Here is a 144,179-nt window from a genome sequence, read left to right on the forward strand (position 1 = left end):
AGGCAGGCATCGTTGTGTCTTTCTGGTTGCATGATTAATTAAAAACTTGTCCTCATGCAAAATAAATCTGAGGCTTAACTGTTCCTGAGAAATGTACCATGTTTTTTCAGACTTTTACAAACAAATGAACTGTCTCTCCACAATCACTACACTAACATGGACTTTTCCAGTCACACTGATATTTGAAATATTTGCTCATGGACAGAATGCACCTTTCCTTCCACATGAAACGGCGAATGATATTTACTTGATCCGTGCCGATCTGAATATCAGATCTAAACATAAAGTTCAATTTGAATTTCGCAACCGCAAATTCACTCTTTCAGTACCCTACAACAGAGAAAACCAGTCACCACTGCTAATACAGTGTTCTTAAGATAATTGTCATATTAAATTGCAGTTTCCTTGTTCCCCAAAAGCTTTAAATGTCATTGTAATCTTCTTTCTTCCATGAACTGAAATCCAAACCAATCTCCTCACTCCTTTCCTCCACACCCAGTTTTCACTCTCCCTCTCTCTCTCTCTCTCTCTCTCTCTCTCTCTCTCTCTCCTCTATTTGAATTCAATTTCCTAGCTCCTGTCTACAGGCATTGAAACAAATCAATGATTCTGACTCAGAGCCTCATGGGTGTTGGTCAATCCTCCCCCCACCTCCCAGGGTTTCCTTCCTGGTCAGAACCACATTGTGGAAAAAAAAACAATCTGGAACCTCTTACTTATTTTCCCCAGCCCACCCTCTGATGAGAACCATCCTGCACACATTGCTTCTTGCACACACTGCCAAATCATATCTGGTTGAACTAAAATGAACCAAATCAGAATTCTAATTGCATGCCCATCCTTATCCCTTTCCATAATATTCCTGAATATTCATACGAGTTCTGATAACTTTCTGAAAAATGCTGCCCCACTGAGACTTTGACAATTCGTCAGGAAACCAGGAGAGGGGACATTCCTCTGGGTCCTGCTCTCAGAGGGAGCTGCTAATGACAGACACCCGTACTCACCCTCCATGGCACTGACCCATACTGCACATACGCCAACAATTGGCCAGCACTGCGCCCGTGCACTGGTCAGCCTTCCGACAGCACATGCTCCAGATCATACAGGAGCCTAGGTGATTGGCAGCAGCTGCTGCCCAATTGGGTGGATGGGGCGGGGCTGGATTAGGACAATGGGAATTTAAATAATGAACGAATGTGGAGGACATTGTGGGATGGGCAGGTCAGTGAGGGACAGGAGCAGTGCAGCAGCAGGAGAGGATCCTGGACAAACTGAGCGATGGGAAAGGCTGACCGGAGAGAAACTACAGGAAGTTTCTGTTTGGAGGCTCAGGCATGGACAGCTGGGAGATTGTATGGGCTGGTGGCTTGGGCACGTTTTCCAATCAGCCTCTTCAAAGATGCTGTCATTCAACTCTAAACCCGATTCTCCTTGTCCAGAGGTAAGGAAACTACCATCATTTCATGGACGGCTAGTGGAAACAAGGGAAGATGTTCTTAATCTCACTCATATGGAAACTCCATGAGCTCCTCCCACTTACTGTCGACGGTGGGGAAGGAGGAGACAGAGCAGATGGGAGGTGGTTAGAGATATAGGGACTGCCTTTCAAAAGGAACTCACCTGTGTTGGCGATATTAACAAGATTCAATACACAGTCAATAACACAAAGCTGGTGTACGTGAACGTTATACAGAATATTAACACCTATTCAGACCCTAATGTACAGAGTTCAGTCCTGGATATTCATAACAGCTTTGTGTGTGGAAAATCATGTCTCATGAACTGGACTAAGTTTACTGAAGAGGTAACAAAGAAGATTGATGAGGGCAGATTGGTGGACATTATCTACATGGACGTTCGGAAGGTTCCTCATGGGAAACTGGGAAGCAAGGTTAGATCTCATGGAATACAGCGAGAACTAACCATTTAAGTACAGAACTGGCTCAAAGGTCGAAGACAGAGGGTGGTGCCAGAGTGATGCTTTTCAGGCTGGAAGGCTGTGACCAGTGGAGTGTCACAAGGATCGATGCTGGATCATGTACTTTTCTTCATTTATATCAATGATTTGGATGTGAACATAAGAGGTATTGTCAGTAAGTTTGCAGATGACACCAAAATTGGAGGTGTGGTCGACAGTAAAAAAACGTTACCTCAGAGTCCAAGGGGATCTGCATCAGATGGGTGAATGGGCTGAGGAGTTCAGTTTAGAAAAATGTGAGGTGCTGCATTTTGGAAAAGCAGACCTTGGCAGGACTTATACAGTTAATAGTAAGTTCCTGGGGAGTGTTGCAAAATAAAGAGACCTTGGAGTGCAGGTTCATAGTTCCCTGAAAGTAGAGTCGCAGGTAGATAGGATAGTGAAGAAGAATGTTGGTCTGCTTTCCTTTATTGGTCAGAGCATTGAATATAGCGGTTGGAAGGTCATATTGCGGCTGTCCTGGACATTCATTAGGAAAATTTTGGAATATTCCATGCAATTCTGGTCTCCTTCCTATCAGAAGGATGTTCTCATACTTGAAAGGGGTCAGAAAAGACTTACAAGGATGTTGCCAGGGTTGCATGGGGTGTTTTCCCTGTAGTGTCAGAGGCTGAGGGGTGACCTTATAGTGATTTATAAAATCAGGCAGGGCATGGGTAGTTTAAATAGACAAAGTATTTTCCCTGTGGTTGGGGAGTACAGAATTGGGAGACAGGGAGGTGGTCAGAGCGTGTGTGTGAAGAGAGGGTTATGGGGTTAGAGAGGGGCGGCACAGAAACGGGTGAGGGAGGGGGGACAGGCACCAGGGGACAGACAGAGGAGTGGGGCGACGGGGACAGAGAGCGGGGGGGGGACAGGGGACGAGGGATACAGAGAGCGGGGGTGAGAACACAAAATCGTGGGAGGGGACAGGGAGCGGGGGTGAACAGATAGCTGGGGTGGTGAGAACAGAGAGCGGGGGAGAGAACAGAGAGCGGCGGGAGAACAAAGAGTGGGGAGGGAGAACAGAGCGCGGGGGAAACAGTGAGCGGGAGAAACACAGGGGTAACAGAGAGGGGGACGGGACAGACAGTTATTTTATTTTATAGATCTACAACTCAACCCTGTTCCTGTTTTCTCCTCCTCACCTGAAATCCCTCTGAAGGGCTCAGAACAACTGTACAGTTCCTGAAACGTAGAGTTTCAGCGAGATCACGTGCTGAAGGTAGCATTTGAAAAGTGACCTTTATTGATCTGTGCGCTGATCAATAAAGGAACCTGCATTCAATTCCACTCTGTGTGATGTTTGCGCATTCTTCCTCTAAGTGTCTCTGTGGTTTTCCTCTGGGTGCTCTGATTTCCTCAAACAATCCAAAATCGTGCAGGTTAGGTGGAGTAGCTGTGGGAAATGCTTGGTTTCATGGTTCAGATGGGATGCTGTTCCGATGGTTGGTATGGTCTCATGGACTGAATGGCCTGTTTCTACATTTTAGGGATTCTGTGACTGAGTATAGGTGGGTAGGAAGTCATGTTGCGACGGTATTGGGCATTATGAGGCCTGTTTTAGCGTACTACATTCAATTCTAGTCTCCTGCCTTCAGAAATATGTTACCAGAACAGGACTCAACCCCATAATGGCAAGTTCCTGGGAAGTGTTGACGAACAAAGAGACCTTGCAGTGTGGGTTGATAGTTCCTTGAAAGTGCGGTTGAAGGTAGACAGATTGGTGAAGGTGGTATTTGGTATGCTAGCTGTTATTGGGCAATGCACTGAGTATAGGAGTTGGGAGATTATGTTTTGGCTGTACATTCTATTGGCTCAGCCACTTTTGTAATGGCCAAACTGCTTTCAATTCCAGTCTCCCTGCTATAGGAAATGTGTTGGGAAACTTGGAACAGTTCAGAAAAGATTTACAAGAATTTTTAGATTAGATTACTTACAGTGTGGAAACAGGCCCTTCGGCCCAAAAAGTCCACACCGCCCCACCGAAGCGAAACCCACCCATACCCCTGCAACTAACACTTTGGGCAATTTAGCATGGCCAATTCACCGGACCTACACATCTTTGGACTATGGGAGGAAACCGGAGCACCCGGAGGAAACCCACACAGACACGGGGAGAATGTGCAAACTCCACACAGTCAGTCGCCTGAGGCGGGAATTGAACGCAGGTCTCTAGCGTTGTGAGTGCTAACCACTGTTCCACCGTGCCGCCCAGTGCTGCCAGTATTGAAATATTTGAACCATAGGGAGGAGCTGAGGATATTTTCCCTGGAACAGTGGACACTGTGGGATGGCATTAGACAACTTCTTCAAGGCTTCAATGTTTCATGCATCTGTCACCATTTCAGATGCTGCCCGACCTGCTGAGGATCTCCAGCACGTTTTGGTTTTATTGCATATTTCCACCATTTTGCTGAAGCACTTGGAGACAAAGAGCTGTACAGTTCCAGGTTTTGTTGACTCTGATTCCTGTGATGTCAGGACTGATGGATGAACAGGGACTCAATCCTCGTTTAATCCTCCTTTCCTTTGGCTTTCTGAGCCGCTGACTACCTCAGTAATATGCTACCTCCCACTCCCTGACCTGAATCTGACCGATCTAAGCCTACACTTTAGTCCCCATCCCCCTGCTAGACGAGTTACAACCTCACCAGTGGAACTGAAAAAGCCCCCACCAGGGGATTTCTCCAAGCTCTGCCCAGGGGTAACTGGTCAGGCTGGTACAGGTCGCACCCAGAAATAGTCCCAGTGCCTGAAGAATCGAAACCTTTCTCTGGTACACCATTTCCCCAGCCACACATCCAGCTGATCTGCCCTCTTATTCATGCTCTCACTAGCACATGGCACTGGGTGCAAGTCTCGCGTTATTACATTTTAATTCATCCCTGATCTCCCTATATCAAGCTTTCAGGTCCTCATCCCTTTGTTTAGCCATGTCATTGGTATCTATGTGTTCCACCACCACTGGCTGTTAAACCTCTAGCTCCAGAATGTCCTGCAGCCACTCCATGATATCGCGGATACTAGCTCCAGCAGGTAATGTACCATCCTGGATTCATCTCTGTGGCCTAAGCAGTGCCCACCCTAACCCTGACCATTGAATCCCCTGTCACTATAGCCGTGTTTTTTCTCTTTCCTCCCGCTCTGTGCAGCAGAGCTCTCTGTGGTGTCATGAACCTGGCTGTTGCTGATTTCCCGAGAAGCCACCCCACCCATTCCGCACTTACAGAATCCCAAGCAGTATAAAGTATCTGTTTGAGAAGGGGATGACCACTGGGAACTCCTGCACTTCCTTCCTGAGCCTTCTACTTGATCTGATGGTCACCCATTCCCTTTCTTTCTGTGTAAACCTCACCTGCAGTGTGACGGACTCACTAAACGTGCTGTCCATAGCATTTTCAGTATTGCGGATGCTCCACGGTGAGTCCACTCACAACTCCAACTCTGAAAAGCAGTTTCCCAGTAACTGCAGATGGGAACCCTTCCTGCACACATAACCGTTAGGGACACTGGAAGCGTCCCTTATTTCCCACATTGTGCAATAGGAGCACACTGCGGCTCTGAGGTGCCCTGTCACAGCATCTCTCTATATTCATCTAGTTACTCACATTAAGAGAATTTAAATGAGTGAGCAACCTTCCTTCACTTCAAACATGTCATTATAATAACAAACAAAAACCTTTATTAAGCTGATATGTCATACTTGAAAAACGTAAATATTCCGCAGGTATCACTGACAAATTGGCTAATCCCATTGGAACTGTGAATTTCTGAAAGGCCTGAACTAAAACTGAGTTTCAGCTTCACCTTCTCCCTGTCTCACCTCACTATTTACGCCCAACTCCAAAACACTCTCATTGAGCCAAGCAGCCCTCACAGTGTAGCCCGGTCATTTTCATTGTCTGCTCACACCGACACTGTACTGTTCCAATGCACCTCAATGGGAGCTCAGGACCAGCACTGCATCTTTCAATTCAGCCCTTTGTAACCCCAGATTCAAGATGGACTTCAGCAGTTTCTGAATGAATAGACAGTTGTCAGAATCTGGAACGTTCCAACTGAAATTGTGTTGGAATTTGAGTGCACAAGGAATTTCAATGAGAAATTTGCAGAGAATTGGAAGTAGGGAGTTTACAGATTAACATTATAAAGTGGATGATTGAAACTAAATCTGACAGTTCCTGCAAAAAGACGAGGTGTAATTTTTATAAATCTGTGCTCTCTCTCAGGCCAATACCTCCTTCCACAGCTGCATGGCCAAGAATTGAACACATACCCCAAGGGTGATCCAACCATGGACTTGAACATCTTTCTGCTTTTGGCTTGACACAAATATTGAAGATATTTTCCCACAGACAGAACAGACAAACCTTTCTCGTTCCACAGTTAAATCCCAATGATATTCAGATCCAGATGACTTCGCTGACGGTAGAAACTTGTTTTTGAGATCCCAGTCTCAATTATTCTCAATTAATATCCTATAAAATGAATTCACAAAACATAGCTCACAGTCAGTGCAAGATTAATAGTGAAGGCAAACACTTCTCTTGTTATGTGTTTGATGTGTAGATTCTCCTCTTCAAATCACCCCGCCCCCACCCAGGAAGAGGACATGTGCATGCTCCTTGCGCTACCTTACCCCAAATAAAGATGGCGGCCATAACCCACGTCCTCTCACTGCCTGAGGCCCAAGCCATCTTCCCCTTTGCTGAAAATGTGGGAGCAAGAGTTTCTAATTCAGACTAACGACCTGCACAGAGTGTAACTAAACCCTCCCAGTCTACACTGAAACATTTCATCCGGTTTCTGCTGCCACTCTCCCCTTTCCACCCCCTGCTCACACCAAGGGTCATCATAGGTCCAGTGACCCTTCCTCAGAACCGATGACAGCTGGGAAATTTAGAATCCCTTCAGGAAACAGGCCCTTCAGCACAACAATTCCACATCCACCCTCCGAATTTAATCCCACACAGACCCATTCCCCTATCCTATTACTCTCCATTTCCCCGGACTAATGCACATCCCTGAACACTACGGGAAATGTAGTTGGGCTAATTCACTTGACCTACACATCTTTGGACTACAGGAGATATGGGTTAAAGAGTAACTAATAGGTGGGGACAGAGCCCAAAGAGACACAGGAACATTTGGAAAACTGTTAATGGAGGAGACAGGAACCTTCTAGCATCTGAGTGGCAGTGGTGGAAATGGTGGCTGATGATCTACGTTGTGCCTGCAAAAAAGACCCTCAGCTTCCAGTTGCCTGCTATTTAACACACAAGACTGTTCCCTGTCCAACATCTCTGTCGCATGCTTAATGCAGTTTTCCCGTGAAGCTTGATGCAAGCTGGAAGAACACTTCACAACATACCAAATGGCTTCCTATTTCAAGGACTGCAATTTCCCCTCACATGTGGTCAACAATGCCCTCCAGTGTATCACCTCCACTTCCCACACCACTGCCCTTGAACCCCACCCCTTCAAATGGAACAAAGATGGAATCCCACCATCCTCACCATCCACCCATATACAACGCATCATCCTCTGCTATTTGCACCATCAGATCCAACCACCTGAGATATATTTCCCTCCCCACGCCTTTCAGCATTCCACGGAGACCATACCCTCTGTGACTTCCACGTTAGATTACGCTCCACTCCAGGCATCCACGCTTGCCACTGCAAGAGGTGGAAAACCTGTGCCCACACCTTCCCCTCACCTCCATCCAAGGCACCACAGGATCCTCCTACATCCAGCATAGATTTCCCTGCCCACTCAAACACCTCACCTATCGTTCCTTTGCTCTCAGGACGCCAAATTGTGGAATATTTCAGGGAACATTTCTGGGATACATGCACCAACCAACGCCATCGTCCTGTGGCCGACCACTTCAGCTACCCGATCCCCCGCCGCTACGCTGCCAAGGACATGCAAGTCCTCCACCACAAAATCCGAGCCACATGACACCTGGAGGAAGAATACCTTGGGAACTTTCAACCACACGGTATCAAGGTTTCCTCATCTCCCCTCCCCCACCTTATCTCAGATTCAACCCTCCAACTCGGCACAACCCTCTTTAACAGTCCCACCTGTCTATCTTCCTTTCCAATTTCCATTCCACCCTCTCACCACTACCTCCCTAGCTCCCTTCCCCCAACCCCAAACACCCCTCCCTATTTATCTCTCAGCCGTATTCCAGCACCCACATTTCTGATGAAGTGCTGACATGCCCAATACGTCAATTCTCCTGCTCCTTGGATGCTGTCTGACCTGCTGCACTTTTCCAGCGCCACACTTTAACATAAGCTGGAAGCACAACACCTCATCTCCCACTCGGGGACCCTGCAATCGTCTGGCTGCAACATCAAATTCAATAATTTTAGGTCCAGAACTCTCCCACGTCCTATTGTCTTTGCCCCCTACCGCACATGCCAGGCCTTGTTATTACGTAGCATTCCATTATACATTACCTATGGTTAGCCACTAACAGTCCCCATAAACAGCCATTTACCCTCCCCCTCAGATCGTTATCCACTCCTTTGTCCAACTGCTCCTATATCTCTCTTTGGACTCTATCCCCACCTATCATTTACTCCTTAACCCCTACCTTCTGAATAAAACCGCCATTTTTTTCTCAGTAATGTCAATTCCTGAGGAAGCGTCACTAGATCGAAAATGCGAACCGATCTCTCTTTACAGATGCCTCCAGATCTGCTGAGCTTTTCCAGTACCTTCTGGTTGTTGTGTGTGATTTACAGCATCCGCAGTTCTTTTGGTTCTAATTTACTCGGAGTATCTAATTCAGGTCTAGCAGACTGAAACCGAGTTTATCAACCCTCCCAGTCCATGCTAATTCCATCTCTCTCCCAGTATCTGCAATCTCTCCCACTCCTTCACATTCAGTCCCCCCTCACAGTGACACTGCGCCTTCAAAGCTGATTGTCATGTGTTGGCCTGCTGGACCCACCCCTCATTCACTCACATTGGCTGGAGGACTACGCCAACTCTCCTATTGGTCTGAAGCTGTGTCAATCAGTCAGGCCCCATTGTGACCTGAGTGGTGGGATCCTCCCAGATGCATCAAAGGCTGAAGGGTGACCTCATAGAGGTTATCAAATCATGAGGGGTATGGGTAGGATAAATAGACAAGGTAATTTCCCTGGGGTGGGGGAGTCCAGAATGAGAGGGCATAATTTAAGATGAGAGGGGAAGAATTTAAAATGGATTTGAGGGGCATTTTTTTCATACTGAGGTTGGTGCGTGTATGGAATCTTCTGTCAGGAAGTGAAAGATGTTTGTACAATTATACCATTTGGCATCTGGATGGGTATATGAATAGGAAGGGTGCAGAGTGATATGTGCCAAATGTTGGCAAATGGGTCTGGATTAGGTTGGGATATCTGGTCAGCATGGACCAGTTAAACCGAAGGGTTTGTTCTTATGCTGCACATCTGTACGGCTCTGCCCTGTGATGAGCTTCATCATTCACAGAGCACGGGGGCTGGGGGCTATTCTGCCCATTGGGGCTATATTCTCTCCCTCTGGAGATGGTACCAGTCAGTCCCAACTCACCTCGCATTTGGACATAGCCCTCTAAATTTGTTTTGACACTAACTACTGAATCTGCATCCAGCTGTCGGTCAAACTGTTCCAGATGTTCAGAACTTAGTGAGTAAAATAAGCTTCACATTTTTCCTCTGAATTATTTGCCAGTTACCTGAAAATAGTTACTAAAAATTGTGCCGGAAGAAATTTCTCACTCTGTCTCTCTGTAAATGGAATGCCCTGGAAACAAATCAACTCCTGGTCGAAATCACTGCTTAACCTTCTCAGTTCCAAGGAGAATTGTCTGACCTTCTGCTAACTCTCCATAAAAGAGAAAACTATCTTAATTTTAATTTATTAGTGCCATAGAGATGTACAGCACAGCAACAGACCTTTCAGTCCAACTTGTCCATGCCGACCAGAAATCCTAAACTAATCTCGTCCCATATGCCAGCACTTGGCCCATAGCCTTCTAAACCTTTCCCAATCAAATATCCAATGTGATGACTTTTAAATGTTGTAACTGTACCAGCCTCCACACTTTCTCTGGCAGCTCATTCCATACACATACCAGGTTCAGATTGAAACTTTGACCCTAATATCCCTTTTCAATCTTTTCCCTCACGCCTGTGCTTTTTAGTTTTGGACTCACCTAAACAGGAATAAGACCCTGGCTGTTTACCCTACCCATGCCCCTCACGATTTTATCAACCTCTATGGTCACCTCTCAGCATCCAATTCTCCAGTGAAAACAGCCTCAGTCTATTCAGCCTCTCCCTATTGCTCAATCCCACAACCCTGGCAACATCTTTGCATCTTTTCTGAATCCTTTCAAGTTTCACAATATCATTCCAATAGTTGGGAGACCAGGACTGAAAACAGAATTGCAGAAGTGGCTGAATGAATGTCCTGTACAGCCGCAAAATGACGTCACAACTCCTGTACTCAATGCGCTGACCAATAAAGGCAAGTACACCAAACACTTTATTCACTACCCTGCCTATCTATGATTCCACTTTCAAGGAACTGTGAACCTGCACTCCAAGATCTCTTTGTTCAGCAACACTCCCCAAGACCTTCCCATTAAGTGTAGAAGTCCTGCCCTGATTTTTTTTTCCAAAATGCAGAACCTCACATACATCTAAATTAAACTTCATCTGCCACTCCTCAGCCCATTTGATCAGAGTCTCATTGTACTATCAGGTAACTTTGCTGTCCATTGCACCTCCAATTTTGGTGTCTATTGTAAACCTACTAACCATAGCTTCTATATTCACATAGAAATCATTTATATAAATGGCAAAAAGCAGTGGACCCAGCACCCAGCCTGACAACATATTGCTCATCACAGGCTCCCAGTCCAAAAAGCACCCTCCACTATGACACTGACTGCTCAGCAAGGTTAGAGCTCATGGAATACAGGGAGAACTAACCATTTGGATACAGAACTGGCTCAAAGGCAGAAGACAGAGGGTGATGATGGAGGGTTGCTTTTCAGACTGGAGGCTTGTGACTAGTGGAGTGTCACAAGGATCACTGCTGGATCCACTACCTTTCGTCATTTATATCAATGACTTGGATGTGAACATAGGAGGTATAGTAAGTGAGATGACACCAAAACTGGAGGTGTAGTGGACAGTGAAATAGATTACTTCAGAGTACAATGGGATCTTGATCAGATGGGTGAATGGGTTGAGGAGTGGCATTTCGGGAAAGTAAATCTTAGCAGGATTATACACTTAATGGTAAGGTTCTGAGGGATGTTACTGAACAAAGAGACCTTGGAGTGCAGGTAGATATGATAGGGAAGGCGGCATTTGGTATGCTTTCCTTTATCGGACAAAGTATTGAGTACAGGAGTTGTGAGGTCATGTTCCGGCTGTACAGGACATTGGTTAGGCCATTTTTGGAACGTTGCGTACAAATCTGGTCTCCCTCCTATTGGAAACTTGAAAGGGTTCAGTAAAGATTTACCAGAACGTTGCCAGGGTTGGAGGATTTGAGCTAGGCTGGGGGTTGAATAGAGGTTGAATAGATTGGGGCTGTTTTCCCTGCAGCATCGGAGGCTGACAGGTGATCTTATCGATGTTATAAAAACATGAGGTTCATGCATAGGATAACTAGACAAAGTCTTTTCCCTGGTATGGGGGATCCCAGCACTAGAGGGCATGGTTTTATGGTATGAGGGGAAAGACTGTAAAGAGACTTGAGAGGCAACATTTTCACACAGAGGGTGGTACGTGTATGGAATGAGCTGCCAAATGAAGTCGTGGAGGCCATTACGATTGCAACATTTAAAAGTCATCTTCATGTGTATACGAATAGGAAGGATGTGTGCCGGGTGCTGACAGGTGGGAATAGATTGCATTGGGACATCTGATCAGCATGTACTGGTTGGCCCGACGGGTCTCTGTTTCTGTGCTGTCCATCTATGACTCTTTGACCTTCCAGCCAATTCCGTATCCAAACAGCTAGTTCAGCCAGAATTCTATGTTGTTGAACCTGCTAACCAGTGTGTTATGTGAAACCTTGTGTCTATCTCAAGTCCAAGTTCATGATTTCAATGTACAAAGCCATGCTGACTCTCCCTAATTATTTCTTGCTTTTCCAATGACATGTAAATCCTGTCTCTGAGAATCCCTTCCAACAACTTCTCTGGCACTGACTTCAGGCTCACCACTCTATAGTTCCCTGGCTTTTCCTTACCACCGGTCTCATATAATGGCGCACATCTTCCAGCACCTCACCTGTGCTGATCGATGATACAAATATCAGAGCGAGAGGCCCAGCAATAATTTCCCTAATTGCCCACAAAAAATTTCTGGGATACACCTGATCAAATTCTAGGGATTTAACCACCTTTTTGCATTTTAAGACATCCAGTATCTCCTCCTCTGTAATATGTACACTTGCCAAGTTATCACTATTTATTTCTCCAACTCCTCTAACTTCCATATCCCCTTTCAGTAAAAACTGACATGAAATACTTACAGAATCTCTCCCACCTCCTGCTGTTCCATAGACAGTCTTGTTGATCTTTGAGGCTCGCTAATCTCTGCCTAGTTATTCTTTTGTCTTTAGTGTATTTGTAGAATCTCTTTGGATTCTCCTTAAACCTGTTTCGACAAGCTATCTGATGTCCCCTTTTTTGCCTCCTGGTTTCCCGCGAGTATACTCCGACTGCCCTTATAGTCCTCTAGGGATTCACACAAACCCAGTGGTGTGCACCTGCCATATTCTTCCTTCATTTTCTTGACCAGAGCCTCAATTTCTCAGGTCATGCAGCATTGTCGATGCCTCCCAACATTGGCCTTAACAGGAACCTACTATCTGCGAACTCTTGTCGCAAGCCTATGGAGGCAATGGCAGATGAGGACAGGGAAACAATCTTTATCAGTGTTGGGAAAGCTGAAAACTCATCCTTAACTGTATAATTCCTCTCTAGCCTCAGAACTATCACTATCTCTGGCATTAAAAACATCTCAATCTCTGCAACATCCTCCAATCTCTAATCTCCTCCAGTCTCAACACCCTCCCTATCTCTAATCTTGTCCACTATCACAAATCTCTGATGTGCCTTTATTTATTTCGAGCCTTCAGGATAACCCATTTTTATTTTAGATTCCTGCACCCAGAGCTCCACAATGTCCCACTTAACTTCTGTCACATTTTCCTCTAAAAAATATTAATCAATCACGTATCATTTATTCTAATATCACCTTCTCTGACCTGATTTCTATTGTGGCTTGTCATATTCCTATATTATGCAGTGAGGTTTAGTGCAACTGTTGCTCTATGATATCGCCCACGGGGTTCGGAGCAGCCAGGTCTGTGCAAACAACAGATCGCCCACACATTGGGAAGGATGGCAGTGTCCCTGAGAGGGGGCACAAGAGATTTATCAGGATGGTTCAAGGACTGGGGAATTTTAGTTGCAGAATTTTTGGGCTTTTTAAACATTATTTGTTCACATGACATGTGTGTTGCTAATACACATCAAGAATAACCAACCACAATTAATGGACTCTCCTTTTCAACCTCTCCCCTTACCTGTGCTGTGGTAACATTCAGGTTAACCACTACCAGACATCTCTCTCTAATGAGAGAGCAGTCCGATTGTCTGGTAGGACAATGCTGACTTGATCTTTTACACAGTGATGCCACTGTGCCTCGAGGGTGGGGAGAAGGAATGCTGAAGGTGGTGGATGGGAAGCCATTCAGGTACAGTGCTTTATCCTGGAGGATGTTCACTTTCTTTAATATTTTTTGGGGGTGCACTGATGCAGGCAATTGGAGAATGTTCCAACACAATCCTGATGTGTATCTTATAGACAGCAAACAGACATTGGGGAATCAGCGGTTTGGAAAAACTGCGACTGTTCTCGTAGCAAAGGAAATTTGAGGAGCTGTGACAAAGTGGTTTACAAAGGTTACACTTTACAAGAATAAAGCTTACACCCATCAGTTCATTATACAAGGATTACAGGACACATGTTGAAGATTTGCAAAGATCAATTGAAAGGATCGTTTGAATCAAAGGAGAACTTTTATTCAGCAAATGGGATTGATCTGGAACACAGTACTCTTGCACAATATGAATATCCGGGTCCTGATGAATGGAGTAACTCTGTCAGAGTTTGGCGTTACAGTCACTGAGATTACCATCTGAATATCTGCCTGTAATACAAGTTTATAAAATCCGTCACTGTTAGTTCAAGTTTGAAACTCATACAATCCCCTCCTCCTGGCCGAGGATGACTGTACATACTTCCCCTGGTGGAGGTGAGCAGACACTTCAAGGGAAAATCTGTGTTGGTTTCGATGTGTTTCCACCTTGGGAACTCATGTGACTGCACATGGGACAGAATGACCCAAGATTTAGTGAGATATAGAGAGCAGGATTTGCTTCATTTTCTTTTTTTTCCGTGCTGCCACTGTGCCTCCTCAAAAAGTCATGGGGTGTGAAAGGCTCATGCAGCTTGATGGGCAAGTTGTCTCCATTCTGACCAATGGGAAGCAAGCTCCTCCCAGTCATGAAACAGAGAATCCCTGAAAGGTAGCACCTGCGCATGCTTCCCACTGCCCAGAGCTCACAGTATATGTTTCGAATAATGAGGGGGGAAATCTCTTAGAAAAGGCATAGCAGGAAAGTTCCAAAAGGATTATAAACATTTTACAGAGATATTCACAGGATAAGTGGGCAACAAGTTGGCAAATGGAGTATTACTTGGGATAAACTTTAGAAAGCTGCAATACAAAGGGACCGGGGTGGGGAGAAAATGAGCAGGAGACAGAGAAAGCTAGCACACAGTTACAACATGGAATCAGGAAGGGGAATGGAATGTTCTCCCTTATTTCAAAGAGTTTGCAATATAAGAGTTAGGAGTATATACGTTAGGGCAACTAAACAAATGGCGAGTGGGACTTTATCTGGAGTAACAGGAACAGATTTGGTCGCTTTAGTTAACGAAATAGAGTAGTTTATTGGAGGCATTTCAGAGAAGATCCATTGAGATGATCCCTGTTTTGAAGGGATTATCCTGTAAGCAAATACTGAAAAAGTTGGGAATCTACTCATTGGACTTTGCAAGAATGAGAGGTGATCTCTTTGAAACATACAGGATTCTGTCTAGGTTTGACAGGGTAAATATGGAGAGGATGTGTCCCATTACGGGTGAGTCTTGAACCAGATTCTGGGTCAGTCGCGAAATCAAGTGTTCTGTTTCAGATTTGTCAAGTTAAAGGCAACACTGACACAGGTTAGGGATTCAGTAGCAATGGGACTGGAATGAGGAGGAGGCAAGCAACGTTTTAGAGATTGGAATTCCTGGTGTTTGTAACTGTGTAGACGTCTGATCAGAAGGTCACCTTGGGGTCAGATATGACAGCAATGTTGTGAAGAACGTAGTTCTACCACAGACACTTCCCAGTGAGAGGGAGGGGCACAGCAGTAAGGGAAATTAATTTGAAAAAGCAACTGAAGGCAATGGGTTTAACAATTACAGTGTTTCATTGGAGTGAATTGCGGCTAATCGAAGCGTGGTAAGCAGTTTGATAACTGAGTAACAGTAGAGTAATGGAGACGGATGATGGGGAGGGAGAGCTGGACATTGTCAGTGTCCATGTGAAACAGTGCTTTTGGGCAATGTTACCTCCTGGCAGTACGTAGGTGAGAAACAGGACGGACCAAGGATAGATCCTGGAGGGACGTCAAATACAAGGAATTCAGAAAGGAAAGGGAGAGTGGAGATGGAGCAGGATTTTCCAATGACGGTGAGGTCATATATCAGTTCTTAGCAGAATGGGAGAGAAGAACATAACCAGAAAAGACAGACAGATAGATGATGGAACAATATCTGTGAATTGGCAAGGGGGAGGGGTTGGCGCCGAGAAGCAGGAGAATGAGACAGAGATTTGGAATGTCCATGATTTAGCTACACGAGGGTAAATGGTCAAGATAACCTCTAATAAGACATGACAAGAGACTCTAGGAAATGCAAGTTTAGAACTAAAATGAGGAGCACCCGTGTGAGGCAGTTTGTCTCAGTGGGCTAGTGGAGGGGGAGGGAAGAAGCAGAGGCAGCTTATCGGATTGTATCAATGCTATTGACAGAGAAACTCCATGTGCTCCTCACTCTTGTTGTTGGCGGGGAGGATGGAGGAGACATGATAATGGGCATTGTTTTGGAAATAAAATAATAAACAAAACCTGTGATAGTGATTCTAAAAACAAGTGAACAAAACTGTCGCATCTCTCATTTATCAAGAATATTAAAATATACAACTGAAGTTCTGGTCTGAATCCCAAATCGGTAGAGGGTGGCTCTGAAGTAAAAAAAAAACTGGAATGAAGAATCTACTGTTTGGCATGGAACCATTGGGGATGTGTTTCTGCTATTGACAATGTCCTTGAGGGAAGAAACCTGTCGATGGCCCATCAAATCACTCATTGTATTAATCACTGCACAGTTTCAACAAAGGAATGAAACTGAATGGACCACATTACATCTACCAATGCAATAGCAAATACAACAAAATCAGCCCACTTGAAACTGTAAGTTCCGCCTCACTGTGGGTCAACAACAGCAGCAGAACTGTACTCCTGCCCAATCTGAAATCTCATGGCCTGATATCCCTCACTCAACCAATAACATCATACCAGGGGAATCAACCCTGGTTCAATGGTGAATGCATGAGTGCATGCCAGCAGAACCAGGCATACCTAAAAATGATGTGCCAAACTGGTGAAGCAACCAAACCTGCATGCCAAACAGCACAAGCAATACCAAATAGAATTAAGTGATCCCATAACCAATGGATTAGATTGGAGTTCTGCAGTTCTGCCACACCTGGTCAAGAATAGTGATGGAAAATTAAACAACTCACTGGAGGAAGCATCACAGATATCCCCACCCTTACTGATGGAGGGGACCCCACATTCATGCAACAGATAGAGGACAGCATTAGCAGCGATTTTGAGCCACCATGCCAATTGGATTAGCCTTCTCCATTGGTCCCTGACATCACAGATATGAATCGACTTGGTTGAAAATTCATTTCAAATCAGATCAAGAAATGGATAAGTAGTATAAAGGCTAGGGGCCCTGCCAATATTCTGGTAAGAGTACTGATGGCTGTGCTTCAGAACTTGTTGCTCACCAAGGCAAGTACTGCTCCAGCACTGGCACCTACCGACTTTGTGGAACATTGCTCAGGATGTTCCAACACAAAAACACAGGGAAGATCCAACACAACAAATATCCCTCCATCAGCCCACACTCGCTCAGCAGTGAAGTGATGGAAGGTGTCATCAACACTGCTGTCAAGCACCTGCTCAGCTATAACCTGCTCAGCGACGCCCAGTTTGGGTTCTGCCAGGGCCAATCAGTTCCTGAGTTTGTTACAGACTTGATTCACAAACTGACAAACAGCTGAATCCCAGAGATGAAGTAAGAATGACAGGCCAGACCCCCTCCAAGTCCACTATTTCGACTTCAGTTATATCACCTGACCTCACCACAGTCTCAGCTCATTTGCTGAAACTCTCATTCATTCCTTTTGTTGACTCTAGATTTCATTATCTAAACCCATTTCTGGCCAGGATCCCACATTCACCGTCCTGATCATCTCAAGAATATTGAAAACTCTACTGCCGAAGTACTCACTTGTAACAAAACTTGCTGATCAATCAAAAGACTTCTATTTATAAGCAACAATAATTTACTTTCGCACCCTTGTTTTAATTCCTGGCTGTAATCATTCCTAGCTCCCTGCACCACAAACCCTTTCATATCTCAATAACGCATTTTAGTTCAGACTCTAAATGATGTGTTTATTTTTGAGTTCACCTGTGTGACTGTTTCTATACCCTCCAAGGGAATATGGTCTGGAATCCCCACTCTAACCCTTTCAGATCTACCTTCTTCCTTTAAGGTATTCTTGAAAAACTGCTTATTTGGCAATGGTTTTGGTCACTGGACACAATATTTTCCATCTGACGCCTTATGTCAAAAGTTCTCAATAATATTTTTGTGATATTAAAACCATGTTGATTTGTACAGATATCTTCTACTCTTCAATATCGCTGAGTGAATAATCTGTAATGTCTTTTACCCAAGCACGTTGTGGGAGCACCTTCACCGAACAAACTGCAGCACTACAAGGATGTAAAACATCACCCTCTCCACAGTCAACAAGGCTTTGGCATTGATCACTGGTTTCCGTGGAAGGAGAAATACACAGTTGATGTTACAGGAAGTGCAATATAAATTACAGGGAATAAAAATGGTGCAGAATTTGACTGTCAGAAATTGAAGAAAATGCACTCGCATATTGGAAAAAAGAATTCTTGACCATCAAAGATATTGTGGAAAAGATAACCTGATAATGGAACAACGTATGGTCAGGAGCAAGGCAGCAGTGGTCAATTCATTTACATTCCGGAAGAAGGGCTTATGCCCGAAACGTTGATTCTCCTGCTCCTCGGATGCTGCCTGGCCTGCTGTGTTTTTCCAGCTCTAACTTTTCAATTCATTTACAAAACAGCTATGAAAGTAATAGTAAAATACTATACAGAGCAAAAATACACCAATGAGAGACTGAGGAAGCTAGATAATGAATAAGTGGACATTAGAGAACGCAGAGGTGAACCAGAGCAGAATTCACTGTCATAATCCCACAGTCAAAGATGTCTAGCCCAGAAACTACTTCGGTCCAACCTATGCCAACCATATATCCTAACCTAATCTATCTAAATTAAATCCTATCTGCCACTCCTCAGCCCATTGGCCCATCTGATCAATATCCCACTGTGCTCTGAGATAACCTTCTTCATTGTCCACAATACCTCCAATTTTGGTGTCACCTGCAAACTTACTAACTATACGGCCTATATTCACATCCAAATCATTTAAATGAATGACGAAACAAATCCAGAAAAAAAAATACATTTCTCTTGGTTTGAATGCGCTCTGTGTAAATCTTGCCCTCTGACTCTTTTACCAGGGAAGAATGCACATCCATCCCTCTGACCTTTGCCCCCTACAAAGCTGGCGGCCAGTGAATCATTGCCCCGAATAAAGATGGCGGCGCTCACTCGGGCCGATTACTCAACGAGGCATATTCCCGTTTGCTGCAAAAAAGAGACTGTAAGTTTCAAATTAGTATTTTCCGATGTGAACCAAATGATTGTAAAACCTCTCAGACCATTCCAACACCATTTCCCTCCCGCTTCCTGCTGTTTATTTCTTTCCTTACCAACAGCACTCCGCACATATATCCCCAACATCCGCGCCCAACGCGAGGATGATCACGCGGCATAGTCTAGTCCCCCCCTCATTCACTGATTGGCCGGAGGAACAACCGCCCCGCCAGGTCCTCCAGCTCCGCCCCTGCCTAGGCATTGGTCCGCCGCTGACATCAATCACATCTTCGGTCCAACCTGTCGATGACAACCAGATATCCTAACCTAATCTATCGAAATTAAATCCTATCTGCATGTTCTCAGCCCATTGGCCCATCTGATCAATATCCCATTGTATTCTGAGATCACCTTCTTCATTGTCCACAATACCAACTGTTGGCTGGAGCTTGCGCACTGCTTCATAGCGTTTGTTGCTATTTCTCAGTTACAAGAGTGAGGGACAAAGTTAAAAATCACACAACCACCTGATGAAGAAGCTGCAAAGCGAGTGCTTCCAAATAAACCTGTTGGACTATAACCTGGTGTTCTGTGAATTTTAATTTTGTCCATCCTAATCCAACACCAGCGCCTCCAAGTCACGAGTGAGGGAGGAATGCATAACAAAAGAACAAAAGATCTTGGAAAAGGAGAAGGCCGTCCAGCCTGCTCTACCATTCAATATGATCATGGCTGATCATTTTGTGGATGCAGAACCATTTACTCACGTTCTCACTGTATTCCTTAATTAATTATTGCTTTAAAATAAAAACTAACTTAGCTTTAAAGACGTTCATTGAACTAGCATCAACTACTTCTCTGGGCAATGCACTCCATCAAGGTCAAGACGTTCCTTCTCAATTCACTCAGTAAATTTGCTGCCTCTAACCTTGTGGTGATGTCCTCTTGTCCTAGCTTCACGTGCCAGTGGAAACATCCTCTCTACTTCGATTTTATTCATTCCATTCATTATTTTATATCTTTCCATTCTTCTGAACTCCAATGAATATAATCCCAATCTACTCAGTCTCTGTTAAGCCAAACCCCTCACCTCCGGAATCAACACAGTTAACCTCCTCTGCACCCCCTCTCGTGCCAGTACATCCTTGAGCACGGAAGGAGATAAAAACTGCATGCAGGACTCCAGGTGTGGCCTCACCAGCGCCCACTATAGCTAGAACATAACCTCTGCTTTTAAACACAATCCCTTCAGCAATGAAGGACAAAGTTCCAATTGTCTTCTGAATTGATGTTATACCAGGTGACCAACCCTCCTGCAGAAGGATGTTCAGGTGCTTCTGCGTAGCAAATAATGTAACTTCTTTAAAATTCAAGTAATAATCTTTTTATTATTGTTACTCCAACCAAAGAGTATGACTTTACATTTATGAACACAATATTCCACTTGCCAAACCATTGCCCACTCACTCAATGTATCTATGTTCCTCTGCAAAGTTTCCCAGTCCTCTGCACACTTTGTCCTGCTACTCATATTAGTCTCATATGCAAACTTTGACACCCTACATGTGGTCCCCAACTCCAAATCATCTGTATTAATTCTAAATAATTGCTGTCCCAACACTGATCCTCGAGGCACACGACTAGTTACTGATTGCCTGCCAGAATAAGGCTTATTTATCCCCACTCTTTGCTTCCTGTTAGTCAACCAATCTTCTATCCATGCTAATACTCTATCCCCTGCACCCTTATATAATGCAACAACCACTTGTGTGGCAAATTGTTGAAGGCCTTTTGGAAATCCAGGTACACCGCATCCACTGGGTCCTCATTGTCTACCTTGCTCGAAATGTCTTCATAGAATTCCAAACGATTTGTCAAGCATGACCTGCCCTTCATGAATCCATGCTCCGTCTGCTCAATGGGACAATTTCTATCGAGATTCCCTGCTATTTCTTCCTTGATAATAAACACAAGCATCTTTCCAATTACAGAGAATAAACTAACTGGTGTAGAATTCCCTATCTTTTGTCCACCGCCTTTTCTTACAGTCCTTCCTTGTCACTGGAATATGCCTTTGCTGAGCACTTCCTAAAATGTCTTTGAAAATCTTTCACTGCTCATCAACTGTCCCACCATAAAATCTTTGTTTTCAGTCTACTTTATCCAGGTTCGCCCTCATTCTATTTTAGTTCCCCGTGTTCAAGCACAGGACCAAGATATTAGATTTTATCTTCACACTCTTCATATATATTCTAACTTCAACCATAGAGTGATCACTGCTTTCAAGAAGATACCTAACTCTGAGATCATTAATTATTCCTGTCTCATTGCACCAGGGCCAGATCTTGGATAGCTTGCTCCTTGTCGGTTGCATTTCATACTGTTCAAAAAAACTATCACGGATACACTGAATGAACTCCTCACGGCTAGCCTGACTGAGCCGGTTCGACCAATCTACATGCAGATTAAAATCACCCATGGCAATAGACATGGCATTTTTACAGGCATTGTTATTTCTTTGTTTATTGCCAATCCCAATGTGATGTTATCATTTGCTGGCCTGCACACTACACCTATCAGTGACTTTCTTGTTGGAACTTTGGAAGCATCATTCCTGTTTCTCCTAATGTACAGCAATAACAACAAATACTTGCATTGTATGGAATCTTTCACAATGGCAAATCTCATAAGGTGCTTCATGGATGATCAAAACATTGATTAAGGAAAATGATTTTAAAATACATCTTAAAAGAGGATAGAGAAGGTTAGGGAGGGTTTTCCACAGACTTCTGCCCTTGACAGCTCCAATTGTGGAGTGATGCAGGTGGGGTGGGTTGTAAAGGGAACGTGCAAAGGAGAAATGGAGGAGCGTAGGCAGTGCATAAGATCTTAAGGATAGAGGAGGTTCCAGACTGAGTCTGTCTGTCATCGACAGTATGGCTGCCTCTTGGAATTTGAAGCACCGCAATGGGCCCATGCATATCAAGGATAGTATAACGGTGGCTGAGAGAACATTTGAAGAGGACTTGTCTACTGAAGTAGTGTGGGCTGAGGTTAGAAACAGAAGAGGGGAGGTCACTCTGCTTGGATTTTTTATAGGCCGCCACAGAGTTCCAGGGAGGGGGAAGAGAGGATTAGCAAAATTATTCTGGGTAGGAGTGAAAGTAACATGGTGGTCATTATGGGGGACTGTAACGTCCCCTAACATTGACTGGAAATGCTATAACTCTAGTACGTCGGATGGATCAGTTTTTGTCCAATGTGTACAGGACGGTTTCCTGACACAGTATGTCGAAGGGCCGACAAGAGGGGAGGCCACATTGGATCTGGTGCTTGGTCATGAACTGGACTAGGTGTATGATTTAGTTGTAGGTGAGCACTTTGGAGACAGTGATCATAATTCATAAATGTTTAGTTTAGTAATGAAAAGGGATAGGTACATGCCACAGGTGAAGACTTATCGATGGGGCAGGGGCAATTATAATGCGATTCAGCAAGAATTAGGATGCATAGGATGGGGTAGTGAAATGCGGTGGACGCAGACAATGGAAATGTGGAGCTGGTTTAAGGAACAAATATTGCGTGTCCTTGATAGGTATGTCCCTGTCAGGCAGGGAGGAAGTGATAAGCTAAGGGAACCGTGGTTTACCACAGAAATTACATCTCTTGTTAAGAAGAAGTAGGAGTCTTATGTGTGATCATGTGATCATGGGTGACTCCAATATGCAGGTGGACTGGGTAAATAATGTTGCTAGTGGATCTAAAGAAAGGGAATTCATGGAATGCTTACAGGATGGCTTTTTGGAACAGCTTGTCATGGAGCCTACAAGAGAGCAGGCTATTCTGGACCTAGTGCTTTGCAATGAACCAGACTCTATAAAAGATCTTAAAGTAAGGGAACCCTTAGGAAGTAGCGACCATAATATGGTAGAGTTCAGTCTGGAGTTTGAAAGGGAGAAGGCGAAATCTGATGTAATGGTGTTACAGTTGAATAAAGGTAATTATGAGGGCATGAGAGAGGAACTGACTAAAATAGACTGGAAGCAGAGGCTAACCGGGAAGACACTAGAGCAAAAATGGCAGGAGTTTGTAGGTATAATTGAGGACACTGTACAGAGGTTCATTCCCAAGAAAAGAAAGATTAACCGGGGAGGGATTAGACAACCTTGGCTGACAAAGGAAGTCAGGAAATGTATTAAAGAAAAAGAGAGATCCTATAAAGTGGCTAAGAACAGTGGGAAATCAGAAGATTGGGAAGGATACAAAAGCAAACAGAGGATAACAAAGAGTGTAATAAGAAATGAGAGGATCAAATATGAAGGTAGGCTAGCCAGTAATATTAGAAATAATAGTAAAAGTTTCTTTCAGTACATAAGAAACAAACGACAGGCAAAAGTAGACATTGGGCCACTTCAAACTGATGCAGGGAGCCTAGTGATGGGAGATAAGGAAATAGCAGGAGAACTTAACAAGTACTTTGCGTCAGTTTTCACAGTGGAAGACATGAGTAATATCCCAAAAATTAAAGGGTGTCACGGGGCTGAGTTGAGTATGGTTGCCATTACGAAAGAGATAGTGCTAGAAAAGTTAAAAAGTCTTAAAATTGATAAATCTCCTGGCCCCGATGGGATACACCCTAGAGTTCTGAGAGAGGTTGCTGAGGAAATAGCAGAGGCATTGGTTGAGATCTTTCAAGAGTCACTGGAGTCAGGAAAGGTCCCGGATGATTGGAAGATGGCTGTAGTAACCCCCTTGTTCAAGAAAGGATCAAGGCAAAAGATGGAAAATTATAGGCCAATCAGCTTAACCTCGGTTGTTGGTAAAATTCTAGAATCCATCATTAAGGATGAGGTTTCTAAATTCTTGGAAGAGCAGAGTCTGATTAGAACAAGTCAACATGGATTTAGTAAAGGGAGGTCATGCCTGACAAACCTGTTGGAATTTTTTGAAGAGGTAACAAGTAGGTTAGACCAGGGGAACCCAGTGGATGTGGTCTATCTGGACTTTCAAAAGGCCTTTGATAAGGTGCCACACGGGAGACTGCTGAGCAAGGTGAGGGCCCATGGTGTTCGAGGTGAGCTGCTGGGATGGATTGAGGATTGGCTATCTAACAGAAGGCAGAGAGTTGGGATAAAAGGTTCTTTTTCAGAATGGCAGCCGGTGACGAGCGGTGTCCCGCAGGGTTCGGTGCTGGGGCCACAGCTGTTCGCATTATATATTAATGATTTGGATGAGGGAACCGGGGGCATTCTAGCGAAGTTTGCCGATGATACAAAGTTAGGTAGACAGGCAGGTAGTACTGAGGAAGTGGGGAGGCTACAGAAGGATCTAGACAGGTTGGGAGAGTGCTCCAGGAAATGGCTGATGGAATTTAACGTGAGCAAGTGCGAGGTCTTGCACTTTGGCAAAAAGAATATAGGAATGGACTACTTTCTAAATGGTGAGAAACTTAATAAAGCCAAAGCACAAAGGGATCTGGGAGTGCTAGTCGAGGATTCTCTAAAGGTAAACATGCAGGTTGAGTCTGTGATTAAGAAAGCGAATGCAATGTTGTTTCTTATCTCAAGAGGGTTGGAATATAAAAGCAGAGATGTACTACTAAGACTTTATAAAGCTCTGGTTAGGCCCCATTTGGAGTACTGTGTCCAGTTTTGGTCCCCACACCTCAGGAAGGACATACTGGCACTGGAACGTGTCCAGCGGAGATTCACACGGATGATCCCTGGAATGACAGGTCTAGCATATGAGGAACGGCTGAGGATACTGGGATTGTATTCGTTGGAGTTTAGAAGATTAAGGGGAGATCTAATAGAGACGTACAAAATAATACATGGCTTTGAAAAGGTGGATGCTAGAAAATTGTTTCTGTTAGGCGAGGAGACTAGGACCCGTGGACACAGCCTTAGAATTAGAGGGGGTCATTTCAGAACGGAAATGCGGAGACATTTCTTCAGCCAGAGAGTGGTGGGCCTGTGGAATTCATTGCCACGAAGTGCAGTGGAAGCCGGGACGCTAAATGTCTTCAAGGCCGAGATTGATAGGTTCTTGTTGTCTAGAGGAATTAAGGGCTACGGGGAGAACGCTGGCAAGTGGAGCTGAAATGAGCATCAGCCATGATTGAATGGCGGAGTGGACTCGATGGGCCGAATGGCCTTACTTCCACTCCTATGTCTTATGGTCTTATGGTGTTGATAAGACAAATGGTACAGATGAGGCGATGGAGACTCACAGATCAGCTAGGAAGGATTTAAAGAGAGCTAAGAAGCGCAAAGAGATGACACGAGCAGTCTTTAGCGAATAGAATAAAGGAGAACCCGAAAGCTTTCTATGGGTATGTGAGGAATAAAGGATAGGGTAGGAATAGGGCCAATCAAAGACAGAAGTGGGAAGTTGAGTGTGGACACTGTGGAAATCAGAGAGATGCTAAACGAACATTTCTCATTGGTTTTCACTCAGGAAAATTAGAATATTGTAGATAATAATGAGGTAGAAGATGTTAGACTAGAAAGGATCGAGGTTAGTTACGAACAGGTGTTATCAATTCTGGAAGGCCTGAAAGTAGAAATGTTCCCTGGGCTGGATGGGATTTATCCATAGATTGCCTGGGAAGCTAGGGAGAAGATAGCAAAGACTTTGGCTTTGATATTGAGTTGTCGTTGCCTACAAGTTCAGTACCAGAGGACTGGATGATTGCAAACATTATGCTCTTGATCAAGAAGGGCAGTCGAGATGACCCAGGTAATTATATACCACTGAGCCTTACTTCTGTTGTCGGAAAGGTTTTGGAAAGGATTATAAGAGACACTATTTGTAATCATCTGGAAAACAACAATATGATTTCAGATCGTCAATATGGTTTCGTCAAGGGCAGGTCATATCTCACAAATCTCATTGAGTTTTTTGAGATGGTGACCAAGCATATAGATGAGGGTAGGGCAGTTGACGTGGTATACATGGACTTCAGTTAAGCCTTTGATAAGTTTCCACATGGTAGGCTGTTAGAGAAAATGCAGCGACATGGAATTGAGTGTGATTTAGCAGATTGGACTAGAAACTGGCTTTCTGAAAGAAGGCAGCGAGTGGTGGATGATGGAAAATAATCAGCCTCCAGTGCAGTTATTAGTGGTGTGCAAGAAGGATCTGTTTTGGGACCACTGCTGTTTGTCATTTTTATAAAAGTCTTAGACGCAGGCATAGGTGGATGGATTAGTAAATTTGCAGACTACACGAAAGTCAGTGGTGTAGTGGACAGTGTGGAAGAATATTACAGGTTGCAGCGAGACTTGGATAAACTGCAGAATTGGGCTGAGTGGTGGCAAATGGAGTTCAATGCAGCTAAATGTAAGGTGATACACTTTGTGAGGAACAACAGGAAGGCAGAGTACTGAGTCAATGGAAAGATTCTTGGTAGTGTCGATGGGCAGAAGGATGCTGGAGGCCATGTACATAGATGCCTGAAAGTTGCCCTCCAGGTGTACAGTACTGTTAAGGCGGCATACAGTGTGTTAGGTTTCATTCGTAGATGGATTGAGTTCTAGAGCCGCAATATCATGCTGCAACTATACAAAACACTGGTGCGGCCATATTTGGAATATTGTGTGCAGTTCTGGTGCCCATATTTCTGGAAGGATGGGGAAGCATTGGAAAAGGGGCAGAGGATATTTACCAGGATGTTGTGTGGTCTGGAGGGAAGGTCTTATGAGGAAAGGTTGAGAGACTTGAACGTATTCTCATTGGCAAGACGAAGGCTAAGAGAGGATTTAATAGAGACATACAAGATGATCAGAGGCTTAGATAGTGTAGACAGTGAAAGTCTTTTTCCAAGGATGATTACATTAGTGTGTATGAGGGGGAATATCTACAAATTGAGAGGTGATAGTTTTAAGACAGATGTCAGAGTCAGATACTTTACTCAGAGTGGTTACCATAAGACCATAAGACATAGGAGTGGAAGTAAGGCCATTCGGCCCATCGAGTCCACTCCGCCATTCAATCATGGCATGGAATCCACTACCTACTAATGTAGTTAACTCAGCCACTATAGTGATATTTAAACAATCCTTTAGATAAGCACATGGGTGATTTCAGGATAGTGTAGGGGGGTGAGCTGAGAATAGTTAACAGGTTGGCGCAACATCAACAATCTAAGGGCCAGTTCTGCGCTGTATTGTTCTCTGACTATTGTGTTACAAGAGATTTTTAGTGTCTTAAACAGAGTGATGGATCTTGTATTGTGGGCTTAAGAAGTGTCACTGATCTCTACCAAACATGTACGAGGTAGAGAATGCTGCCTGACCTGCTGCTCTTTTCCAGCAACATATTTTTCAGCTCTGATCTCCAGCATCTGAAGTCCTCACTTTCTCCATGTATGAGGTAGAGTCAGGGCAATACTAAGAGACTGCAACAGGAGGGGGACAGGTAGCACCATACAAAACCCGACTCCTTCTCAACTGTTTTCACCACAAAAACCGAGCGTCTTCCAGAAAAGCACCTCAATATCCCACCACTTTGCCCCACAATCATGGTATCTGGCTGTGCACTAAGAGCAGTGCACAGTCTGTACTGACACCGTGAAACGGTTGGTAAAGTGTCAAATCATCTGAGCATTGAGAACCCCACCACATTGCATGCATTTTCTCTTGTTTTCACTCTGTTCCTGACTTCCCTTGGTTTTCCTAATGAACCTGCTAAAAGTTGTTATTACACACATCTGCACAAGCTGTGAATTGAAACCAGGGCTCTCGGTCCAAGATTCGGGATATTTTCACCACATCACAAAACATCGATTCGAACTTCCTTTGTCCCTTGCCTGCTAAGTCACGCCAGAATCAACTCTGCAATTGGGAGGAAGGGGCGGAAGAGGAGGACCGAGTAGCGGCCGGTCCTCTAACCAGAGTGAATGAGGAGAGGGGCCAAAGCATTCTCTGGAGTGAACGTTTCAAGATTGGTCAGACGGCAAGCTATTTTGCAGGATTGATCATTCTCACGACATAGTAGAGCATTAAACGTCTCTCATAAATCAATGTGAGATTTTTAAAAAATACTGTAGTTGAAATGTAAATCTGATAACGTACATATTTCCAATCGACTTACACTGCTTGAGTAAGAAGCTTCTTTTCAAACTCACAGAACGATTGGTAATTTACATACCTGGCCGATATGATTGATTTGGACCGGACAATTTGCATATTAGACATCTCTATGACTATAACTCGACAAAGCAATTGTTAATGACTAATACTTTACCCATCAGTCTGTGCAGATATAAATATTCTCGATAAACTCACTGATAACCTCAGACGCACGCGCAGTTTGGTTTCTATGCAGAGCACGCGCAGTGTCACATTGGTCAGGCCACACACAGAGAGAGAGAGAGAGAGAGACATGGAGCTGCTTTCTCTGCCAGCGGCTGCGATCGGCTTCAGAGAGCGGCGCTCAGAGCCGGTGTGTGGGAGCCACGCTGGGAGAAAGGAGCGGAGAGAATTCACAAATCCCGGATAAAGGTTAAAACAAACTCGGAAAAGACCCTCCAGGCGGTAAGGCGGCGGCGGTCTCTGATCAGGGATGAGGCCCAGATGCACGGTCGCCATTTGTTTGAGGGAAGAGGGAGCGCGGGCCTTAAGGCCGCCATCTTGAGAAGGTCAAGGTGCAGGAGGGCGGGACTTCGGGGTCTGTAGAACAATCAGAGGTAAGGGAAGACCCATTGTCATTGATTAATTTGATGAACACAGCTTCAGTGGTCATTTCCTGCAGGAATATCATCTCTCAGTCCTGCTGTGCTGTTTCACCCAATCAGAACCAGCAGCTCTCCTCCTCTCTCAGCTCCCCTTCTGTCCTTCCTGCAGCATCTGTCCCCTGGAACATTGATCTGCCTGTCCTGTCCCTCCCTCAGCTGTGTTTCTGTAATACCTGTGATATCCCAGTCCCACCTTCGATTATTTCACTAAAGACAGGAATGTACCCGATGTGTTTTTCTTAACATCAGCAATTGTTTAATACTCACTTACAGGTTTTTAATTACATCGTTTTTGAAGCATTTACTTCGCATTCAATCATTTGCAATGGTGGGATTTGAACCTGTGTCCAGAAAACACTTGCTGAGTTTCTGGATAAATTGTCACACAATAATGCCACGAGGCCATCACTTCGCCTGCTCACAGTTTGTATATCCCAGTGCAACATGAATCAAAACCCTTTCTTCCTGCACAATTGTTTGAGCCGGCAGTCTGGTGATGTGACTCTGTACCTCTCCATGTTGTATCCCTCACTGTGAAATTGTAATTGGTGCCTCTGTCAGCGTTTCTCACTTTTGAAGCTACTCCAGATCATGAGCCAACAGAATTCTCCACTCCCGAGAGATGAGGCAGCACAGGTCAGGAATGGAGGCTAAGATTCTCCAGATTTCTGTGGGCACAGTGCCATTCTATATGTGTAACCCTCACAGCATCAGTCTAATTTCCCATTCTGCCTATTTCTGTGTCTTCTACAGGTACTCATGGAGTTCCTGACTCAATAGACTTGCCAAGTGCTGGTTGGGACGATGGTTGGTCAGCCAGAAAGACAAAGTCAGGGTGGTCGGGAGTCTTCAATAAATCCTGCTGCCAGGTAAGATCATTCCAGTGCACAGAGCAGAAAGTAATCAGGGGGATCCAAACATCAGCTAACAAGACATGACATAGAGAAAGTGCTGGAGGGGGAGCACAGTAGAGACACAACCCAGGCTCAATCACCACGCCTGCTGCAAGTTTTGTTGTAATGAGACAATTGGGAAATCCCGATGCTATCAGTCCTTGCCTGTGCTTTCTTAGGGAGCATTAGAACAACTGAGGGGAAAGCAGGCCTCCCATGAGAGGGCGGTAATGCTGCCTGGGATCTTTCTGTTCCCTATTCCCTCTCCAACACTGTATCTATGGCTTGTATTGAGGACCAGTGTCTTCAATCATTCTAACTCCTAGAACAGTTCCTATCTCTGTCATCTCCTCCCCCCTCTCACCAATTATTTCACATATTTGAAAATTCCAGTCCAGATGACCATCCGTATCGCTGTAACTTGCTTCAATCTCTACAACATGCCTTGTCTCGATAGTCTCCTCCTCCAATAACTGGAGACATCAGGTCTGTTTCTGTGTGGCATGACTCTTCAGCCGAGGTTTCCTAAATGGAATGAGTCGCGTTTGCCTGTGTTTGGCTCATATCCCTTCAAAATCTTCTCCTCTCCATGTCCCTGCCCAAATGTCTTTTCCATGTTGTAATTGCACTTGTTTTTACCATTTCCTCTGGCAGTCCATTCCGTCTATGCACCATCCTCTGTGGATAATGTTGCCCCTCAGCTCCCTCTCTCACCTCACGTTTATGCCTCTAGCTTTGGACACACCTACCCTTGGCAATTCACCTTACTTAGACCCTACATGGTTTCATAAACCTTTATAAGGTCACCCCGTGGCCTCCTCTGCCCAGGGGAAATATTGACGACAGTGTTACCAATATCTCCAACTCATGTACTCAATGCTCTGACCAATGAAGACAAGTATGCCAATTGCCGCTTTCAACACCCTGTCGCCCTGTGATGCCAGTCCAAGGAACAATGTAACTGCACCCCTTGGTCTCTCTCTTGTCTACAACACTGTCCAGGGTCCAACCGTTAACTGTGTTAGTCCTCCCTGGTTTGTCTAAACTAAATCCAACACCTGAATTAAATTCCATCTTTCATTCCTTGGCCCACTGGACCAGTAGATTCACATCGCCTTCGATAACTATATTCCACTAATCTTTTTATCTATAAACATACTCAGAGGGACTCCTATATTTTCACTCAAATTGTTTCTGCAAGTGGTGCACAACAGTGGTCCCAGCACCAATCCTTACAGCACACTGCTGGTCAGAGGCCTCCAGTCTGAACAACAACAATCTCCCACCACCCTCTGTCTCCCACTGTCATCCCATTTTGTATCCAGTTGGCGAGCTCTCCCTGATCCCTTGTGATCTACCATTACTAACCAATGTATCATGCTACACCCTGAACAAGGGTTTGCGGAAGCCAGAAACAACGTCTGTTGCTCTGCCTTCGTCTATCTTTCTGGTCACATCTTGAGCAAACTCCAGTCAAGTTTGTGAGGCATGTTTTCCCATGCACAAAGCCATGCTGGCTATCCGTAATCAGGCCTTATCTTTCCAAACGTATGTAAGGCCTACCTCTCAGAATGACCTCCAACAACTGACCCACCATGATGTCTCGCTCATCAGTCTGTAGTTCCCTGGCTTTCGCTTGCAGCCTTTCTTAATCATTGATACAACATTGTAATTATAGTCAGTGTCATACCGCACTGTTCGGTTAACGCTAACCATACTCTAAAACGGATCTCGTCCCACCTGCCTGTTCCTGGATCATATCCCTTCAAACCTTTCCTGTTCCTATTCCAATCCAAATGTCTTTTAAACATTGTAATTGTCCCCATGTTCACCCCTTCCTTTGGAAGGTCATTTCACACACAACCCACCCTCTGTGTAACAATGTCATGTCTTTTTTAAAAATACGTCTCTCCTCTAAACTTAAAAATGTAGTGCCTTGTCTTGAAACTCCCCTGTCCATGGGAAAAGACAACTCCCATTAACTCTATCTATCCCCCACATGATTTTATAAACTTCTATGAGGTCATCTGTCAACGTTCAGGTTTCAGTGAAAAATACCAACCTATTCAGCCTTTCTTTATTCTGAAGCCTTTCGTACCCAGCCACATCCCAGTAAATCTCCTCCCAACCCTTTCCAGCTTAATAATATCCTTCCTATAACTGGTCGACCAGAACTGGACACAGTATTCCAGAAGAGGACTCACCAATGGCCTGTATAATCTCAATGTGACTTCCCAACTCCTATATCCAAAGGACTGAGCAATAAAAGCAAGTGAGGCAATCACCATTTTTTAAAACTACCCTGTCTCTCCATGTTACAAACTTCAAAGAATTATGTAGCTGAACCCTGAGGTCCCTCTGTTCTACAACACTACTCAATTGTAGTGTTGTATTAATTGTATTAGCCCTGCCCGTGTTTGTTGTTCCAAATGCATTACCTCGCATTATACAGATTGAACTCCATCTACAGTTTTTCAGTCATTCACATATTTCATCAGGATCCCCTTGTAATCACAGAAAACCTTCTTCACTGTCAACAATGCCAACCTCCAGTCTAACAGCTTATCAAAAATAGCACTCTATGGTACAAATATCTCTGCTCAGGGCCCTGCAATTTCTTCGGCGGCTTCCCACAATATCCTGAGATACTTTTGATCAGGTCCTGGGGATTTATCTACCTTTGTGTTTTAAAACCTCCAGCACCTCCTTTTCGATAATGTGGACTCATTTCAAGACATTGAGTCATAGAGATGTACAGCACAGAAACAGACCCTTCGGACCAACTCCTGCATGACGTTTCTAGTCACATTTGTTACAATTTTGCCAATATCCCTCTAAACCCTTTGCTATTCATACACCCATCCACATGCCTTTTAAATGTATTTCGATCAGCCTCCACTGTTTGCTCTGGCAGCTTATTCCATCCACTCTGCGGGAGCCAGTTGTCCTTTAAATCCCTTTGAAAAGTTTCCCTCGCCTGGGGAAATGACCTTGTCTATTGACCCTGTCGATGACCCTCATGATTTTAAACACCTTTTATCGGTTAACTCCTCAGCCTCCCATGTTCCAGTCAAAACAGCCCCAGCCTATTCATGCTTTTCCCTGAAGCGCAAACCCTCCAACGCTGCCAACATCTTTGGTAATTTCTTCTGAACCCTTTCATGTTCCACAACATCCTTCCGATGGCATTGAGACCAGAATTGCACACAGTATTCCAATAATAGTCAGGACAAACACGGTTTAGTTCCCTGAGCGCCCTCGTCTTTATCCACAGTCAGTTCCAAAGTTAAATATTTGTTTTGGATCTTGGAGTTTCACACATCGTTGCCTTCATTGATCATTAAGGAGACCGGGTTTGTCCCGAGCTCTTCTTTTGCTCTTAATACACTTGTAGAGTCTCTTTGGATTTTCCTTAACTTTCTCTGCCAAAGCTATCTCGTGTCCCCTTTTTACATTCCTGATTTCCATCCTAAGTGTATTTCTACAGCCCCGATGCTCCTGAAGGGATTCCCTTGAGTCAGCCAGTTATATCTGACATGTGACCCCTTTTTCTCTTGACCACAGCCTCGAAACTCAGCCAGTTTTTCCTAATTCAGTCAGCATTGAGCTGCACACAGGAACACGCTGGCGCTGAACACTCCTTTTATCTCGGTTTTAAAATATTCCTACTTGCCAGATTTCCCTTTATCTGCAAATAGCCTCCCTGAATCCACATTACAAATTCATGTCTCATACTGTCTAGCTCCATTGAATAACTTTAACTTGTGGGCCAGGCCTATCCTTTTCCATCGCTATTTTCAAAGTAATACAATTGTGGTGACTTTCCAAAGTGTTCCCCCACGAACACCTCAGTCCCGTTCCCGACCTTGTTTCCCAAGGGGAGGTCAGGTTTAGCCCCATTCTTCAGTTGGGCCACTTACATAATGACTGCGAGTTTTCAGAACACAGTTAACAAATTCCTTCCATCCAAATTCTTAACTTAGTAGCAATCCCAGTCCAGGTTTGGTACGGTTAAGATCCCCTATCATTACAACCCTACTATTCTAAGAGATATCTGAAATCTCCTGACATATTTGCTCCTTCATCTCCCATTGCCTATCGCTGTAGACCGACCATAGAAAACTAATGACCAATTTTTATTTCTCACTTCCACTAATATCGCTTAACTGGGCGATCCTGCATGAATACTCCATCTAGGTACTGCTGGGATGTTTCCCCCAGTCAAAACCACCAGCTCTCCTCCTGTTTTGCCTCCTGTTCTATCCTTCCCGTAGTATCTGTCTCCGGAACATTGAGCTACTGGTCCTGTCGCTCCCTCAGCTGTGTTTCTGTAATTCCTTTGGTATCCCAATCCCATGTTCCCATCCATGCTCTGGGTTCATCTACCGTATCTGTCTGGCCCATTGCACTGAAATAACTGCAGTTTAATCGACCAGTTTTCCATAATTTTCTGCTATGTTCTTGCTTGCCTTGTCTACTTATATTGCTCTCTTGAACATTTGTACCAGCCTCAACTTTTTTTCTGTCCTTACGACTCTTTGGGGTCACACAGCCCTGCCAGATGAGTTTACATCCTCTCGAGCAGCTCCAGCAACGTTCCCCACCAGGACGTGGGTCCCCCTCCTGTTCCCAGTTCAGGTGTATTCCCCACCCTGTCTACCTGTGCTGACACCTTCAGATATCTCAGGACTTGCCCACCAAGATCCTTGTATTCCTCAGTACTCCAGGAGGACCTACCATTCATGATGTATATCATTCATTTATGAGACTTCCCACAGTGCATTACCTCACAGTGATCAGAAGAAAACTCCATCTGCCATTAATCTGCTCAGTTTATCATCTGATCGATATCAGACTGCAGCCTGAAACCATGTTCTTCACTGTGGACAACATCCTCACCTGTCATGTTATCTACAAAACTACTAATGTTACCTTCTGCTTTCACATCCGAGTGATTAATGTCCATAATGAACAGCAATGGCTCCTGCACAGATCCCTGTGGTACACCCGCTGGGCAAAGGCTTTCAATCACAAAACCAACCCTCCAACAATTGAGGACCCAATTTGCCAAATTGCCTTGGATCCCATGGGCTCTTCCCTTTTGGACCAGCCTTCCATGTGGGACCTTGTCAAAGACCTTAATGAACTCCATATAAACCACATCATCTGCACTGCCCTCATCAATATTAAAGGACAGTCGTCTAGCAAATCCATGCAGACAATCCCTCATAAAATTGCGCGGGTATCCGTTTTTGGTGGATTCATTGTATGGGTCTTCTTCTTCCTCTTTTTGCAGTTCTGGTGTACTGCAGTGTGTTGTAGCCCTTTTGAACAGTGTCTGGATGCAACTTCTTTTGTGTGTGTTAGTTGGTGGCTTTCGTAGTTCAGGACTTGGTCTGTGTGTGGCTTTCCTGGAGACCTTTGTGGTGAATTCTCCATTCGGTGTTCTCTGTACCATCACATCTCGGCATGGGAGTTGGTTGGGATGTCTTGTTTGTGCATTTTAGGTAGTCTGTAGAATCTGAGGGCGTTGTTGCTTTCAGGTTTTATTCTCTGTTGGTCAAACCTGGTTATCTGTCCGTTTTTTTTGTAGGTTTTTCAGTGTGTTGTTTATCGTATTGTTGAGCTGCGGGGTGGGATCAAACTCCATGCAATTTCATCCACAGATGCCTCAGGAAAAAACAGCGGAATGAAGACATGCCACCACCCAAAGGACGAGCCACACGACCATACATCAAGAACATTTCAGAACTGACAGCCAGACTACTGCGATCACTAGGACTCATAACAGAACACAAACCAACAGCCACTCTCAGACAACAACTCACCAGGACGAAGGACCTGACACCCAGCATGAGCAAAACTAATGTAGTGTACAAAATCCCATGCAAGGACTGCACAAAACACTACATAGGACAAACAGGAAGACAGTTAATGATACGCATCGATGAACACCAACTAGCCACGAAACGACACGACCAGCTATCCTTCGTAGCCACACACGCAGATGACAAGCAACGTGAGTTCGACTGGGATAACACGACGATAATAATACAAGCCAAACAGAGAACAGCCAGGGAATTCCTGGAGCCCTGGCACTCCTCCACAGTTTCAATCAATAAGCACATCGACCTGGACCCAATATACCAACCACTGCAGCGGACAGATGGAACTGACAACTGGAAGCAGCAGATGCAAGTCACGATAAATGCCGGAAGAAACATCACAGAACCGCTTCACAGGATGCTCCCACACACTGAGGATGTCACCTAGACAGTGGACGAAACGTCTGCAACACAAATTCGCAACTCGGCGATCAGAACCACAACTACGAGCACCTGTGCTACAAATCTTCTCCCAAACTTTGAAGCCCTTTAGACTCTACAAAGCTCCGTCATGAACAAGCCACCATCTCTCTAAATCCTTTGCCTTCTTCAGTGTCTGCAACTCTCACTGTATCTTCCAGTAAAGTTCTTTAGTTACTGCTGCTCTGCCTAACTCCCCAGATAACCTATTTCATCCCCTACAGCTCCCTCAATCACTGTAACACCCTCTGCTCTGTCTAATCCTCCTCTTTCCCAATGTCTTCCAGGCACGACGGCGATCCTGTCAGACAGCAGTGCGGAATGGAATGTGAGAAATCTCAGCTGAGGCTTGATGCCGACCATTACCTGGGAGTCGCAAGGGGAGAGAACCTGAGCGAGTGCAGCACAAAACTGGCGAATATAAATCAGCAGCGAGGGTCAATGCCGACTGGAACTTGGATTTGGATAAAAAGCAGAGCAGGAGGCTCAAAATCAGCACCGAGTCACAGAGGGAGGGACCGTGTGAGGGAGCAACTTGGAGCAGGAGCTTGAGGCTGACTCACACCTGGGAGAATCTAAATCAGCACTGAGGACCGAGGCCTAGTTGTACCTGGGAATCACAGAGACGGTGACCCTGTGAGGGAGCTGACTGGGGTGAGAGCTGGACGATTACACGTCCGAGGAGACACATCACTGTGTGTGCACGTGTCCCTCCCTTGTTCTGTGTGTGTGTGTGTGTGTATGCGTGCGTGTCCCCTTCCCTCGCTGTGTGTGTGTAACTCGCCTCACTGTGTGTGTTTGTCCCTCCCACGCTTTGTGTGAGCATGTCCCTCCCTCACTGTGTGTGTATTTGTGTGTGCATATGTCTGCGTGTCTCCGTCCCTCACTTTGTGTGCGTTTGTGTGTGTGTGTGTCCCCTCGCTGTGTGTGTGTGTGTGTCCTCTCGCTTTCTTAGCACATGTCCCACCCTCGCTGTGTGTGTGTGTCCCACCCTCGCTGTGAGTATCTGTGTCCCTCTTGCTGTGAGTGTGTGTGCCCCTCTTGCTGTGTTAGGGTGTCCTCCCCTCGCTCTGTATGTGGGTGTATGCATATCACTCACTCACTGTGTGCCCCTCCTTCGCTCTGTGTGTGTGTGTGTGCGTGTGTGCCTCTCTCACCGTGTGCGCGTCGCTCTTGCTGTGTGTGCCCCTAATGCTGTGTGTGTGTGTGTGTGTCTGTGTGTGTGTGTGCGTGTCCCTCCCTCGCTGTGTGTGTGCGTGTCCCTCCCTTGCTGTGTGTGTGCGTGTTCCTCCCTCACTGTGTGTGCATGTGTCTCCCCCTCGCTCTGTTTGTGTGTGCCTGTCTCATAGAATATAGAACATAGAACAATACAGCATAGAACAGGCCCTTCGCCCCACGATGTTGTGCCGAACATTTGCCCTAGCTTAAGCACCCATCCACGTACCTATCCAATTGACGCTTACAAGTTGCCAATGATTCTGACTATGCCATTCCCACAGGCAGCGCATTCCATGCCCCCACCACTCTCTGGGTAAAGAACCTACCCCTGACATCCCCTCTATACCTTCCACCCTTCACCTTAAATTTGTGTCCCCTTGTAACACTCTGTTGTACCCTGGGGAAAACGTTTCTGACTGTCTACTCTATCTATTCCTCTGATCATCTTATAAACCTCTATCAAGTCACCCCTCATCCTCTTTTCAACCTGAAAGCCATCTCTGTGTCTGTAATCTCTTACACTGCGCATAATATAATTCCCTATGAGCTCCTCTAGTCCACTAACCACTCCCTAACACTCTCTGTATCAGTGAAATATTCACCAAAAATACAACCTTCCCTATTTGTGTAAATCCCTACACCGGTCCCTATTCCTCTCAGTTACGTCTAGCAATACAACCCTCCATGTCTGTGTATTCCCCTTCAGTCCCTGCTCACCTCCCTATCTGTGTAACCTTCTCCATGCATTTTGCTTCAGTCTCTTCAACTGTCCCTGCCAGTGTAATCTCTTGCAGACCCGAAAACTCCCCTCTCTTTAACTTCCTCAGACCACACAACCCTCACTATCTCTAACCTACTCCTGTCTGAGAAACCTACCTCTGCAAATTGCTCCAACTCTTGAACTCTCCATAAGCTCCTGCAGCTCTTACAGCCCTCCCTATCTACCAAATCTCTTCTAGTCCCTAAAACACCAACAGTCTGTAGAGACCCTACCAACATCCCTATCAGTGTAATCCTCTCAGGTCTCTGCAGTACTCCTGATCTGTCGAACTCACTGCAATGCCTGTGCCTCTCCCAATGCAGTTCCTACAAAACCCACTATCTATTTAACACCCTCCTGTCACTATCACTCCCTTGTCAATGTAAGCTCCTCCTGTGTCTCCACCATCGACCCATCTTCATAACCTTGTCCAGCTCTTACACCACTATCTGTTTAAACGTCAACTTCCTGTCCAACTTCCTCCTATTTGTGCTATGCTCCCTTATCTGTGAAACTGTCTCCAACCAAAATTGCAATCCCAATCTCTGAAACGAAATCCAGATTCCACAACCTCCATAACCCCTAGAACCTATGCCTTCCCTACATGCATTAACAGCTCCAATCACGACTAACCTGCATATCTGTTTGTTCTTCCAGTCGATAAAAACATCTTTATCCCTGTAATCTGCTCAGCTCCCTAAAACACTCCCTGTCGGTGTCCCAGCCCTGTCCTACAAACATCCTTATTCCTGTAAGCTTCTCCATCCCTCCCAAGATTCCCAACTCCATGAACTCCTGCAGGCCCTATAGCTCTCCACATTTCTGTAACCTCCTGTGGCTCTATGGTCCTTTTTCTCTGTGTAACCTCGTTCAGACCCCATACTCTCCAGCTTCCTGAATCCTCTTCCTGCATTGCAACCAAAACCACATGTTTATGTAACATTCACCAGTGCTTAAACCCTCCCCAACTCAGTAACCACTTGCAGTCCTAACAAAACACCTAAACTGTGAAACCTCTCACTTCCCTACAATCCTCCCTCCCTCCCTCCTCAAATGACTTCATCACCATAAAACCTCACAATTACTGAAGCCTCCTTTTGTCACGGCAAACATCCTAATGTCTGCAAAATCCTCCTGTCCTGATGTCCTTCCCTATCTTTGTAAACCCCACCACCTTCTAGTGCACTTCTGGTGAACATGGCAGAGGAGGGAAGATTCGTAGTGTCGGGACCATATGACAGAGGTAGAATTCTGGGAATTACAGATTTGGTCGAATGTCTGTGGTGTGCAAATTATTGGCGAGGACTCTAAAGACAGGATTTATGACTACTTGGAAAACCATAGTTAAATTAGAGACAGTCAGCACGAGTTTGTGAGGGGCATGTCATGCCTCACAAATATTATTGAATTCTTTGAGGATATGGCGGAATATGTTGATGGCTCATTCAGAAAAGAAGGATGATTTTGGATACAGGGAAGTCTGTCTGTCTGGATACAGGATTGAATACCTCACATTAGACAGATTATAGCAGCAGATAGACTGTACTGTGCCTAGAGCTCAGTGGCCTGTGGTTTGCTGTAACAGTCGGCTCTGGGACTCTGCTCTTTGTGATTTTTTTAAAATGATGTGCATGTGGATGTTGGAGAGTGGGTTAGTACGTTTGCCCATCACATGAAGGTTGGTGGAGTGGTGGGGAATGTGGAGGGCTGTTGTAGGTTGCAATGGGACATTGACAGGATGCAGAGCTGTGCTGGAAGTGACAGATGGAGATCAATCTGGAAAAGTATGAAGTGATTCATTCTGGAAGGTCGAATTTGAATACAGAATACGGGGTGAAAGGCAGAATACTTGGCAGTGTGGAGGGACGGAGAGATCATGGTTTCCATGTCCATAAATCCCTCAAGTTGCCACGCACGTTGGTAGGGTTGTTAAAAAGGCATATGTTGTATTGGCTTTCCTTAGCAACGGGATTGATTTTAAGAGCCGTGATGTTTTACTGCTTCTTTATAGCGACCAGGTGCGAACACACTTGGAATATTGTGTTCATTTCTGGTCCCATCTTTACAGGAAGGATGTGCACGTTTTAGAGATCGTACACAGGAGATATACCAGGATGGTCCCTGGAATCGAGGACATTTCTTATGAAGAAATGTTGAGAGAGTTCAGGCTTTTCTCATTGGAGTGAAGAAGGGGGTGGGGCGACTTGGTAGAGATGAACAAGGTGATAAGAGGCACAGAGTGAGTGAATAGTCAGAGTCTTTTCCTCCTATGGCATAAATGGCTATTACAAGGGGGTGTAATTTTAAGGTGAATGGAAGATGGATAAGAGGATAGGGAATGGTAGGTGGTTGGAATGCACTGCCAATGGTGGTAGAAAAATTAGACTCATCTGGGGCATTTAATAGACTCTTGGACAGACGCACGGATAATAGTAAAATGAAGGGTATGTAGGTTAGGTTGATCTTATAATTGGATAAAAGGTATGCATGAAATCATGTCCGAAGGGTCTTGTGTTCTGTGTTCGATGTTCTGTCTGGAAAAATGGGTAATTAACTCAGATCAGTGTAAAACGGATATGGCATTCAGGAGGAGCTAGTGAACTGGAAAAAAAATTGCTTGATGGTAGGAGCCAGAGGGTGATGGGAGACATGTTTTTCTGACTGGAGACATCTGGCCAGGGGTGTAGTGGGTCCCCTGTTGTTTGCCATTTAGATAAATGGTTTGGATGGGAGTATTGGTTTCCTGGTAAGTAAGCTTCTTGGGTGACACTGACATTGATGGTAAAGTGGTTAGTGGAGAAGATTATGTATGACACATCAAGATGAACAGTACTGCTGGGATAGAGGGTTTAAGAACAGAGATGGAGTTTAATTCGATAAATGTGAGGTGTGCCATTTTGGTGAAACAATCCAGAGTGGGACTTGTACAGATAAAGTTCGGGCCCTGGGTAGCGTTGTCAGTCAGTGACCCAGGGATGCAGGTACACAGTTCTTTTTAAAGTGGTGTCACAGGTAGACAGGCTGGTGAAGCAAGCGTTTGGGGTGGTTACCTTCATTGGGGAGAGCATTCAGAGTAAGAGTTAGGATGTCATGTTGTGGCTGTAAAAGACATTGTTTGGGCCACCATAAGAAACATTGTTGATCAGTAGGAAGAGCTCATCTAGATCACTTACCTCCTTTAGGGAAGGACATCAAACATTCGAACCTGATCTGCCTAACATATGACTCCAGACCCACGGCAATACGGCTGACTCTGAGCTACCCTCTGGGCAATTAGCAGTTGAGTCAAAGAATGTTAGTCCAGGCAGTGACACCCACATTCCATGAATGAATAAATACAAATACCTATGTTCTTCTCTACACCTCCAGCTGCAGCAATTCGTACTGGCTTTGTAACACCGTTCAGACCCTGACCACTCTCGGTAACACTCTCACCACCTCCAGCACCTTCACCTCTCCGTGTTCCTATCGTGTCAATGAACCCTGACCATGGTTCCCCTTCCCACAGCCCTCCTGCGAGCAGACCCATTCCAATCCATTATCATTGACTCCCTAAGCACACTCTCACTTCAGGATTTTAAGTACTTTGTGGTGATCTTCTCAGCCTCATAATCTAGTATGATCCCTTTTGTCCTGAGTGAGGAATCAGTGGGAATTTCTTGCTGAGGTTTTTACTGTTTCAATGGAGTGTCCTTTTTTTGAGTGTTTTACACTGTTCCTTCAAATGTTTTCAACTGTTCGTTTACAGACACATGTTTCAGTCTGTTAAGCCTGTTCACCTTGGTCAGTTCTCCTCTCAAACTCATGTAATTGGTTATTTTTGTTTCTAGTTGTAGCTTGTCCTTTCTGTGATTCACTTTAAATCTTTATATTTCTTTAAACTACACTTTATCACAATTTCCCGAAGGATCTCTGCAGGTGACAATACTCATTCACTAAGTTTCATTATACGGTCGCTTTGAGATCGTTATGTCCCTCGCCAATTGCACAATGTGTTTTTCAAATAAACACTGAAAAAAACAGAAGTCCTATTCCAATATCAATGTTGACCGTGTGTTGTCCCAGATTATACGAATATTGAAATTTTCCAAAATTATCACAATGCCTTTATTAAAAAATTCCAATGAGTTCCTGTTTAATGCAGTGATGAGCAATGAAATGCTGTTCAGTGGCTAAAACTGTTCTGCTGCTTGTGTGCTTGGCAATTAGTAACCAGAATTTACATTCAGACTGACTCTACTTCATGATCTGAGGCGAAATGCTTTCTCTGTAATGCCTTTGTTATCCATTATTGTTAGCGTTGCCCATTTTGCCTGAGTTTGCACAAGATTGTGAACCACTGAATATTTTTGTTCGCCCTGTATCCATGTCTCTCTGCTGTCTAAATGTCGTTTATCTCTGTGTCACGAATCCATCGACCTTATTGCAGCAACGTTGTCCGTTCAAAAAAGAAACATAATTTACTCTTTCCCACAATTTCCTGTCACAATCCGATTTCCTGATGTACAATTTCAGTTAAACTCTGTCCCATCCTGTTCTTTTCTGTTTGTCTTCAGTCACGTTCCCATTCTGCTCCCATACTTCACCTTTTCTCTTTGGATTTGAAAAGCACCTTTCACCTGATACCTGTTCCAACATCCTCTGTCAGTTTAAAGCCCTGTCCATAAACCTACTGACGTGATTGGCCAGGACCCTGGTCCCAGCACGGTTCCAGTGGGACCATCCTGATGGATTATTTATTCTATCGGGTATGGGATGGGTGTGGCTCTGGCTGACCAGCCTTTCTTGCCCAGCCCTAGCTGCCTTCGAGCTAAGTAACTTACTCGGCCATTTCAGAGGGTAATTGAAAGACAAACACTTTGCTGTGGGTATGTCGTGTAGATCACGTGATGATGAGCAGATGTCCTTATCTAAAGGACAAGTGTTTGCGTTTTTTGGTTATTTATGGACTGTTAATTACTATTTTTAAAATTATTAATTTCAAACTCCACCATTTCTGATGGTGGGAATCAAACCCACTTCCCCTGAACATTAGCTGAGGTTTTGGACACATGCTGTAGCAATAATACCACTCGGCCATCAGTTCGCCTGCTCACTGGGTGCTCATCCCTGAGTACTGATACCAGGGCACCATGTAGCTAAACCCATTCTTCCAACATGACTGTGTGATCCTGAAGTCTTGCAGCACTCTGGTAATATCACTCAGCCTCTCTGCATGTGGTATCCCTCACTGTGTGGATCTAATTGATGCTTCTGTCAGCGCCTCCCACTCTTCCAGTTACTCCAGATCCTGATCCAACAGAATGCTCCACTCCAGAGTAATGCAATAGCACAACCCAGGGAGTGGGATTTTCCAGATATCTGTGGGGCTCATTTCCATTCTCCATGTGTAACCCTCACTGCATCAGTCTAATTTTCTATTCTGTCTATTCCTCTGTCTCCTGTAGGTATTTAGGAAGTTCCTGACTCAGTAGGCCTCCCAATTGCTGGGGGTCTCGTCCATCACCTCATTGAAGATGGTTGGTCAGCCAGAGAGATAAAGGGCAGGGAGATGTGGAGTCTTCAATAAATCCTGCAGTGAGGTCAGATCACTCATAGTGTACAAAGCAGGGAGCAAGGAGAGGGCTCCAAACATCGCTAACAGGACATGACATAGATACAGTGCTGTAGGGGGAGCACAGTACAGTACAGACACACCCCAGAATCAATCCCCACCTCTACTTTAATTTACGTTGCACTGAGACAGCATGGGGAGTTCATAGTTATCAATCCAGGCCTGTGCTGTCTTAGTGAGCATCAGGACAACAGAGGGGCAAGCAGGCCTCCGATGAGAGTTTGGGAATGATGCCTGGGATCTTTCTGTTCTGTGTTCTTCCTCCATCACTGCGCTAAGACTCACTACTCTGCAACTCTGTGCCTATGGCATGGCTTGTGCACCAGTGTCTTCAGTAATTTTTAACTCCTCCAATAGATCCTGTCCCTGAAACTACATCCCCTCCCGATCGTCCTCCACATATTTGAAATGTACTGCATTCCAGACGACCATCCTTATCGCTGGAAATTGCTTCAGTGTCTACAACATGATTTATTTCGGTACGGTAATCCTCTTTAACTGGATACAGAGTGATACAGCACGGAAACAGAACCTGTGGTACAACTCATCAATGCTCTCCGTGTTTCCTGTAATGAATGATTCTAATTTGCCTGTGTTCGGCACTTAGCTCTTCAAACCTTCTCCCCTCCATGTATTTGCCCAAATGTCTTTTCCATGTCGTAATTTTTCTTGTTTCTCCCATGTTCCCCTGGCAATCTGTGCACCATCCTCTGTGGATAATGTTGCCCCTCAGCTCCCTCTTTAAATCTCACGTCCCATTTGTACTCTCGTGTTTTGGACTCCCTTATTCTTGGCTATTCACCATGCTTCGGCCAATCCTTATGGCACTCCACTGGTCACAGACCTCTAGTCTGATAAGCAAACCTCCACCACAACCCTCTGTATGCTACCTTAGAGCCAGTTCTGTATCCAAATATCTAGTTATCCCTGAATTCCGTGAGATTGAATCTTGCTAATAAGTCTCCCATGGGGAAGCTTGTCGAACGCCTTACTGAAGTTCATATAGATCACATCTACCGCTCAGCACTCTTCAATCTTCTTTGATACATCAAAAAACACAATCAAGTTTGTGAGATACGATCTCCCACGCACAACTCTCTATCTCGAATCATTTCTTGCTTTTCCAAATACATGGACATCCTGTCCCTCAGGATTCCCTCCAACAACTTGCCCACCCCTGACGTCAGGCTCACTGCTCTATAATTCCCTGGCTTGTCCTTACCACTCTTCTTCAACAGTGGCACCACGTTCGCCGACCTCCAGTCTTCCGGCACCTCACCTGTGACGATCGATGACACAATTATCTCAACAAAAGGCCCAGTAAACACTTCTCTAGCTTCCCACAAAGTTCGAGGGTACACCTGATCATGTCCTGGGAATTAATCCACCTTTATGCATTTCAAGACATCCAGCACTTGCTCCTCTGTAATATGGACAATTTGCAAGGTGTCACCATCTATTTCCCTACGTTCGATATCTTCCATATCCTTTCCCCAGTAAAAACTGATGCAAAATACTTGTTTAGTATCTTTGTCTTTTAAACGTTGTAATTGTAACCACGCCCACCCTTCCTCAGTAAGTTCATTCCATAATCAAAACACTCACTGTGCAACAATTTGCCCCCCGTGTCTTTTTTTTTGAACATCTCTCTCTTCTAACCTTAAAAATGTGGTTCCTCTTCTTGAGACTCCCCCATCCTACGGAAAAGACAACTTCCATTAAATCGATCTATGTTTAATTTTTTAAAATAAACTTTTATAACATCACATCTCAAACTCCAGGCTACAGTGAAAAAAAATACTCCGCCTATCTCGCCATTTTTCAGAACTCAAGCCTTCCATATCCAGCAATGTCCTGGTCAATCTCTGCAGAACACCCTGCAGCTTAATAATATCGTGCCAATAACTGGGGGACCAGAACTCGACAGAGGAGTGCAGAAGAGGCCTCATAAATGCCTGGAAAAGCGCAGCAGGTCAGGCAGCATCCAAGCCCTTCTTCAGGAATTGTGCCCGAAACGTCGATTCTCCTGTTCCTTGGATGCTGCCTGACCTGCTGCGCTTTTCCAGCAACATATTTTCAGCTCGGATATCCAGCATCTGCAGTCCTCACTTTCTCCTCATAAATGTCTTCAAAATCTCAACAAGACGTCCCAAATCCTACACTCAATAGACTGAGCAATGCTCAGGCACGCAAAGCAGAGCCTTATCCATCCTGTGATGCAAACTTCAGGAATTATGTACCTGAACCCGGAGGTCCCTCTACGCTAAATCACTAACCGAGGCCCCAACATTAATTGTATAAGCTCTACCCTTGTTTGTTTTACCAAGTGCACTACCTCGCATTTATTCAGATTGAATATCATCAACAGTTTTTCAGCCCATTCACCCATTTCATCAAGATCCCATTGTAATCTCAAAAACCTCCTTCACTGCCCACTATGCCACCCTTCAGCCTTTCCAGCACATCACACATGGCTGTCAATGGTACAAATATCTTTGCTCGCGGCTCCATAATTTCTTCTCTATCATCGCACAATGTCCTGTGATACACTTAATCAGGTCCTGGGTCTTTCCATTCCTTTGTGTTATAAAATCTCCAGCACCATCTCTTCAAGAACATGCACTCTTTTTAAGTCATAGAGATGGGCAGCATGGAAACAGACCCTTTGGTCCAACTCGTCTATGCTGACCAGAAGATCTAAATAAATCCATCCCATTTACCAGCATTTGGCCCATGTACCTCTAAACCCTTATTATTCATATACCATCCAGATACCTTTTAAATGTTGTCATAGTATCGGTATCTGCTACTTTCTCTCTCAGCTCATTCCATGCATACATCACAACGTGCATAAAAAAAGCTGTCCCTTCAGTTCCATTTAAAAGCTGTCCCTTCAGTACCATTTCCCCTTCAACCTTAAACCTATGCTCTCTCTAGGCTTGGACTCTCGAATCCCTGGGAAAAGACCTTGAATGTTTACCCAATCCATACCCCTCATATTTATATAAACCTCTGTCAGTTCACCCCTCAGTCTCCGATGCTCCAGGGAAAATAACCCCAGCTTAATCAGAAACAATCCTGAAAACCTCTTGTAAATCTTTTCTGAACACTTTCAACTTTCACAGCATCATTCCTATAGCGGGTATACTGGAATTGCAGAGAACTCCAAATGTGGTCTAACATATTACTCTTGTTCCCTGAGTTCCCCAGTCTTTGTCCACAATAAATTCTGGAGTAAAAAATGTGTTTAAGGTCTTGGCTATATCCTGCGGTTCCACACACCAATGGTCTCATTGATCTTTAAGGGACACTATTTTGTCTCAAGTTACTCTTTTACTCTTAATATAATTATACAATCACTTTTGGATTCTCCTTATCATTCTCTGCTGAGGCTATTTAATGTACCCTTTCTGCATTCCTTATTTCTACCCAAAGTGTATTCCTAAAGTCCCTGTGATCCTCAGGGATTCCCTTGATCCAGCTAGCTATATCTGACAAGAAGCCCCCTTTTCCTTGACCACACCCACAATGGACGGCCAGTGTTTACAAATGCTGTTAGCATTGGTCTGCACACAAACTGGACCATTCTGGTGGTGATCGATCAGTTTATCTTACTTTTAAAATATTCTCACTTGTCAGACTTCCCTTTCGCTGCAAATGGACTCCCCAATCACCTTTTGAGAGTTCCTGACAAATGTTATCAAGATTAGTCTGGCCTCATTTTATAACTTGAACCTGTGGACCAGCCCTGTCCTTTTCCATCGCTATTTTCAAACTAATAGACTTGAGTCACTTCGGCAAAATGCTTTCCCAATTAAACCTCAGTCCCTTTTCCTACCTTGTTTCCCAAGGGGAGGTCAGGTTTTGCCCCTTTCTCTTTTCAGGCCGTTAACATATTGATTGGGAGTTTTCTGGAACACAATTACCAAATTCCTTCCTTGCAAACACTTAACACTGGCAGTCCCAGTCTAGGTTTGGAAAGTTTAAAAACCCCAACCATAACAGCTCTATTATTAGGACTGATATTTGAGATCTCCTGATATGTTTGTTCCTCAGTCTGCCACTGATTATTCGGGGTCAGTAGGACAATCTTGTCAAAGTGATGACCCATTCATGTTTCTCAGTTCCACTCACATAGCGTCACTGGGTGATCCCACGGGAATATCCTCTCTACGTACTGATGTAATGATTCATGCAATCAAAACCCACCACCATGCATCCTCTCTTGCCTCCCCGTCGATGCTTCCTGTACCAGCTCCACCTTGAAACAATGCACTGCCAGTCCTGTCCTTATAATCAGCTTTGTTTCTGTAATGACTGTAATATCCCTGTCCCATGTTCCAATCCATGCCCTAAGTTCATCTTCCTTAGCTGTCAGGCCCCTTGCATTGAAATAAATGCAGTTTAATCATCGGTCCCCCCTCCCCCATTTCCTGCGATGTTCTTGGCTGCCTTGTCTGCTGCAATTGCTGTCTTTAACTTGTGCACCAACCTCAATCTTCTTTCTGGTCTTAGGACTGTTTAAGGTGCAACACCCTGCCAGATTAGATTATATACTCTCAAGCAGCTCTAACAATTCGCCCCATCAGGATGTGGGTCCCCCTCCTGCTCCCAGTTCAGGTGCCTTCCCCACCCTGTCAACCTGTGCTGACACCTTCAGATTTCCAGGGACTTTCCCACCAAGGTCCCGCTGTTACTCAGTTCTCCAGGAGGACCTACCCTTCATGATGTATATACTTCGCTTATGAGACTTCCCACAGTGCATTACCTCACAGTGATAAGAAGTAAGCTCCATATGCTAGTCCTCAGAATGTGTACAACTCTGAGTATGACTAACTTCACACAGTCTCCCCAACCGTCCTGATCTCTAATTGTCGAGAGAATGCACAACCACCCCCTATTGCGTTAACCTCCTCCAGTCCCTCTCATGGACTCCATCTATGTAAGCATCTCCTGTTCCTGACTATATTTTCCTCCCATTCCAATAAACCCTTGTGAACTTGGAGACCTAGTCCAATCTCTGCAGTGCTCTGTATAATCAGCCTCACTGTGCCTGGAACCTGGCTTCAATTCCAGCCTTGGCCGACTGTCTGTGTGGACTTTGACTGTTCTCCCCCCGATTGTGTGGGTTTCTTCCGGGTGATCTGGTTTCCTGTCATAGTCCAACATTTGCACAATACGTGATTGGCCATCATAAATTGACTGTAGTATTCAGGCAAATGTGGTTTAGGTGAGTTCACCATGAGGAATGCAGTGTTTATTGGACAGGAAGGGGGATTGGTCTGGTTAGGATGCTCTTTAGAGGGATGGTGCGGACTTGTTGGGCCGAATGGCCTGTTTCTACACTGTGTGGAGATTCTATTCCGGTTATTTTCCAGTCCTATCAACCATCCCTGTCTCTTGAACCTTGCCCCATCCCCGATACTCTCCTTATATGTGTAATCTCCAACAGTTTCTAAAACATTCCTTGGCGATGTAAGCTTCTCTAGTCCTTACAAAGTACGATATGACTGTCACCTCTTTCTGCATTTAGAAACCTCTCTATAACTATTGTCATTCGTTACATCACTCCCAATCACTGTTCCATCTTGAAACCCCAAAAACATTTATATATCTCTAAACTCATCTGGACTGTCTATACTTCCTTTTGGCAGTCCCGTTCTGAGACGTTCTCTATCTCAAAAAAGTCATTAAGTATCTGTAACCATTATTATTGTAACCTCCCTTCAGCCTTACAGCACTGAGGATCTGTAGAAGCTCTTTTCAAACCGGCAGCCACTTCTGTGTCTGTAATCTCCTCCACTCCCCATTAATCATTCTCTCTGAGCTCCTCTGTCGTCTATTAAACAATCTTTAACACTGTCTGTATCAGTGTAACCTTCTCCAAAAACACAAACTTCCCTATTTGTGTAAATCCCTACACCGGTCCCTATCGCTCTCAGCTCCGTCTAACAATACAACCCTCCATGTCTGTGTATTCACCTTCAGTCCCTACTCACCTCCCTATCTGTTTAAGTTTCTCCATGCATTTTTGCTACAGTCTCTTCAACTGTCCCTGTCAGTGTAATATCTTCCAGTCCCGAAAACTCCCCTCTCTTTAACTTTCTCAGGCCACACAACCCTCACTCTTTGTGACCTACTCCTGTCGGAGAACCCTCCCTCTGTGATCTGCTCCAACTCTGCAACTCTCCATAACCTCCTGCAGCTCTTACAGCCCTCCATATCAACCAAACCTCTTCCAGTCCCGAAAACGCCATCGGTCTGTGGAGGCCCTACCGCCATCCCTATCTGTGTTATCCTCTCATGTCCCTGCAACACTCCTGATCTGTAGATCCCACTCCAATGCCTGTGCCTTTCCCGATCCTGTTCCTCCAAGACTCATTAACAATGTAACATCCTCCCGTCACTATCACCCACCCTGTCAATGTAAGCTCCTCCTGTATCTCCAAACATTTACTCATCTCCATAACCTTCTCCAGCTCTTACTCCACTATCTGTGTAAACATCACTCTTCAGTCGAACCCTCCCTACCGCAGGAACTTCCTCCTATTTGTGCTATACTCCCTTATCTGTGAAACTGTCTCCAACCAAACTTGCTACCCAATATCTCAAAAAAGAATCCAGATTCCACAACCTCCATGTCTAATTAACCCCCAGAACCTAAGCCTTCATATATCTATAAACATCTTCAGTCACGACTACCCTGCATATCTCTGTTTGTTCCGCCAGATGATACAAACATCTTTATCTCTGTAATCTGCTCAGCTCCCTAAAACAGTCCCTGTCTGTGATCCAGCCCTGGCCTACAAACATCCTTATCGCTGTAAACTTCTCCATCCCTCGCAACATTCCCAACTTCATGAACCCGTCAGCCCTACAGCTCTCCACATTTCTGTAACCTCCTGTGGGTCTATGGTCCTCCTTCCTTGTGAAATCCCCTCCAGTCCCCACATCCCTCCCAATCTGGGTCCTCTGCTCCAGATCAGACATTGATGTCTCTGTAAACACCTCCACCTCTGACAAATCTTCCCATTTGTGTAACCTCGTTCAGCCCCCATTCTCTCCAGTTTCCTGAATCCTTTTTCTGCAACTAAAACCATGTTTATGTAACAACCACCAGTGGTTCAACCTCCCCGACTCAGTCACCTCTTTCAGTCCGAACAAAGCACCTAAACTGTGAAACCTCTCATTTCCCTACAATCCTCCCTCCCTCCCTCAAATGCCTTCATCACCATGAAACCTCACAATTACTGAAGCCTCCTTTTGGCATTGCACCCCTCCTAATGTCTGCAAAATACTCCTGTCCTGATATCCCTCCCTGACTCTAATCCCCACCACCCTCCAGTGCCCTTCTGGGGAACAGAGGAGGGAAGTTTTGTAATGTCTGGACCATATTACGGAGGTAGAATTCTGGAAATTACAGATTTGGTCTAATGTTTGTGGTGTGCAGATTATTGGCGAAGACTCGAAAGAAAGGATTTATGACTACTTGTTTAACCATAGTTAAATTAGAGACAGCATGGTTTTGTGAGGGGCAGGTCATGCCTCACAAACCTTATTGAATTCTTTGAGGATATGACAGAATACGTTGATGGCTCATTCAGAAAAGACGGATGATTGGGATACAGGGAAATCTGTCTGTCTGGATGCAGGATCGGATGGCCCAGAGAAGACAGGGTATGGCAACAGATGGGCAGTATTGAGCCTGGAGCTCAGTGACAAGTGGTGTTCTGTAACAATCGGTTCTGGGACTCTGCTCTTTGGGATTTTTGTAAATGACTCGGATGTGGATGTTGGAGAGTGGGTCGGTAAGTTTGCCAATAACATGAAGGTTGGTGGAGTGGTGGGGAATGTGGAGGGCTGTTGTAGGTTGCAATGGGACATTGACAGGACGCAGAACTGGGCTGGAAGTTGTAGATGGAGTTCAATCTGGAAAAGTGTGAAGTGATTCATTCTGGAAGGTTGAACCTGAATATAGAATACAGCGTTAAAAGGCAAAATACTTGGCACTGTGGAGGAACAGAGAGATCATGGCGTCCATGTCCATAGATCCCTCAAAGTTGCCACGCACGTTGATAGGGTTGCGAAAAAGTCATATGTTGAGTTGGCTTTCCTTAGCAAGAGGATTGATTTCAAGAGCCGTGAGGTTTTACTGCATCCTTATAGCGACCTGGTGAGACCACACTTGGAATATTGTGATCAGTTCTCGTCCCATCTTTACAGGAAGGATGTGCAAGGTTAAGAGAGCCTAAATAGGAGATTTACCAGGATGCTGCCTGGAATGGAGGGCATTGCATAGGGAGAAAGTTTGAGGGAGCTAAGGCTTTTCTCACTAGAGTGAAGAAGGGTGTAGGGTGACTTGGTAGAGGTGAACAAGGTGATGAGAGGCACAGAGAGAGTGAATAGTCAGACTTTATCTCCTATGGCTTAAATGGCTATTCAAGGCGGCAAATTTTTAAGGTGATTGGAAGAAGGATAAGAGGATAGAGAATGGTAGGTGGTTGGATGGACTGCCAATGGTGGGAGTAAAATTATACACAATCGGGACATTTAATAAACTCTTGGACAGACACATGGATGGTAGTAAAATGAAGGGTATGTAAGCCAGTTTTATCTTAGAGTAGGATAAAAGGCTGGCAGAGAATCATGGCCGAAGGGTCTTGTGCTGTAGTGTTCTGTGTTCTACGTTCTGTATGGAAAACTGGGAAATAAGCTCAGATCAGTGTAAAAGGACTTGGCATTCAGGAGGAGCTAATGAACTGGATACAAAATTTGCTTGATGGTAGGAGACAGAGGGTGAAGGGAGACAGTTGTTTTTTTTTCTGACTGGAGGTTTGTGACTAGCGGTGGAGTGGGTCCACTGTTGTTTGTCATTTCGATAAATGGTTTGGATGGGAATATTGGTTTCCTGGTAAGTAAGGTTTTTGGGTGTCACTGAAATTTGTGGTAAATTGGACAGTGAAGAAGGTTATCTATGATACAACAGCATGAACAGTACTGCTGGGACAGTGGGCTGAAAAATAGCAGATGGAGTTTAATTAGATAAAGGTGAGGTGTTCCATTTTGGTGAAACAAACCAGTGTGGGACTTGTACAGTTAATGTTCGGGCACTGGGTAGTGTTATCAGTCAGTGACCCAGGGATGCAGGTACATAGTTCTTTGAATGTGGTGTCACAGGTAGACAGGCTGGTGAAGCAGGTGTTGGGGATGGTTACCTTCATTGGAGAGAGCATTAAGAGTCAGAGTTGGGATGTCATGTTGTGGCTGTAAAACACATTGTTGGGGCCACCATAAATACATTGTTGATCAGTAGGAAGAACTCCTCTCGTTACTTACTTCCTTTATAAAAGTGCATTAAATATTCTAACCTGATCTGGCCTACATTTGACTCCAGACCCACGGCAATATGGCTGACTCTGAGCTACCCTCTGGGCAATTAGCAGTTGGGTCAAAGAATGTTAGTCCAGGCAGTGACACCCACATCCCATGAATGAATAAAAAAAATACATATGTCCCTCCCTACCTCTGCAAACCCCTCCAGCTGCAGCAATCCGTACTGGCTTTGTAACACCGTTCAGACCCTGACCACTCTCTGGAACACTCTCACCACCTCCAGCACCTTGACCTCTCCCTATTCCTATTGTGTCAATAAACCCTGACCATGGTTCCCCTTCCCACTGCCCTCCTCCTGCTAGCATACCCTTTGCAATCTATTTAACATTTACTCCTAAAACACTCTCTCACTTCAGGATTTCAAGTACTTTGTGGTGATCTTCTCAGCCTCATAATCTAGTATGATCCCTTTTTTCCTGAGTGCGGGACCAGTGAGGATTTCTTGCTGAGGTTTATACTGTTTCAATGGAATGTCCTTCTGTTGAGTGTTTTACACTGTTCCTTCAAATGTTTTCAGCTGTCCATTTACAGACACATGTCACAGTCTGTTTAGCCTGTTTACCTAGGTCAATTCTCCTCGCACACACATGTAATTGGCCATTTTTGTTTCTAGTTGTAGCTTGTCCTTTCTGTGAATCACTTTAAAACTTTATATTTATTTAAACTGCACTTTATCACAATTTCCCGACGGATCTCTCCCGGTGACATGACTCATTCACTAAGTTTCATTACACGGTCGCTCTGCGATAGTTATGTCATTAGCCAATTGCACAATGTGTTTTTCAAAGAAACACTGAAAAAATAATTAACCGAAGTCCTATTCCAATATCAATGTTGACCGTGTGTTGTCCCAGATTATACGAATATTGTAATTTTCCAAAATTATCACAGTGCCTTTGTTAAAAAAGTCCAATGAGACCCTGTGTAATGCAATGATGAGTAATGGAATACTGTTCAGTGGCTAAAACAGTTCTGCTGCTTCTGTCCTTGGCAAGTAGTAATTTACATTCAGACTGACTCGACTTCATGATCTGCAGCCAAATGCTTTCTCTGTAATGCCTTTGTTATCTATTATTTTTAGTGTTACCCATTTTTCCTGAGTTTCCGCAAGATTGTGAACCATTGAATATTTTTGTTCACCCTGTATCCATGGTGTCTAAATCTCTTTTATCTCTGTGTCACAAAATCCATCTACCTTATTTGAGTGAAATTGTCCATTAAAAAAATGTAAATTACTCTTTCCCACAATTATCTGTCAAATATCTTTTCGCTGATGTACAATTTTAGTTAAACTCTGTCCCTTCCTATTCCTTTCTGCTTGTCTTCAGCCACATCCCCATGCTGTTCCGTTGCTTCGCCTTTTCTCTTTGGATTTGGAAAGTTCCTTTCACCTGAACCCTGTCCCAGCATCCTGGGACAAGTTTAAAGCCTTGTCCAGAAACCTACCAACATGATCGGCGAGGACCTTGTCCCAGCACGGTTCCAGTGGGACCATCCTAATGGATTATTTATTAAATCAGGTATTGGATGTGGGTGTCTCTGGCTGACCATCCTTTCTTGCCCAGTCCTAGCTGCCCTTGAACTGAGTAACTTGCTTGTCCTTTGAATAGGGTAATTGGGAGGCAACCACTTTGCTGTGGCAATGTCGTGCAGATAACTTGAGGGTGGACAGTTGTCCTTCTCTGAATGACATAGCAGCCTGGGATACCTGCAGCGGTGTTTGTGAAGTGTGTCCAGGAAGCTTTTCTAACTCAGTATGTAGATTGTCCGACCAGAGGGGAGGCCATATTGGATTTGGTACTTGGTTACGAACCGGGACAAGTGATGGGCTTGTTCGTGTGTGATCATTTTGGTGATCGCGACAACAATTCTGTGACTTTCACCTTGGTTATGGAGAGAGATAGGTGCGTGCAACAGGGTAGGTTTTACAATTGGGGGAAGGGTAAATACAATGCTGGAAGACAGGATCTGAGGAGCATAAGTTGGGAGCATAGGCTGTCAGGGAAGGATGTCGTGGAAATGTGGAACTTTTTCAAGGAACAGATACGACGACTCCTTGAGATGTATGTACCTGTCAAGCAGGAAAGAGATGGTCGTGTGAGGGAACCTTGGTTGACGAGGGAGGTTGAATGTCTTGAAGAGAGGAAGAAGGAGGCTTACATAAGGTTGAGGAAACAAGGTTCAGACAGAGCGTTGGAAGGATACAGGATAGCCAGAAGGGAGCTGAATAAAGAGATTAGGAGAGCTAAGAGAGGGCATGAAAAATCTTTGCGGGTAGGATCAAGGATAACCCCAAGGCATTTTATGCGTATGTGAGAAACATGAGAATGAGGAGAACGACGGTAGGTTCAATCAAGGACAGTAGTGGGAGACTGTGTATTGATTCGGAAGAGATAGGAGAGGTCTTGAACAAGTACTTCTCTTCAGTATTTAAAAATGAGAGGGACCATATTGTTGAAGAGGAGAGTGTGAAACGGACTGGTAAGCTAGAAGAGATACTTGTTAGGAAGGAAGATATGTTGGGCATTTTGAAAAACTTGATGATAGCCAAGTCCCCCGGGCCTGTCGGGATATATCCTAGGATTATGTGGGAAGCAAGAAAGGAAATTGCAGAGTTGTTAGCAATGATCATTTCGTCTTCACTGTCAACGGGGGTTGTACCACAGGACTGGAGAGTGGCGAATGTTGTGCCCCTGTTTAAAAAAAGGAATAGGGATAACCCCGGGAATTACAGGGCAGTTAGTCTTACTTCGGTGGTAGGCAAAGTAATGGAAAGGGTACTGAGAGATAGGATTTGAGTATCTGGAAAGACACTGATTAGGGACAGCCAGCACGGATTTGTGAGGGGTAGGTCTTGCCTTACAAGTCTTATTGAATTCTTTGAGGAGGTGACCAAGCATGTGGATGAGGGTAGGGCAGTGGATGTAGTGTACATGAATTCTAGGAAGGCATTTGATAAGGTTTCCCATGGTAGGCTCATACGCAAAGTCAGGAGGCTTCGGCTAGAGGGAGATTTGGCCAGTTGGATAGAAAACTGGCTAACGGGTCGAAGTCAGAGAGTGCTGGTAGATGGTAAATATTCAGCCTGGAGCCCAGTTACAAGTAGAGTTCCGCAGGGATCAGTTCTGGAACATCTGCTGTTTGTAATTTTTATTTATGACTTGGAAGAGGGAGTCGAAGGGTGGGTCAGTAAATTTGCAGATGATACGAAGGTTGGTGGAGTTGTGGATAGTGAGGAGGGCTGTTGTCGGCTGCAAGTGGACTTAGATATGATGCAGAGCTGGGCTGAGGAGTGGCAGATGGAGTTCAACCCTGTCAAGTGTGAGGTTGTGCATTTTGGAAGGACGAATAAGAATGCGGAATACAGGGTTAACGGTAGGGTTCTTAGTAAGGTGGAGGAGCAGAGGGATCTTGGGGATTTGAGCTATCGGGAGAGGCTGAAACGACGGAGACGGTTTTCCCTGGAGCGTCGGAGTTTTAGTGGCGACATTCCTAAGTTTTAAAATCATGGTGGGCATGGATAGGAACAGACAAGCTCTTTTCCCTGGGTAGTGGAGACCAGAAATGGAGGGTGTAGGTTTAAGGTGAGAGATGAAAGTTTTGAAAGGGACCTAAGGGGCAACCTTTTCACGCAGAGTGTGGTTATGTTTGGAATGTACTGCCAGAGGACGTGGTGGCGTGTGGTACAATTGCAGCATTCAAAAAGCATCTGGATTGGTATATGAATAAATAGGTTTTATTGGGATATGGGCCAAGTGCTGGCAGGTGGGATGAGATTAGGAAAGGATATCTGGTCAGCGTGGACAAGTTGGACCGAAGGGTCCGTTTATGTGCTGTACGTCTCTAGGACTCTCTGGCTCGAAATGTGTTCCACTATTCATTTACAGACTGCCATTTCAGTCTGTTTCCCTGTTTACCTTGGTCAGTTCTCTCTCAAAATCATATAATGGTCTTTGTTATTGATGCTCTGGTGTGCTTTATGGTCACTTTAGAATGTCATAATCTCTTTGAATTCAGGTATAATTTCTTGGAGGATCTCGGTGTGATATTACTCATTCACTCAGCTTCATCACCCAACTGGATTAGTGGTGCTGGAAGAGCACAGCAGTTCAGGCTGCATCCAACGAGCAGTGAAATCGACGTTTCGGGCAAAAGCCCTTCATCAGGATATGCTCGTTGGATGCTGCCTGAACTGCTGTGCTCTTCCAGCACCACTAATCCAGTATTTGGTTTTCAGCATCTGCAGTCATTGTTTTTACCTTTCATCACCCAACGCTCAATCTGAGATCGTTTCATCCCTAGCTATTTGCGCAATGCGTTATTCAAAGAAACACTGACAAAAGCATTCAAGGACGATCTCGGATAATATCATTCTTGACAATGTGTCTGTCCCAGATTATACAAAGATTGAAGTCTCCAAAAATTATCTCACCACAATTTCTAATGAATTCCTATTTAATGCAGGGATGAGCAATGAAATACTGCAAGGCAGCATAAAAACTGTTCTCCTGCTTGTGTTTTTGACACATAGCACCCGGAATTTGCATTCAGGCTGATTCAGCTGCATAATCTGAGGCCAAAAGCTTTCTCTGTAATACCTTTGTTATCCATTAGTGTCAGGGTTCCCATCTTGGTTTTCCATTCTGCCTGAGATCCTGTCAGGTTGTTTACTGTTGAATATTTATGTTCCACCTTTTGTTCACCCTGTAATCACGTTTGTCTGGTAATTTAGTCCCATTTATCTCTGTGTCCCAAGTCTATTACATTATTGAAGATACTTTGTCCATTCCAAATCAAAACAACATTTTAATTTCCTCTTCCCCACAATGTCCTGTCACAAACCGATTCATTGATATACAGTTTTAATTAAACTCTGTCCCTTCCTGTTCCTTTCTGCTTGTCTTCAGTCACATTCCCATGCTGCTCCGAGCCTTCACATTTTCCCTTTTGATTGGGAAATCTCCTTTCATCTGAACTATGTCCCTGCATGTCAGTTTAAAGCCCTGTCCATAATCCTACCGACACGATTGGCCAGGACACTGCTTCCAGCAGTGTTGATTTTAAATCACTCATGGGATGTTGCTGTCTCTGGCTGGCCAGCATCGAATGCCCACCCTAACCAGCCTTAGAGCTGAGTGGCTTGCCAGATTATTACAGTGGGCATTTGAGCATCAATCCCATTGCCCTGGGTCTGGATTCATATGTAGGCCAGACTGGCAGCCTATAACAGATTTGCTTACTGAAAGGGTATTATTAAGCGGTTAGATGTGTATCCCTGACTCTGGCATTAAATTCTGGATGAACAGTCTAGTGAGAGTAACAGGAGGTCATTTCCTGGTCCACTGATAGCTCCTTCATCCCTGAGTTAAGATCCCAGTGCACCTTTTTCCTGACCGTGGTTTGATTCTGATACCTTCCTGCACTCTGGTGATATCACACAGTCTCTCTCTATGTGGGATCTGTCACTGTGAGGGTTTAATTGATGCCGGTGACTCTACCTTTTGCAGCTACTCCAGATCCTGAGCCAACAGAATTCTCCACTCCAGGGAGATGAGGCAACCCAGACCATGGATGGAGACTGGGATTTTCCAGATCTCTGTGGGACTTAGTGCTATTCTCCCTGTGTAACCCTCACTGCATCAGTCTCATTTCCCATTCTGTCTATTTTTCTATCTCCTGTAGATACTCAGGATGCTCTTGACCAAACAGAATCCGCAATTCCTGTCTCGTTCATCACCACACTGAAGACAGTTGGTCAGCCAGTGAGATGGAGACTGAGATCTGGACCCTTCAGTAAATCCTGCAGCGAGGTAAGATCACTCACAGTGAACAGAGCAGAGTGTATTTAAGGGATCGAACTTTGGTCCAGAACACATGACACAGATACAGTGTTGAAGGGAAAACATAGAGCATGATGGTCCCAGGCTCAATCCCCACCCTCTTGTTAATTTTCATCTCTGCTGTACTGAGCCTTCCTATATCAATACAGTAAGTTGACAGTTATCAATTCAGGCCTGTGCTATCTTAGTGAGGATCAGTACAACAGAGGGGCAAGCAGGCCTCCCTCAAGGAGATGGTATTGAAACCTGTGATCCTTCTGTTCTATATTCTGTCCTCACGCTGATTCTTGTCATGTGATATAGTCCAGCAAGGAAACATGCCTTTCGGTCTAACTTGTTTGTGCCAATGTCTTGAATGGTTGTAAGTCCCAGAAAGTTTTCTATTTCTGTAACCTCCACCCCTCCCAGATTCTCGCTGCATATTTGAAACCTACTCCGATGCTGATGACTCTCCCTGTATGTAAATTGCTCCAATGTCGATAACATGCCCAATCTCAATAATCTCATCCTGCACTCAGTACAATAATTTCCATTTCTGTAGTTTTGCACAATACTTACAGTGCCCCTGTCTCTGTAAAATCCTCCAGCCTGGAGCAAAATACCCACCTGTGTACTTTCCTCAAGCCCCAAGAAAACATGATATCACTGTAACCTTCTGCAGGTCCGATCACACTCCTGCCTCCTGGCCTATAGCACCACACGACCATAGTAACCTTCTCCCAACCCGACCGACCTCCTTACCGATATGAACACCTCTAGACCGTTTTCAAGCCACAGCAGCACTCCACATCTGTTTGCTCGTCCACTCCCTACAGTCCTCCCAGCACCTCAAACACACTCTCTCTGTGTAATTCTGGAATTTGGGCAGCACGGTGGCTCAGTGGTGAGAGCTAGTGCCTCACAGTACCAGGGACCCAGGTTCGATTCCAGCGTTAGGTGACTGTCTGTCTGTGTGGAGTTTGATCCTTCTCCCTGTGTCTGCCTGGGTTTCCTCCAGGTGTTCCAGTTTCCTCCCACAGTCCAAAGATGTGCAGGTCAGGTGAATCGGCATGCTAAATTGTCCATAGTGTTAGGTGCATTGTCGGAGAGAAGTGGGTCTGGGTGGATTAATCTTTGGAGAGTTGGTGTGGACTTGTTGGGCCGAAGTACCTGTTCTCATGCTGTAGGGAATCTAATCTAAACTCTCCCTCTGCGTTCCATATTACTGCCCCTAAATAGATCCATCTATCCATAATCAGCCACAACCCCTTCAAACCTCCGAGTCTGCGTGAACTCCCAGAGCACCAACATCCCTCCTTAACTGTGTAATCTTTTCCATTCCTGAAACACTGAAAATGTGGACATCCTACAAACCTCCATATCTGCGTAACCTCTCAGGACCATGTAAAAACAACGATCTGTGGAACCAGCTCCAATGCTTGTGTCTCTCCCGATCAGTTTCTCCAAGACTTACAATCTCTTCAACATCCTCCCGTCGCTATCACCCGCCCTGTCAATGTAAGCTCCTCCGGTCTTCCCACCAATCTAATCATCTCCATAACCTTCTCCAGCTCTTACACCCCTATCTGTGTAAACGTTACACTCCCCTACAACCATCCCTAAAGCAGAAACCTCCTCCAGTGTGTGCAATCCTCCCTATCTGTGTTAGTGTCTCCAGGCTCTATTGCTGTTACTCTCTCTGTAAGCTCTGACAGATTGTACAGCTTGCCGGTTCATATTCTTTCCAGAACCTCAGCATCTGACATCAACAAAAGTCTTCATTAACTACAACCTTCCATATCTCTCTTCTTTCCTCAATTCTATACAATTCTCTTAATCTCTGTAAGTAGCACAATTCCGTAAAATACCCCATGCCTGCGTAAACTGACCCAATCCGACAGTGAGAAGCCTCACTGTCCTTTTGATCACCTGTAGTCCCTTCAGATCTCCCTGTATCTTCCCTGACTCCATTGAATACAGCCCATCTCATGTTATAACTCCTCTAACTCATATATTACTCTCCATCTCTGTGATATACTTCAGTTACTGCAATTCTCATTCTTCATCTCCAGAGCTTCCAATCCCCCGATCAATTTAAGGTTTTGATCCTCTGCAGCATGTTTAACACCTATAGCAGCCTCCAACTCCTCAACGCATCCTGTCGCTGTAACCTCCTCAAATACTACAAGCTCACTGTCTTTGTAATCTATTCCAGTATCTGCAACCCTCTCGACTTTTGTAACCCACTCCAGAACAGCACTCCACATCTCTGTGTAACTGATGGGAATGCTGTAAACCTGCCTTCACAGTCCTCACTAACTCTCTGAACGTCTGCAGCCCTGCAACCCTCAGCATCTCTGGCTCCTCCAATCCCTACACTTCTACCTGGCTGTGTGAACTGATCCAGCCCCTTCAAACCTCCCTATCTCACTCACTCCTGCAGCTCCAACTCTTGTCCATGTCAGTTTAATTACCAGCGCCAACAATACTCCTGCAGCTCCAACTACCACCCCTACCTGTGTACACTCCAATGCTCCCTTTCTCTATAAACTCCTGTAGCTCCAATACCACCCCATCTGTCTAATCTCCAGTGCCTCTGTGTAATCGCTAGTCCCTATATTCCTCCTAATTTCTGTAAATCCTTCGGAACTGATAATCCTGTAACTCTACTTGACATCTTTCAGCCCGATAACCACCTGATCTCAAACCACCGAACTTTGTAACATCCTCCAGTCTCTACAGCCCAGCTTTTCTCTGTTAGCTTCTCTGGTAACTGTATTCCCCTTCATCCCCGGTTACAGATCCTTGCTCAGTGAAACAATGTCTCAGTACCGAATTTGTAAGAACACAAGAATCTTTGGTGTATCAATAAATTTGCCTCATTTTCTAAATTTTAATTACAGTTAAAGCCTTTTTCCTCAGATGATGACATGAGCTTGTACAAGAGGGCACAGCTACAAAGTGAGGGGTGACAGGTTTAAGACTGATGTCAGAGGCAGGTTCGTTCCTCAGAGAGTGGTAAGAGCATGGAATGCCTTGCCTGCCAATGTACTTAACTCATCCACGTTAGGGGGATTTATACAATCCTTGGATAAGCACATGGATGATGATGGAACAGTGTCGGGGGATTGGCTTAGATTAGTTCACAGGTCAGTGCAACACCGAGGGCAAAAGGCATGTTCTACGCTGTATTTTTCTATGTTCTGTAAACCCTTACATCTTCCCCACTTCACTAACTACACGCAGGCACTACAGCCCTCTTCATCTCTGCACCTCCTCCACCCACTTCATTCTTCTCTATCTCCGTAAATTCCTCCAGCCACTCTACCCCTCCCCACCTCTGTGTCCTGCTCCAGCCTCTCTATCGCTGACATCCACCAACATCTAAACCTATTCTTATCTGCATAACCTACACCAACACATGCATCTTCCAGCCCTCCAACCCTACTGAGCTCTGTAATCTCCTGCAGTATCTTCAGTCCTTCCTATCACTGTGGCTTCCTTCATCACATATCCTTCCATATCTCTGGACCCACTCTAACAATTACATACTACCCTCTCGCTTTTAACTTCACAAGCTCCTCCATTCCTCCCTGCCTTTGGAAACATTTACAGCCTCTACAGCCTTCTCTAATTTTGTGAAGTCTGCCAGCACATACACCCATCCGTATCTCGGTCATCTCATTGTTCTATTGCAGTTTCCACCCATTTGTAACACCCTCCTGAACCTATACCTCCATATCACTGTAACTTTATCTAACCCGAAGCTCCTCCAAATCTCTGTGAACGTTTCTCTATATTCATTGACATGCATTCACAATCTTTGAGATGGCGAATACTAAATATTCTGAGACCCGTGGAGGGATATAATTTTAGATCATCTTAGTACCAGATACGTTGCCCCTTATCCTGAGATCCTGTTATCATGTTTTGGATTCCCAGACCCACAGAAATGATTTCTCAGCATCGACCCTATAAAGCTCTTTCCATTCAGAAGCTTTTGCTCCTCAAACAAATCACTTCTCCATTTCCTGAGACTCGAAAATGTCGATTAAATGTTTTCACAAATGCAGCAAGGGGCACACAGATGCAAAACAGTGAAACATTTGTGTATTATTCATTGATCAGTATCAAACATTGCAGGGTGCGCAATCATTTATTGCCCATACACTTTTGTTCTGGACACGGTGGTTGTGTGTGCCCATGCAGCAGGGTCACCCACAATAATGTTAGGGAATGAAAGACAGGATATTCATCAAGTAACACCCGCGAGACTGAGATATATTTCCCAGTCAAGATGGTCATTGACTTTATGTGCAACTTGCAGGGTTAGTGATTCCGTCGATCTGTTACCCTGCTACTTTCGATGCTCAAGTCTTGAAAGGTGCTGTCGAATGGACTTTGATAAATGTCTGCAATGTACCTTGTATCTGGAACACACTGCCTCCATTGAGGGTTGATAGTGGAAATAGTGAATGTTGTGGATGTTGTCGCAATCGAGCTGGACTACACATGTACCCTTTCTTATACAGGGGCAGCATAGCTCTTCCAGGTATAATCTTCGCTACGTTTTGGCAATACGACTTCAATTTGTTACAATCAGTGACTTCATGTAATTTAATTGAACAATTATCTGCTGAAATGAGTTTGTAATTGGCTGCATGGTCGCCGTGCCATTTCCATGTGGAACACAATACGATTAGGACAGGATATGGTTGTTGAGCGCTTTGCGCCTGTTCCATAATTTAAGGAGATTATAACTGATTTGTTACATAACTCCTTTTACCTGCTTTTGGCCCAAATCGGTCACGACCCTTCCTTCGCAAAAGAGTTTCTATCTCAGGTATTGAAGTGTAAACAAAGAATGAAACAATACCAACCAAAACAGGGAACAAGATAGATGTTGAATGGATTATCTGAAACGTGTCAACTCAGTGTTGACTACAGAAGGCTGTAGAGGGACAATTTGAATGATGGGTAAGGTCCTTCACTCATTGTCTTTACTTCTGTTGCGAATAGTTTCTTCAACAAAGATAGTCCTTCAGCTTTTCAAAGTAAGAAATAGATTGTGTTTTGCATGTGTCAAGCAGGTTGCATAGTAAAAGTGGGAAATTGGGTGGAGGTAATAATGCTCATTTGAAGTGTCAGTGAGAACACTATGGGCCTCCTTCACTCGAACAAAACTATAAATATGAATGTACTCGGATGGATTAAATATTCATTAAAAGACAGGAAACAGAGTGAAGAATTTACAGTTAATGTTTGTGTGGAAATATGTGCTGTGAGGAAGATGTAAATATTTAGAAAATTGAACGGGCCGCCACATGGGCAAGGTCATTGCAAATGACGTATGATGCAGAAACGTGAAGTTATCCACTTTATTAGAGAAATTAATAGACATTATATTTCATAAATTGTGAAACGTTGGAAAGTACAGATATAAATAAAACCCACGGTGTCCTTGTCTATACGCTGCTGATATCTAACTTACAGGTGCAGCAGGCTATTTGGAAAAACAGTGGAATGAGAATCTTTATTGTCAGAGGGTGTAAGCACAAGGGGAGAGACGTCTTGCTTCAGTTGAATTGGAGCTTAGTCAGACTGCACCCGGAGGACTCTGTGCAGTTTTGGTTCTTTCTCTCAGTAAATATTTTATTGCCATAGAGAGAGGAAAAGGAAGGTTCAATAGGCTTCTTCCAAGGACTATGCTATCAAAGGTGTCCAGGAGAATCTTTGCCTGTTTACCCCAGTGTTTCAAGGAATGAACATTATTTTCCTTGGAAATTACATAATACTGATTACATTCCTGCTTCTAAATAATTTCTGGCTATTTGTGTACCATTTTTCAATTCAGTTGCATTCCGAACTGTGTCACACTCCAACGGGAGACAAGCTTTTGTTCTCACAAACACAGGAATAGTAGCAGACTGGATACCATAAGGCATAAGGACAGTAATATTTCCAGCAGCTCTCCAGCTGTTCTGCCTTTCAGTTCAATAATGTTTATCCTCATAGTACTCAACTCCACTTTCCTGCCCTTTCCCCATCACCTATGATTCACTGACTAAATAAAAATATATCTCTCAGCCTTGAAGATATTTTAAAACTCTTCTGCAATTGTTTCTCTTACTGGTGTGAGACTTGGTCGTCTTTACTTCCGTTGTTTATTTCTAGCACAGTTTGATGAAACGAAATTAGATGCCGACCTCTCTGTAGCACCTCCACTCTGTTCAAAAGCACAATAAATAAATAAAGCTCAGAGCCTGTTAGTTTCGCCCTTTCCTTTCATATTAATTTAAGATACAGCTCACAGATCTGGGGGATTTGTCCAGTTTTTACTCTGCCAAAACTTCCAGTTCTTCCTTCCGGTCGCTATCAATCCATTAAAGGGTCACACAGTCGCCCTCCATGAATCCAGGAACTCCTTCGCCCAAGTGAAGACGGATATGAAATACGTGTTTCACATATTTTCTGGCTGTGTGCACAGGCTGCTTCCATGATCCCTCCTATTCCCTGTTTTTTCCCTTGTTATCCTCTTCCCCTGATATGTGGATGAAATATCTTGTGCTTCTTACAACCTTACCCGCTAATGTTTTATTACACCTCCTTTATTCTCTTCTCCTGATTTCCTTAACTTCAGCGCTGCACTTTCTACATTCTTAGAGGGATTCCATTGATCTGCTCACTTTATAGCTGCTTTAAGCTACTCTTTACTTTGTTATTCAGCTCTGAATATTTGTAGACATCGGAGTATCTCTGGGCTTGTTTTCGTAAGGTTGATCTTAGATTGTAACATATTTCATTTTGAGCATGGACACTCCTCTCTAATCCACGTTATTAACAGCGTTACCCAGAAGTAAATGTCCCCACACTACTTTGGCCAGATCCTATTTTCTAACAAACTCTGTCTCCCTAATCCAAAATCGTTAGATTTTGAAAACGTTTTTTGCCTTTTCCTTAAGGAACTTAAAATATATGGTGGGCGGCACAGTGCTTAGCACTGCTGGCTCACAGTGCCAGAGACCCGGGTTCAATTCCTGCCTCAGGCGACTCTCTGTGTGGAGTTTGCACATTCTCCCCGTGTCTGCGTGGGTTTCCTCCGGGTGCTCCGGTTTCCTCCCACATTCCAAAGATGTGCAGGTCAGGTGAATTGGCCATGCTAAATTGCCCATAGTGTTAGGTAAGGGGTAGATGTAGAGGTATGGTTGGGTTGCGCTTCGGCGGGACGGTGTGGACCTTGTTGGGCCGAATGGCCTGTTTCCACACTGTAAGTAATCTAATCTAATCTAATCTAATCTAATCTAATCTAATCTAATCAAATCACGGATCAATTTCCTGAAACTCAAGAATATAGACGAAATTAATTCTGAAAGTGAAACCCAGATTGCAAGCTGTGAAACATTAGTGTATTATTCAGTGACAGGTATCAGCCATTGCTGGCTGGGCCATCATTTATTACACATAGACTGTTGTTCTGGACAAGGTGGTGGTGCGCTGCCTACTTGAGCATTTGCGGTCGGTTTGGTGCATGGGCACCCACAATAATGGGAGGGAAAGAAAACCAGGGTATTCATCAAGTGAAACCCATGGAATGGTGATGTATTTCCATGTCAGGACAGTCATTGACTTTACGTGTAACTTGCAGGGGGTGGTGTTTCCATGGATTTATTGCCCTTGATATTGCAGATGGTCATGGATTGGAAGGTGCTGTCGAATGAACTGTGGTAAATATCTACGATGTATCTTGTTGGATACACTGCTTCCATTGAAAGTTGATGGTGGAGGCAGTAAATGTTGTGCATTTGGTGGCAAAAAGGTGGACAGCAAATGCACCCTTCCTTGTACATGGACAGCATAACATATCTAGGCATGTTCCTAGATTTCTTTAGCAATACAAATTCTTTATGTTACAATCAGTCACTCCATATAATTTAATTAAACATTTATCTGTTTAAATGAATTTGTAATTGGCTGCATGGTCACCATGCCATTGCAACATGAAACCCAAGACGATAGGAATAGGATGAGCTTGTTGAACCCTTTGCGCTTGTTCCACAATTTAAGGACATTTGTTACGTAACTCCATTTACCTGCCTTTGGCCCAAATCTGTCACAAGCTTTCCTTTGCAAAAAAGGTTTCTTTCTCAGGTATTAAGGAGTAAACAAATAACTAAGCAATACCAACCAAAACAGGGAACAAGACGGATGTCGGGTCGATAACCTGAAACGTGTCAACTCAATCTTGACTATAGAAGGCTGCTGAGGGTCAATTTGAATGCCGAGGTGATGTACTTCATTCATTGTCTTTTCTTTGGTTGAGAATATTTACTCAGAGGAGATTATTCTTCAACAAAGACAGTTGGATTGCTTTTCACAGAAAGAAATAAAATAAGTAGATTATGTTCAGGATGAGTCAGGGAGGATACAGAGGAAAGGCCGGATAATGTTTGTAGGTAATGATGTGCATTTGAATTGCCTGTGAATGCACACTGGGCCTCCTGCTCCCTAAAAATTCTAGCATTTCAAATCCACTCGATGGATTAATTATTATTGAAAAGACTGGAAATACAATGTAGGAATTAAACGTAATTCATGTGTGGGGATGCGTGCAGTGAGGAAGATGGAAAAAAATTATGAAGATTGATTCGGCGTCCACATGGACAAGATCAGTGCAAATATCATCATGTGGAAACAGAAAGTTATTAACTTTTTTGGCAAAATTGATGTGAGGTATAATTCTTAATTCTTAAAATGTTGGAAAGTACAGTTTTAAATAAAACCGAAGTGTCCTTGTCTATAAGCTGACGACGTGTAACATACAGGTGCAGCAAACTAGTTGGAATGTCAGTGGAATGGGAACCTTTATTGTCTGAGGATGTCAGCACAGGAGGAGTGACGTCTTGCTTCAGTTGAGTCGGAGCTTGGCCAGATTGTACGTGAAGGACTATTTGCAATGTTGATTCTTTATCTCAGGAAATATATTACTGCCACAGAGAGATGGCAAGCAAGGTTCAATTGACTTCTTCCAAGGAATATTATATCAAAGAGGGCCATGACAAACTAGATCTGTGTTGCCTAGTGTTTCAAAGAATGAGACTACATTTCATTGCAAGGTTTAAAATACAGATTGGATTCCTGCTTCAAACATATTTCTGCTGATTCGTGTAGCATTTATAAATTCCTTGAATTCGTCAGTTGCATTCTGAACCGTGGCTCACAGAGAGGTTGTTGTTCCTGCGAACACAGGGATAGTAGCAGAACGAATACCATGAGGCATAGCAACAACAGTAGGCCCAGCAGCTCGCCGAGTATGCTCTGCCTTTCAGTTCAATGACGTTTGTTCTAATAATCCTCAACTCCATTTTCCTCGTAACCTATGATTCATCGATTGATTAAAAATATGTCTCTCACCTTTGAAGATACTTAATGATCCAAGCTCAATAGCTTTCAGAACCTTCTACAATTGTTTCCCTCTCACTGATATGAGACTTGGTGGTTTTAATTCTCTCGTTTGTTTCTAGCACTCCTTGTTGAATCTACATTTGATTGCACCATGTTCTATCGCATATCTTTTGTGGCAAAAGCACAGTAAGAAAAGAGGGTCAGGACCTGTAATTTCCTCCTTCCGTTCCCATAAGAGTTAAGATACAGCTCATCCAGATCTGGGGATGTGTCCGCTCTTTATTCTGCTACTCTTCCCGATTCCAAAATGTCACTCTCTAAACTGAAGACTGGTATGAAGTACGTATTTATCATATTCTCTGGATCCACGCACAGGCTGCCTCCTTGATCCCTAATACCACCATTCTTTCCAGGGTTATCCTCTTCCCCGGGTATAGCGATTGAACACCCGCTGATGTTTTATCACACCCCATTTTTGCTTTTCAACTGATTTCCGTAAGTTCAGTTTTACAACTTCCACATTCTTATAGGGATTCCATTGATCTGCTCACTTTATAACTGCTTTAAGCTTCTCTTTACTTAGTTTTTCAGCCCTGAACGTTTGCAGATGTTGAAGGTTCAGTGTGCTCGTTTTCCTTTATTGGAACTCAGATTGTAAAATATTGGTCCCAAACTCTCATCAAATCCATTTTGAGCATGAACACCGCTCCCCACTCCATGCTGTTCGACTACAGCTTTACCCACAATTAGAATGACACTATTTGAAAGGCATCTGCATGTATATAAGATTAGGAATGGTTTGGAGGGATAAGGGCCAGGTGCTGGCTAGTGGGACTAGATTAGGTTCGGTCCAGAATTAAACCATCCCTTGTTGTATCTTCCACATGCTGATACAAGAAGATCTCAGCAATAAATATCAAAATATTTGTGCCCAATAAATGTGGCATATTGAAAAGCATAAATATAATTACCTTCTTATTGTTTTTATACACTACAGCGATTGGTTACACTTTGGCTCATGTATTTTCCTTTAAAGGTCGATCTTTAATATGACCCTAGTAATTATCTGTCATCTTTTTTATTCTAATCACAATCCTCGAAGCCTCAGTTGAAGGCCCGTGCAAGATCTTGTCCATCTTATCAGCAGTAATTGATTCCTTACTTAATAAAACAACAGCATCTCCTATCTATAGTTCCTATGCTAGAGTTGCCAATAATGACCTCCTTCAACCACATCTCTGATGGCAAAAAAGTCACAATTTCACGTGCCAGTCTATTCCCTTATCACATCTGTCTGACATGTAATAATCCTAGCACCAAAGTAAAGGACATCCAGCCTGGAATATAACACCAGGAACAGTCTGTACCTCGTCTGTACTTCGGAGTTCTGTAACCATTCACCGTTTGTTATCAGGCTTCCTAATCTACGAAGCAAAACTGGAAATCTAAGACTGTAAGAAGCAATATTTGTTGAATCATCTTTTTTTTTAAATTGATGCATCAAATGCCATTTTCCCGAACTGAGCGATCATCTCCACATACCATGAGTTTTTTGGTGATTAATTCGCTAGTCAGTGTGCAGAGTGGCAGATCTCAGTAATGTGCAGTGATGATGAAGCCTCTCCACAAGTGCATGTGTTCCCAGCGATGCTGCTGGAGTGTGCAGGGTACCGGCTTGTGTGCTGACCCTTTGTGAACAATAATCACTCTCCTTCTGGTAACTCAAATCTGCCTCTCATCATGTGACGTTTCTCACAGAAAATGCTGAGTGCCTTCCTATGTTTTCCCTTCCATGATCCCGAGGATATTGGGAACCATACTGGCTCAGGAAGTCAGCAAACTATCTAGCATTGAAATCAAAAGCAGTCAATAAGTGGGTTAAACAGGCCATTATGGAGTGGACCACCTGAGAAGAAGCACAGACTGTTTCTTCCAGGTAGTGGATTCTCATCACTTGGTGAATGGGGGAGGGAGTGAGGTGAGGAAACTGGGAAGGGGCGTTAGGTCGAGACTTGCACATATGGTGTCCATTGTTACATTCAACTGAGTGTCAGTACAATGTGTGTGTGATGACAAAGATCAGAAAAAATCCACACAGTTCAGTTATTAAAGTGGTTCTCGGCTTGGCATTTGCTGCCGTTTCCCTCAGATGCACTCTGCAGGACTGATCTCGATTGAAACCCATTCAAAAGCAGGTTGGGTGACCCTTGTATCTTCATCTCTGGCCATCTACACAGAAAATCAGTTTTATTTTGTCACTGATTAGTGTGAAGGTGACATATACTGCTTATGGATTTAGAATGTTCACTGTGAGACACAGTGTGCTCCAGGAGACAGTCAAATTGTGAATTTCTTCATCTTGGGTCTGGTGCAGGGTGCAAATATCTGGAATCTAGGAGGAAGGCCAGATGCTGTCAAGTCGATTGTGCGGTGTGTTCTGGCAAGACATGCCCATCCATCTGCTCCCTGGAGCAGGCTGAGACTGAAGATGAATTTGTAAGACCTGTTTGTTGGTCAGTCATCGGTACCTAATTTGAACAGCATATTTGTCTACCCTAAGACCAGCGATAGGCTATTGGTTAGTTTTCACCCGCCCAGGATGGGCTGCGAATGATTTCTTGTGAAAGTTGGTTTGAATAACTGCCCTTACCCAGGTTGTAAGGTCTCTTGAGGAGCAGGCCAGTGTGTCACTCAGTATTACAGGCAGCTGTGAGTTCCAGTAGCACTATGCCTGAATTCAGATCCTTCGGAATCTATTTATTATGTAGGTCGTGATTGCAAGTGATGGGTTTCCCGGTATGAACAATAATAAAATATCTTCTGTGTTTTGTAAATTGGGGACAACAATAACATGTGAACTCCGACTATTTCATATAACAATGCTTACATTATATCTGAGAAAACAACATTGTTACTATATGTTTAGAACTAAAATTTAAACTCATTACAACACTTTATGATATAAAAATAAAAGATAACTACATGTTATTTTATGTTGAACAGAGAATATTTGCCTCATCTTTGTATGGTACCAAAATCCTAGATTAGTGTCGTCAATCTTTTAATAAAACGTAGGTGAAATAATTTGTTTCATTTTGATTACATGTGGTTGGTTAAATTAAAAGAGAGGGAAATGGCTCTTAACTTTGCTAAAGAGCTTCTGAGTTTTGAAGATGCTTCCCAACTTTGCCAAGGAAGGTTAGAAAGACAGAGGAAGGATATTCTTTTGTAATTAGCAAACAGATTAGAATTGGTTTTAAACAGGGACATAAGGAAATTGAAATGGACTTGGTCAAACACTGAGGTATATCAGAGAAACAGAAGTTCAGCAGAATTAGAAAAATGTAAACTGTGCATGAGCCAAACGGAATGGGAAGCAAAAGAAATGGAGAGAAGGTTATTAGCTGAGCAAAAAGATAGAGAGAAGAAAGAAGAGAAAGAGAGAAAAGGAGACTGAGGAGAGAGAGAGTAAAAGACTGAAAAGAGCGAGAGAGAAAAGGCGAGAAGTTTCATAGCTGACCAAAGAGAGAGATGAAGGAGAAAGAGAAAGGGAGAGAGTGTGAACTTCAGTAGTTGCTTATTAGTCAGGAAAATCAAGTTCAGATGGAAATGAAGTCAAGAGAGTTTATTCTGCTGGAGGGGTTCATAAACGCATTTCCAGAGAATTTATATGATGAACAGAAATTTCAAGAAGTGAGAAGGGCAGCAGAGATGACCGAAAAATGTGCATTGATACATGACGTGAAATTTAGTTTCTGAAACGAGTTTCATCCCTGTGAGGGATAGAAATTGGAAGCAGGCGAGATCCTTCACTATAAAACAAAGAGACGAGCACACTGGGAATAGTTCTCCTTTGGTGATGAAAAGAATTTCGAGAAAATGAAAGGTCTCAGGTGTTTCCACGGTGGTAAGATGGGACACATAAAGTCACAGTGCTGGTCGTGGAAGAATGACATTGTGGGAAAAGATGTGGGAAAAGAGGCTAATCCAATGGTATTCGGGAAAGTAGTAAAGGAGACCCAAAGAAAAGCCAAGGAGCTGCAGGAGAGTGCACATCCTTGGCAGGGGTGGGATATTGAATTAGTTGCTGATCTCTGTAAAGACTTTAACACGGTGGGAAATGTCTACTCAGGAAGATCAAGAAGATAATGGGAAATAGGTTATTGTTTCATGAGGTATGGGATCTGTTCATTCTCTGATAGTAAGAGATGAAAGTATTTTCACGCTTTCCGACATGTTACCCGAGAAGGTAATAATTTGTTGAATAGATAGGCAGAAAGTTAGCATTCCTCTGTGTAAGATCATGTTGGAGAGCCAAATCAAGACTGGGGAAGTTTCTGTACGAGTGACTGACAGAATGTCAGTTTCAGGAATACAATTTGTTCTTGGGAATTATTTAGCAGGAACCAAGATGGGAGTGACATCCCTTGAGTGGAGAAGCCAATGGAATATCAGGGAACTAAGGAGTAACAAGAAGAATGCCATGGAAGTTTTCCAGACTGTGTCGTAGTAAGAAGGCACTGTCATAAGTTACAGCAAGAAGGAAAGACGAAGAAGTTGAAGTTCACTAAGCTGACACCCTGTACGATGTAATGGCAGAGGAAAACCCTTAACAGGCAGTGGGGCTGACAGAAGTGTTTAGTCCAGAAAGCCTAAGAGACTTGCAACAGAAAGATGAGAAGATATATATTCTGACACCAACTCAGAAAAGGAATCAGAATATATTCCTGAGGGTTATTATCTTAAGGATAGAAGCCTAAAACAAAAGTGGAGATCCCAGCAGGTTAGTGCAGAGGAGAAATGGGCAGAGGTGCACCAGGTTGTGTTGCCTGTAGCATACAGACAGGAAGTGTTATGGGTAGAACATGAATTACCAGAAGGAGGTCACCTCGGTGTAAGGAGGACTTGGGCTAATGTACAAAAGCATTTCCTTTGGCCTTGCATGCACAAGAATGTGGTTGAATATTGACACACATATTATACATGCCGAATGGTAGGTATGCCACAGGCAGTAATAAAATCAGTAGCTTTGTTGCCAATTCCCGCATTTGAAGAATCTTTCATATGGTTTATGATTGATTGTGGAGGTCCCCTCCCTAAAACTAAAAGTGGAAATCAGCACTTGGTAACTATAATGCATACGTCTACTAGATTTCGGAGGCAATTCCATTCCGGAGTATTAAGACAAAAAGGATGGTCAGGAGTTGGTAGCTTTCTTTACCCTTTATGGGCTACCTGGAGAGATTCAATCAGGCCAAGGGTCCCATTATACTGCTGAGACTTGTAAGCCAGTTTTGGATAGCACACAACACTTTAAACAACATAAAACAAGGACTGCAGATGCTGGAAAGCAGATTCTAGATTAGAGTGGTGCTGGAAAAGCACAACATTTCAGGCAGCACCGAGGAGCAGGAAAATCGATGTTACGGGCAAAAGCCCTTCATCAAGAATCCTGATTAAGAGCTTTTGCCCGAAACGTCGATTTTCCTGCTCCTCGGATGTTTCATGAACTGCTGTGCTTTTCCAGCAGCACTCTAATCTACAACACTTTAAATCAAGTCCGTACCATCCAAAATCCCGGGGTTTTGTGATGATGGAATAATTAAATCGGGAAGGTGAGTTAACTGAACAGCACCTGAATAGGGCACAGCAAAGACTGAAGCAGTTGGCAGATAGAAACTGTAAAATTCAGACGATTTCCCAAGGATATGATGTATTAGTATTGTTCCCAGTAGTAGGAAATACCTTCAAAGGCAGGTTTAGTGGTCCCTATCAAATTGAGAAAAAGTTATCTGTTAAAGTTGCTGTGCAGAAAAGAAGCTGCATTGGGCATGCCATCTGAATATGTTGAAACCTTACTATAATAACGACAGGGACTTGGCGAAGCAGGTATTATATATTGCTCTGCCGAGTGACAAATCAGATCCAGATGTAATGGCGTTTGATGTGCCTCAAAGTGTGTTAAATAATGAGGAAGTCCTTAAAGAATGGGGTGAGAGAATTGGCTATCTGTCTCAGGAGCAAAAAACACAATCGAAAGGTTTGTTGCAGCATTATGAGGACATATGCTGGAATAAAATGGGAGGACTAATAGCAGTGTGCATGAGGTGGAAGGAGGGAATGCTGTTCCAGTAAAACAATACCTTTAACGGCTTAATCCTTTGAATGCCCAACAGGTACAGAGGAAGTGAATGTGATACTCAATGAAGATGTCATCGAGCCGAGGCAGAATGGAGTGGAGTTCGCTGATCTTGTTAGTTCCCATAGCTGATGGAACTCAACAATTTTCTTTGGACTCTTGGAAGGTCAACGACGTAACAAAATCGCTCTCAAAGCCAATACTTAGTTTGGAGGACTGTACAGAGAAAGCTGGACAAGCCAGTCACATCACAAAGTTGATTTTATGCATTGTTACAAACAGGTATCTTTAATAGAGAAAGCGAAAAAAGTTTCTGCATTTGTTAACCCAAATGAACTGTATCAATTCCAAATAATACCCTTTGGAATGAAGAGCACACCAGCCACATTCCAAAGACTCATGAACAAACTTGTGGCCAGATTAAGAAATAACCTGATGATGTGGTGATCTTTCGCCATTCATGGAAAGATCACATGTGACAGTTGGCAAAATGCATTGAATGATTCCTAAAACCAAAGCTGGAAATAAACTTTAAAAAATCATAATTTGTGACATTCTTGGGACATAACATCGAACATGGAAGGATGATTCCAAGGAACGCGTGGATGAAAGCAATGGAGGAATTTCCTTAGCATGTAGAAATAGGTGCTTCGACTTTTGGGACTGAGCAGATTCGACAGGAAGTTTGTTCCAAAGTTCAGCAGCATGGGGGCACTACTGACAGATTTACTAAAGGAGAACATGAAATTTCGTTGGACAGAATAGTGCCAGGAGGAAAATGTACAAGCTATATTAACCATCACATCAGTTTAATATCATTATATTTGCAGACATATATTTGCAGATACATTCTGTTTTGCTCAAAAATGCACACACCGCAGGCAGACAAAGCAGGCAGTCATGGCATTTAATATTTTGTTAATTCCACTTTGGAAATAGAACAAGTCTAACTCAAGACTGGGACACAGACAGACTCTGACTTCACATCTATAATGCATTGTCTGAGCTGAGATGTCACCTTTTGTTGTGAAACCTTAAGTTATCATGAGAAGATGACTTAAATGAAGTTCTGGGATTTACATATTAATGAACCGAAAACTGCAACCCATTGTAAAGGATGAAAGACTTCAAAATTCAGGTTTGTTCAATGTACTATTTCAGTTGCATGGCACTCTAATATTTTGCTCTAAATTTTGTGTCTTACGATCTTACACTCCACAAACACCTGGTGAAGGAGCAGCGCATTGAAAGCTAGTGCTTCCAAATAAACCTGTTGGAATATAACCTGGTGTTGTATGATGTTCAAGTTCAGATCATGGTCTTTTCAAATAGAATACGACAATTTCTCTCATCCTTCCTTTATCCTGAATTCCAGTTATGATTCTAATTATTGATAATGTTATTGATAATCTTCGACAAAGTAATGCATTGCGTGTGAGTGTATGTATGTATGGGTCTATGTGGTTTTGTTTGTATGCATGTGTAACTGTGTCTGCCTCTTTTGGTGTGTACCTGTGTATGTATGTGTTATGTACGATCCTTTGCAATTGGAGTGAAATGAAAGAATGAGAAATTCCCATATGATTGAGGAAATGTACAAAGACTCCAAGCTGTCTGATATCAAACAACAAACAAAATTACAGCACAAGAACAGGCCCTTCTGCCCTCCAAGCCTGTACCAATTCAGATCCTCTACTTAAACCTGGCACATATCTTCTAAGAGTCTGTATCCCTTTGCTCCCTGTCCATTCATATATCTGTCTAGATACGTCTTAAATGATGCTATCGTGACTGCCTCTACCATCTCTGCTGGCAACGTGTTCCAGACACCCATCACTCTCTGCACAAAGACATTTCCACGCATATCTACCCTTGACTTTTCCCCTCTTGCTTTGAACTCGTGACCCCTAGTAATTGAGTCGCCACTCTGGGGAAAACAAGTCTTGCTTTCCATCCTATCTATATCTCTCGTAATTTTGTAGAGCTCAATCAGGTTCCCCGCTAGACCTCCATCTTTCTAATGACAATAATGCCGATCTACTCAAAATTTCTTCATTGCGAGCACCCACCATACCTGGTGAACCTCTTCTGCACCCTCTCCATAACATCCATATCCTTTTTGTAAGGTGGCGACCAGGTGTGTAGGCAGTATTCCAAATGTGGGGTACAAAAAGTCTTATACAACTGTAACATGTCCTGCCAACGCTTGTACTCAATACCCCATTGAATGAAGGAAAGCATGCGATATGCCCTCTTGACCACACTGTTCCATCTTCAGAGTACAATGGACCTGAACACCCAGAAATCACTGAACATCAAATTATCCCAGCACTTTTCAATTTTCTGTATATTTGGCTCTTGAATTAGATCTTCCAATTTGCATCACCTCACATTTGCCCGGATTGAATTTCATCTCCCATTTCTCTGCCAACTCTACAATCAATCTCTATTGTTCATTATTATCATACAATCCCCTTCACTATCTCTAACTCCACCAATCTTCGTGTCATCTGCAAACTTGCTAATGAGGCCATCCATACGCTCATCCAGATCACTTCTGTTTATCGAAAACAACAGTGGTCCCAGCACGGATCGCTGTTGTACAGCACTGGTCACAGGTCTCCATTTTCAGAAACTCCGTTCCACTACTAATCTCCATGAGCTGTGGCTCATCCAATTCTCTATCCATCTAACTAGTACATCCTGGACCCTATGCGACATCACATTCTCAATCAGCGTACCATGGGGAACCTTATCAAACGCCTTACTAAAGTTCATGTGTATGACATCAAATGACCGTCACTCAACAAGCAACTTTGTCAGTTCCTCAAAGAATTCTGTTAAGTTGGCAAGACATGACATTCTCTGCACAAAACTGTGTTGCCTATCACTGATAAGCACATTTTCTTCCAACTGGGAATACATCCTATCCCTCAGTATTTTCTCCAGCAGCTTCCCTACCACTAATGTCAGAGTCGCCATTCTTAAACAAGGGAACACCATTTGCAATTTTCCAGTACTGTGATTTCACCCGTGTTCAAAGATGCTGCAAAGATATCTGCTATGGTCCCACCTGTTTCCTCTCTCATCCAAGATCCCATCCGAACCTGGGAACTTGGCCACCTTAATGCCTTTTAGAATAACCAACACTTCCTCTCTCCTTATTTCAACTTGACCTAGAGGAATCAAGCATCCATACCCAATCTCAACATTTCTTCTTGGTGAATACCGATACAAAGTGCTCATTAATAATCTCACCCATTTCCTCTGACTCCACGCATAACTTTCCTCCTTTGTCCTTGAGTTATCCAACCCTTCCTCTGGTTACCCTCTTGCTCCTTATATATGAATTAAAGTCTTTGGGATTTTCCATAATCATATTTGCTAAATATTTCTTATGACCCCTTTTAGCCCTGTTAATTCCTTGTTTCAGATTGGTCCTACATTCCCGATTTTCTTGTCTGTCTTCAGTCGTCTAGACCTTATGTCCACTTCCTTTTTCCACTAAGCTAGTCTCATAGTTTCACCTGTCATCGATGGTTCCCTAATCTTGCCATTCCTACCCCTCATTTCCACAGAAGCATATCTGACCTCAACTCTAATCAACCTCTCTTTAAAAGCTTCCCACGTATCAAATGCGGATTTACCTTCAAACAACTGCTCCCAAACTATATTCCTTAACTTCTGCTGAATTTTGTTATAGTCGGCCTTCCCCCAATTTAGCACTCTTCCTTTAGGACATCTCTTGCCTTTGTCCTTGCGTATTCAATAACTTATGGAATTGTGATCAATAGTCCCAAAGTAATCCCCAACTGAAATTTCAACAACCTGGTCAGGCTCATTCCCCAGCATCAGGACAAAAATGGCCCTTTCCTGAGTTGGACTGTTTACATACTGCTCAAAAAACCCTCCTGGCTGCTCCTTACAAATTCTGCTCCATCCAGACGATTAATATTAAGTGAATCCCAGTCAATGTTGCGAAAATAAAATCGCCTTTCACCACCACCATGTTGCTCCCACATCTTTCCATGATCTGTTTAAATATTTTTACTTTCATCTCACGCTCACTTTTGGGAGCCACCAACATTGTTACTGCACCTTTCCTATTTCTGAGCTCTACCCTTATTGCCTTACTGTTTGAGTCCTCCATAGTGCCCTCCTTCAGCACAGCTGTGGTATCCTCTTTGACCAGTAATGCAACTCCTATAACCCTTTTACCCCCCTGTTTATCCCACATGAAGCAATGATATCCTAGGATATTTCCTTGCCAATCATGCCCTTCACTCAACCAAATATCAGTAATATCAATAATATCAACTCCCAGGTACTAATCCAAGACCTGTGTTTATCGGCACATACTATACTTCTTGCATTAAAACAAATGCACCTCAGATAACCTGTCCCTTTGTGTTCATCATCTACTCCTTCCGACTCTTCCCCTAACTCACGCTGACTTCATTATCTATTTCCTTACAGGCTGCAGTTGCTAGTTCCTTAATATCGACTAACCTCCTCATTTGGTTCCCATCCCTCGACAACATTAGTTTAAACCCTCCGAAGCAGCATTAGCAAAAGTACCCCGAAGGACATTGTTTCCATTCCAACTCAGGTGTAGGTGGTGCAATTTGTAATAGTCCCACTCCCAGATAACCAGCCGTCATGCCCCAAAAATCAGAACTCCTTCCTCCTGCACCATCTCTCTAGCAATGCTATTCTTTCATTTCTACTCTGATTAGCACGTGGCATCGGTACCAATCCTGATATTACAACCTCTGAGGTCCAACTTCATAACTTGACTCCAAATTCCCTAAATTGTGTTTGTAGGAGCTCATCCTGATTTTTTAAACGTATATCATTGGTACCTACATGTACCATGAAAACTGGATATTCACCCTTCCCCTTCATAATGTTCCGCAGTCGATCCGAGGCATTACCGTCCCTTGCACCTGGAAGGCAACATACCATTCTGGAGTCTTGACTTCGAACAGAAAAATGCTTATCTACTCCTTTTAGAATTGAATCCACTATGACTTAGCCCATCCAGTATTTTTCCCACTCTTCTGAACAGCAGGGCCAACCACGGTGCTTTTAACGGGGCTACTGCTGCCTTCGCCTGGTGAGCCATCTCTCCAAACAGGATCCAAAACAGTACACCTGCTAAGGAGGGAGGTGACTGCAGGGGACACCTGCAGTGCCTTCCTGCTCTTTCTCTGCTTTTCGTCACCAATTCCCTTTCTCCTTCAGCAATCCTAATCTGTGATGTGACCAGTTCACTTAATGTGCTATCTAAAACCTCCTCCGCATTGTGTGTGCTCCAAGGTGAATCCATCCGCCGCTCCAGAGCCATCATCCCGTCTATGCGTTCTTCATAAGAAGTGTCTTTGGTGCGAGGATCAGGGATGTCTCTGAGCATGCTCAGGGCATACTGAAGGGGAGGGTGAACAGTCAGCGGCTGTGGTACACATTGGTACCAATTACATTGGAAGGAAAAGTGACAAGATCCTGCAAGGAGAGTGCAGGGATATGGACACACATCCTGCATGAGAACAGGGACAGCAGCTGTGTCCCTGAGCTCCCACACTGAGTAACTGGAGCATAACATGGGGGCTTTGAGATCTGCTTTTTACTCAAAAACTTAACTTGGTCTTAAATTAGATATACGGAAAAGGAAAGGGTTTTCTTTAACCAATCACAGGATTAAAAAAAGAGAGAAGCACATTATCAACACAGTACAGAGTTCTTGAGCTTTGGTTAGATGAGGAGTTCGGGGTGGGAGACATTACACGTGTAGTGTCTCTCGTTCAAGCGCTGTCCAAATATGTGAGGTCACTTACCCTCCCAGCGCACAATTCGTCCTCTCCCACTCCGCTCCTCGCTCTCACCGCTGCTGCAAATGGAGGCCTGATGCTCGAGGTAAGTCCATTTTAAGTGGGAAATTAACCTTCCCAGCAACCCCCGATCCCAGCCCTCCCCCCACCTCTTTCTTCCTCCTCCCAAAAGATATTTCACGAAACATGCAAACATGTCTTTTATTCATGGATTGGCGAAGTGAACAAATGACAATGATGGACCAAACAAAAATAATTTAGTGGATATTTGCTGTGATTCTTGAATGACCAAGTATTTGGATTTTTATTGAGAAAATAAATTCAGGTTTTTTTTTCAGATCTGAGTTGGATACGTTTTGATCATCATTGGTGACAAAACCAGAAGTTGATGGGAATGCTCAGAAGTACTGGCAGTATCTGTGGTGTGAAAGCAGAATCAATATATGGTAGGAGACTGGCTCTGGTCAGGTTACTACACTCATAGTGTTCAGGCATGTGTAGGTTAGGTGTATTAAACAGGGGTAAATGTAGAGTATGAGAATAGACTAATGGTTCTAGGTGGGTTACTCTTTGTAGGGTCAGTGTGGGGCATGTTGGCTTATTTCCACAGTATAGGGATTCGACGATTCTATGCATTCTTCATAAAAAAAGTGTCTTTGGTGAGAGGATCAGGGATGTCTCCGAGAATGCTCAGGGCATACTGAAGGGGAGGGTTTACAGCCACTTTGGTATCAATAACATTGGCAGGAAATGTGACAAGATCGTGCAGGGAGAGTGCAGGGAGATTGGCCTGAGTGGAAACGCAGGACATCCAGGGTTGTAATCTTGGGTTACTCCTCCTGCTAGGTGGAAGTGGGATAAGGAAGATGAAGGGAGAAAACTTTAATATGTGGTTGAAGAACTGGTTCAGGAAGAGGGTTTCAGATTTATGGCTCGTTGGGATTTTGTCCAGGCCAGGTGGGACCTGTAAAAAAGGACAGTGTCCATTTTAACTGGAGGGACACCAACATCCTGGCAGGGAGGTTTGATGATGCATCTTGGGTGGAGTTAAATGAATAATACAGGAGACTGAAATCCAGAGCAGCAGGACAGAAAGTGAGCTGAAATTAGAGTTTAATAGAATAGACAGGCAGGGCCAGTCTAATGACTATGCTGAGGAAAATAATCATAGCAATTTTAAAAATGTGAGTAAAATGATAAGTTCAGTATTATCGGAGATCAAAAAATAAGAATGGAGTGTGTGGAGCGCGCCAAAAGTGTTAAAGGCGATAAACCAATCCAATAGAACATATGTAAATACATTGTACCTAAATGCATGGAATATTTGGAAAAAATGTCTGCATAAATAGAGTTAAAAAGATACGACCTGGTGGGGCTTACAGAAAGGTGGTTACAGGAAGGTCAGTGTTCTGAAGTGAAATGTCCAAGGGTACTCATTACTCAGACAAGAACGTACAGGAGGTTGAGTTGCTGCATTGATTAAGAATGATATCAAGGCTGCATTAAACATGACATTAGCACGAGGGACCAAAATGACAAATCACTTTGGATCCAAATAAAGCACATGGAAACAAACCTGCCTCTAGGAGTAATTTCATGCCACAATACTCCCATCCTCCAAACATACTTTCAAAAACCAGGGAATAACAATGGCTTGTGAGAAGGGCACAAGAGTGAGCAATCTGTGTATGCATAATGGCTTAATTAATCAATTTGGCAAGGGTAGCCTCAAATAACAATGCGCACAATGTATGAGGGATTATTTCTTAAAACAACAAATCAGAAAATTGGCTTTTAGATTTGGTGTGAATAATGAGGAAGGAGTGATAAATAATCTTATAGTAGAGGATCCTCTAGAACGAGTGACCATAACATGCTGGAGTTTCACATTCTGATTCAAAGATACAAGGGTTTTAGTATCGGGCAGTGATAATTATGTGGAAGGATTTGCCTGAATGGACTCGAAAAAATAACATTGAAGGGCAGAACATTTGAAGAACAATGGCAAATACTTAGGAAGATAGCAAAAACACATCAATTAAAGTTTATTCCTGAGTGGAAGAGGAATTGTAAAAAAAGATAAAACGTCATTCATACCTTAACAAAGAAGACTATGATAAGATGAAAGTGATGTCCTGGTGGTATTTTCGCCAACTGCTGATTCAGCGATCAAGATAATATTCTAGGCACTCAGATTCAAATGCCACCACTGCAAATGCTGGAATCTAAATTCAACATAAATCTGCCATTATGCTTTACAGATTAATGGTGAGATCACTTTCACTTCAAAATTACGTCTCCTTCGTATTGACTACTCGAGTAAGGGGAAGAGCTGCTCTCTGTTCCAACTGTCCATAAACCTCATGCTCTTAAATGCCTCAATCAGGAACCCCTCTCAACCTCCTCTGCTTCAAAATCATGTAACCCCTCATCATAGTTTGAGTACACTCTCTTGTCTTGTTACTTCTGAAATGTATCACCTCACATTTATCAGTCAAATCTCTAGCCACCTGAACAAACCATTTATATCATGTTTAAACTAGCATGTTCCTCCTCACTGTGAACCATCCACCTAATCTTTGTGTCATCCATAACATTATTTATCATTCCCCCCAAAATTCATCCCTCACATTCTCATCATCATCACTTCTGAAGCTCACAGATAAGACTTGTCTTATTTCTTCTGTTCTTTAGATGTTGTTCAAACGAGAAGAATTAAGAATTCCAGTCTCTTGTTCTTCCTATTTTTGGTGAATTTATAGCGTGATGCAGTTGAGTTCTTTTTATGAGAGAGCCACAGATTTGTTTTGGACATGTAGCGGAATTCTCCTTTTATCCTATTCTTCTCTGTATGTTTTATTCATAATGCTTGCATGTGTATAATATTGGACTAGGTCGGGCTTACTTCCACTGCAACATTTGTATTTTACGTGGACCTGGATAATGTTCTTTGTAACATTTCCTGCAATACGCAGAGCTGAAGGAATTTTTCATATGCAGGATGGACAGGCTCATATGATTTCTTGAAAGAGCTGGAGAGATGAGGATAAAGATTTAATTAAATGCTGCACATATACACACGGTCGGAGATCAAAACATATCGCCAAGTCCACCCTGCATTTGAAACAAATCATTAGAACATATGCCCACTCTTCTTTAAATTGTCAAAAAAAGTTTTAATACGTGTTCTTAGAGCAGTATGGATCTTACAGCCGCTGGTGGGATTGCAAGCATAGTTAGAGATTAATTATAGTTTTCTATTCCATTTACTATAGTTCATATAGTTTATTAATATAAGATTAATTTTCCATTTTGTTTTATAGAAATTCAAAAGCAAACAAAAAGCAAAAAAAAATTTCTTTCAAACGGACATTGTTTTAACGAGCTTTTCGAGGTGGGGGGGGGGTCTACAAAACAAACTAGAAAAGTCTACATATGTTTCAAAAGTCTTCTTCTTTGTTTTAAATGCACAAGTATTGTTTGTTTCAAAAACTATTTTTAAATCGGAAGATGTGCATTTATTCTGGAGAGTCCGATACGTGTTCAGCTCTGGAGAAGACATTCTTCTTCGAGAAATTTATTGCAGAGGAATATTTTTGTTGAGTTAGTTTTCCAAATGGTTGATTTTATTTATTTTTAATATGTTTGCTATGTATACGGATATAGTTTCTATTTTAATATCATGCAAAATTCTGTTTATAAGCGTAATAACATTAAGGCCATATATATATATAAGGTAGAGAGGGAGATAGCTGGATGTTATTATCCAGCAAAATCAGTCAGATAGATGGGTGACTGTCAGGACAGGTAAGAAGGTCGTTCAAAAGTCTCCGGTGGCTATTCCTCTTTCAAACAGCTGTTCAGTATTTGGAACTGTTGAAGGGGGTAGTCTCTCTGAGGAAAATTGAAGAGCCATCGGTTCTTGGACTGTTGGAACAAATCTTATGATAGGCAGCGATTGAGAAGATTTTGTATAATTATTACGACAGGGGTCTCTCCTGTCAGGGGCATAAACAGGAGATTCTGTGGCAGTGAGCGAAAATTTTGGATAGTTTATTGGTTTCCCCATACTAGGATTAAGAACGTCTCTGAAAGTCTTAAGCATATTGTTAAAGTTGTAATTTAAAACCCATAAATTATTGTATATATTGGTATGAATGATATTTTTAGGGAACAGAGTAAAACAGTCCGGAGTGAATTAAAGAGGTGATGTAAAGGATTAAAAATAAAACCTTAAAATGGTAATTTCTGACAAATTCAAGCAGGGAAGGAAAAAAAAGGATTAAAGGAGAAAAATCAATGGCATGAAGAGCTGCTGTGCTGTTGACGGATTCAGGTTTTCGGAGGTTGAAGTGTCTTTAGAAATAGAAAAGGCCCGTTCCAAAAGGCCCGGTCGAATCTAAACGGGAAAGCCACCGATAGCTTTGCAGGGAGATTTGCTCACCCCATAAAGGCAGACTTTATATTGACAGACAAGGCAAGTAGAGGTACTCTCAGTAGCAGTGCAAATGGTGGGATGGATGGAGAAATTTCTGAATGTGATGAGAACATGTCAGTTGGAAAAGAAAGATGAGAGAATCAGAGTATATAGTAATTCTGAACAACTAAAATACATTTACTTCAGTGCAATGGGATTTACAGATAAGGCTAATCTACTCAGCGCATGTTTCAGAACATGGAATTGGGACATCATAGCTATTATAGGAACTTGGGTGAAAGATGTTCAAGATCTTTCAATAAGAACAGGCAAGACGGTAAAAGAGGAGGAGGTGTGGTCTTTTTAGACAAGGATAGTATAACGCTGGCTCTGAGAACTTTTGCTGAGGACTCGTCTACTGATGTAGTGTTTGTTGAGGTTAGAAACGGGAGAGGAGAGGTCACACTGCTTGGAGATTTTTTATAGCCTCCGCAGAGTTCCAGGGAGGTGGAAGAGAGGATTAGCAAAATTATTCTGGGTAGGAGTGAAAGGAACATGATGGTCATTATGGGGTCTTTAACTTTCCTAACATTGACTGGAAATGCTATATCTCTAATGCATTGGATGGATCAGTTATTGTCCAATGTGTACAGGAAGGTTTCCTGACACAGAATGTCTCAGGGCAGACAAGAGGGGAGGCCACAATGGATCTGGTGCTTGGTAGTGAGCCAGGCCATGTGCTTGAGTTAGTTGTAGTTGAACACTTTGGAGAGAGTGACCACAATTCAGTTATGTTTAGTTTAGCGATGGAAAGGGATAGGTACATGCCACAGGTCAAGAATTATTGATGGGGTAACGATGCGATTAGGCAAGAATTTGAATGCAAAGAATGGGGTAGCAAAATACAGGGGATGCAGACAGTGGAAATGTGGAGCTGGTTTCAAGAACAGTTATTGTGTGTCCTTGATAGGTATGTACCTGTCATACAGGGAAGAAGTGATAAGATAAGGGACCGTGGTTTACAACAGAAATTGCACTTTTTGTTAAGAAGAAGATGGAGGCTTATGTGTTGATGAGGCAATATGGTTCAGATGAGGCGATGGAGAGTTACAGATCATCTAGGATGGATTTAAAGAGAGAGTTAAGAAGAAAATAGAGAGGACACTAGCAGTCTTTCGCAAATAGAATAGAGGAGAACCCTAAAGAGGTATGTGAGGAATAAACGGATGATAGGGTAGGAATAGGGCCAGTCAAAGACAGAAGTGGGAAGTTGAGTGTGGACCTTGTGGAGAGCAGAGAGTTTCTAATTGAACATTTCTCATCGGTTTTCCCTCAGGAAAAGGTGAATATTGTAGAGGAGAAGAATGAGGTATGTGATATTACACGAGAAAGGATTGAGGTTAGTTACGAACAGGTGTTATCAATTCTGGAAGGAGTGAAAGTAGAGAAATCCCCTGGACTCAATGGGATTTATCCAAGGATTCTCTGTGAAGCCAGGGAGGAGAGAGCAGAGCCTTTGCCTTTGACATTTGAGTCATCATTGTCTACAGGTTTAGTACCCGAGGACTGGAGGATTGCAAATTTTATGCCCTTGTTCAAGAAGGGTAGTAGAGATAATCCACGCAATTATAGACCGGTGAGCCTTGCTTCTGTTGTAGGAAATGTGTTGGAAAGAATTATAAGAGATAAGATTTATAATCATCGAGTAAGCAACAATTTGATTTCAGATAGTCAATATGGTTTCGTCAAAAGCAGATCATGTCTCACAAATCTCATTGATTTTTTTGAGAAGGTGACCAAGCATGTAGATGAGGGTAGCGCAGTTGACCTGGTATACATGGACTTCAGTAAAGCCTTTGATACGTTTCCACGTGGTAGGCTGTTGGAGAAAATGCAGAGGCGTAGAATTGAAGGTGATTTAGCAGTTTGGATTTGAAACTAGCTTTCTGAAAGAAGGCAGAGAGTGGTGGTTGATGAAAAATATTCAGCCTGGAGTCCGGTTTCAGCCTGATGTGCCACAAGTGTCTGTTTTGGGACCACTGCTGTTTGACATTTTAATAAATAACTTAGACGCAGGCACAGGTGAATGAAGTAGTATATTTGCAGACGACACTTATGTCGGTGAAGTTGTGAGCAGTTTGGAAGAATGTTACAGTTTGCAGAGGGACTTGGATAAACAGCAGAATTGGGCTGAGAGGTGGCAAATGGAGTTCAATCCAGCTAAATGGGAGGTGATGCACTTTGGGAAGAATAACAGAAAGGCAGAGTAATGGGTCAATGGAAAGATTCTTAGTAGTGTGGATGTGCAGAGGGATATTAGAGTCCATGTACATAGATCCCTGAAAGTTGCCACCCAGGTTGATAGTGCTGTTAAGGTGGCATACAGTTTGTTAGGTTTCATTCGTAGAGGGATTGAGTTTCGGAGCCACAATATCATGCTGCAACTGTACAAAACGCTGGTTCGGCCACACTTGGAATATTGTGTACAGTTCTGGTCGCCCCATTACAAAAAGGATGTGGAAGCATTGGAAAATGTGGAGACGAGATTTACCAGGATGGTGCCTGGTCTGGAGAGAAGGTCGTATGAGGAAAGGCTGAGAGACCTGGGTCTGTTCTCATTGGAAAGAAGAAGGTTAAGAGGGAATTTTTTAGAGACATGCAAGCTGATCAGAGGATGAGATGGGTAGACAGTTAAAGTCTTTTTGATAGGATGTTAACATTAGCATATACGAGGGGGCACAACTACAAATTGAGGGGTGATAGATTTAAGACAGACGTCATAGACAGGTTCATTTCACAGAGAGATGTAAGGACTTGGAATGCCCTACCTGCTAATGTAGTCAACTCAGCCACATTAGGGGGACTTAAACCTTCCTTAGATAAGCACATGGATGATTTTGAGATAGTATATGGGACGAGTTCAGAATAGTTCAAAGGTCGGTGCATCATAGAGGGCCTCATGGCCCGTTCTTTTGGGAGGGATGAATCCAGTTGGGAGCTGGATGGCGGAGTCATTAGGTGGAAGGGAAGGGAGGAGTATGGGCAGCAAATGGAGTAAGGGCATGGGTAGTAAGGTTATTTCAAATTGTAGAAGTCAATGTTACATCTTCCAGGTGGTAGGCTTGCCAGGCAGATGAGCTGTTGTTCCTCCAATTTGTGGTCTGCCTCACCAAGTCAACAGAGAAGGCCAGGGTTGATTATGTCAGAAAAGGAGTTAGAAGGGGAATTCAAATGGGCGGTGACTGGGAGGTCAGGTTGGCCCTTGCAGGCCCGGCTGTGATGCTCAGTGAAATGTGCCCTCAGTTTATATTCGGTCTCCCCAGTGTAGAAATGACCACATCGGGAGCATCTGATGCAGTAAACTCGGTTGGAAGAGAGGCAGGTGAACCTCTGTCTGACCAGCAAGTACTGATTGAAGCCCTATAAGGAGGTGGAGGAGGTGGTCTACCAGCATTTGTGGTTGCAGGAGAAGGTACGTGGTGGTTATGGGGGAGATTGGTGGGGAGTGTGGCACGATAATGAAGGGAATAGTCTTGTGGGAGATGTGTCAGGTGGTGGGATCCAAACCTATCCTGCGATTGTCCACAGGGATATCCAGGCACTGAGAGGATATATGTCCACCAGCCACATTGTGTTATGAATGATCCAACCAGTGGGAAGTTTCCAACTGATTTCCATCAAATTCAATTTTGTTCAGTCTCCTTGACACCTTGCTTAGTCAATTACTGCCATGATATCAGGGCCAATCACTCTGACGCTGTGTTCACATCTTTTGTTCTTGTCAATTGGCCAAGGTATATGTGTTGGGAATGTTTCCTTCTCTCAGAGGATAGTGACGGTTGGGACCAGACAGTTAGGGGAGGCTACATCACTGAAATGTTTGGGGGGTGCGAGTGGGTGTCAATGAATTTTGACACATCAGAGAATCGAGTTCTATAATGAATTGCGCATGAAAGAGAAATTGCGTCCATAAACTTCTCTACTATGATATTGGTTGTCCCTGAGATATCACTAATAACTTCCTCAAGTTCCCAAGTATTCATGTATTTCTCCACGGTAAACATAGTGTAGAAATATTGATTGAGGACGTCACCTATCTCTTATGGTTTGACAAGTACTTGTCCACTTTGATCTTCGACAGGTCCTATTTTCACTGTTGCTATTGCTTTTTCTTTTAGTAAATTTAAATTACCTTTTTGGATTCATTCTAATCTTCTCACCCAAGGCTCTTTTTTGCCCGCTTTTCATCCTACTGATTTCCTTCTTCCATGGAGTCCTGTTTCTCTTATGTATCTCCAGGGATTCCCTTGATCCCAGCTGCTTGTACCTGAACCACGCCCAAGTTTGAACATGAACCTGTGGAAAGTTTTTGTCCCTCTCCATAACTATTTGAAGATTAATCGAACTGTGGTTACTGTCCCAAAGTGCTCCCCACTATTAACTCAGTCGCCTGTCCTGCCCGATACCGAAGAAAATTTTGCCCCTTCCCGAGTTTGACACTCTATATACCGCTTGAGGAAATTTTCCTGACGCATTTACAGATTTGATCTCATCAATCCCTTAACACTCAGGCAGTTCCAGTTTATGTTAGAAAAAATAAAATCCCCTATTATGATAACCCTATTGATCCTGCAGGTCTCTCCCCTCTCTCCCTGCATATCTGTTACTCTCATTCCTATTGACTATTTGGGGGCCTATAGTACAACCCAAATCACGTCACCATCCCCTTCCTATTTCTTACCTCCACTCACAAAGCCTCATTGGGTGATCCATCAGTTATTTTATCTCTGATTACTGCTGTTGTACTCCCCTTAATCAGAAATGCAACTCCCATCTCCTACTTCTGCCATCTCTGTCTTGTTTAAAACACATTAACCGTGGTACATTAAGCTGTCAGTCCTATCCATCGCTAAGCCATGTTTCTATACTGGCTATAATATACCAGTTCCACCTACATATTCACGCCCTGAGTTCATCGGCCTTACCTGTCGGCCTTCTTGCATTGAAATTGATGCAATTTAATTCAAAAGGCAGTACTTTCTCTCTGTCGTTTTCCAGCCTAATCTTACTGATTTCGGATTACTGTGTCTCCTTCCAGCCTCGCACTTGCCTCGCTGCTCTTGAGGATACCACCCCCTGCCAAACTATTTTAAACACTGCCTTGTAATACTAGCAAAACTGGCCGCCAAGATATTGGTGTCCCCTTCAGTGCAAGTCTCGAACGGTAATCTTCCTCTCAGGAGGTTACCACTGTCAAGTTTTTAAAAAAAATGTTTCTCCTAGCTCTCTGTAATCACGCTGCAGGACCTCGTCCCTATTTATGCGGGTATCATTTGTACTAACGTGCATAATGATTTCTGGCTGCTCCCCCTCCCCCTTGAGAATGTTCTGCAGCCACTTGGAGACATTCTTGACCCTAGCACCTGGGAGGTAACCCACCATCCTGGATTCCCGTTTGTGACCACAGAATCTCCGATCTGTTCCTCTAACAATCGACCGTCCTATATTTAACGTCCTGTTTACTTATATTCCTTCCCGCTGTGTTCCAGAGCCAGTGGTAGTACGACCAACCTGTTTACTGCTGCTTTCCCCTGAACGGTCATCGCCCCCAACAATCCAAAATGGTATACTTGTTTTCGAGAGGAATGGCCACAGGGGATTCCTGCACTTCCTGCCCACTCCCATTGCCATTCCTGGTGGTCGCCCATCTACTCTCTGCCTGGAATAGGACAGGAACCAAAGATCGCCTGTTGGATTAAATTGTGTTTATTTCAATATTACAGGACTGACAGGTAAGGCTAATTAACTCAGGGCGATGAATGTTAGACTGGAATATTACAGTCATTAAAGAAACATAACTCGGGGCATGTCTTGGGTGTGGCCACCACACTAAAGCACTTATCTATGAAGTTCTCAGTATCTCGGATGACCCTGCGTGCATCCGAGATTTGAGTACCTACAGTGTGGAAACAGGCCATTCTGCCTAACAAGTCTGCACTGACCCACTGAAGAGCAGCCCACCCAGACCCACTCCCCTACATCCAATGCTATGAGCAGTTTAGCATGACCAATTCACCTGACCTGCACATCTTAGGACTGTGGGAGGAAACCACAACACCCAGAGGAAACCTACACAGACACGGGGAGTATGTGCAAACTCCACACATACCGAGGCTGGTTTTGGACCCTTTTCCCTGGTGCTGTGAGACAGCAGTGCTAACCACTGAGCGATCGTGCCACCCAGCTCCAGCTCCCTAACACGGTAATCCTTTAAAGTACAGGAGGACGCCATTGGCCATTAGGTATGAATCAGCTCCAAAAATGTCCCCCAAGCACCTCCTCTTTGCTAGCCCTCTCTCTATTGCCGGTTAAATTCATAATTTCCAAATATATATCCCGTTCTCTTTTGAATTTTCATTCACAACTTTCCCAGCCAGTCAATTCCAATTCGAAACAACTCTCTAAATAAGACATGTTTTCTTTATTTCACTCCGAGCTCTTTTGCTGACAACCTTCAAATTAGAATTCCTTGATACTGTAATGCCAACTAATAGAGTATTCTTTTTCTACTCTGCAACTTTTTTCATACTTTTGAGCACCGCAATAAATTCACATCTTTGTCTGTTCTGCTCCAGAGACAATAAGCCTTGCAAGAACTATAACAAACACTACAACGGAAAAACAAGCAGAAAACTAGTCATCAGGCTTTATGAACATCAACTAGCCACAAAAGACATGACCCCAACACTAATTTCTTACGTACTGATGAGGAAATACGTCACTTTGACTAAGCCTGCATATCCATCCTAGGACAGGCCAAACAGAGACAAGCACAAGAATTCCGAGAAACATGGTATTCCAACCGGAACTCCATCCACAAACACGTCAATTTTGACTCCATCTACCACCCTCTGAGAAAAAAGGGCCGAAAATGACATCATCGACACAGGAAGTTACAATACCAACCCAAGGAATTCGAAACAGTTGAATAGAAAGTGGATGATAACACCAGCACTTCACTGGAGGCTCACTTACTGAGTACAGTCAATGGAACAAACCAGGAACTGCCATTAGCTATTGCTTCAGAATAGATCAGAGTACTCATGGCTGCCACCACATCGTATCATTGAATGAAAATGCGAGCCTGCACCACCAAATGCATATTCAAAGGGTTTTTTTAAAAAAGATTGTGAGACTATCTGCTCAATCACCCGCCAAGGCAATGCATTCCAGACACATGTCACCAGGGGCAGAATGACGGATCTGTGGTTAGCAATCCTGTCTTAGAACACTGGGGACCCAGGTTTGATTCCAGCCTCGGGTGACTGTCTGTGTGGATTTTGCGCATTCTCCCTGTGTCTGTGTGGTTTCCTCGAGGTAATGCAATTTCCTCCCACAATACGATGATGTGCAGCTTAGGTGAATTGGCCATGCTTAATTGCCCACATTGTTCAGGGATGACTAGGTTAGGTGCATTAGTCAGGGGTAAATATAGGAGGAACGTGTTTGTGTGGGTTAGTCTTTGGAGGGTCAGTGTGGATTGGTTGGGCAAAAGAGCCTATGTCCGCACAGTAGGGATTTTATATTCTATGTCTGTGCCACCCTCTCAGTTCAAAACAGACTCACAAATCCTCTCTCAATCCCCTGCCTCTAACTTTAAGTATGTATCCCTTTGTTTTTGACCCTTCGAGTAAGGGAAACATTTGCTGTCTGTTCATCATCTCCATTCCCCTTATGCTCTTGTACACCTGTACCAGGTTCACTCCTCAACCTTCCCTGCAGCAATGAAAAAGGAGCAAATTTAGCCCTCGCCCTTCACAGTCTGAGTACTCACTTGTCTTGTTAATTCAGATGTGCATCATCTCACATTCATCAGTGTTAAACTTCATCGGCCATTAATCTGGATATAGAAATCATCTGTTTATATCGTCCTGTCGCCTAACAATTTCCTCCTCACTGTGAACCACCCAGCTAATCTTTGTGTCATCCCCATTAGTTATCATTCCACTGCCATCCATCTTCCACATTCTCACCCATCATCATTTACGAATATCACAAACAAATCTTGATTTCCTTACTATTCTCCAAATGTTATTCACAGAAGAAAAATTAAGAATTCCAGTCTCTTGTTATTCTTTTTTTTTGGGAATTTACAAAGTGATGTAGTTAATACCAATTATGAGGGAGCTGCAAATTGCATTTTCAACATAGAGTTGAATTCACCTTTTAAACTCTGCCCCTCAACATGTCTTATTCATAAAGTGTGTACCGAATTTAGAATGAACAATGGTTTGGCATCTTGCAGTGGAACATTCGCCTTTTGTGTGGCAAACTTCTTTGTAACAATAGTTAGAACTGAAGAATTTGTGCAAGATGGACACAAACTCATTGTTTGAATCAGCTAATGTGATGAGGATAAATACTCAATTAACTTCTATGTTATGAACAAACCGCAGGAGATCAATGTCTACCTTGAATTGGAAGCAAATACATAATGTTAAAAAAAATCAAAAATGTTGAGACGCCATACCAAAGGGAAAAAAGCGTCATTTGCTTTTGATGGAGATACAGAAATACAGACTGAATGTGTAATCTGAACAAGAATCAAGTGATAGAAAAAGAAATATATCAAATCAGAATTTTCAATTGGACCAGATCCCAATTTTCCTGAACAGTGATGTTTTTCACCCAACCTCACTTTTGCAAAAGCAAGTTTTTCCCAGTCACTAGAACTTCATTAGCCATTCTTCCTCCGCCTTCCTACTCGTTTTTTACACTCCTACGTCCCTTGCATTACCCCTTCTGCTGCTACATACCCTTCCACTGATGATATTTCTTCACGTCTTTCTTCTCCCACTCCCACTCCCACTGTAAGTTACATCAGTTCTCTTGTTACTCCCACTTCCACTGGCCATCACTTGCCCTTTTTGCTGTCCAACTAGGGAAATGGGAACTGCTGGTTTCGTGCTGAACAGACAATAGTGTGCGTCTGTCACTGTCCAATACAACATGAAATGAATGGTTTTGTTCCCCATAGAGAGTGGAACTTTTTCTCTGTCTCTGTGTCACAGCGCTTAAGCAAACAGCCTCATCACAAATAGGACAAACCACTCCTCAGAATCAGACGTCCATGCATCAGTTTTTCCTAAAACGTTGTGAGGACAGTGACCACATTGCTCAAACAAGCCGTGTTTGATCATTTTGCTCTTTACCATTTTAACTGATTTTCCAATGTCATTTGAAGTGAGTTCAGAGTAACTTCCCTTGCATCAAAGCAATATTTATCTCATATAGCATCATTATCCCACAGAAAACTGTGGTTAATGGGAATCAGAGGAAATTCTGTGCTGGTAATTTCCTCATTGAACAATGACAGCTTCCCTAGAGCTATTGGGAATGATAAATAAATTCAGCCTTTGCTAGTGCCTTCCAAAACCATGGATGGATTTGTCTTATTAATAACATCAAGATACATCTGTTTTCACAGTTTGGTCTAATGTCTCAGAAAAGTAAGACCTTGCTGGTTGAGTGTCACCCCAATGAAATCAGAGCATTACAATAAGATAACGATTCCACTTATTTTCAATGAGTTACTTTCTGAGGGCTGATTGTACGATGTCAGTGTCACTGAGATCAACATTTTCTCTGTCCAACAGCATCTCATCACATTGGCTCAAGGCTGCAACATTCCCCAATTCTACTTCATTCTCCAGCTCATTTGCCATGCATGCCAGATATACGAGGCCCACAAGATGGAGTAACTTAGAGATGCCTATGAGCCTCTGGAACCTGCCACCCCACCCATGCCCTGTGCTCTGAGTCCATCCCCTGTCCTTTTCACATTTCTCACATTTGGGGACCTAGATGATGCACATCTGAATCTCTCCTTCTCACATTTCAGCTGAGTCCATCCCCTCTCCCAAGCCCGCCTCCTGTCGTGTATTCACCATCCCTCCTAAACATCCACGCTCTAATGCTGAATGTTCTGTACTCAGCAAAGGTCTCAGCTTTATCCCGCTGTGACCCCACTTTAATGAATTTCAGGAACGACGTAATGATGAACTCCTCTTCCACCTTCTTCTCCTCGGTGTCCCTTTCTTTGGACAAGAGCCCATTCCCCATCCCTCAGACCCTTCACCCAGCTCCAACACTGTCCGTCCACCTGGGCACATTCCTCTGCCGTTTACTTGAACTCAATCTGTTCATTGAGAAATTCCACTCGTTGTCTTAATTTCTCTGCATCCCCTTCACCTTATCCAATCTATCACCCTCTGAACAGACTGTACGCTGTATGCTTCGATCCAACCCTGACTGTGTTATTCAGCCTGTGTCGATAAGGGTGGCGGACTCACTTCTCCATTTCAGAGGCTTAGTTCCAGCTCTCAGATACCTGCACATATCATCTGCTGGCCCATAACCTTTCCATGGCATATCAGGACATTTTATTAACTAAATCTGACCACATTTCATCTGGAGATTCCCACCCAATCGCCCCCACACAACAGTCCCGAAGTTGATGGTTCTCTGAAAGCAGAGCTCGCTTTTATATTCTCCTGAAAATCCACAAACAGAACCCATTGCTTCAGCCTGCTCCTGCCGCACAGAGGGGTGCGCATGGATACACACGTGGGATCAAGTTATACCTGTTCCTTCTTGGGATACGTAGATCATTCATTGTTCCAGTTCTTTCCACCTCCCATCCACAACACTTTCTCCGATACATAGATGATATCATAACTGCTGCTCCTCCCTCTTGTCCAGAAATTGAAAAGTTTATCGTTTCCAATTTGCACCCCTCCCTCACTTTCACCTGGTCTATCTCTGACTCCTCCCTTCCTTTCCTCGACACCTCTGCTTCGATTTCTGGGGATAGACCGGTCAATGATGTCCATTATTAACACACCGACTCCCACAGCTACCTGGAGTATATATCCTCACACCCTGTTTCCTGCAAAGGCTCCATTCCATTCCCCAGTTCCTCTGTCTCCACCGCATTGCTTCTGATGATGTCAACTTCAGAACTGTGGCCTCTGAAATGTCCACCTTCTTCCTCAACAGAGGATTCCCTAGCACTGTTGTCGACAGGGCCCCAAACGAGTTCTGACCCACCTGCTGCACTTCTACCCTCACCCTCTCTCCTTCCTCCTGTAACAGCGTTAAGAGGTCCCCCTGTCCCTCCCCAAACATCCCACCAACATTCACATGCCGAAGGTCATCAGTCTGCATTTCCCCCACCTCCAGCGAGATGCCACCACCAGACACATATTTGCTTCCTGTCCCTTTTCTGCCTTCTGAAGTGACCATTTCCTCCAGGACACCCTGGTCCACTCGTTATTCACTGCCCACTCCTCCCCTCACCCCCACCCCCACCCACCACAGGTCCACTTCACTTTCCCCTGCCGGAGGTGTAACACTTACCTATTTGCCTCCTCCCTCCGCACTATTCAAGGGCCCAAACATACCTTCCAGATGAAGCAGCATCCTACGGACATTTCCCACAATCCGGTCTACTGCATTTGCTGCTCACATTGTGGTCTGCTCTACAATGGGGAAACTAAATGTAGACTCGGTGACCACTTCACAGAATATCCAAGCTGTAAATATGCAAAAGACGCTGAGTTTCCAGTTGCCTGCCAGTTTAATACCCCATCCTGTTCCTTGGCCAATAGCTCTGCGTCAGGCTTGCTGCAATGTTCCAGGACATTTCAACACAAGCTGGAAGGACAACACCTCATTTTCCGTGGGCGGACCCAGCAGCCATTCAGACTCAAAATAATGTTCAATAATTTTAGGGACTAAACTCTTCAATGCCCCCTACCCATACACCAGGCCTAGTCCTCACGTAGCCTTCCATTACTCACTCCCTATTGTTCATTACTATTCAGCCTCTTCTGTATACTAATCAACATTTCAGGGTTACCATCCGTTTTGATGAAGGGCCACTGAACTAGATACTTTAACTCTGATTTCTCTGCACAGACGCTGCAGACCTTTTGCAGCAACTTCGGTTTTTGTTTCAACAATGTCTCACAATGTTTTTGTATCACAATGCAATACGTCATGGATAGTTAGAGGTCTGTCAAACATAGGAACTTTGTAATTTCTCATTTAATGTCTATAAAAAATACTCGAGATTCAACTGAGACAGCAGCTTTTCTTATATCGTTCAGATCAGTCAATTTGCCACAGTTCAGATAGAAAAAGGAATCGATAGAGGGAAACTCAGCTGGTCTGGCACCCTCTGAGCAGAGATACACAGAATTACCTTTGATTTCAATATGACTTTTTCAGAACAGTGTCACATCATATTCGATATGTGAAGTCTGTTTCTCTCTGCAGATACTTCCTCATCTGTTGCGCTTCTACCATCATTTTCTGCTTGTATTTCATGTTTCCGTATAATTATACTTCATGGTTCTTGACAGGGCTACATGCTGAATTTGGTTATATGTGGACAATGTAGTGCTTTCTTGTTCCTATTATCGTTGGTGTGTCTGTGAAACCTGTGTAACGACCGAAATATGTTTCTTCTTTAAGATTCAAAGGAAAAAAAGGAATATTTTCCTGATTATCCTGTAAATCTCAGGACTTCCACTTTGTTTGAAAAAACATCTTAGAGGCAGCTGACATTTCATGAGATAATATGAATAGATTATTGATGGTGGAGCACTCTGTGTCCTTCGTTGAACGAGCTTGTCTACCCCCTCTCCAAACGCTTTGATTACATATCACAGAATTATTTACAGTAAAATTGAGGGAAACTCAGCCCATTGTCTCTTCCAGCTTGGAATGACAATACCTCTACTGGTTGTCTCCTGTACTGTCCCCATAGCCCTCCACATTGTGTTAGTAGTGTCTGCCTTTAATTTTAAGTATACTGTCAGATATGAACAATATGATAAAACTCAAACAAAAAACAAAAAGAACTTAGAGGGCAATCTCAGCAGGTCTGGCAGTATCTGTGAAGAGAGATCAAAGTTAATATTTCTGTTCCGGTGATCCTACTCAATCTGTATTCCCAATGATTAAATGGTGTGTATATAAAATATAGTTCACTTTATCACGTTTAAAATTATCCTGTTTAGTTCACATTGTCATTCAGTATTGCATCTCCCAAATGTTGGCTGTTTCCTTGTTGTGCATTAGATTTACTTCTGTCTGTCAGAAAGAGTGATGATGACTGGAGACTATCATTGTACACCCCATGCAGTCTCTGCAGCTGCTGCCACCATTCCGCCCTATCTCCCAGCCAGTCATGTTCATTCGAATTATTAATTCATAAATCTAAATGAATATTTTCATTGTAATTATCACTTTTGGTTTTAGGCTGAGGTCAAAATGCGTAGAAAATACGGTTATCAGCAAATAAAACAATTTACTGAAGCATATTCTCTATGGAAGTTCCAAAGTTGCCTTATTAGAGCAGTGAGAGGAACATTCAGAGAAGTCCACGCTTCCTATCTATGTTCAGGGCGACTGTGTCCAGTGACAGTCTGTTGGCTGGCGTTTGTTTCCGTGGAGGAGAGATCATCACAGAAACAACATCCTGGTTGTGTTTCTTTTGGGGGTGGAGGGATTTGGGGCGAGATGGTTACAGCACAGTAAACGTACAACAGAGCAGAGTCATCTGGCCTATGAAGAGATAACATCCATCATTCTCCCCTACAACTGACTTCACTAGAGCAATTGATGATGGGAGATTTGATCAATAGCCAGCAATGCCAACATGTAGTCCAGTTCAGTTATATTGTGAACTGAATATGCTGGATTGAAAACTGGGATTATTTGGTCAGTGACTGTGATTGATGTCAGTCTCCATGAAATGTAACTGTGTCACGGGACGGTTTCTCTCTCCTATTGGTGAGGGGCTTCATTAAGTCCTCTATCCCACAGTAGTAGCAGATGCATCAGCTCCAAACTAACAGTGATCAACAACTGCGTAGACAGAGAGAGGACAGATCTGAATCTGAGAATAGCGGACTGGAACATCACAAAAATGGAGAGGAGATTTTTCTTGAGTCTTTTGAAGATTTCCCCCAATTGGGAATTTCTACAATATCGGATATCCACAGTGCTGATGATTATTCTGGGCGGGGTGGAGGGTGTGCTACTAACCTATTATCGCTATTGTTGGTGTTCTCCACCTCTGTCTATTCATTAATCCCAAAAGCATGTTTAAAATTTCTGTTATCTATATTTGTCAGAGAAAGACTCTATTTTCTTCAGTTTCAATTTAAGTCTCCATTCATTATCAATGAATTGCAGACCATTCCCTCACATACATCTGAGAACAAAAATGTTCAAAACCTCGAGATCCCTTTTTGTCCTGAACTGATTTATGTGTCTTGTTCTCTCTGTCATCAAACCTGTCAACTACCATCTCCTAATATCCCGAATCTTCATCTCTGTGTCAGTGCTGTTGCTGAACAAACCATTGCCCACACTTTGGTAAAATTCAGACTTAATGTTTCAAGCTCTCTTCTGACAACTTTTCCAATTACAAATATTTCAAACATAAAACTGTTCTTGTCTCGGACTTTATCTCATGGTTGGGACAATATATGAATGTAGGAATGTCGCTGGATGTAATTCAGAAGCAAAGCTTATTAAATGAAAGATATTGTTTCAAGTGATTTGTTTCAATTCCACCACAGCTGATGACAGGACTTAAAGTAAAATGATAAGAATTGGAATAAAAGTGAATTTCACAAAAAAACAACCATAAAAGCAACATTTGTCTGAAAACCTTCCTGTTTCACTGATCACCTTCGGTAAAGAAAACTAATGTTATTACTTGATCTGGGTTAAGTCAGTATTGAGGCCCATGACAATGTGTTTAACTTTCTATTGGCTTGTGGAATGGCCTCAGAGTCAGGGCAATTATTGATGGTCACCAAATGCTGCCCTCGGCAGAGATGCCAACATCCCACGAAATAATAAAATTGAAGGTGAAATCAAATAAAGGATGATGCTGTAAATCGCAAACTATCCAATGAATTGCAAAGAAATGAACAGAAAGTGCTGGGGAACTTTCCTGAACTGAAAGCAGTTGGAAAATAGTGTGCTTAATACCGTTGACAGGGAAGTCTGCTTTGATGGGAAGGAGGAATCAATAGAGAAAGAGAGATATAGAAGAAAAAGAGCAAACAAAGAGAATGATGATTAGCTGGGCTGGAAATAAAATGTGAGATTCACTTCATTTATTTTTCTCCATTCCCACCTTCCTGAATATCATGCCCTTGTAAATACAAAGTTAAAAATCACACAACACCAGGTTAGAATCCAACAGGTTTAATTGGAAGCACACTTCCATCACACTCCTTCATTAGGTTAAGTGGAGGGATCGATCGTAACACGGAATTTATAGCAAAATTTTACAGTGTGATGTAACTGAAATTATGCATTGAAAAGTTGATTGTCTGTTCAGCCTTTCATCTGTTAGAATACAGTGATAGTTTCACTTCTTTAATGTGTAAATCACAAAACCTTTTATTTTAAGTTGCATTCTCGGGTTAGCTGTTAACAATGGTGATAGCTAGACAATATATTTAAGGTGTTGGTCCCCTGTGTTCTCTGTCTATGCCACAAGATTTAGATTGATTCTAATCTAAAAAGTGAGATAACGGAGTTTTACATAAATTCATCTCCAAATCATGTAAATACAGATATTCCCCACTTTTCAAAAGTTCACTTTTCGCCACTTCCCTTTTCGAATGAATTATATTAGGACCTTGTTTCGCGAACCAAAAGGAATCCGAAGAGGATTTTCACTTTTACGAAGAAAGGCGATTTTTTTCCCATAAAAATTAGTGCTACTGCATGTTACACCATATCAGCTTGCGAACTCTCTACTTACAGATAGCGAGGGGAACCTGTATATATCTAAGATCATGTTTAAAGCGATTTGATTCCCCCTGTCTGTCTTCCCTGAGTGTGGTCATCTTATTATATTTGTTAACGGGATATGGGTATCTCTGACTGGGCCAACATTAGTTCATTTTCACAGTTGCCCTTGAGAAGACCTTGGGCCACTGCAGTCCACGTGATTGATATGATTTGATTTGATTTATTTTAGTTAAATGCACAATGGAAAGGTTTGTTTTGCGAGTAGTGCAGGCACATGATCGTAAACAAGAAAGCAGAGATCGTGGGGTACTTACACAGAGTGAGGCATACATGGTTACAGCTTCACAGGAGGTGGGCAAAGCAAAATCGACATTAGCAAGATTAATATTATTTGAAAAGTTAGAGATGTCAATTCGTCGGTCTACTATTGGTAGGGAAGCAAGTGTTCCTGACCGTGCTGGTCTATGTTTTCAAACTTCTGTGTCTCCTCCCTGTTGGAAGAGGTTGCAGAAGATTATTACCGGTTTGGGAGAGGTCTTTGATGTTATCAGCCTTTCTGCGACAGTGACAAGTATAAATGGATGGAAGGCTATCTTCTTTGATGGTCTGGGCTGTGCACACAACAGTCTGTAGTTTCTTATGGTCCATCTCAGGCCATTTTGCACGTGAATAGAATGCTTTGATTTGCCAGTATACAGAGCACTGGGAGACGGGCTGCTCCAAAATAGTTAGATGTAACCATTGGCTGTTAAATGGATACCCACGTTCTCGTTGCTGTTTTGACAACATTTGAAATTTAACTGATAATTTTAAATTATGTCCACAATACCAAAAACCAGTTGAACTAATTGTATTGCCAACATCGAACCAATGATCCATCACCTGCTTCAAACGAATAGAGAAGCCATCACCATCACAACGAGGGAGAAAGAGACAGACACGAAGGGAAGGAGAGAGAGAATACAGCAAAGGAAACAGATGGACGGTCATCAAATAGTGAAAGGAAACAAAACAAGGAAACTAACAGTCACGTGGAGAGGGAGAAGGGAAGAGAATAGGTTCAGGGAAAGAAACAGCAGACAGGGAAAAGGAAAACACAGGGAAACAGACAGCATGAGACAAACAGTGTGAAACAAAGGCCACGGGGAGGTGGGGATGGAGTCACGGGGAGCTGGGGGTGGGGAATTGGAGGAGCTGGGGGTGAGAACTAGAGAGACCTGGGCGTGAGCACTGGAGGGAGCTGGGAAGAGGGAGGTGAGGATTTATTTTGACCCGTACCAAAATGTCCAGGCAGATCATAGTAAGCAAGGATGTACAGAACGATGGCTGTAAAACATGTCTGAGAAGAATATAGGTTACGCTGCACAGGGCGTGCCCTAGGCAAGACCACCATGAACAAGATTAGCATGATCTGAGATTAGAGAGTCCATTCATCAGTCTAATAATAGGCAGGAAAAAGCTGTTCCTGAACTTGCTGCTCCGTGTTTTCAAGCTTCTGTATCTTTTATCCTGATGGGGTTGGTTGTGGGAGATCTTTACAGGCATGTGATGGGTCTTTGGTCATGTTAGAACAAAGAATTTTCCAGTACAGGAACTGGAACATCTGTACCACAAGGACGCCGACACCAGACTCTGCTCATTGACTATAGCTCCACCTTAAACATCGTTATCCCCTACAGACTGATCTCAATACTCCGGGACATTGATCACAGCTCCAACCTCTGCAACTGGATCCCCCGGTTTCTGACACACCGACAACAATCTGTGAAGATTGGTATCTGCACCTTCTCCAGAATAAAACTCAACACTAGAACTCCAGTGTTCTCATCCCCCATTGTACTCTCCTTGCACCCACACCAGTGTCATCAGCCACCTACTGTATTCCCTGTGCACACACGGCTGTGCCCTCATCCCCCTACTGTACTCCTTGTACACCCACGGCCCAAGCGTGCGGCAATCCAAATCCTCTATCTATTATCATCGCCTATTTTCTAAGGGTCTGTACCCCTTTGCTCCCTGCCCATTCTCGTATCTTTCCAGAAACATCTTACATGAAACACCACTGGTCACAATTCTCCATTTTCAGGAACTCTCCTCCCCTACTACGCTCTGCCTCCTGTTGCCCAGCCTTTCTTCATCCTTGTAGCCAGCACAACCTGGACACCACGTGACTTCACCTTCTCCATAACCCAACCATAGGAAAATTTATCAAACGCCTTTCTGAAGTCCATGCACATGACAGCTGTAGCCCCTCCCTCATTAATTAACTATGTCCCTTCCTCAAAGAGTCCTATTAAGTTGGTAAGACATGACCTTCCCTGCACAAAACCATGTTGCCTATCACTGATAAGACCACTTCATCCAAATGAGAATAGATCCTATCTCTCAGTATCTTCTCTAGCAGCTTCCCAACCCCTGATGACAGGATCACTGGTCTATAATGAACTGGATTATTCATCCTACCCTTCCGAAACAAGGGCATTAGCAATTTTCCAGTCCTCCAGGTCCTCAGTTGTGTTCAGGGATGCTACAAAGATATCTATTAAGGCCCCAGCTATTTACTCCCTCCCTTACCTCACGAGTCTGGGATAGATGTTGGCATCCTTTAAGCAGCAATGAGCTGTGTAAATAGAGTCAATGGTTGGGAGATTGGAGTCCGTCATGGTCTGGGCTGGGAACACAATCTTCTGTAGTTTCTAATGGTCCTGGGTGGAGCAGTTGCCGTACTACTTCTACAGATACACCCGGACAGTACGCTCACAATGGTGCATCTGTAGAAGTAGTGCATGCTGAATCTCCTGAGCCACCTGATGAAGGAGAGGCATTGTTGACCCTTCTTGACTGTCACAGCTTTGTGAGAAGTCCAGGGTAGGTTTTCAGATATCGTCACTCTGAGGAACCTGATGCTCTGCACTCCCTCAACAGTTGACGTAGATAAGGGTGTATTCCCCTCCTTTCTTTCTGAAGTTAGTGATCAGTTCCTTATATTGCCGAATTTGAGAGAGAGGTTATTATCATTACACCATGCCACCAAGCTCTCGATCTCCTTTCCGTATTCTGACTCATCGTTGTTTGCTATCCATCCTGATTTGGTGATGTCATGAGCGAACTCGTAGCTGGGGTTGATTGGAATTTTGCAACACAGCCGTGTGTGTACAGGGAGTACAGTTTGTGGCTGAAGACACAACAGTGGGTGTACATGGAGTAGAGTAGGGGGCTGAGGGCACAGCTGTGAGAGTACAGGGAGTACAGTAGGGGGCTGAGGACACAACTGTGGATGTACAGGGAGTACATTAGGGGGCTGAGGACACAGCCGTGTGTGTACAGGGAGTACAGTATGGAGCTGAGGACACAGCCATGGGAGTGCAGGGAGTACAGTAGGGGTGTGTGGACACAGCCGTGTGTTTGCAGGGTGTACAGCAGGGGGCTGAGGACATAGAGGTGGATGTACATGGAGTACAGTAGGGGACTGAGGGCACAGCTGTGAGCATACAGGGAGTACAGTAGGGGCCTGAGCGCCTTGGGTATACAGGGAGGACTGTATGGGGCTGAGGATAAAGCCGTGGGTGTACAGGGAGTACAATAAGAGGCTGAGGGCACAGCCGTGGATGTACAAGGAGTACAGTAAGAGGCTGAGGGCACAGCCATGGATGTACAAGGAGTACAGTAAGGGGCTGAGGGCACAGCGATGGGTGTACAGGGAATACAGTAGGGGTCTGAGGACACTGCTGAGATGCACGGAGAGTACAATAGGGGGCTGAGAACACTGGAGTTCCAGTGTTGAGTTTTCTTGTGGAGAAGGTTCTGATACCTATATTCACAGATTGTGATCTGTTGTCAGAAACCGGGGGATCCAGGGGCAGAGGGTGGAACCATGATAAATGTCACGGAGTATTGAGATAGGTCTGGAGGGGATAATGATGTTGAAGGTGAATCTGTAGTCGGTGAGCAGAGTCTGCTGTCCAGATATTCCAGGTATGAGGGCAGGTCTCGGTATATGGCATCCATTGTCGACCCGTTACATCAGTCAGCACACTATAGGTAGCAGGTCAGACTGGGAGACTGAAGGTAGTGTGGGCCATAACCAGCGTCTCAAAGCACTTCATGTTTATTGAGGTCAGAGCCACTGGGCGGTAGTAATTAAGGAGCGTTGCATGTACATTCTCACTTACAAGGATGATGGTGGTCTTCTTGAAGCAAGTTGGGACCTCGGCTTGTTGGAGGTAGAGTCTGAAGATGTTTGTAAATACCTCTGCCAGTTGGTCCTCACAGGATCTGAGTGCTCAGCCGGGAAAACTCTCCAGGCCCGTCGCTTTCCTTAACCTGACCTGCAAGAAGACTGATCACGTCTGCAGTGGTGACAGCGGCCACAGGTACATCCGAGGCTGTCGGGGCAGGTTTCACGCTGGCAGTCGCACAGTCATTCATCGTAGATATTCTCTCTCCCATATCTCTGCATCATCATCAACACCCAGTGACATTGGTTGTTGTGAGCAACACACAGTTAGCGTTGAGACAGAATGACATCATTAGATTTGGACTGTGCACCATCAAGTTCTTTGTCACCATAACCGTGTATATTCACAAAAAAACGGGGGCAGGGTGTGCTCCTACTCGGTATCGGTGGTGCAGGGAGTGAAGATTTTACAGATATAATTCCATCAAGCCCGAAGTCGTTTTTCACATTGGCACCAAAGACATAGGTAGGAGGAGGGCTGAGGACGTTAGGCAGGCTTTCAGGGAGCTAGGTTGGAAGCTCAGAGTTAGAACAAACAGAGTTGTTGGCTCTGGTTTGTTACCCGTGCCACGTGATAGACAGTCGAGGAATAGGGAGAGAGAACAGTTAAATGCGTGGCTACAGGGATGGTGCAGGAGGGAGGGATTCCTGTATCTGGATAACGGGTTATTTCTGGGGAAGGTGGGACCTCCACAGAGTGGTCTACACCTGAACCTGAGGGGCACCAGTATCCTTGGGGGGAGCTTTGCTAGTGCTCTGGGTGGGGGGGGGGGGGGGAGGTTAAACTAACTCTGCAGGGCAAGGGAACCGAGACTGTAGCTTTAGGGTGCAGGACCTGGACTGTAAGGAGGTTAGGAACATGGCATCAATCTCAAAGGAGGGTGCCTGTAAACAGGAAAGTGGCTTGAAGTGTGTATACTTCATTGCAAGAGGTATACGAAATAAGGTAGGTGAACTTGCAGCGTGGGTTGGTACCCGAGATTTCTTGTTGTGGCTATTACAGAGACATGGGTAGAACAGGGACAGGATTGGCTGTTGCAGGTTCCAGGGTTTAAATGTTTTAGTAAGGTCAGAGGTGGGGGTAAAAGAGGGGGAGGTGTGGCATTACTTGTCAAAGATAGTATTACAGCGGTGGAAAGAACGATGGATGAAGACTTGCCATCTGAGGTCGTTTGGGCTGAGGTTTGGAATAGGAAAGGTGAGGTCTCCCTGTTAAGAGTTTTCTACAGGCCTCCTAATAGTCCTAGAGACATAGAAGAAAGGATTGCGAGGATGATTCAGGAGAAGAGTGAAAGTAATAGGGTGGTTGTTATAGGGGGCTTTAACTTTCCTGATATTGATTGGGAAAGCTATAGCTCGAGTTCGTTAGATGGGTCGGTGTTTGTCCAATGTGTGCGGGAGGGTTTCCTGACACAATATGTAGACAGGCCAACAAGAGGTGAGGCCATACTGGATTTGGTTCTGGGTAACGAACCAGGCCAGGTGTTAGAATTAGAGGTAGGTGAGCACTTTGGGGACAGTGACAACAATTCGGTGACTTTTACTCTAGTGATGGAGAGGGATAAGTGTGCACTGCAGGGCAAGAGTTATAGCTGGGGGCAGGGAAATTGTGATGCGGTGAGGCACGACTTCGGATGCGTGGCTTGGAAAAGTAGGCTTCAAGGTAAGGTTGCAATTGATATGTGTAGCTTTTTCAAGGAACAACTATCGAGTGTCCTTGATAGGTTTGTACCTGTCAGGCAGGGAGGAAAGGGTCGTGTGAGGGAGCCGTGGTTGAATAAGGAATTGGAATCCCTTGTTAAAGGGAAGAGGGCGGCCTATGTAAAGATGAGGCGTGAAGGTTCAATTGGGGCAATTGAGAGTTAAAAGGTAGCCAGGAAGGATCTGAAGAGAGAGCTAAGAGCAGCAAGGAGGGGACATGAAAGGTCCTTAGCTGGTAGGATTAGGGAAAACCCAAAGACTTTCTATAGATATGTCAGGAATAAAAGAATGACTAGGGTAGGAATAGGTCCAGTCAAGGATTGTAGTGGGAAGTTGCGTGTGGAGGCTGAAGAGATTGGGGAGACACTGAATGGATACTTTTCGTCAGTATTTACTCAGGAACAGGACATTGTTGCCGATGTGAATACTGAGTCACAATTAATTAGAATGGGTGACTTTGAGGTATGTAGAGAAGAGGTGTTGGAAATTCTGGAAAGGGTGAACATAGACAAGTCCCCTGGGCCTGATGGCATTTATCCTAGGATTCTCTGGGAAGCAAGGGAGGAGATTGCAGAGCCATTGGCCTTGTTTTATATGTCCTCGTTGTCTACAGGAATACTGCCAGAAGACTGGAGGATAGCAAATGTGGTTCCATTGTTCAAGAAGGGGAGTACGGATAACCCGAGTAACTATAAGGCGGTGACCCTCACTTCTGTTGTGGGCAACGTCTTAGAGAGAATTGTAAGGGATAGGATTTATGAACATCTGGATAGGAATAATGTGATCAAGGATAGCCAGCATGGTTTTGTGAAGGGCAGATCGTGCTTCACAATCCTTACTGAATTCTTTGAGAAGGTGACGAAGGAGGTGGACGAGGGTAAAGCGGTAGATGTGGTGTATATGGATTTTAGTAAGGCGTTTGATAAGGTTCCCTGTGGTAGGCTACTGCAAAAATACGGAGGTATAGCATTGAGGGTGAGTTGGAGGTTTGGATTAGGAATTGGCTGGCTGGAAGAAGACAGAGGGTAGTAGTTGATGGTAAAGGTTCATCTTGGAGTGCAGTTACTAGCGGTGTTGCGCAAGGATCTGTTTTGGGACCATTGCTGTTTGTCATTTTTATAAATGACCTGGAAGAGTGGCTAGAAGTTTGGGTGAGCAAGTTTGCGGATGATACGAAAGTCAGTGGAATGGTTGACAGTGAGGAAGGATGTGTGAGGTTACAGCGGGATATTGATAAGCTGCAGAGCTGGGCAGAAAGGTGGCAAATGGATTTCAATGTGGGTAAGTGTGAGGTATTTCACTTTGGTATGAGTAACAAAAAGATGGGGTCCTGGGCTAATGGTCGGATACTTGGTAGTGTGGATGAGCAGAGGGATCTTGGTGTCCATGTATACAGATCTCTGAAAGTTGCCACCCAGGTAAATAGTGCTGTGAAGACGGCATATGGCGTACTGGCTTTTATTGGTAGAGAAATTGGGTTCCGGAGTCCTGAGGTCATGTTGCAGTTGCATAAGGCTCTGGTGCGGCCGCATCTGGAGTTTTGTGTGCAGTTTTGGTTGCCATGCTATGGGAAGGACGTGGAGGCACTGGAACTGGTGCAGAGGAGGTTTACCAAGATGTTGCCTGGTATGGTAGGAAGATCGTATGAGGAAAGGCTGAGGCACATGGGGCTGTTTTCATCGGAGAAAAGAAGGTTTAGGGGTGACTTGATAAAGGTGTACAAGATGATTGGGGGTTTTGATAGGGTTGAACATGAGAACTTTTTTCCACGTATGGAGTCAGCTATTACGAGGGGGCATAGCTTCAAATTAAGGGGTGGTAGGTATAGGACAGATGTTAGGGGTAGATTCTTTACTCATCGAGTTGTGAGTTAATTGAATGCCCTGCCAGTAGCAGTGGTGGACTCTCCCTCTTTATGGGCATTTGAACGGGCATTGAATAGGCATATGGAGGATAGTGGGCTAGTGTAGGTTAGGTGGGCTTGGATTGGCGCAACATCGAGGGCCAAAGGGCCTGTACTGCGCTGTATTTTTCTATGTTCTATGTAAGCCACTGCTTTAACCTGAATGGAGTCAAGCACCTTGGGTGTTGTGCTTTTTCAATGGTGGACAGTCCGTAGGGAGTCATGAAATGCCATTTACATGGACCACCTGAACAAAGGACCTGAGGGTAGTTTTCCTATGTTTGGAAATGATACAGTGATGGTTGGATGGGCAGGTGATGTTCATCAAGTGGGGAGACTGCAGAAAAGCTTGGACAGTTTCAGACTGTGGGCAAACACGTGGCTGATGGAACACAATATGGGATCATGTGAGGTTACGCACTTGGGTAGGCGGACCAGAGGCAGACACTATGTTCTAATAGGGTCCATTGAATCTGAAGCACAAAGGGATTTGGAAGCACTCGTCCTCTCTTATGGTTAATGTGCAGGTTCAGTTGGCGGTTACGAAAGCAAATGCAGTGTTAGCATACATTTCAAGGGATCTCGAATACAAGAGAGGAGACATAATGCTGAGAATGTAATGGGCTATGTTCAGACGGCATTTGTAATATTAGGAGTTGTTTTGGTCACTGTCTCTGGGGAAAGCTCTGCTGGTGCTGGAGGTGGTCCATCCCGGGGATGGTGGCTTGTCATATGCACGGCAGTGTGTGTACTTGATAGAATTGAGAATAGGAGGCGAGGTATCTTATAGAAACTGATTGATTACTGCAAAGGTTGATACAGTCAGTGTGTAGAAGATATTTTCCACTAGTCATCGAGACAATGACAAAATGGCAGTTTCAGAGTGAAAGAATGGGCTGAGTGGCCTAAATCTATTGCTATATCTCATGCTCTTTAGGTAATAGGGTCTATTATTCATTGCAGAATTGCACGTCTCTGACCTGCTTTTGTAATTCTTGTATTTGTATGTTGATTTTACCTCACGTTCTGTTCAATAGAAAACCCAGTGATATGGATGGTGGGAGGATTCAGTGTCGGCCAGTCTTTCATTAAACATTGAATATAAACCGCTATCTGTGAGTCTCATCTGGCGGGAGCACACTGTCTCTGCGATGTTTGTCATTTTCAGTCTGATATTTTCGAAGGATCTACCCTGTTACGCCAGTGTTGTTGAATTTAGCAAAACAGTTGCAATTTATCACAGCACACAGCAACAATAAGTCATCGAATACTGATTACCCTTCTAATAACAGAAACGTCTGCAATGTTCTGTATAAGAAACACTGCTTTCATGTTCATGTTCAAATGAGATAACCTGTCCCATTGAGATGCTCATCTTGGAACAATTTTTAAAAAATCATTATTTGGATGTGGGCATCGCTGGATGGTCCCACCATTTCTTGTCCGTCCCTCTTTGACCCCTTGAGAAAGTGGTGTTGAGCTGCCTTCTTGAACCGCTGCAGTCCACCTGCTGTGTGTTGACCCGCAATGCTATTAAGGAGGGAATTCCAGGTTACTTTTCCCCAGGAAAAGTGAAGGAACGGCGATATATTTTCACATCAGAATGTTGACTCGTTTGGAAGGGAATTTGGGGGTGGTGGTATTCCCAGAAGTCTGCTGCCCTCGTCATTCTAGACGTAAGGGTTTGTGAGATTGGAAGGTGCTGTCTGAGGATCTTTGGGAAATTTCTGCAGTGTGTCCAGTAGATAGTACACACTTCCACTACTGAGAGACTGTGGTGGAGGGAGTGAATGCTTGTGGATGTGATGCCAAACAAATGGACTATTTTTCCCGGATGGTGTCAAGCTTCGTGGTGTTGTTGGGGCGACACTCATTCAGGCAAGTGGGAGAATTCCATTTCATTCCTGACTTGTGCCTTGTAGATGATCGACAGGCTTTGGGAAGTCAGGAGGTGAGTTACTCGCACAGTATACCTAGACTCTGATTTGCTCTTATATTTAAGTGGTGAGTCCAGTTGAGTTTCTGGTCAATGATAACCCCCAGAATACTGATAGTGGGGAATTTAGTGATTATAATGCTGCTGAATACCGAGTTGTTATATTGTCTCTTATTGGTGATGGTGATTGTCTGGCATCTGTGTGGTGTGAATGTTCCTTGCCACTTGTCAACCCAAGTCTGGAGAGGGTCCAGATCTTGTTGCATTTGGGCATGGACTACTTCCGTATCTGAGCATTTGCGAATGGTGCTGATCACTGTGCAATCATTGCCCAATATCCCCACGTCTGACATTATGATTGAGGGAAGTTTATTGATGAAGTAGCTGAAGTTACTTGGATCTCATCTTTATCTGAAGAGTCACTGAAGATCTTACCTAATATGGTGATGAAACGTCTGATAATGAACTCTCCAGCTCAGCGATCAAACCAACATGCACATTATCCCGAGGGATTACTGCAGAAATGTACTGGAGCTGAGATGAATGACCTCCAACAACAATGATCATCTTCCTATCTGTCAGGTATGATACCAATAATGGAGTATCTGTCCGCAATACCCTTTTTACTCGGGTTCCGTGATGCCAAATTCGAAAGACTGTAGCATGATGGTAAGTGCTGGAATTCAGCTCCTTTTTCTATGTTTGAACCAAGGCTGTGATGAGGTCAGGAGCTGAGTGGCCTTGGTGGAACCCAAACTGGGTGTCACTGAGCAGGTTATTACTGAGCAGTTGCTGATTGATAGCACTGTTGATGTCGCTTTCCATCACTTTACTGATAATGGGGAGTAGACTGATGAGGTGGTATTTGGCCGGGTCGACTTTGTCCTGCTTTTTATGTACAGAACACACTTGAGCAGTTTTGCCCCTCTGTAGGTTTGTAATCATACTGCAACAGCTTGGCTAGGGGAGCGGGAAGTTCTGGAGCACAAGTCTTCAGGACTATTGTCAGCATGTTTTCAGGGCCCATAGTCTTTGCAGTATCCAGTGCCTTCAACCGTTTCTTGATACCAGTTAATCGAATTTGCTGAAGACTCCTATCTGTAATGATGGGGACCACTGAACGAGGCTGAAGTGGGTCATCCACTCAAAACTTCTGACTGAAGAATTCTATGAAAGCTTCGGCCTTATCTTTTGCACTGATGTGCTCGGCTCTTCCATCATTGAGTTTGGGGATATTTGTGGAGCCTCTTACTCTGGTGAGTTGTTTAATCGTCTAACACCATCCACGATCGGATTTGCAGGACTGCAGAGCTGAAATCAGATGTGTTGTTTCTGGGATCGCTAAGTTCTGTCTGTCCCTTGCTTTTTATGCTATATGGCATGCAAGTAGTTCTGTTTGGAAGCTTCAGCAAATTAACATTTTATGTTTATGTTTGCCTGGTTCTGCTCTCGGCTTGCCCTCCTGCACTCTCTATTGAACCAGGGTTAATAATTTTCTTTGATGGTAATGTTTGAGAGGCGAATATGCTGCGAATATGACGTTACAGGTTACAGTGACTCCAGGAGCATTCACCGCCCGACTCTGTCGCACGAAGCTGCTTCCCGACCCCACAGGACATATCCAGGGATGGTGATGGTGCTGTCTGGGTTATATCTGTAAGGTAGAATTCCGTAAGCATGCCTATGTCAAGCTGTTGCTTGACTAGTCTGTAAACCAGTTGTCCCAATTGTGGCACGAGCCCTCATTGCTCGTAAGATGGATTTTGCAGATTCGACAATGATGTTTCAAATGTTCACTTTTGCGTTGCCCAGGTCAATACATTCGGTTTCATTTCTTTGAGATTTTGTAGCACATCTGAATGACTCGCTAAACCATTTCAGAGGGCGATTGAGAGTCAATCACGTTACTTTGGATCTGGAATCAACGGTCGGTCCGACCAGGTGTGGAATGGAAGATTCCTTCGTTGAAGTATTTCAGTGAACCATTTGGACTCTTGTGACTATAGGCAACGATTTCATTCACATCTGTAGGTTATTAATTCCAGGGATATTTTTAAATTATTGAATTGAATTTCCACCATCTGCAGTGGCGGGATTCGAACCTCAGTTCACAGAACAGGAGCTGATTTTCTGGATTGATAATCTCGCGGTAATACTATGAGGTCTACTTGGAACCGCATGTTGTACTCAACTGTTATTCATTGTGTTGCCCTTTTTTGCTATCATTGTTATGTTATTGTGGAACCTCATCCTTCAGTAAATCCTGATTGAAATACACGGTGATTAAAGTCATCCCGAAAGCTCGAATTTCATTCAGTCTGTCTTGTTTGAACAGACATTTCAAGGCAGCGGCACATCAGAGAAGAACAGAAAGAGATAATCGGTAATTGTGCACGGTACCTGTCACCAGACCAGCGTGCCTGTCCAGGTATCGAAAGTATTTATTGTGGGTCACAGAACCGTAGAATTATGATAGCACAAATAGAGGTCAGTCAGCCCATCGTGGGGTCACAAGTTCTCCAACTGCAAATGGGAGATAGAGAGAGTGTATGGAGCTGGATTGTGTGAGAGAGAAATAAACAGAGTGAACGAAAGTGAAGAGAGATAAACTGAGAGAGAATAGAAAGGTGAGTGACTAACTGGGTAGGAGATGAAGAGGCGTTAGATGAGGGTGAAGTTAGATAGATCAGAAGACAGCATGAAGTTGGATAGATATGGACAGACAAAAGTTAGAAGTTTTAGTTAGAAATTCCTCTGGACTGCAAGCCATTTTTTATACACTGTAAGCAATGTGCTGATACTGGCTGTCATCCAAGATCACTTATTTCTAGTAATGTCACAGAGCTAGGTTACTGACAGCTAAACAAAAGCCATTAGGCCAATAGATTAGTACCATGGAGAAGGTGGATTTTTAAAAATAAACAATGTCAAGAACAGCAGGAAATGATAACACACCCCACTGTGTGAGAGAATGATCCACGGAATCTCAGTTAGGTAGATCCCTGACTGTCGTAGAAATTAAACTGACTGGATTCAGATGCTAGCAAGAGCAAAGGAAAAGCTTTATTTTTAACTACTGCAGGGAACCAATACAAGTACACCTTGTGTAATGGCCCTGAACATAACGTTTTCCTTTTGTGCTCTTCTTATCACACGCTCAAGGACAAGGAAAACATTTGAGTTCTTATTTTCTCACTCCTTTGCTTGGACATAACTCTCTTTCTGTTTCCCTTAGCTTTTCTGCTGAATTCGACTGCTCGCCAGGCCAGGTTGAATGTATACAAAGTTCAGGAAAGAAAAGTTGTCTCCTCGACTGCAGGATTCAGCGAACTATTAGCAAAGTTCAGAAAAGTTTTAAATTTAGCATAGCATTCTCTTTCACAGCAATGTCAGTTTTGTTACTTTTCTGTGACACTGACAGAGGGGAAATCGGGATCTCAGCTGTGGATCAAATAATGATTGATAAATATTACGCACCACTTCCACAGTTTTGTAATCCACATTTCCATTTATATAGCTCCATATCAGGAGTGCATTTTTAAACATTATCTCTTTGTAGTTTGCATATTTCAGTCCGTACAGAAAATAACTTTCTCCCTGTATTTTGTATTGCATAAATGCAGTTCATTAATCTCGTCTCTGCTAATTCCTCATTGTAAATATACCCTTGAATCTGTTCTTGTTATGACTTATAAATAATGATATTTAAATGCTAGTGATTGGGGAACACCACTGTCCCTCCCGCCCAAACGGAACAGTTATGTCCCCGAGTCCTCTCCATCTTCTCTCCTTTCACCAATGTCATAATCACCATGAAAATGAAATCCAGTAAATGATACTTCACAACAGTTCTTTAGCATCGATAGAATCAACAACATGACCCGTACCTCTCTGATTCTCGAATAACAATCTGAATTGTGTTTGTCTTGTCCAGTTCTGCATTAACATATCCATGATGCTTATTTGTTATAAAACCACATTGTCTCAGGCATATTTTGACATCCGATCATGGATGAAAGATGTTCTCTCAAAGTTTTACTGATATTGCAATGACTGATATGTAGTTACAGGATTTGTTTCTCTATGTATGAGCGGAGAAGCATGTTTATATTTTGTTAAACCTCTGGCATTAATTCCATACCCAAGGCAGACTGAATGATTATACACAATCGATTTTCCATCGTAACATTCCTTCCTTCAGTCATACTCACATATCAGACCCAGAATGCACGAATGTTCAAAGTTATTTCGATCTTCAATGAAATAGTATTGAATTGAAAGGGATTAACTGAGCTGTTGACTCAGCGATTGTGATTATGTCAGTCTCCATAGATCCTAGGCGTTCTTAGAGATTTCTCTCTCCTATGAATAAGGGAATGCTTTCAGTGTTTCATCCCATCGTATGAGCGGGACCATCACCCACACCAGTAACAGGATTCTGCAACTTCAGAGAAAGGGTGAGGAGAGAACTGAAACTGATAGCGTTAGACTGGAATGTTCCAACAATGGATCAGAATCTGTGAACATTAGACTGGAATGTTCCAACAATGCACAGGAGTTTATCCTTGGGTCTGTACTGGCTTTCCCAGCCTTGAATATTATTAGCATCGCGGATTGAAGATGGACTGATGGTTATTCAAGCTAGTTACTATCCTATCCTTGTTATAGTTCGTGTTCGGGTAAGTCACTCGAGCTGTTTAGTGAAACGGTCTGAACTGAATTGATGCTCATAATATTTAAATTTTGGAATGGGGCAAGTCAACGTTTTCATTTGCAATCAAAGATTCCATTCCTTAGAAATTATAACTAAAACAAAACTATATACAAGTTGCTCACCAATATACGACGATGAAACAGATTGTTCACAACCTCCTTGATTCATTTTCCCCTGCACAGTTTACATTTCTCTACCCTCTCTTCTCACCAGACCTTTCCAGTACCATCATTGTGACTTCTAGTGACCTCCTCAGCCTCAGTGCAACTCCTGAATAAACCACCATTTGTGCCTTTGTTAATTCCGCATACAGCTGTTTCAAGTCCCCGCTTAGCACGTGTTCATTGCGAACCATTTGGACTTGTGATATTTAACTTGTTCTCTGCACAGAATCTGAAAGATAGGAAGACAGTGTATGGTGGTCACATCTTTGGTTCATAATCCAGAGCCACAGAATAATAATCTGTTGATATCGGCTTGCCTCATGCTGATTAGAGAAAGCAGCGGGTCATCCTTCCCTGGTCAGGTCTCTGTGTGACTGCAAACCCACATTACTATGTTTTATTCTTTTCTGTCCCATGGAACAGCTGTAATAGCCACTCAGTTCAAGATCGGCCTAAGATGCTGGCCTGATCAGGTCTGCACACATCGCGCGAGGGCAGATCAAAAGGAAAGATAGCTTCCTTCCTCTGCCTGTATCCCATATTCCAGCAGTTCATTTCCATTCAGGTAGGTGGCCATTTACTGTTTTAGATGTATTCTTTGTGATTGTGTGTCTCCCCTCGAGTGATGTCCATCTGAATAGGCACCTCCGGTGCTGGCTTTATTGATGCTAATCTACATATGTAAGGATGTTTAAATTCCAAATCAGTGACAGACCATCGTAAATGAATAATTTCCTATTTCACACAAAAGAAACGGAGCCAGCTAAGTGAGGGAAATGAATTATTGCGCTCAAACCTGAGAGTGCTGTTGAGGAAGCATTTGGGGCATTGTGGACAGGTTTTCTCTCCTTTAGAAGGTGTGAGCTACTTACCACAGAGAGAGTTAACAGGGGTTCGACCAGATGAATCTCTGGGATGATGGCACCATGAGGAGTGAGTGAAGGTTGATCGCGAGCGCTGTGAGGGAATAGGAGGTGATTGCATTGAACACTGAGTGGGATGGGCAACTACTCCTTATGTTCTAAATAGCCAATGAGAAGGTCATAAATTCGATGTCTGCTGTTTCACTCAGGATGCATAATTCTGGATAGTTTAAGTGCCTTGGAGGACGTTACGCCCTCCGACTACAGCCCCTACTCCCCACGATCATTGACAGAGACAGTAAGGTCCAGGTTTTGAATTAAATCTCCAAACGTCAATACAGTGCACTTGCTGTGTGATTGTGCACTGAATATCATATTATCCACTACCTCCTCAGTAGCCACAATACCTTCATGCTAAAACAGTAACTATTCCCATCAGCTTCTGACCTTCATGAAGAACATGAATCCATCTTCTCGGAGATGCAAGGTGGGTCCTTGAGGTTTAGACGATAAGACGATAAGTCATAGGAGCAGAATTTAGGCCATTTCGCCCATAAAGTTTGCACCGCCACTCAATCATCGCTGACAGTTTTCTCTAACTGATTCTCTGACCAACTCCTTGTAACCCTTGATCCCCTGGATAATCAAAAGCTTATCTATCTCCGTTTCAGATATACTTAATGACATGGCCCCCACAGCCTTCTATGGCAATTAATTTCAAAGATTCACCATTCTGTGGTTATAGACATTACTCCTTATCACTGTTCTAAAAGGTGTACCCTTTCATCTCAGGCTGTGCCCTCGCGTCCTCATCCAATCGAAACATCTTACCAGCATCCACTCTGTCCAGGTAATTCAGTATTTTGAATGCTTCCATTTCAATCCCTCTCATTCATCTAAACTTTATCGAGTATCGACCCAGAGTCCTCAAACATGCCTTATACAATAAGCTTTTCGTTCCTATGACCATTCTCATGAAGATCTTGTGAACGCACTCCAGGACCAGTTCATCCTTCCTGAGATATGGGGCTCAAACTTACGCACAATACTCCAAATGTGGTCTGACTAGAGACGTATACAACCTGTTTTATATTCAATTCCTCTCGTAATAAATGCCATCAATAATAGCTTCAATTGCACTCCTAACTACTGCCTCAACCTGCAAGGTTACCTTCAGAGAACCCTGCACTAGAAATCCCAAGTCCCTTTGCACTTCAGCTTTCTGAACTTTCTCCCCATATAAAAAAAATAGATCATGCCTCTATTCTTCGTGCCAAACTTCATGACTTCACACTTTCCCACGTTGGAATGCATCTGTCAATCTCTTTACCTGTCCAAATCCTTCTTCAGCCTCTCCACCTCCTCAATACGACTTGTCCATTTGTCTATGTTTTTATCATCTGCAAACTTATCCAGATTTCCCTCAATTCCCTTATCTAGATTGTTAACGTAACAAGTAAAAAGCTACGATTCCAACACTGAGTCTTGTCACCACTTGTCACTGGCTGTCATCCTGATAAGGATCATTTCATCCCCAATCTCTGCTTTCTGCCAGACAGCCACGCTTCTACCAATGCCACTACCTTGGCTTTAAAACCAGGGATCCTTTTCGTACTCAGACATCTCCTATGTGACACATTGTCAAAGGCTTCTTGACGACCAGGTGAATAACATCCATTGGCTGTGCTTGGTCGAGCCTGCTCATTTCGTCCTCAAAGAATTCCAACAGATTTATCAAGCATGACTTTCCCTTGATGAAACCATAGTGACTTTGTTCTATTTTACCAAACACTTCCAAGTATTCAGAAATCTCATCATTCACAATGGATTCCAGGATCTTACCCACGACCGAAGTTAAGCTATTAATTGTGGATTTTTTGTCTTTGTCCTTACTCCCTTGTTAAAGAGGGGTGTCACATTAGTGGCTTTCCAGTGTTCTGAGATTGTTCATTACTCTAGTGATTCCTGAAAGGTCACCACGACCGCCTCTATTCTTTCTTCAGCATTGGGATGTAGTCCATGTGGTCAAGGTTATTTAACCACCTTCACGCCATTTAAAGTTTTCTTGCATGTTCTCCATGGTGGTGGCAATCATACCCAGCTCTGGCCCCTCAATCTTTTGAATTTTTAATGTATTACTCGTGTCTTCCATCGTTAAGGCTGAGGCAAAGCAGTTATTGAGTTCATTGGCCATTTTCCCATTCCCCACTGCTATCTCTCCAGTACCATTATCCAGCAGTCCAATGTTCACTTTTGCCGCTCTTTATATATCGAAAGAAACTGTTACAGTCTTCCTTTATATTACCCCAGACTTAATAATCTCCCTCCTTATTTTATTTTGTTTGTCCTCTGTTTTGTCTTTGTAAGCTTCCCAATCCTCAGGTTTCCCACTGCACCTTGACGCATTCTATCCTTTCCCTTTTTCTTTATGCTATACCTGACTTCACTAGTCAGGTTTGGTTGCCTCATCCTCCCTATACAAGCCTCTTTTTCCTCTTAATAAATCTCTGTTGTATCCTAAATTACTCCAAACATCTCCTGCCATTGTTGTTGCACTGTCTTTCCTGCTGGGACCGTCTCCCAGTCAATTCTACCCAGCTCTTCCCTCATGTCTCTGTAATTGCCTTTATTCAACTGTAATACCGTTACTTCTGGTTCTAACTTCTACATCTGAAATTGCAGAGTAAGTTCAATCATATTATGATCACAGCCTCTTACGAATTCCTTCACCTTAAGCTCCCTCATCTAGTTCGCCTGTATAAGCTGCCACAAAAAGCCATCTCATAGACACTCCACAAATTCCTTTTCTAGCTAATCACGACCTACCTGAATTCCCAGTCCACCTGCATAATGAAATCCCACAGGATCACTGTAACTTTGTCTTTCCTACAGATCTTTCTATCTCTGGTGTATCTTGCACCCCAGCTCCCTGTACATAACTCCAACTGCATTTTTTCACCTTTTTGATTCCTCAATTCTACTGACACAGATTCTACACCATCTGACCTTACCTCATTGTCAAACAGGCTTAGTGGCAGTGATAGATATTACTTCCTCTGGTCATTGGACTGATTCAGTGGACTCCACTCATGAGGTCACACTTATTATCAAGTTTATCCACTTTAAAGAAAGAGCCTAGCATGAGTTATGTTGTAAGCATATTTGAATTTTGGAGACACTAGAATATGTCACGTGCGAGTGAGATAAGAAATAGGAAGGTAGCACCGTTAAATAAACGACCAAAGAGCTGGTAGCTTAGCTGGCAGAACTTCTGATATGTGGATCATTAGGATTCCCGAGTCGTTAGGATATACACAATAAGTCCGGGATGGACCTGAACGAGCAGCAATCTCGAATATGTGGATCATTGGGATCCCCGGGTCGGTAGGATATCCACTTTCAGGACGGGATGGACCTGAATTGGCAGCAGTCGCCGGTATGTGGATCATTGGGATTTCCGGGTCAATAGGACCTGTAAAATAAGGACAGGACAGTCCAGAACTGGCAGCAGTCTCCTGGCAGGCAAGTTTTCTATTGTCCCTTAGGAGGGTTTAAACTAGTGTGTGGCGGCGATGGGTGGGGATGGGGGTGGCGGTAGGGGTGTGGGAAACCATAGCAGTATGTCCACAGGCACAGTGACAGAGGGGGAGTTGGAGATTAATGCCAGAACAGCTAAGACCAACTGCAAACAGGCAGAGGGTACTGAACACAATGGACCTGGCAGTCTGAAGTGTGCTGATTTTAATGTGAGGAGTCTGTTTGTTTGAACAGATATTTCAATGCTGCTGCATGTCAGAAAACAGGAGGAGACAATAATTAATTTTCCACTGTGTCCTTCACTGGACCAGCTTGTCTCTCCAGGCACCTAAAGTGCTTATCGTGGCTCAGAGAAATTTAGAATTAATATAGCACAGAAGGAGGCCAATCAGCCCACCATGCGTCCACGAGCTCTCCAACTTGACAATACTTGAAAATAAAGAGAATGATCGGAGATAGACTGAAAGGGAGAGGGATAAGGAAACAGAGAGAAAGCAAGTGAAGTGAGATAAACAGAGTGGAGAGAAAATGGAGCGACCGATTGAGTGAGAGCAAGGGGTGTCAGATGAGTGTGAAGTTAGATCAGGAAACAGCATGAGGAGAAATACACTGAAACTTTATTTAGAAACTGCCAGAGACTGTAAGCCCTTTGTCCGGTGTCATACCCTGTGAGTACCGTGCTGATACTGGCTGTCATCCCAGATCATTTATCACCAATGACATCACAGAGCTGAGTTGCTGATAGCTAATCAGAATCCGTTCGACCAATAGATTGTTTCCAGGGAGATCATTAACTTGTCGCCACCTGGACACTGCGTGAGAGACAGGGCGAGAGAATCTCATAAACGAGGATTACAGACAGAGGGGAAATCAGGGTCTCAGCTGTGATTCAAATAATGATTGATGAAGTTTGCCGACCATTTCCATGGTTTTGTAATACACATTTCAATTTATATAGCTCCACATTATAAGTGTATTTTCACAATCTTGTCTCTTTTTAGATTTCATATTTTGGTATGTTCAGAAAAGCTTTCTTTGGCCCTGTATTTTGTATTGAATAAACACATGTTATTATGGAAGAAGAAAGAACCTATTCTGATGGGACAGTACAGTTTTCAGCTGAACAGTGCTGGGACCAGAGTCTGAGTCAATCCTAACTAGGACTGTAGACAGAGCTTTAAACTGATTTGGAGTGTGTGTGTGTGTGTGTGTGTGTGTGTGTGTGTGTGTGTGTGTGTGTGTGTGTGTGTGCGTGTGTGCGCGTGTGTGCGTGTGTGTGTGTGTGTGTGTGTGTGTGTGTGTGTGTGTGTGTGTGTTTGGTGTTCAGTTATAGGGTTTAATTACAAAAGCCGAATTAAAAGAGGAGGTAAGAGAGTAGCCTCTGGAGAAGTTATTAAATTCACCAGCACAGACATAAATAGGATAGAGCATCTGGTAATGTTTAACAATCAAACTGCAAGCATACTTGTCAAACGAATGACAACGAGAAGAGGGATGAATAATACAGGACTGAAGGGGTTATAACTGAATGCATGCAGCATAAGGAATAGGGCAAGTGAACTTGTGGCGCGGTTTGAAATTTACAGGTATGAGGTGATGGGCACTACGGAGAAGTGGCTGCAAGGGGATCAGGATATTCAAGCACATATATCCTATCGAAAAGATAGTTGGTTGGGAGACGGAGTGGATTTGCATTATTAGTACGAAATAAAATTAAATCAATAGGATGAAAGGACGTAAGGTCAGATGATATAGAATCAGCCTGGGTAGAATTTGGAAACTACAAACGTAAGACAACCACAGTTGGAGTCTTGTACAGGGCTCCAAAGTGTAGTCAGGAGCTCGGGACAACATGCACCAGGAGATAGAAAAGATGGATAGGAAAGGCTAAAGTACAGTGACCATAGGGAGTTTCAATATTCAGTTGGAATGGGAAAATCAGGTTGGCGGTGATTCGCAAGAAAAGGAGTTTGGGGAATGTCTACGATATGGCCTTTTGGAACAGCTTGTTTTGGAGCCCATTCGGGAACAGATGATACTGGATTTAATGAGACAGTTTAGATAATGGAGTTTCAGGTGAAAGAAAACTTCGGAGCACTGATTGGAATATAGTTGAATTTATTCTGCAATTTGAGAGAGAGAAGATAGAATCAGAAGTAACAGTATTTTAGCTGAATAAAGGCTACTACAGATGCATAAGGAAGAAGCTGGGTAGGATTTACTGGGAGAGGAGTCTGTGAGGAAAGAGAAGGGAACAGCAAGGGCAGGGGATTCCAAGATTAATTCAGGAGACAATGCAGAGATTCATGCTGAGGAACAGAGGCATGTTACAGGGAGGATGAGGCAACCAGGGCTGACGAGGGAAGTCAGGGATTGCATGCAAGCAAAAGATCAAGCATATAATGTGGTGAAGAGCAGTGGGAAACTAGAGAATTGGAAAATTTACAAAGACCAATAGAGGGCAAAAAACATAAGGAGGGAGAAAATTAAATATCGGGGTAAGCGAGCCAGTAATATAAAGGAGACTGTAAGAGGTTCTTTAGATATATAAAGTGCGAAAGAGAGGTAAAAGTAATATGGGCCACTAGAAAATGATGCTGGAGAGACAGTAGTGGGAAACAATAAATGAATGAGGAACTTTGCATCAGTCTTCATGGTGGAAGCCATGAGTAATTTCCCAGAAATTGAAGATAGCGAGAGGGCAGAGATGAGTATGGCGGCCATCATCAAGAAGAACATGTTAGAAAACTAAATGGCCTGAAAAGGGATAAATCACCTGGACCAGCTGGACGACAGCGCAGCCTTGTAATTGAGATAGCTGAAAAGTTAGTGCAAGCATAAGTGGTAATCGTTCAGGAATGACTAAAATCAGGAAAGGGCCAAGAGACTAGAAAATTGTTAACAAGACACCCCATTTAATAAGGGAGTTAGACAGAAAATAGAAAATTATAGACTGATTTGCCTAACCTTAGTTGTGGGAGACAACCTGGAATCCATCGTGAAGGATGGTATTTCTGATCACTTAGAGATCTTTGGTAAAACAGGACAGAGTCAGCATGGTTTCATCGAGGGGAGGTCAGGCCTGACAAACCTGCTAGAATACATTGAGAGAGTATCAAGCAGATTAGACCAAGGAGAACAATAAATGTTATCCACTTGCTCCTCAAGAATCCTTTGGCAAGGTGCCATACAGGAGGCTACTGAGAAAGATAAGGGCCCATGGTGTTAGAGGCAAGGTGCTAGCATGGATAGTAGCATGGTAGTCTGACAGAAAGCAGAGAGTTGGAATAAAAGAGTCCTTCTCAGGATAGCAGCCAGGGACAAGTGGTGATCCACAAGACTCAATGTTGGGACCACACCTTTTCACTTTGTGCATTAATGATCTACATGAAGGAATTGAGGGTATTCTGGCTATGTTTTCAAACAGTGCAAAGATAAATAGAGGGACAGGTAGCATTGAAATGGTGGGTCGGCTGCAGGAGGGTGCAGTAATGCATCTCCTCAACTTCCCGTACCTCTGGCCTTGAAATCCACCCTTCCAATTACAACAAAGATAGAACGCGTCTGGTGCTCGCCTTCCATCCGACCAACCTCAGGGTACAACGCATCATCCTCCGACATTTCTACTACAAACAGTCAGACTCCACCACCTGAGATTTACTTCCCTCCCGACCCCTATCAACATTCTGCAAAGAACGTTCCCTTCACAACCCCTCGTTAGGCCATCGCCCGCCTCCCCAACCCCCACCAAGCCACCTTCCACTCCTGACACCTTCTTTACCACTGCAAGAGGTATGAAACCTGTGTCAACACCACCCTCTTCACCTCCATCCAAAGCACCAAAGGATCCTTCTACATCAGGCAAAGAACATCCTGTGCATCCAAACACTTCATCTACTCTGTCCATTGATTCTGGTCTCCTCTATATTGGGATGACAGCACATGAACTTGCAGAATGGTTCAGGGAGCACTCTCGGACACACACACTCAACAAGCCCACTTCCCTGTGCTTGAATACTTCAACTCGCTCACCCCATTGCACCAAGGACATGTAAGTTTTCTACGTCCTCCACTGCCAAATTCGAGCCAGCAGTCGTCTGGAGGAAGAACGCATCATCTTCCGCCTTGGGAACTTCCACCCACACGGTATGAAGGGCAATTTCACCAGTTTCCTCATCTCCCCTCCCACAACCTTATCCCAGATCTATCCCTCCAACTCAGCACCACAATCTTGAATTGTCCTACCTTTCCATCTTCCTTCTCATCTATCTACTCCACCTTCCATTCTGACTTTTCACTATCACCACCCACCTTCATCCAGCTATCGCCTTCCAAGTTACCTTCCTCCAAGCCTAGCTCCTCCTATTTATCGCTCAGCCACATTACACCCACCCCCCTCATTCCTGATGAAGACTTTATGCCTGAAACGTTGAATCTCCTGCTCCTCGGACGCTGCTTGACTGGCTGTGCATTTCTTTTGACTCCACACATTTTGACTCTGATCTCCAGCATCTGCGGTCCTCACTTTCTCCTACGGAAGGATTTGCACAGGTTAGGAGACTGAGCAAAGAAGTTGCAGATGGAGTATAAAGTGGGATAATGTGATGTCATGCACTTTGTCAGGAAGAATACAGACATGAACTATTTTCTGAATAGCGAGCAAGTTCAGAAGTCTGAAGTGCAAAAAGACGAGGGAGATCTAGTCCTGGAGTTTCGAAAGGTAAACTTACATGTTGTCAGTAGTTATGAAGACAAATACAGTTATGGCATTTATTTCAAGAGGGCTTGACTATAAAAGCTGGGATGTACTTCTGAAGCTCTATAAGGCTTTGGTCAGACCACATTTGGATTATTGTGCACAGTTGTGGATCCCATATCTCAGGAAGAATGTACTGGCCCTGGAACGTTTTCCAAGGAGATTCACGAGAATAAAACCAGTAATGAAAAGCTTAACATACGAAGAACATCTGAGGGCTCTGGATCTATCTTTTATAGAGTTCAGAAGGATATTAGGAGTTATAATTGAAACTTACAGAATACCGAATGGCCTCGACAGAGTGGATATTGGAAATATATTTCCAATGGTAGTATAGACTAGGGTGCGTGGGTACAGAGTAAAGAGGAGAACTTTCAAACAGAGATAAGGAGGAACCTCTTCAGCCAGATAGTGGTGAATCTACGGAATACACTGCTACAGAAGGCTGTCAAGGCAAGGTCATTGAGTATATTTAAGAGTGAGACAGATAGGTTCTTTATTGTAATGACGATCAACGGTTACAAGTAGAAAGCAGGAGAATTGAGTTGAGAAGCTTAACAGCTATCACTGAATGACGGAGCAGGCTCAATGGGCTGAATGGCCAAATTTCTGGACATATGTCTTCTTGTTGTAAGGTTAATATTGGCTCTCCTTATTCCTCATTGGAGATGTATCCTGGAATTTGATCTCAATATGATTTATAAAGAGTAACATTCCAATACTGATGACTGGGAAATATCATGTTCTCTCCCTCCGGTCTCAGCAGCCATGACCCCAATATCATAATCACACTGGAATTTAAATCCAGTGAATGGTACTTAGTCACAGTTGATTGACGGCGTTAACATTAACATCACGACCCTCACCTGCCCTATCTGATCCTCGAATAACCATCTGAATTGTGAATCACACCATATTATCTATTAACAAATTTATGCTCATTTGTCTGTTATAACTCATGTTGCCCGTAGGCACATTTGCCTGTCAGATTAAGGGCTAGAAAAGTTCTCTCCATATTTTACTGACATTATGATCACTGATCAGTGGTGACAGACTGTATGTTTCCATTTATAAACGGAGAAACTTGTTTACGTTCTGACAATCCTTTGACATTACTCTCATTTCCATTACACACAACCATCTCCAAAATTCCTTCCCTTAGCCATCCCGACATAGCGCATTACACATGTGTAAATATTAAAAGTTCTTTTTAATTTTAATAAAATCAGTATTGAATTGAATGGGGTTTACTGGGGTTATTTGTTCAGTGACTGTGATTATTGTCAATCTCCGTGGATCCTAATTATCCCAGTGGAGTGTTTCCATCGTTGAATGATAAATGGGCTGTCTCAATGAGTTATCCCATACTACGAGTAGGAACATCACTGACAGCACTGACAGGGATCTGCAGCTCGAGACAGGGGAAGAAAGATAAGAATCTGCGAACATTAGACTGAATGTTGAAATAATGGTTCAGAATGTGAGGACCTTGGATTGGAATGTTCCAACATTGGATCAGAATCTGAGAACATTAGACTGGAATGTTCCAACAATGGAGCAGAATCTGAGAACAATAGACTGGAATGTTACAGCAATGGACAGGAGTTTATCTGAGGGTCTTTACTGGCTTTCTCTGCCTTTGATATCATTAGCATCAAGGATCATGGATATCCTTTGGATTATTCAAGGTGGTTACTATCCCATCCTCGCTATAGTTGGTGTTCCTGGTAAGTCACCAAATTTGTCTACTCAGCCGGGTTGAACTGAATTTCTGCTCATGATATATAGATTTTGGAAAATGCAAGTCAATGTCTTCAGTTCCAATCAAAAATTTGTTTCCTTATGAATTATTACTATCAAACGACTATTTATAAATTATTCACAGAGATGCGAGAAGGAACCAAACTTTTCTCAAACTCCATAATCCAGTTTGCCCTTGACAGATTTACTCTCCATGACCTCCACACTCACCAATCTTGTCCAATACCACGACTATGATATCCTAGTCTCATCCGCCGTCTCAGTGCAACTTCTGAATAAACCATGATTTCTGCCTTTGTTCAATCCGGATGCAACAGTTTCGAGTTTCTCTCATCACATGTCCATCACTAATTAATTGCTCTTGAGGATCTTTAACTCTTCTCTGCACAGACGGGAAAACAGTTTATGATGGTCAAGGTATTTACACATAATCTAGAACCACAGAATAATAGTGTTGATATCTCATGAAGGAATTTGGTAGAATTTAAAAGCATCCATTATGATTTGTTATAAAAGCTTGCCTCAAGTCCTTTAGGGAAGTCAACGTGTCATACTTCCCCAATCAGGTTTCCGTGTGACCTCTGTGATGAACATGTGCGTGTACTGTACGTTTAAGAGAATTAAAAGCCAGTCATAAATACCTGACAGCACCAAGTGTTCTGAAAAATGGATATAATGTAACATTTGATCGGACAACTCAATTAGCTCGTTGTCTCGAGCCAAAAACAAAATCAGCCAAACATTTTAAATTATACCCCAAAATACCCACCTCCAATCAAGTTTGATTTTAGTATACTGACAATCTTAAAAGCCAATGACAATCCAATGTTTTGGTGGTACAAGACCATGGAAAGTGAACAGATGAGAGAAGAACTGCCAAGGTTTTGAGATAAGAAGCTTTGTTTTGTAAATCTTAATTAGGAGTCTTATCGGACTAGTATTGTGGTGGGGGTGGGGACGTAAAAGATAGGTTAGAGGAATAAGTTGTCAATAGTCGTTCGTTTATTATTCTCTGTTATACTTTAAGAAATAAAGTTGTTAATTTTTTACTTTAAATAGTTTTGGATTCTAGAATTATCACAGATTACTGCATGGGATAAATCTTTTCTCAGTTGCTGGTTTTAATTAAGCAGGAGAATTCATCCTGTGCTGTAACATTACAAACACCCAGCAATGTATTTTCCTTTTTACTGTCCTGTGGAAGAACTGAACCTGCCACTCAGTTTAAGATTGGCATAACATGCTTCCCTGACCAGGGCTGCATACATCCTTTGAGAGAAGAACAAAAGTAAAAGATAGCTCCCTCCCCCTGCCTGTTTCCCGTATTCCTACAGCTCATTTGTTTTCAAGTCGGTGATCATCCCCTATTTTAGGTATATTCAATCTCATTGAAATTCTCTCCGAGAATGATGCACCATAGGGTGACGTACAGATGTAAGGGACTTATAAATTCCATGTCTGTCGTCGTGCATAGAGAGTAATGTTTTATGGCAGAGGAAAGAAACAGCGATGTCTGAGTGAGAGAAAAGGATTATTGCAATCATCCCTAAAAGTGTTGTTGAGGCAGTAGTTGGGGTACTGTAGATAGACATTCTCAAAAGTCTCACTAGACTAATCTCTGGGATGATGGCAACATGAGCAATGAATGAAGCTTAGTGAGTGAATAAGAGGTGATTGCATTGAACATTAAGAGGGATGGACAATCACTGATGATGTTCTAAACAGACACTGTTACAGTGATAAATTCCATGGCTTTTCTTTTCATTCGGGTTACATGATTCTCGATAGTTTAAGAGCCTCTTGGAACGTTCCACCCAACCACAACCACTCCCTATTTCGATTGAGACAGAGAGAGAAAGAGAGAGAGAGAGAGAGAGAGAGAGAGAGAGAGAGAGAGAGAGAGTTTCAGGCTTTTGAATAAACTCTTCCAACATTAATACAGTTGAATTGGTGCGTGATCCTGCATTGAACGTCATGCTATCCATAGTCCCGACAGCAGCCACAATAGTTTCATTCCAAAAGAGTTAACTTTTACCAGTAGCTTCTGACCTACATGGAGAACAGGGGTGTGTCCTCTCGGAGATGGAAAATGCCTCCTTGAGACTCTACACGAATTATTTGTTTTCGCTCCTCACTGCCAGCAAATCACGTTAAAGCTGCAGACCTTCTACAAACAATGGAGCCATGATTAATATCATGGAGCCCTCTATCAGTGTAGTCTCAGTTTCATTAGTTTGTCATGCTGGCGTATCAGTGACACCCTCCTGTTCCTGTATAACTATCACGTGTGGCTGAATACCTTCCTCCTGGTCTCATGGAGCAGGTTTAAGGGTCGGATTGGGCTCTGTTCCTGTTTAACAGCTCTATCTACTGACCAAACCCCCTCTCTTCCCGTGGAACAGGCAGGAGGATTAAATGGGCTGTCCCTCTTCTTGTTCAGCAGTTTCCACGGGCTGAATAGCTTCCACATATCAGTGTGTAACCCGCTTGAGATGCTGAATGAGATCCTCTTTCGACTGTGGAAATGTGTAGCGTCTGGGCCGTGCTGTTACATGAATGTTATCAACACTTTAATAGGACAAACCCGGAATGTTGTCCGGTTCTTGTTGCACATGGACACAGAATGGTTCACGAGCTGATGGGGGACTAAATGTTCTGAACGTTGTGTGATCTTCAGTCATCACCCCCACTTCAGAGCGTATGATGGGGAAAGACATTGATGGAGTAGCTGAAGATGTTTGTGCTGAGGAAGCTAATCTGAGGATCTCCTGCGGAGATATACGGGGACGGAGATGTTTGTTGGCAATTGAGCACAAACATCTTTCTTTGTGCTCGAAAAGACCCCAACTGGTGGGAGGATACACCTGATTTCTATTCGGCTCAATTAAGTACGTGGTCCCAATGCCATCCTCAGACAAATACTTCCTTGATATCACTCTTTCCTGAGCCCCTGTGCTCACCTCTTATTCGAATCAATAAGTGATGGTGTCTGTGCAGGGTGTCTCACAGAGGGTAATCACTGTCAGGAATTATCTGAAATCGAGTTATAGGAGCTAAATCACTGAAAGTATTTAAAGAGAAGGTCGGTGCATTTTTGACCTGTCAGAGAGCTAAGGTGTGCAGAATTGGGTATTAAAGAGGAGTTAATGTCGACAGTTGATCAGCCATGATGGTATACAATGGCTTGATCATCCGAATTATCTGATCGTCTTCCTTATGTCCTCATATTCTGTCATTACGTAGTTAATGATTGTAATTTTCCTGAACGTTCCGTTATTGAACATTGCAATCAGACGGAGCAAAGCATTTTGTGACTTATCTGTGTGTGAGGTGTGGGGGCTGTATTCACAGGGAATCTAGGTCAACACCCTGACCAACAAATGAAGCACAAGTTGCAGAGAGGTCACATTCTGTAAAGAGACCAGTGGTGTCTTTCGAACCCAGCCTCAATTTCCCAAAAATATTTTTAAAAACCCACATCAAACCTTGTGTGACAGTGTGGAGGGAATGAATGATATCCTGTGTAACTGTGGACCAGGTATTGGAGCAAGTGGCATCTATCTGCTCCTTTCAGGAGCTGTGACTGGCTGAATAGAACATAGGAACATAGGACAAAGCAACAGGATTGGGACATTAGACACTTTGGCACTTTTTCACCACGCACCAAGATCATGGGTGATGTGTTTGTGGTCTCAGCAGCACTTTTCTGTCTGTATACCATTTTCCGACATTCACGTGTCTGTCAAATGTCACGAAAAACAACTTTGAACAAATGCAAACATCCAGGCACCACCAACATCTGTGGAAGGGAATTCCCATTTGAGCAGTCCTTTCAGAATTTCTCATTTGTGTTACAACCAATACTGGAGGGTCACTGTTTCCTTTCCCAGTCCAACTCCTCCACTGGTTACACCAATCTTAAATAGTTTAGTGATGTGGCCAATAATATAGGTCCCAGAGTAGGTCATTTTTAGAAAAATGGGAGACATAAAAAGTTGAACTCATAACAAATGGTAAAATGATAGAGTGTCCCAAACGCTATTCTGCTTTTGAAGTTATTATGCTCGCACAAGCTACTGGTAGTGCGACTTCTTTCTCGAACACTTGGATTTGGCTGAATTCCCTTTATTTCAGGCAGTGGAGAGACTTCAATGAATCCTCACAAGGAATCCTTCACAAGTGCAAAGATAACTCAGGGATTTTATGGACTGAAACTTTGCTATTGGGTGGAACAAAGTAAGAGAGAGGGATCAATTTGCTGCTGCTTCTCAGGCAGGTAATGTTTCTCTCCCTCTCTGTGTTGAAACAGACAGTCATGTCAACTGAACACCAAACTGGACCATGTGTGCTCTCCTGGAACATTCTCTGGAAAACTTGATTATACATTATATGCAGGTGCGTCATTCCTTTCAATCGCAAAGAAAAGTCCCCACTTTATAATTTGATGACATGCTTACATATGTCTGTGTAATTTGAAAATATTGGTCGGTGTCTTCATAGTATGTGTGTTAATATCAAGACATCTTTTTCTTAAAATTTATTCTCTCGCTTTACTCTCCCTGAAAAGAGATAATATGCATCCAGTGGATACACTTTTCAGCAAGTCATGGATGTTTCAATGCTATTCCTCAGCTAAGATCGAAACTGATCATACCACATAACAATAGGCTGGCAGTCCAGGAATGAGTAAAGGGAACCATCTTTGAAAATCTTCGAAAAGAATTACATCATTTTATTTTAGTTTAGGGTATCAAACCTACATACAGTGCCTCAGGTGTGGGCTCAGCAATGTCCTGTACAGTTGCAGTAAAACATTCCTGCGATTAAACTCAATACTCTTTTGTTAAGAACAGCAACATTCCACTTAAATTCCAAATCACTTGCTGCATCTGCAGACTGATTTCATATGATTCATATCCCAAGAACATGGAAACCGCCTGAATCACAGAGTTCTGCAATCTCTCTCCGTTTAAATTGATCACCATTGTTTGATCCTTCATACCAACATAGACAACCTACCTTATGTTATTTCTGCTGAAGGTTTTCCTCACTAACCTTTCCTGTCTGTATCACATTGCAGACTCACTGCTCCATTTGATGACATATTAAATGACTATCTTGGTGTATGAGCTAATTGACCTTCAAGCCATTCCCTCGCCTTCCTTCAGATCTTTGAAACACATTATTGGTCACTGATGACCCCACAGTGATCTCTGAGACACTCTATCAGTTACAGCTTTGCTGCCTGAAAATAAATATTTGTCTCTACTCTCTATTTCCGGTTAGTGACAGCTTCTCTGTTCCTATGCAGCCATTCAGGCGGGTTGAATGGCCTCCTCCTGGGCTGTGTAATGTACTCAATGAGCTGAATTATTTCATTCTACTTTCCTGTGTAATTCCTTGGATGGGTAAAATTGTCTCCTCCTGTCTCATTGTAATGATTCTGTCTGACTAAATGGGTGGACCCCTACCATGTAACTGCCTCGAGGGGTGGATTGAGGGAACAACACACGGGGTAGGGACAGCAGTATATCTCTGTAACAGCATCGAGGGGTGGATTGAGGGAACAACACATGGCGGACGGGCAGCAGTTGGCCAATCGGCTGCACCATTCAGAATGCTCATGGCTGATCCGAGGTTTTCTGACGATCCGTCTCCTGAATGTTCCCACTAAACATTGACTCTCCTGCCAAGCAAAGATCAGTCGCGCTCAGCCTTGAATATCTTCAAAAGCCGAGTGTTCACTGTTCCCTGAGGATGAAGACACCACAGGGACACAACACTAAAGAGAAAGGGACGTCCTCATTTCATTCTAGGACCTGTTTTTTAAAAAAAACTGTGTTAACTGAACATCAAATCACTACATCTTTTCAGACATAATAACAGAATAATTAGGAATAAACATAACTCATTCCAGACTCCAAACCTGTCCCACATTGCCACTGACCCTTTACAATCAAATATGTATCAAACCCAGCCTCTGCTGTTGTCTCAGAAAGAGAATACCTGATAGCATAACACCGCATGAGCATGAGAAAAGGAGCAGAATGAGGCTATTCGGCCGATCGATTCTGATATGCCATTCAATCATTTCTTATATGTTCCTCAACCTCATTCTCCTGCCTCCCCCGAGAATCCTTGACCCCCATTATAAATCAAAAACTCATCCAATTGTGTTTTAATAACACTAGTGTTTGTGGCTGTGTGCATGTATGTGTGTGTTCATCTGCTTGTCATCTGTCGATTTGTGTGTCTCCGTCTGTCCTTCTGTGTATCAGCCTGTGTTTTTCTCTCTGTGTTTGTGTCTATTTGTGTGTGACTGTGTATGTCTGTGTGTGTTTCTACGTGTGTGCATGCCTATCCCCTTGTATGTATTGTGATTGTTCGTATATTGGGGTGTTTACCAATAATTCTGTGTATTTCTGTGTCTGCATCTCTGTTCAGTGAGGTATCTGTGGTTTTTTGAGGGTAGAGAAAGGACTGTCGTTGGAACTGCCAGAGGGTTTAAAGGGAGAATTGTTTTTCACTGAGCACTGCTCTTTCATCTGTCAGTGGGACATAGATGTTTTAGAAACTCCACGCGAGGCATCACAGTCTGCTTTGTCTCGTACTAGGGTCCTCTCCACATGGCAGGGGGTAGGCGGGTGAGGGAGTGGATATTGGGCACTCCACAACCCGGCTTGGCCCTTTCTGTCCTATTCCAGACTGTTTCTCTTGGAAAGGGTGAAAGGGAGGGAATGAGAGAAGGATTGGATGACCCTGCTGTTAGTGCTGGTTGGGTTGGGACTGGGGGGAATTGTGCTGTGTCTGGAATGAGTCAGTCGACAGTTTTGAATCCATATAGCATTATTAATGTGGGAGTTATTGCGTAGGTGACAGAGAAAGTGTAAGAAGGAAGTTACTGAATTCAATAGTGAGCGTAGCAGTGTCTGAGCCTTATTTGGAGAGAGAACGTGAGGATTGTCTGGGGATAAGTGCTTTAAGTGATATACAGTGAGTGTGAGGGAACAGAGGGAATACGGTGTACCTTATTCTGACAGAGCGATGCTTGTCCTGTATTGCTGGGCATTACTTCAGATCATCTCAGTGTCGACGTGAGTCTCCCGCAATGTCATGTCCAAGTCTATCCCTAATAATGACAAAGACTTGTCCCTCAGCTTCCACCGAATCAGTTCAGGTAGAGTTTACAAATGGCAAGGAGAAGCAAATATTGTTGTGTTATATAGAGAATCCAAAACGGCTGTAGAAAATCTGAGCATCATATGCTCTGGAAATTAGGTATGCAAGTATCATGGATACTGCAGTGTTATTGGATGGTCTCAAGTTGCATCTAAACTGCATTAACTATTTGACTGCTCACGCTGTGAAAAATAAATTCTGTGAGTGAATATGCGGTAGGTTGAAGAGCATGTTGCGAAGCAAGCTAGAGAGCAGGTTATTTTGGATTTGGAATTGTGTGGTCAGAAGAATGAATTAATAACCTTGTTCTGAAACAGCTTTCATCGAATAATGACATCAATAAGGTGCATTTTCCACGGCGTCTGCATACAATAGAGAATGCTTGAACATTCTGTTCAAACATCATGGAAGACTGGAGGTTAGATGGTCAAGATAGCTCCAGTGAATTGGGAAAGTACAATATAACATTCAGTGGCAGATAAGCAATGGTTGTTAGAGTCAGAGTGTCCGTTCAGCATGGAGACAGGCCCTTCAGCCCAAACTCGTCAATTCCGACCAAAATATCCATCCACACTAACCCCATTTACCTGCTATTGCCCGGCATCCTTCTAATCCTTTCTTGTCCATGCATTTGTCCAAATGCCTTTTAAATGTGGCGAATGTTCCCGCCTCAAACTCTTCCGCTTGCACATCATTCCATATGCGTATCGCACCTGTCTGAAAAGTCGTTGATCCTCAGGTTCCCTCTTATTGTTTCCCCTCTGACCTTAAACTGATGCCCTCTTGTCCGTAATTGTCTAACTCTTGGAAAATAAATCTGAGTGCATTCACTCTGTCCATCCCTCTCGTGATCTTATACTCTTCTCTCATATTCCCACTCAGCCTCATACATCTTAAGTAAAAAGATTGCCCAACCTCTCCCTATAATGCAGACCATTGAGCCCTTTGCTGCATCATTGGAAATTTCTTCTTCACTCTTTTCAGCTAATAACATCCTTCCGATAGCAAAGTGAACAAAGCTGAACATTACGCTACCAATATGGCCTCCGCAGTGTCCTGTATAACTGCAACGTAACTACCTGATTTCGATACACAGTGATATACACTGATGAAGGCCAGTGTGCCAAAAGCTCTCTTCCCTGACCTGTCTACCTCTGGATCAACATTCCGAGAACCATGCACCTGAATTCCAAGGTCCCTCTGTTCCACTACACACCTTACGAACCAACCATTCACCATGAAACTCCAACCTTGATTTGATTTTCTAAAATGCAAGAACTTACACTGATCTACATTAAAATCCATGTGACATTTCTAAGCCACTTCTCCAGCTGATCAAGATACTGCTGTATTTTCTGAAATTTCTGATAACTTTCCTCACTCTCCATGTTGCTGCTTATTTTCGTGTCATCTTCAAACTTACAAATCATGCCTATACATTCTCATTTAAATCATAGGTATATGTAATATGTCGTGGTCCCAGCACCAACCCGTGAGGCATTCCACTAATCACAGGTCTCCAGCCTGACCAGCATTTTTCCAGAATTACCCTCTGCTTCCTACTATCAATGCAATTTTGTATCTAATTTGGCAGCTCCTCCTCAATTACATTCGTTCTAACCTTTCAGAGCAGCGTACCATTTGAAACTTTATTGAAGGCCTTACTGGAATCCATATAGACTACGTATACCACCCTGCCCTCCTCAACGTTGCTGGTCACATCATCAAAGAATTCTGACAAATTTGTGAGCCATGATCTCCCATGCACAAAGCAGTGCTGAGTTTGATGATGGACTTTTGCCTGAAACATTAATTTTCCTGTTCCTCGGATGCTGCTTGACCTGTTGTACTTTTCTAGCACCACTCTAATCTTACTCCTAATCACACCCTGTCTTTCCAAATGCAAGTATATCTTATCTCTCAGAACCTTTTCCAGTAAGATACCTACTACAGATTTTAGGTTTACTGGTCTATAGTTCCCAGGTTTTTCTTTGTAGCCCTTCTTGAGTAAGGGCACAGCATTCGCTACCTTCCAGTCCTCCGGGGCCTCACCCGTTGGTCCGACATGATGCACAAATATCAGCCATGGTCCCCGCCATTACTTCTCTGTCCTCCTGCAGTGTTCCTGAACATATTTGGTCAGACCAGGAGATTAATAGAAATCCAATGTCTGAAAACTACGTCTATTTATTTCAGGTACAAACATCAAAGAAAGGGAAAGTGACACAATGATGTTTAACATAACAAATTTGAAATTGTATTAATCATACGAAGTGGCTTTAGAAGAATTTCAGTAATTGTGGAAACCTGAGAATTTTAGAAATTCACGATCCAGAAACGAGGGCAACGAAACTGACAAGGAAACCTTAAAGAGAACATGAAGGCTAACAAACAGGAACAAAAAAAACTGCATAAACATACAATCTGTATTTCAAAGGAAACAAAACAAAAGCCAGGTCAAATATGGAAATTTGTAATCGGGAAAGGAGAGTTTATTGTGAAGAACAGGGAAATGATCAAAAAAATAATTAGTTCCTATGCATCGATCTTCATGGAGGAATTTCCACAAAATCACCCAGTAATACCCAGTGAAATTGTAGGGCTTGTGCAACTAAAGACATAAAGCCAATTTATATCAGTAACAAGGCGATATTTGAAAGTGTAACAGGGTTGAGCATTGCTCAGTCTGACAAACCTGACGTGCATCATAATAAAATGTCAGGCATATGTCAGTAATAGAAGTATTAATTGCACTGTCGATGACTGTTTTATTTTCCTGCATTCTGCAGAGGCCGGAAGCCATTGCAGATAAATGGAAGTTCGTGAACGTGGTCCAAGCACTATAGATTAATGGAAGGCATCCAAGCAGCTATAAAGGCAAGAAGACATAGTTTGTAGAACTGCCGACCAATTAACTTGACATCTGCAGGGAAACTGTTGGAATCTATTATACAGCGTGTGACATTGGTTATTTAGAAATTAACAGCAACAATAGAGAGAATCTTTATGCATTTCTGACAGATGTCTAACTAGATGTGCTATTAGTTGTTAGATCCCCAACTACCACCACCTGAGAAAAGCAACAGGAAGTGACTTTACCACAGGAAATAACATCAAGATTAGATTAGATTACTTCCAGTGTGGAAACAGGCACTTCGGCCCAACAAGTCCACACCACCCGCCACCCACCCCTTCCCCTACATTTTCCCCACACTACAGGCAGTTTAGCATGGCCGATTGTCCTGGCCTGCGGGAGGAAACCAGAGCACCTGGAGGAAACCCACACAGACACGGGGAGAATGTGCAAACTCCACACAGTCAGTCGCCTGAGTCGGGAATTGAACCCGAGTCTCTGGCGCTATAAGGCAGCAGTGCTAACCACTGTGCCACCGTGCCACCCACTAACCAACAGCAACCATCAACAACCCAAAGAAACCCAAACATACAAATAGAAAGCAGGAATTTTCAGCATTGCTTCGCCTGAGGTCCACTGAAGATGTAAGGTAATGAAACGTCTGGAAATGAACCTTCCAAACCTGCATCCATTGTGTACAGAGTTGGTGACCCAATCTGAGAAAGAATATACTGACCACGATGAAAAGTGCAATAGACATTATCCAGATTAATGCCACAGATGACGAAGTTGCCTGATGAGGAAACTCGGCCTATGTTTTCCAGAGTTTCAAAGAATGAGAGGTGGGTCACAGTGATATTTACGAAATTCACAAAACATATGACAATTTGGAAATTCACTTCCCTGGCTGTCTAATCCACATTCAAGACAAATGATGGCAAGATAAGGGATTTGCCACTTAAGACCATAATAATGAGGGAATTCATCACTCGGCGAGAACTGTCTAAAACAGGGGCATAGAAACCTGCTGTCAGGGTAAGATTAGGGAGAATCCCCAGATATTCTGCAAATGTGTCAAGCAGAAAAGAATAACAGGGAACACGTAGGAGTAATTAGTGATTTACAAGTTGCATCCAAATCAACTTAGTGATAGGAGAAAGAGGGTAGGGGTTGAAGGCGGTTAGTGTGACTGGCGACCGGTGTCCAATGGTGTATCACAGGGATCAGTACCGTGTCCTTTATTATTTGTGATTCGGAGGTGGTGGTGGTGGACTGGGGTGGATCAACCTAAAAATCACATAACACCAGGTTATAGTCCAGCAGTTTTATTCAGAGGCACGAGCTTTCAAAGTGGACATCACCTGATGAAGAAGCAGCCCTTCGAAGCTTGTGCCTCCGAATAAACCTGTTGGACTACAACCTGGAGTTTTGTGAACTATAACTTATTATTTATGGGACTCATTTTTGATGCAGCTGTGAATACAAATGGGGGTGGCGGGAGTATGACAACTAAGTTTGTGTTTGATTCAAAGATTGGCCGGGTGGTTCGCAGTGAGGAGGAAGGCCTTATGTTACAGGAAGATACATATGGAATGGTGAGATGGACAGATCAATAGCAGATGGAATGCAACCCGGATAAATATGAAATGATACATTTTAGAAGAAGGAACCCGACAGGGGAGTACTCATTGAATGGTAGCACAGGAGGATGCTCAGAGAGTGCTTCTCCACACATCCCTGAATGTGTCTAAACAGGTTAATAAACAATTTGAGAAAGCATCGGGGACATACACATAACCTTTAGACATCAGGGCATAGATTATAAGAGTTACACGGAACTTTGGTTTGGCCAAGATGGAATACTGTATGTAGTTCTGGAAACCACCTTCCGGGAAGGATCTGAGTGTGGTGGAGGGGGCTGAGAGGAGATTCACCAGGATGTTCCCAGGGATAGACCATATCAGCTATGGAGAGAGGCTGGATAAGCTCGGGTTGTTTAGTTTGGAGGAGAGAAGACTGAGTGGCCCGTGATTCAGAAGGATATTATTCCGAGGGACATGGACAGGGTGGATAGACTGCAGCTGTTCTTTTTTGTCAAAGGACCAAGAACAATAGATTACATTTTATAGTGAAGGGTTTGAGATTTGGAGAGGAATTGAGGATTATTTTTCACCCAGTGGGTGTTGGGGTCAGAAATTCCCTTCTTGAGGGAGAGGTTGTCATGGTTACTTCACAACCATTTGAAAATACACGGCTGTGCACTTGAAATGCCATAAGATTCACGGCTACGGGATTGTGTCGGAAAGTGGGGCTAATGTAGACAGTGCTGCATTTCTGATGGTAGAAAGCCTTGACTTCTGTGTTTGCATGCCTGTTGAAGGTCAATCATTGAGTTGCTTAAGATAGGAATTGTTGGGTTTCTGAAGAGCATATTAACAAGGGTTTTAAGATTGAACTTGGAATATCTTCTGAAAATTTGTCAAATTAAGGGAAAAAAGGTACAGCTTTCTTACAGTCTGATACCAGAGAATTGTGGACAGGGAAAAGGCAGAAGTATGGAGCAAATACTTCAGTTACGTCTTCACAGAAGAAAAAAAACAAAAAAGATAACTTCCCAACAATACTAGCGAACATTATTCTGTTGAACAAAAAAGAGAATAGAATGAAATTAGCAACCAAACAGTTTTAGAGGAAGTATTGGAACTGCAAGTAATGAGCACAGACAAAGCCAAAAGATATTTATCAAATGGGAATCATATTTGAGAAAGTGACTTTTAGCATAATTATGGAGAAGCAATCAATACAATACGATTCGATTTTCAGGAAGACTTTTGATAAAGTCCCAAGCCTATTATGCAAATTCAAATCCTACGGGCCTGGGACTAATATGGTTTTAGAATGGGAGAGCTGGCAGGAAGCAGTGAGTAGAAATAAACAAGTTTTTTTTTCGAGTGGAACCCTTGGCGGATATAGCAGGACTGGGGCTTGGGCCCCAGCTATTCCAAACACACATCATATATTTGGTTGAGGAAATCAAATACAATATTTCCTAGTCTGCTGTTGGCACTAAACAATATCGGATTGTGAGTGGGTGAGCAGGATGTCAAAGAAACTGCAAGGTGATTGAGACAAGTGGAGTGTCTGGACAAATACGTGGCAGATAAAGAGCAATGGGGGAGCGGGGGATATGTGATGTTGTGACTTTTGATGGGAATAACAGAACGGGAGCCTATCATTTGAAAAGGGATTTTTTTTTTGAAAAACGTTGATCTATCAAGGAACTTAGGCTGCATTTTTGTTTCCTTCTGTGCAGCCCTCCGAGGTCAGTGTAGGGCAGGGAGATCTGAAACCAGAAGTCAATACTGGGAATGGCATTGGGACACTGACCAGTGTACACAGACCCAACAAGTGGGGAGCGATAACATTGAAAAGGATCTGGATCTTCCTGTACACCAGTCACTGAAAGCAATATTGCCAGAACAGAAAGCTGGTAGGCAGATAAATCGTGTATTCACCTTCCTTTCAGGGCGATTTGAATACAGGAGGAAGGGTGTTTTACTGTAGCTGTACAGGGCCTTAGTGAGATCTCATTTCGAACATTGTGCAGCATTGTGTGCATTTTTGGTCTCCTTGACTTATGAAAGACAAACGTGACATTGAGGGAGAGCAACGAAGAAGACCAGATTGATCTCTGGAATGACACGCTTGTTGTGGGTGAAGAGTCTGGTGTGGCTGGGCCTGTATTCCAAGGGGTTTAGGAAAATGAGTGGACATCTCTATGAAATATATAAAGTTCTGTCAGGACGAGTCAGATTGGAAGCAGGGGTGATAATTTCCCTCGGTGGGACATCAAAAACAAGGGGCTACAATATTAAATACGGACAGGCCACTCTGTATTGAGATGAGAATAAATGTCTCTACTCAGAGACTGGTGAACCTGGGGAATAGTCTCCGAGATCAGGCTGTGTAAACCAAGGCACTGAATATAAATAACGATTTCTATACAGTAAAGGGATATGGAGAGAGCAGGTGTATGGTATGAAGATAGAGGATCAGATATCTTTACAGGTTATTCTCCAATATCACGGTAGCTGTATACCTGTGCAATACTATCTTACAGAAAATCGTGCAATATTAGTAATGGGGTCAATGGGAAAAAACGGGTAAGGGGCGAACTGCAAAATATCAGTAAAAAACAAAAATTAAAGTTAATCTAAGTAAACCTTTAAATCATACATTTTAATGCAATAGTGCACTTAATGTAACACTTTCACACTCCAGTCACTGACTATAACCCTGTACCTTTCACCAAGCTCTTCACCAGAAGGCATTCAGGGCTGACTGATCACGTGATGCTGATGCGGTATCCCAGTTCTCCCCAAGATTCTCCTCCGGTTTTAAATTAAGTTCTTTCTAAATATAGACAAATATTCCCAGTTTCAGGCTCAGTTTCAAGACTTGCAGAGCGGATTACATTCCTGTTTTAGCTGAACACATTGATTGTGCATTTTGCAGACAGAGGATCCTGAGGCTGGGTTTTCTTGTTCAGTTGGTGCCTGGCAAGGAATCGCGTCACAGTGAACAGGAGTTCACTTTATAGAAAAAGGTGCGCAATTCACAAATCGCATTGCAGCGAAATCGTATTTAATAAACACGCGCTATCAGAGAACTGCCTGTATATTGAATCGAGGAGCAAAATTGATGGACCGAAGGGATTACAGCAGTTCTTATTTTATATTTCACAATGTTTAAACATATTGCGGGATATGAACACTGTGTCAGGAAAATTGCATTGAGGAGATTTTCTTCATGAACTAGAATGGGCGACGCTCAATGTGTCGAATGGCCTACTCCTTTCCCGATGTTGCTGTGCAGTCTGTGGGAAAGCTCTGTAAATGTTGTCACTAGCTCTTAGATGTGAGGTCTCTGCAGGGTCAACAGGTCTGTGTTCCCCGTTCCCTTTTCCGGTAAGAGCTCTGTGGTGTCAGTGATGCCAGCCTTTTGCAGTTTCAGAGCCAATGAATGTGTGAACTTTGTGGTATCGTTCAGTTCCCTGTGTAGGGCGCTGCACGTTGAACAGGGTGTTTGAGCAGCAGAAACAAAGCAGGTCTGGCGGCATCTTCAGTAGTGAATGCGGAGTTCATTTTTCGGGTCCAGTGACCCTTTTTACGAAGCTCTCACTTTCTCCAGCATTTTTTGTATTTTTAGTTCCAGTATCCTTCGCTATTTCTTTAATTGAAAATTTGTGCTGTGCCTATTCGTTTTTTGGAGAAACTCAGCAGATCTGGCAGAATATGCAGAGACAGAGAAGCAGAGTGAGCGTTACAAGTCCAGTATCACTTGTTCAGAACTGAAAAGAGTTGGAAACTGGACTTGTTAATCCCTTGCCAGAGATGGGGAATGGTTGACTTGGAAAAAATGGCGTGGCAAAAGATAAACGGACTATTAGCAGTGGTGAACGGGAAGATCATGCAAAATGGGTTTACATTAAGGTGTGAATGGGGGAAAGGGGTTCTCTCTAACTGAGTGTAAGATAAAGAAGACCCAACCACACAAGGTCATAGGGAGAACAGGAGGGAGAATGTTGACCAGGTGGTATTAAATAGATCTAAATATATACGTTTTCACAGTATACATCATCACTGCCTTCACACCAAGGAATTCAGGTGCTTGACCTCTTACTAGCACGAGTAAGAGTTTCATGCTGCCTTAGTTTTGTAACATACAGCAAAACTAACAGTATGAAGTTTGGGCTGTTTTCTACACCTGTTATTTTTAATATTCTTTCAAATTTGCAGTGCTTATCGTTAAACGTTTGATCTCCTATCAGAGGGAGTGTATGAGGTTGAGGGGTGGCATACGAGAAGTTTATAATATCATGGGAAGAATGGAGAGGGTGAATAGCCAAGTTCGTGTTTGCAGAATCGGGGAGTTCAAACACAGATGCACAGCTTTAAGTTGAAAGGGGGGAAACTTGAAAGGGACAAAGGGGCAACTTTTTTTTACACAGAGGTTCATGTATGTATGGAATGAGCTGCCAGAGGAACAAGTACAGCTACAATATTACAAAGACATTTGGACCAACGTATGAACAGGAAACGTGAAGAGGCATATGGGCCAAGTGCAAGCAGATGGGATTAATTTAAATTAGGAAATCTGATCAGCATGGACAAGTTGGACCAAATGTTCTGTTTGTGCATGATATGAATATGAATCTAGAAAGCGTAAAATGTATGAAAAGATATGATGTCATAAATTGGCAAGAAATATAAAAACAAGCCTCATGAGCTTTTTCGTCTACATAAGAAAAGCATGAAGATGTGTGTGTGAGCTAAGTCAGAAGTGAAGTGAAGAAAGTACATTGAGGCCATTTGGAAGGGGTGACTGGAAAACTGGCCACAGGGAACAGGCAGATAATTTACAACAGTATTTCCGCATGGGGAAGGTACTGTAAGCATGTCAATGGTTTAAACCAAATGGTAATAGGAGGGCAGTTCTTGAACAGTCTCTAACAAAAGGAGCAAGGTTTTTAACTAACAGATAAGAATAAAGATAGACAGGTCAGCAGTAATTCATAGTTAATTTTAAAAGAAGTGGTCACAGAGTGACTTGCGGCACTGTGTGAAATATTCCTTAATTCTCTGGATTACAGGAGTGTTCCAGTGAAACTGGAGAACCTCCAATGTGGGGCCTATCTTCAAGAAAGGAATGAGACAGAGGGCAGGAACAATTTAGCCGAACCATTATTGCTGGGAATCTGCTAGAACCTGTTATTAAGGAAGGAATTGCAGGTCACTTAGAAAAGCTAAATGGAGAGTTGGCATGGTTTGTGAAGGGAAAACTATTTTTGTCCTGTAAAATCATACAAATTCTTTTTTGGAGATCCCTGAGAATGTCATGATTAGAGCCATGCTCGAAAAGCACAGCATATCAGGCAGCATCCAAGGAGCAGTAAAATCAATGTTTTGGCAGGAGCCCTTCATCAGGAATCCCTGAGAATGTGAAAATCAGATTTGATAAAGGGAACTGATCGACATGAGGCTGTCCAGAGATTTTTCACAATGTATCACAAAATAAACGTTCTGACACGTGACAGAGGCTCGTAGTATGATGAATAATATATTAGCATGGGATGATAGTTATTTAACACACAGAAATCGGAGAGTCAGGATTAATGGATCTTTATTATAAACATGTATCTATTGGATTACCACAAATATCAGGCCGATGGCATCAGTTGTAAATAACTGATAGCCTGACGGCGGGAGCTGAGTGCAATATACATCATTGTTTGTGGATGGCACTGAGAACAAAAATGCAGGCTGTTATTTAATGAAGAGGACTCCCAAATAAGGAGCAGTACAAAGGGATTGGAGTGTTCCTATGTATGAATCATAAAGTACGCATGCTGATGCAGCAAGTAACTAGGTTGGTTCATGAGGCGGCTTCCTGGGATGAAAGGAATGAATTATTGAATGCATCTCCAACGGTGAGGCGATTATTCATTGTGGTTGAAATGAATGAGGGTGATATTATTCAAATGTACAAGATACAGAGGGAGCTTGACAAGGTAGATGCTGAGAAGGTGTTTCCCCTGAGTCTCGAACTCGAGGCGGTAGATACCGAATAAGGAACATCGATTTCAATCTGAGGTGAAAAATCATAAACTCTCTCAGAAGGCAGTGAATGTCTGGAATTCCCTAACCCAGAGAGTTGTGGAGTGATACAAGGATTTGGGTAGTAAATGGGAGTTGAGCCCGGACGTACATCAGCCATGTTCTTATTGAATGAGAGTTCAGGCCTGAGGGGCCAAATAGCCGACTTATGTTCCTACTTCTTAAGTTTTTATGTTATGTTTTTGGAAAGTAATTGGTTATTTTCATGGAAGTCTTGTTGTACAATGTTGCATTTGGGAGAGGAGGAAATTTGCCTGAGTTAATCTTGGATGGGATCGGGGGGCTGTATTCAGAGCAATTCCAGAGCAGAAGTTACAGAGTGGGGAAGCCTGGAAAAAGGGATTGGGCTCGGGGTCACTTTCTGACGAAGCCTGGAATTT

At 43.4% G+C, this 144,179-nt stretch overlaps 1 protein-coding gene across 4 annotated transcripts; it reads left to right on the forward strand.

The window, feature by feature from the left end:
• Positions 1–28,531: 28,531 nt before the first annotated feature.
• Positions 28,532–75,650, forward strand: LOC140494379 (uncharacterized). 4 transcript variants are annotated; one of them, XM_072593574.1, is made up of 7 exons: positions 28,532–28,836; positions 29,638–29,753; positions 35,444–36,242; positions 36,370–36,736; positions 43,508–43,642; positions 58,750–58,877; positions 74,465–75,650. In XM_072593574.1, the coding sequence occupies exons 2-3, from the start codon at positions 29,689–29,691 to the stop codon at positions 36,048–36,050; spliced, it is 672 nt and encodes a 223-aa protein (XP_072449675.1). In that variant the 5' UTR covers positions 28,532–28,836; positions 29,638–29,688; the 3' UTR covers positions 36,051–36,242; positions 36,370–36,736; positions 43,508–43,642; positions 58,750–58,877; positions 74,465–75,650. The 4 variants fall into 4 exon arrangements, with proteins under 4 accessions (XP_072449675.1, XP_072449672.1, XP_072449673.1 ...); XM_072593571.1 differs by having other exon boundaries at positions 35,444–36,736; XM_072593572.1 differs by having other exon boundaries at positions 28,532–28,684; positions 35,444–36,736.
• The last annotated feature ends 68,529 nt before the right edge of the window (positions 75,651–144,179 follow it).

The sequence above is a fragment of the Chiloscyllium punctatum genome, chromosome 24, assembly GCF_047496795.1.
Source record: "Chiloscyllium punctatum isolate Juve2018m chromosome 24, sChiPun1.3, whole genome shotgun sequence".
Taxonomy (NCBI): domain Eukaryota; kingdom Metazoa; phylum Chordata; class Chondrichthyes; order Orectolobiformes; family Hemiscylliidae; genus Chiloscyllium; species Chiloscyllium punctatum.

Bases quoted from the DNA above. Each gene is read 5' to 3' on its own strand.
- LOC140494379 (XM_072593571.1), top strand. From the start codon at position 29,689: ATGGTTGGTCAGCCAGAAAGACAAAGTCAGGGTGGTCGGGAGTCTTCA. The intron at 29,754-35,443 runs GTAAGATCATTC...TTTCATCCACAG, and splicing joins TCAATAAATCCTGCTGCCAG to ATGCCTCAGGAAAAAACAGC.